The following is a 108358-nucleotide window of genomic DNA, read 5'->3' as shown; positions in this document are numbered from 1 at the left end:
GCAAGAGGCATCACTATGGGGTGTTTGCAAAATTGAGGCTCCTGAGCTTTCCTGGGCTTTTATGTCCTGTGTTTTTGTTGAATTTGCAGTTGGGCTTGTGGCAGCTGCTCTGCCGTCCTTTGGAAGCGATTCTGCCCTCTGTCTCTGGTCTGTACCATTTTTTTGGTGCTATGTGCTGTCGGAGCAGCTGAAGAGGTTTGTTGTTCAAATGCTTTACAATCCTTCAATAGAGAGGGCATCTCGGAAACTTCAGGAATCTGGTTTTGAGAGTTTTGATTCATAAAGGACAACCTTCACCTTTTGAACAGTATTAAAAGTACATTCTTCGTAGCTCTGTATCGCTGCGGGAGGATAGCCCCTGAAACCTAGTTAAACACTCTTGTCTCCCATCCATAGCAGCGGCCAGTTGAGGGGATGTCTGTTCTGCTTTCCGAAGGGACTGCGGTCCTCGTGTGGGGTGGCGAGGCCTGAGCTGTCACGCTGGGCTTTGCCAAAGTATTGACCACAGCTCACAAAAGTACTGTGTGAGTACAGGAGCGGGCCAGGAGACAACAGTCTTTATTTTCTTACTATGAAATGATGCTAATTCCACCATGCGCTCTTGCACCTCAAAATCCTGACAATCAGAATAAACACCACTAATCCCACTGTACACATGCCATCCAGCCCAGGCTTGGGTCATACTCGGGCACGTAACTAAAACAAACAAAGACGTAGTTTAGCAATTGAACAAATGCCTTTTGGCAGCTCTTTACTGTCGCAAGCCCTCAAAAGAAGTGCAGTACACTGCTTACAAATGAATTGTTTTGTTGAAATATGGTATGATTCAGGCCCTTGGGCTCACCATTGGTGAGGGCTATCTCCAGTGCCCAAAACGTAGCCAGGACCAGCTGGTGTGCATCCACCCTCCCCAATGCATGTGGATGCAGGCAGGCATCCTCTGGGACAGGCTTGCTGTGCTGCGAACTGGCATGTTGTTTCAGCCATGCAAAAAGATTTTGGATAGGTGCTGTTCAGAGGCGCTGGAAGAAGGGACGAGGCAGATCCCTGCATGGTCTGTGGAGGGGGACTTACACCACAGGTAGGTGCATAGAGCTGCCACTTGCTGAATAGTCCCCATTTTATTAGTTCAGTTCAATGTGAGCTGGTGAGGGACAGCTTTCAGTCAGCTATCGTACCACGTGGCCATGTTCATGTGGGGATCAGTAAAGCGCTGGGAAATGGGCCAATGCTGGGTATCTACAGCCTCAAAAAAATCACAGGGCTGTTTTTAGAGCAATCCTGTATTCTCATGCCCAAGGCACAGACAGTCCTGCGCACTTGGCTCTCCATCTCCATGTCATGCTGGGGAAGCATTTATGTGAGGTAAAATTAAAAAGAAGCAAGCTTTTGATTCTTCTTTATCTCATTGTGGCCTGCAAGGAGCTCTTGTCTTTGCTGGGTCCTCTAGATGGCAATATTGGAAAGGACAGTAGTTGTCCATCACCGCCCTGTCCCTGCAGGTCCAGGCAGTGCAGAGGCTGCCAGCCCACCCCTGCTCAGGAGACCCTCTCCATCCCCTGCCATGTTTGCCATGCCTTATAAGCCATCCAGCTCGAGTCTTTATCTGCAGAAAGGAGAAGAGGCCCCATTGCAACACCGATGGCTCTTACACCCTGAGCCCCTTTGCAGAAGCCATCACCTTCTCAAAGGAGGTGCTTGGCTTGGTGGTGGCCTCGTTGCTGCCTTTGCACTGAAGAAAGGGAGGAATTTGCTAACACAGCATAGATCTAGCTGTCTCAGCGGGGTACCTGTGGGTAGGCATCAACGCCCAGGATTCTGGAGGCAGTTGAGGTAACCTTGTGCTCAGTTGTAGTAGTACAACTACCCTGCATCTTGCTTTCCTCTTTAAGGCCAGCTGCTTCTTGACTTTTTTTTTCCTCCTCTTAGGCTTTTAGAATCAGGAGTTTAATGCTAGTGGTCACAAGCTGGTTGCAGGATCAGTTTTAGCTGCTCAGAGATGAGATGCAGCCCTTGCTGGAGCTGCTGACAAGTATCAGAGCTGGTTCAAACTCCACGCACAGCACTGAGCCTGCAAGGGCACCTTCCTCCGTGGTGCTTCTCCTTCCAGGCTCCCCAGCTCTCACAGGTAGGACATCACCTGGGCTTTAAGCCATCCCTAGCACTCAAAGTTGCTGTCATCTGCAGCCAATTTGTGGTCATGATGGCTGTTTGCACTGTTGCAAGAGGACTTTTCTCTCTGCTTGGCTCCTGCTCGTCACAGCCCCAAAACAGTGTTTGTCACCAGATGCGGGGAGCATTCTGGAGGAAATATCTTGGCAAGATGAGGAGAGGAGGTGGGGGTGGAAGTGCCTCTCGGATGCTAGTGGGCCCAAATGTATTCTTATAACACTAAATTGCAAAAAATCTTTCGGCCACATGTGTCTGATTGGCAAGTAGAAGGGAAATGAAGAAATGGTGTCCTTGCTGACAATCATAACAAAATGTTATGCCAAGCCGATGAGAGAACCCAGAGGCCATGGGAGTATTTGTGTACTCTCTGTGTCCAGTGCAAATGTAGCAACGCCGCCTGCGTTGTGCAAATGTGCAAACACTGCATGTGCCCGCTGCTTTCCATCTCCTCTGCTCTCTGCTGAGCTGGGAGCGATGTGGGTGTCACTTAATATAAAGGCATTTACAACGCGCCTGGTGCCTTCAACCATGTTAACATCAGAAGCTGCTTTGCACCTTGCTGGCAGGAACAGCACTGGGGACAGCCTGGCTGCTGGTACTCTGATCTCTCTACCATTATAATTTGGCTTAAGGGAGAGCAGCACAGCAATGCAGTGGGTCTGATGCCCCTGAAGGCTCCTGACCCTGGAACAGGCCTGATAACAAGCAAGGCAAAGTCTTGGTGGGTTGGCTGCTGCAGAGGTGAGATGTCAGGGGTGAGGCTGTGACTGGAGAGCCCAAAGCTGGGGAAAGCAGAATTTAAGCCTGTCACTGCTTGGCATTGCAGGATGATACCAAAAGTGCGCAAAGGTCTGTTCTCAGAATGGAGTTTAGGAACCAGGGGCTCTGGAGCGTGTTACTTTGGGACATGCAGCCCTCACACAGGCCATCTCGGTGCTTTTCCTTACTCCTGTCCTTACAGTCCATGCTGGGCACTTAGAGCCTGGGTCAGAGGCTACAAGATCCCTTAATGACTGCAGGAGACTCTATAAAGTTCAGGACTCTGGGGTAGCAGAGCCTTGAATTTGTTGTCCAATATTTAGACATGCGTATATACAAAAGGATTTGATCTTTGTTAATTGGCCTTTCATAGGAAATTCCACTAGCTGTCCTCCTCCGAGGGGTGCCAGTGATGCTGCAGCCCTAATGAGTCCATATATGGTTGCAATCTCCTAACCCTGTGTGTTTCGCAGAATAGTGTGGTCATAGCTACTTTTAAGGATATGTGTGAACATTGCTCCCTTTCCTGTATGCGTAAGCTCCCAGGAATGCGGACAAAGATAAAAAGTGTATAAATTGAAGCTGTCAGCTTTATGCAGCATGTCAGCCTTCCATCTGCAGCAGCAAGGTTTGTTATTCTAGCATACCCACATGGGCACTATGCTGAGCTGGGAAGGCACCACGGTGCAAAAGATGCTTTGTGAATAGGAAAATATCGACCAGCCAAGCATCAAAGCATTTCGCAATGTAAATATGCCTAGGCTGAGACAGCAGCAGAAATATTTTCCCTTGCTCTTCCTCCTCCTATAAGCAATGCTAAACTACAGCCAAGAGCTGCAGGTACCTGGCAGCTACCCCTGAGCCCTTTTTGTTTGTAAGGGGCTTCTGTATCCTGAATTCTTCCCGATCCTTCTGCCAGGGACATCTTCCCCCTCCTCCTCCTCCTCCCTGTTTCTGTGGCCTGGTGTCCACAGCCCATGCCTAGCTCCTGCTCTGTTCATTCTCCAAATGCAGCAAGAGGAGCTATTGTCCCATTCAGTGTTGGTAGCAGTAAATGTCCTGCAACCCGCAGACCTCCTCCTCTGCCCCATGATAGCTGCAGCCCCTTTGCCTGATTTAGGATGGGCTAATCACAGAACATTAGAGGGGGACCACAGTAGGCATGTTCTGCACCTGCATCCCATCTATGGCTTCTCCCTTGCCCCTCCTGTGGCACTGGCCCGTACCAAAATGTACCTTTTCTGCTTAGCAGCTCCATGGGCATAACCCTAAAGACAGCTAAGGGCACTACGTCTCCCACAGCATCCTCATTCTCTGCAGTGCCTTGAAGCATCTCCTCTGCACCCTTTGATGATGGAAGGCTAAATCTGCTCTTCTGTGATATGGCTCACTCCTAAAACTCCCAGAGGTACAAGAGAAAGGGGAACAACAGATGCAGCATTGCTTGCTTTTCCCTTTTTGCAGGCAGTTAATATTAATCACTGGTGCTTTTGGATCTGTGGTGTGAATTCTCCCAGCCTCTGAAGCTTTTGAAATCCGTAATAAGAGAGAATTGGAAATGCCTCTGGATCTCAGTGACAGAAGGGCCAGATTTAATACAAACTTCTTCCCTTCACCAGATACTCTGCCATATTTTTTAGCTTTGGAATAGATGCAAACACCCTAAAGCTATTTAGCTAAACTATGTCTGGTTGAGTGGTCTGAGGTCACTATCTGCATTGGTGTCCATTTTTCAAGGTGCAAAATCAAGGATTCCTCTGATGAGGCAGGTCAAGTGATACAACACTGCAAATGCACAAGGTATGTCCGGGTTATGTTTTCCACCCTAGGACTTCAGAGCTGTGTCCACTGCTTACATGAGAATGCCCAAATTGTTACAAAAGGCAAATGAATTTCCCTCGTGACTTCGTTTCTGCTCTGCATGGGCTAGTTCACCAGCTGGAGCTTCGTTGCTGAGATATTTGCTGTCGATAAAATGCTTTAGCTCTGGTTCAGATGCCTTAAAGGGCTGAATGCTATTGTCCTGCTAAAGAGAAGCCAGCGCTGTTTGGCACAGTTACACGCCTAAACTCAGCTCCCATCAGCGACTTGTTGCTTCAGCTGGAATCTGTCTGTGCTCCGATGACAGAGCTGATAATAGACTGATGGCACTCGTGACAAGGGTGTAGGGGTTGAGTAAAAAATTCCCTGGAAAAAATGGATCATCCTGGCTTTACAGATATTTAATCTGAGATTCCATAGCCAGCATCGGGCCTCAGCAATGCTCGCAAGACTGAATTTCATTGCCCTAAGGAGGATAGCCCAGCTGGGGGTCAGGCAGTTGTACCCAGATGGCATTGGAGCAGTTGTGTTCGCAGCAGCACAGAGCTGGCTGGGCTACAAGGCTTCGTTGATCTGGGGAGTGGTGGGCAAATCTAATGCTGCACCACTGATACACCAAAATCAGAGCAGGATGCGTTGGCACCTCAGGCTGGGAAGAGGAGCATCCGTTGGCCTCCCTGGGAGTGGATCTGACCCAGGACACTGAGACGGTGGGGATTATGGTCCAGCTGAAAGTCCTGGACCACAACAAGCGGGACAGTTAATACCTGGACTTCTGTGGCTGGCCGTGCTCCTGATGCAGCAGAATGAGTAAAGCCAAGGCGCAGCGTGTAAATATTTATAGCCCAGTTACCAGGTTTCATGTTTGGCCAGTCCCTCTTGGCTCCTACCACTTGATGTTTGTGGCTCTGAGTTGCCAAGGACACTCACAGGGTTGCTCAAGGGGCAGAAACATCTCTGAAGGGAGCCAGGGGCATTGCTGGGCACTTCTCTGAGGCAGCGGGGCCAGCCTGGCAGCACCCAGGGCACCGGCCAACTCGTTTCAGCAGCGAGAGCTGGTTCTGGCTGCGGTGCCACATCACGGCAGCACCCACTGCACCCACCCAGCACCTGCAACCCAGCCAGCAGCTCTGGGAAGGGTGACACGAGGCACTGATGAGCCCCAAAAGTCGGTCTAGCGGCGTTTTTCACTGACCAACTCAGGTGTGCGTGAGGGAAGTGGGCAGTGAATGCACAGCACCCAGAGCCCTTTTCCTCTTGGGAGATGGCTCTGTCACCCCTTGCTGTAGTGTGTCGGCCTCCTGAGAGAGCCTTGTTCATCAAAATCTAAACAGCCTCTGCATAACTCTCACGTTCTTCCTCAGATCCAGAGTCTTTAATATCAAATATTTTTCCCTGCCGTTGGTTCAGTTCCTTCTTCTGTTCCCAACTCTCGCTTGAGCTGCTGAGGGGAAAAAAATCACAATCTGTTTTTACTGAAGATATTTCTTTCAGTTTGGAAGTGGCAGGAAGACAGCTTCTCTATATCCATGCATATATGTGAGATCTTTCTCTTGGGTCTCTTTCAGCTTTGACTTCAAACCATCTTTAAATCACTTTTCTTCAGCAGAATTCGGCAAAGAAGTGACCTCTCCCATTTTCGCATAAGAGATGATTACCAGAAAACTTGGTTTAAACCAAAGAAAACACACCCATGCTCCCTTTGTGCCAGCTGAACTAAACCAGTTGAAAAATCCCATCTAAACTGGAAGGAGAGTAAATGTCCAGCACAGACAAATCTCCTTCAGAGCCGGTATCATGTCTAAAATCTTTTGGTAGAGAAAGCTGCCTGACAGCTATTTACTGCAGCTCGTTCAGCACACTGAGCTCAGGAAATTGCATTCATAATTTCCTTAGTGCCAAATGGTTTGTAATTTTCCCATGACTATTCCTTTTTTTTGTTGTTTGTGAAACAAAGCCTTTGAAAAGCACACATAGATTTACTTTTTGCCTAACTATGAAGCTAACATGAAGCATATAGTTTAAGGGGATACTGTTCACTTGATTTGTTTGACATGGGGAATAAAAAAATTGTTTGGCATAGGGAATAAAAAAACTCCACCTTATTTGTGACTAAGCCTTCCGTAAATAGTCTTGTAATTTTAATACAAGCTTTTTTAGCAAAGGGAAAATTGATCTGACAGAGAAAGTAAAAATGCTCATATAGCCAGTGCTGTTGGACACAAGGAACAAGCAGAAAAAGCAGAAAGGTGTGACCTGGCTTCTCTGTGTTATCATCAGCATAGGCCTGCGTAGTAAGTATGATTCCCAGCACATTTATATACAAGAAAAAGACTTGACTCTGATTTAGCTGGAGGCACTCAGGTCTGGTGAGCTGGGCTGGAGTTCAGCTCCAGCCCCTGGGACAGATCACATCCATGTCCTTGGACAAGTGGCTTCTTTCTGCACTTTGGCCCTGGTGTAGCCATGGGCACCACGTGGCTAGTTTAGGTTGGTACCTTGGAGCACACCAAATTTAAGCCTCTGCATAGCTTCAGCTGCCATTAACTATCTTACTAAGACTTTCACTGGCGTTAATTGTGAGTCACACAAAATCACTATGTGAAGAGCCAGCAGAACATTTATTAAGACTCCCTAGCTTGAGGCTTTGCATTCAGAGAGATGTGGACACACTGACAGCGGGTGGTGGAGAGGGCTGTCGTGCGACTCTTGTGTCCCATCCCACGTCTGAGCGGAGCGGACTGGAAGAGGCTGTGGCAGCAGAGGAGGTTTGTGTGATTCCCTCCAGTGATGCCATGTCTCTGGCTCTGCTTTTTGAACCTGAATCTTCTCCATGGGGTGCTTTTATGTCTGAAAGCTTGACCTCTTTCTACCTGTCTGTTGTAGCAAACCCTGCATTTTAACCAGAAGCCAAGCAGCTCACATGTCTCTGATAACACTCCTCCCTAGGAAACGTCCCAAGCAAAAAGTGCTATTATGTCTTTTGTACACACAGGAACCCAGCCTGGCAATGTAGACAGGACAAAGGCAGCCACAAACTACCTAAGCAAGGGACTGCAGGCACCGAGCACAACTGCTCCTTTCTGGAATAGGTCCATAGCATAGCCAGCAGCCCTGGAGCCAGGCAGGGAGTGCCTGAGGGACTGATGTTACATGACTCAGCCGAAGTCAAGCAAGAAGTTTGTACCAGGATGAAGAATTTAATTTTGGTCTCCTGAGCTGTAGGCAAATGCTGTAAATCCCAGCCCATGCTGTGCCTATCACTTCTCATGTTTGTTGCAATGATCTAATCCAGTTGTATGTGTTTCTTCATGGTCCTCAGCTTTCTAATTGATTTGATTTTAGCTGCAGACTCAAGCAAAACGAAATTTGTCATGCTTTGAAAACTTCCTCTGCTATAAAACACTTATTTTACTTATGTTAGCCTGTGGGTACCTTGAATTAATTTTTTTCTGAGACTAAAATCTAAAGCTAAAATCAATAAAGGAGCCTAATTTCAATCTGATGCCTGGAAGCCATCTTTTCAAATCTGGAACACGAAACTCCTGGTGAGCCTGACACCAAGGAAGAAGACCACTGTTAGGGTAATTATGTATAGTAAGATAAAGATAAACATGTTTTAGGTGTGCATTACACATACCATCACAAATCCCTTTGCTCTGTTAAAACCTTATATTATATTGCAATCACTTTACCTCATCTCTATTAGAATCCTTTGTTAAATCTCTCTGGATATGTATCCACCCAGTAACTGATAATTGATAAAGACCAAGCTGACCAAAAGGTAAAGACCAAGAACCAAACCTCATGTCAAATTTTATCTGTTTTGCTTATGCAAATACTGCAATATTTGATGGATTTCTGTTATTGTTGAATGGCTGGCCAAGGTGTTTGCTGGAAGAGCCAAAGTCTGGAAACACTTAAGCAAATTGTGACCCAGCAGTTGTTGAAGTCAATGGAAACTTACTTGACTTGAGCAGACAGTGGCTGAAAAATTTTAGTCATAGCAGTTCCACAGGAGCAACGTTATTTGTTTGCTCAGACTATTCCCCATGCTTCAGTTTGTGGGCTCTGCTCAGGATTAGACAGGGTTTACACAAACTACGAGGCGAGACGAGGCTGGTATGTGGGGATGGAGAGGCAGAGGTGTGCACGCTCGCAGGGTATGCGCCCAGGTGGAGCGATGCCCGTGGCCGCAAGCTGCCTGCTGCTCCCACATCCCTGCCTGTGATCCAGCAGGCAGCGGAAATGACACCAGGACCCAGCGCATGAATGTGGACAGAAATGCTGAGGTTCAAATGACCATGGAGCAGAAAACCTCAAGCCCTACCCTTGGCAGAAAACCTGGCGTGTTTGAATAGCCCCCTGCAGGCTGCAGATAAATAGCTGTGACTGCTGCCAACATTCCTTGAAAGCTTATATCGTTGCTGGAAAGACGGTTGGAAACCTTCGTTTCTGTTGCCTTTTCAAAATGTATCCTTGCTGGAGCCGGAGAGTCAACAGATGGGTCCATTTTTGTGGGGCCCTGGTACATCATCTTTTATAAATGGGAGTCACCTTTGTAATTTTCCATGCACGAGAAGAGCAACTTGTACTGGGAGAAGCATTTTGGCCTCTGTCAAAGGACGCCAAGCAGGCTGACACGGCTGCTCCTCTTAATCTGATAGCTGAGCCATCCCTGCAGTTGCTTTTTAAAGGTGGGAACAATCTCTAGCTAGATCCTCTCTCAATGTGCAGATTCTGGTGTCGGTCAGGAAAATCTGAGTAGCGGTGATGCCTTGAATAACGCAGTCACTGTAATTACTCACAGGCTTATTTGATAGTGATCTTTCAGCAGGTGATTGTCCAGTTTTTGAAAATCTCTTTTGATCCATTGATCCAGGTTTGCTGATGGTATTGTAGGGCTATGCTGCAGACATATTTTGAGACTAAATGGTGGAAAGCTGAGTAGTTTCATGCATGTCACCCAATACAACCACAATCCTTTTTTTGTGTCTTACCGTTTTGCCCACTAAATTCAGAACTTCCTACGTCATCCTTTGCTGGTTTGCACAACCACTGATGAAGACGAATCCATTGATGCCCCTCAGCAGCAATTTAACCCCTCACTCCCATGCATGTATATGATTTCCAAACCATGCTGATAGGAAGAGTTACAGTGGCTGCAAAGACAGAGAGCTGACTGATGCCTGTTTTTTTGCAGCGGTGCACTTGGCAGCCCGGCTGCTCCCCGCCGAGGATCGCAGCACCCCTGGGGTACGTGGCTGACAGGTTGCAATGCTCTCGTTTGCATCAACTTGGAAAGCAGCACGGTATGTGTTTAAACTCTGTGGAAAAAGGGTTTACATCACTGATGTTTTAACCACACGGTTATAAAAACCCCCACAGCCCCACCCTTACTTGCTCCCTGAGAGGAATGACTCTGAAATGTTTCAGCTTTTCCATTACTTCGCCTGCCTGGAGACTTTTTGCTAATGGCCTGCAAGGTAATTAGCTGGTCGCAGGTGAGCCCCAGCTGCCTGCAAGGCAGGCTTCAATTTGGCCACAAGTTATTCCCCACGGCCACAAAATGGTGGGATGGTGCAGGGGGGTGGAGACTGCTGTATCTCCTTGTTTTTCTTTTTTCTTCCACCCCTCCTTTTCTCTTGGATCTCTTGAAATGCCTCAGTGCAGGGCGCTGTGTGTCTGTGCATCTGGGGCTAAAAACAGCCTTTGGAGAAGTCAGAGGATGACTTGAGCAGTAAGCCATCACCAGGGCCTTGAAGGATCAGCTTTCCAAAACGACTCTTCTCCTTTCAGCTTTTTGTCCATGAGTCCTGTGTGGGCCATGGGTGCTTTATATGCCAGTGGGAAAACAACCAGTCCAAAACAGGGCACAGCTCTGCCTTCCCTGTGGAGTCATGGACAGTCAAATAGGCAGTGCAGAAGCAGCATGGGAGCACCCAGCATGTGTGGCTGCCTCTGCTGGGAAGGTGGAGGCACTCTTGGAGTTCTTCCCACTCTTGGAGGCTGGTGGGAGGAGGTGGTTGTGTTTATACAGACAAAGTCTGTCAATTAGGCAAATAATGGGGCAGTGACCCTGGGGAGCTGGCGTGGATGGGGAGGTGAGAGGTTTGTGATGGCACCTTGCCCCAAAATGGCTGCATCCCTCAGGCTGCAATGCTGGCAGGAAAAAAGAGCCCTTCCTGGCTGTTTTGGACAAAGGGGCAATGTTGCTTGTGAGAAAGGATGTCTGTCTGGAGAGGGTTAATGAGGGGGAGTGGTAATTGCCCTTACCTGGAGCTGAAGAGGGACTGGGGGCAGCTGAGGGGAAGCGCTGAGGTATCAGCCCTGAGGTATCAGCACTGCACGCTGGGAGAAGAGGGCAGGAGGGCTCTGAAGGGCTTGGGTGGGGAGGTCATCCCTGTTGGCATGGAGAGCTGCTGTGGCTCTGTGTGGCTGTGGTGTCCCCCAGAGGACAGGTGAGTGGGGTAGCCCTGTCCCCTCACATAGGGGTGGCTGATACTGCTGTCAGCCCGGCCTGGGGACACCATGTGTGGGGTACATCACCTCCAGTCCCAGCCTGGCATGTGGAAACCAGGAGGACAGCCAAACTCACCCAAGGGGTGTGTGGAAGTCATTCTGCATGGATTCACCCTAAAATGCACGCAGCTTCCTTCCACAGAGCATCAACTTGCAAAGATGGGCCCCACTGTGTGGAAAGCATTCCTTCCCCCTGTGTCTGCAGAGCGATTTAATGAAAACAGCATGGAGACCCAAAGGATGATGCGAAACACATCTCTCCTCGCCGGTGTGGACAGCCCATGCTCTGAGGTGAGCCCTTGGCTTTGGGGTAGCGTCCTGCTCCGTGGGGTTTCTTGCAGAGCACTTGGCTGTAGAGCAGCCTCCCTGCACGGCTCTACGAGCTCCACCATTTCCAAATAAAGTTGCCTAGCAGTTAGATTTGAGTGAGTAATTCAACCGACTTGGTTTTAAGTGCTTCTGCTCATAGTTCATTTTGTTTGGATAACTAGTCAAGGATATATTGGAGCATTGGAGTCTTTTTCTTTTTTTAAATCTATTTTGTTTGCCAAAAATCAATGTGCGCAGTAACTGATTATCTTCCTTAGCAAGCAATGGTGATAGCATGGGATTGACTCAGAGTTGTCTCAATCCTTTGAAATGAGTTGTGTCATTCTTGCAGTTTATTCTTGTTTAATCCAATGCTTTGGCAGAGATTTTTATAGCGCTATATTGTATCTGTAACATGGCAATGCCCGAGTGCCTTTTCCTTGGCTCTAGTTGTGTGCTGTCCTTGCTCTCTAAATCATCTTCTGTTCTTTTCCAAACAGAACAAAGCTGCTGTTGTGATGTGCACGAAGTTAAGAGTGCTTAAATTCTTCTCTGTCAGGTACACTGGTCATTTTAAGTCTTCAGATTTAAGGTCTGATCCTGTAAACACTCGCTGTCAGGAGTAGCAATATCGAAGGTGGGGTAGAGTAGTTGCTCTGTGCCACATGCCTTTGCAGACCTTTATTCTGATACTTTTTTCTGGACGTGGCATTGTGCCTGTGGGGCCAGCTGGGGAAGCCAAAGGGGATCTGGAGGATGCAGTGACTGTAGGATCAGGCCTTGAGCTGTAATCCAACGAGAGCAATGAGTTACTCAAATAACAACTTGCTTTGCTATAATCAGTGAGAGGCACGTTAAATAGATTGATTTGTTATTTAGCTGCTACTCTATTAGGCTGACAGACGTACTGCCTTAGAGGTGTTTTTGATGGTAGCTGGTGTTTGGGATTTGGCAGTGAAGTCTTTAGTTTGTGGTGTCTGTGGACGGCATCTGATATTTTAAATAAGAGGCAGAGGATCCTGATAGCAGCCTGATGATGTTGCCTGCAGATATGGGATGCTTGTTATGCTGCTGGTGGGCTGCAGGCACCTGTTGTCAGGCTTGTTTTCTTACTAGTGCTCTTGTGCTTCTCCAAGATGCATAATGTGGTTGTGATCTTCTAAGAAGCATCTGCAAAGGTGCGGGGTCAGTCCCCAAATACTCCTATGGTGGCAGGGGCAATGACTGGTCTCTGGTGAAGGGGCATTAACTAAGCTCCACTGGTACAGGTGCTCCTGGAGCAGGGCCCTTGCTACTCTTGTGTCCTCCTACTTCTGCTTATGGCAAGAAGCAGGAAGGCTCCTTCTTTTGAAGGAAGAAACCCTGCAGGAGGTGGCTGCAGAGTAACTTGCCCCGGTGACATTTTCCTACAGCTGTGCAACACATAGTTTGTCTTTATATCCCTGCACTCTACAACTCTGCTTTCTCCTGGAGTTCTTGGCTTGATTTATCTAATTGGGAATGTTCTGTCTGAATGTCCCATCCTTGAGGGGTCTTAGTCTCTGTGACTTCTCATGAATCCCAGAGCTCTGCAGCTGCAATCATGTAAGCAGCATCATACCTCAGGGTCCAGGGGGGCCTTAGTCTGATGGTTGGTTACAGACAGCCACTAGAGAAGAGCTCTTGCTGATGGTCAATAAGGCTTATGCTTGTTGGGCGAGCTGTTGGAAAAATGAGCTAGAAATGGGTATTTGGATTCTTTTGAAAATAAAATGTAAACTTCAGTCCATAATGATAAATAATGTTGCTGTTTCACATCTGTATTTTATGCATGCCTGAAGTTGCTCTTGGCAAGTGGTGACAGTCTGAGCCTTGAACCTCAGGGCAACCCAATGTTCTCGTCCCTGCTAGGAATGTTGTTAATATGGATGATGCAGTGTTGGAAGAATCTGTGGGACTTACCTGTTGAAAGAATAGAGACACACAAATACAAATGCTTTTGTAAAGAGAGCGTGTTTGCTCTTAGGCAATGTTTGTTTCGTTTTACTAAACAAACAGAAATTCCTTGGCCCAAGTATAATGATCTGCTTTCCAGGGATACCGGGGGCGTATTCAGCGTGCCCACCAGGATGCCCAGCCCCTCCTGCCATTAGTCAGAAGCTCTGTGGCTCTCCAAGGCACCACAAAAGCCTATTTGTAGTGCAAGAGCTCCAACCCAAGCACCTCCTGTTAAAAAACAAACTTATTTGCTGGACCACATATCCAATAGCAGAAGCATGGAAGAAAGCAGGACAAACTTGGAAGATATAAGAGCAGGAAAAAAAAGGGATAAGGGATGGAGAAAGGAGGGGGAAAAGAAAACAGATGTGAATGTTGTCAGATTTGCCTAGTGTGGTGCAGCACAAACAGGCAGATTTGTTTAAAAATAGGAATGACTTGCTACCTGATAGTACTTTTTCTCATGTCTGCTTTGAAGAAAATACTCCTCTTCTGGCATCATTTTTGCTGTGCTCTCTTCAGCTGGGTTCCTTCCCTCCCTGCAGGCTGCTGACTTGAAACGCATCCCTTCTTCTGCCCTGGAAACTCTGTCTATGAACCTGAAGGTGACACATATTGTAACAGAGCTGCCAGGAAAAGCTTTAGCTTTGAGAGAGGGTAGCTTTGACAGGATGGGAGGCTGGCAACAAAGCTGCCCACAAACAGAGTTTTTTGTGCCGCATTTTCCTTGCGTGAAACAGTCTGGGAGCATGACTCCTAGCACTTTGGGGATAGCAGGGCTTTGCTCAGCCTGGTGAGTCCCATGGGTCCCAGTAACAGCGCTTCGCTTTGTGGGGAAGCAGGGGAACAGCTATGCTGGCAAAGTGCCGTCACTGGTTGGGTTTTCCCCCCATGGACCATGCAGAGGCCCTGGGAGGAGCAGGCTGTTCCCCCCCCTCCAGCTGCTCCCCAGGCAGGAACAGTGCTATTGGCTGGACTAATTTTTTTTTTTGCAACGCGCCTCCCTGCTATAAGTGGCAAAGCCGCCGCTGTCCCGCCAGCTGGACACCCCAGCCCAGCCGCGCTGCCTCTGCGAGGCTGGAGGCACGGCCCTGGACCGAAGCGCTCCCACGTCCATCCCACTGCCGAGGCACTGTGCAGAGCCGCACGCAGGGTTCAGTCCATCCCTTCCCTCCTCCAGGCAGCAGCCGTCTCGCAGCAGCTCCCAGGCTCTCCGGCAGCCAGTAAGCACATGCCTCCGTCTCTCCCTCTTGAGCATCATCTCGCTGAGCAGGGCAGGGAGCGTTTCAGCATCCCGTGCTTCGCAGATCTTCGGATTTCAGGGCTTGTGCTGGGTCTTTTCTCTGCCTTGTGGCTGCTCTGCTGGGGAAGGGTTTGTGAGAGCAGGGCTGGGGGAAACGGGAAGTCTGTGGATGTGTAAGGTACTTCTAAAACACTCTTTCTAGCAAGCAGTTTCTTCGTGGATCGCTGAGTTAACCTCAGAAACTGCCTCTGTTTTATGGGGTGTTTTGGGGGTGGAATTTATCTAAATTCCCGCTTCTGATTTCTCTTGCACCTTCTTTTTCTGATACATGTATTCCCTCCTGGAAGGTGGTGGCTTTGAAAGTACAGGCAGCCACTGGGATATAAATATAGCTTTTCTCTTTGCTTCCTAGCCGAGTGGGTGTTTAGGGAGTGTTTGCAGTGGTACAGAGCCGTGTAAGAGCTGTCAGCTGTGTGTTTTCCTAGGCAGGTGATGAGATGTGCCTGTTTAAAGCTTTTAATGACAGCTGGGGAGGAAATAGCTAAAGCAGTGGCTGTTTCGTGGGCTCTCAGGTGATGTGATGCTCTCAGAAAGTGAGGACTGATACCCTCTGAATCGTGGGAGCAGGCTGGTAGTAACAGAATTGGGGAATATGGAAATGCAAGCTTTTACCTAATAATTATCACATCTTCCTCTTTCTTTCTATATTATGGACTACCAGGCAGTTGCAGAGTCTCTGACGAGCCATACTTGCAGCTGTCCCCATGTGGATGCAAACACCTTTACCTTTATACAAATACTGCACCCCTGTATCTAATTTGTGGAGTCACTTGCATGAGTGAAACTATTTGCCCATGTGTTTGCAAGATGGGTGTTTCTGTCATTACTCTTTTCTTTAGCAACTAGGCAAAAGATAAGTTAATGTGTGTGACTCTGGTCCAGTTTGTATTGTGTAAGCGGGAGCTAGTCTGTGGTTTAGAAATGGATGTGGCTGCTTTTTAAATCACTGAACTCTAGCACATGAAAGGGGGAAAAATGATTAAAACAATCTGCCTACCAATTAGTCTTTTACCTTGTTTTGAGAGAAAGGGTGTTCTTAAAAAACAACAATAAACTTCTGAAAGGAAACTGTTTAAATTCTTAAGGCATGATGTACAAAGCAAATAGCTGATCAAGCAACCAAATATGGCCTTAAAATGTAATCTTTCTTTTTTGATGATAAAAGCACCCACATACTTCAGTGACAACATCCTTCCCCCCCCCCCCCAGTACAGCATTCTTGAATACAAACCAGTTCTTAGTTTCTCCTTAAATAACTCAGTATATAAAAATTCATTCTTGACTAATACCTGCTAGAAAAATGTGGGTTAGGTATTTCGGAGCTAACACCACAAGTGCAAAAAACCCCCACCAAGAGCTCAGTGCAAAAGAAAGTTAATTGCTCGGATTTTGGACTGTGGCTCTGAGGAACCAGTTCAGGGCTAGGGTTTTACAGGTGGCTTCTGACTTGCTCTGCTCTTGGGGAGTTTTGGCTGGGGGAGGTCTGTAGGATTGGGCTCTTCACTTCTTGTGTTAGAAACATTTATTCCCTGCTGTGAACGATGGCTTGCCTCCACGTATGCTGGTATAATTCTCTGCCTGGATGTAAATAATGGCAGCTCTTCAAAAGGAGACAATGTTTAGGGTACTCAAACACTTGAAAATAAACACTCTCCAGCCCATCTTGGCTGGCCTTTTATTTCAGAAGCAGCCTTTCAAGCGAACTGTACCATGAATGGAAAATCCAGACATATGGTATGAAGCAGCTGGTGGGAGCCCTGTCAGGTCCCTGTTCGCATCCATGAATAGGGGAACGATGCTGTAGGATGTGCTTTATCTCTGATCTAAGCCCATATCCCGTGAATATGACTTACAGTCCACACCCATTGCACTAGGATATAACAAAAACTTTAAGTAACTGCCTTCTTTGCCCTCAAGAAGCAATTTACTTCCTTTTGTGTAATACCTATGTGAAAAGAGGGTAGTTCCATGTTATAGGATATCCCATAGCCCTTTCTGTGCTTTGTGCATGCTGGTGGAGACTTGTGCTCCTTTGGTGCGGTTCAGGTACCACAGCTGTCATCACCTTCCCATCTCCATCTTGGAAACGCGTACTCACTGTCAGTACATACAGCTCCTAGCACTGGGCAGGAGCTGGGACACGGCTGAAACTTCCAGTGCTTCAGTGGAGAAAACTAATTATGTGAGCCAGGAATAATATTGTCCCCTCAGTAGTAGCCTGTGTGAATGATGTCCTTTTAAGTTTATTCCCCCTCCAGGGGTTGTATGGGGGGTGGGTGTGGGGGTGTGTGTGTGTTAGGTGTCAGTTCCTTAAAGAACCTTGGAAAATTCCTCTGACCTTTGCTGATGAGACCATCAAGTCCAGTCTATGTTTAGCACTTTCCCTTTTCATGGGGCTGCTTAGCCCTGAAGTCCCAGTGGTGTTAAATGCAGCCAGGTAAGCATCACCACCAGCAGTGTGCAAAGTTTGCTCAGGCTTTGGGTATGCCCCTAAATCAGAGCAGCTTCCTGGAGAGGACTGGGGAAGTTCTGGCTGGCTGGTGCCAGGCTTTCACTGGGGTCACAGTGAGATGCATATGTCACCAGCAGATGTGTGGAGGGCTGAGCTATGCAGCTGGTGCCCACCTCTCACCCTCGTGGTCCCCAGCCATCGTCACCTTGCGTTCTGCATGTAGGAGTGCAGAGGTAGCAAAGCTGAGATTTCAGATGCGATTCTGTAACTTTAGCAATATGGAATCACTTTTGCTTGAAAAGGTAATGGAAATAATGTCTATACAATAACCTTCCCAGACCTGACCTGTGATTTTATAATAAAAAATGCATTGTAAGTCAAAATACTTCAGCTTGATTCATTGGGATCTCTTTTTTTTTTTTTTTTTCATTTCTCTACGGAAGATTCAGACAGGGAGAGTCAAAGCAGAAATGTCTGAGATCAGTCGTTTCATGTCTGATTCTGGCAGAGGGAGTGTGGGAGGAAGAAAGAGACCTCATGTTTCATTTAGATACCCTGATTTGGAGAGGAGTTTTAAGCAGATGGCTCTTGAGACACTAGGACTCTAAAGGATTAAATGCTATTTAGATAAACGCATGCTTCCCTTCTGCAGCATGGTTTTAGAAGGACTGTGCCATATATTCTGGCTTCAGTTCTTTTATCCCTCAGTCCAGTAAAAACTCTGTTTGCAGCCACTTGGCTGGGTGTAGGACCAAAGGCACTGGGGCTTCTTCCCTGGGGTTCAGAGACAGGATATAGCCCAGTGTGTTTCAACTCCCTGATGTGCTTTGACTAGGGCTTTTTGTAGATGGGCAGCCCAGAGCCAGCTCTGGGGACATCACCCCAGCTGGCTTCTGTGGGAATGAATTGGAGCCGAGAGGCTGAGGCTGGTCTGTGATGAGCATTTCTCCCTGCCAACCCTCTGCCTGTGTCCAAAGGGAGCCTGCAGACTCAGCAAAAATACTGTGGAAACTTGGGCTCTGAAACGATGTGTAAATTGGTGGAATAAAGTTCCTTAAAGAAGGATTATGAGTTGCTTGGTGCAGGGAAGCAGTCCTGCGGTGTCTAGAGGCAGTCACAAAGTTGGGCTAAAATGAGGTCTACGTGCTGGGAGGGAGCCTGTGGGTGGGTGCTGCTGAGCCTGGGTGTTGCTGAGCCCTGCAAAACAGGCGGGGTGCAAAGAGGGGAAGGGTGGCAGGAAAACAGAGCCCTGTCCCAGCTTCTTACCCTCGGTCCCAGGGGATGCAGATGCTGTGTGTACCATATGCTCACCCTCCTCAGGCCCATAGCCAAAAATCTACCAGAGATTGGCTCATTTTGCTGCTCGAAGTATTTCCCACAAAGGCTTTGCTCTGCTCCAAAGCTGGTATGTGGAAAGCCACAAAAAAGCCTTCTTGGCGGGGCAGTGTTCACCCTCCCTGCATGTTCCTGCAGCATGTACTGAAGCAGGATTTGGCCCTTGATACTTTCAGAGTGATTCAGGTGTGTGTGGTGCCAAGAATGCTGCCAGAGCAAATTCCTGCTGTTGGAGCAAGAGAGCGTGGTGTTGTCTGGGGGATGGATGGATGCTCTTGTGCTTCTCCAGCTTTTTCATCTCCCTCTGAAGAGATGGCAAATAGGGTTTGTGTCCTATGGGAGGACAGGACTAAAATGACATTTAGGGCTTTGAAGCTATTTGAAAGCAGGGCAAGGATTGCATTATAGCCACATTGGAATGGGATAGACAGGGTCCTGAGGAAGCACTCTTTCAAAAAAGGCCGAATTAGAGCGCCCTGGAAAAGGTTGGAGAGCCAGGACAGGGTTCCTGACAGTGGCAGAGCTGCAGCCGAGGGTGGAACGGCTGGTATTTTGCTGTGTGCCTGACTGGAAACTTTAAGGCACAGTTACAATTTTGGTTTGGATGCTGTTACAGAATTGCATTATTTTTGTAAATAGGAAATTCAAAACCTCTTGACTTCAGACTGGTGTTTTCAGAAGACCTACTTGTCGTTCCACAGATGTGCCTGATCTTTTTTTGTTCCTTGAGGTGACCCTAGTGATTGCTGTAATTTAGGATGCATCTCTCTTTTCCTGCTGCTAGGCAGAGCCAGCTGTTTGGCATGTGAGTAGGCAGTCAACAGCTGTTAACTGTGAGGGATTAAAAGTGGTGTGACATGGCTGCATTTGTGATCTCTTGGGATCAAATGCGGAATACCAGTTGTCACCCAGACCTCTAATGAAGAACAGGAAAAAACTATTCCTGCTGGGAACAAGCACTGCAGGGTGGCTTTTCAGCTTCCTTGTTCCTAATACCTTTCCACTCCTGGAAAGGGGAAACCAGAGCAGAGTGGAAAAGAGGAGATTAAAATCTGCCTCACAGGAGGCTTCCTAACAGGTATAGCTTGAGGTTTAATAATTTGGACCAAAATGTTTCAGAGCCATTTTACTTGTTGAACTGCAGAGCTACAGTGAAATGAGTCTGTTCTGATGTCTCTACTGTGATGTCGATGGGGAGAAAGAACAGGAGAAATACCAAAAAAAAAAAAACCAACCCCAAGACATCAGAGACCTTCATGCTTTATGATGCTTTGAGATAGCGGGAGCTTCACATCAAATGATGGCTGGCTCCAGTGGTGTCTATCTACTGAAATGATGGGTTTAAGAGACCACCGTTAACAAGCAATGGCATGTGGGAGATATGCCAAGGGACTCCTGTTGGGAGGCACGGTTGGTACAGAGACCTATAATCCACCTATTTCGCTTCAAGCTAGCTTTAATGCTGAAGCAGCTGCCCCAGTATGTGAGGATTCTTGTGTTACACCAGTGCCTAAGCAGCAGGGGATGTAGAGCTTCTGGCAGAGCAAGAATTGCTCTCTACTGTTTTCCTTGGCCAGAGACAGCGAAAAATCCACTCAATCCTCCAAAACTGTCTTATGAACCAGTGTGCTGGACATGCCTTTCTTCCTCTGCTAAGAAAAATAGAAGTGGTTCATCACACTAAACCCACAGCTGGTCCAGCCCACAGTGGTTGCTAGTTGGCTTTCCTGCAGGGAATTGGCTCCCAGCTCTTCCCCAGTGCCTTCATTTGGGAATATTCAGTTTTCATGTGCTTCCAGTGGTCTCTGACCAAAGATCCCCTTAAGAGTAACTATGAAACCACCCTAAATATAGCTCCCCCACTGCTGACAGGATGCTGGGGTGGGAGAAAATAATGTACTTTCTTTTAAAGAAATGCCCCAAATTGTGGGAACCATTCTGACTTGGCAGGTTACTTGCAAGGCATTTGCTATTTGTTTAACTTGGGACTGGACGCCCCTGGCAGTTGTTACCATCAGCCGCCTTTCTTATCTGCTCTTTTCTATAATAAATATTGGAGCAAAGGTTTGGAATTAGTCACTTCTGAGGCACTGCCTGCCTGCCTTTCCAGCTTCTGTCTTAGCATCTCATTTTTGGATTCTTGAGCCTTTTCCACTTTATTCTGTGCCTCTTGGTTTGCCCCTCTTCTCATTGAACTGACATAGCAAAGAGCTCTTTAAAATACCCTGTAGGTGTGTCATCCCCAGGACTGCCTGTGTCCCAGAAGACATGCCACCCTGGGACAGCTGTGTGCACTCACGCTGCTGCTGGGTACTACAGAGATTTTTCTAGCCTGACTTACCTAATCCAGTGGACGGGCTGGATGAGTTGTTCTGGCTGACATCTGTTCAGATGAACAGCCCACGGAGGCAGTGTTAGGATCCTGAAAGCATCCTGGGGGCCTGGCACCGTGTCCTGTTCTTTAGTACAGCATTAACCACAGGGCAATCAGTGGTTCAAGGGAATGCAAACACAGACAGCACCTCCAGAAGCACAGGGCTGTGTGGTCCTCGTTTGGAAATCTGAGTAATTCCTACTGATTGGTTTTCACTTAAAAATTCCCTGGTGAGCTCTAAGCATTGTCTTGATGTGGTCTTGCTTCTGACAGTACTGTAGGAGAGGCAGTAATGAGCAGTCCAGGGTTCAAGAATCTCAATCTCTCTCTGGTCTCATCTCACAGCTATATATTTCACTCAACACATGCAAATACTGTTTCCTATCTACCCTTGCTCTGCCGACTGAAAGCCAGTCATGCTTCCCCTCTGGAACAGCCTGCCAGGTAAACGCCACTTGATGTATAACATATTTCAGTGCTGCCTCTGGAAGCGGCCCAGGTGACGGCATCAGAGCAGGATGGGAGGGCAGCCCATGTTCACCCTGCAGCGGCACAAAGGCACTCAGTGGGGATGCAAATCTGTTTAGTTCTGTCCGGATTTGCTCTGTTGGATACATAAGCATGTCATCCACCTCTTGCCATAATCTTCCCTTCTCTCTCATACCATTATCACCATAATGATTTTTAGCTGAAGGTGGAAACTTTGATTCTGGATCCGTCTCTGTGGTGGGATGGGTTTCTTGCAGTGGGTAGGGGACACAACCTGCCTGCTTTCATTTCAGAAGGCTGGGCTTGGGGCTTAGCCATGCATTACATATCTTGACCAACATTTCAGCTTGCTGGATTGAGCTGGTCAGGGTAGAGTTTTTCTTTCTTGCAAAAATGCATTCAGTAAAAAACAAACAAACAAAACAAAAAAACCCAAAACAAAACCAAATCCCCAAACCCTTTGTTAAATGTAAGAGGCGATTTGGGCAACTTCTGAGCTGTATCTTGGCTCAGGTCTAGGCATGACAGAGAAACGGACACCACTGCTCTCTTTCAAGCACTCTACATGTTGCAGAGCAGGCAAATACCCTGGGGTTACTTCTGCTTCCCTGGCTTCTCAGTGCCCTTTGTGCTGATGCATGTGATGATGAACGGGAGGAAATTCCTGCCCAAGAGCATAAACAGGCAGCAAGTCCTATAACTGTCCTGTGTCCTCATAGTCCTGACCTGTGAAATGAAGCTCATGATGGCTGGTGTTAGTGGATATGCTAGTGTCAGGCCCTCCCAATACCTGTTTCGGGGAAATTTTTTTTTTATTTCTGGCTGGAGAGGATTGCAGACAGCATCTCTCTGGTTACTCTGATGTGCTGGAGGAGGCTATCTGGTGTCTGGGATGGCAGAGGGCTACCATGCAGGGTCACCTGTGGTGTGTGTGAGCGAAGGCCATGCCTCGCACCTCATTTTCTCAGTGTCATGTCACTGGGGTCAGGCCTGAAGTCAGCTTTCCCTCTGACCTCCAGTACTAACGCAGCCCATCTCCATAGCAATGGCTGTAAATACCGTCCCCCGCACTCATACCCCAGGCTGTGTTGGTGCTATAATGTGGTGAAGCTCTCTGTGTACTTCACTAGTCACTGAAACAAACAACCAATAAATCAGTTATAAACCAATGAGTAATTTGTTTTGGTTACCAGGGAGATTGCCAAGTGCAAATTCAACCTGAAATAGCGATGAGCTCATCCTCTGAGCAACGTCGGTGCCTGAGCTGGAGCAGCCGGATGGAAAGAGAGCCAGCGACAGTAACACTGTCTGCTCCACTGACATTTGGACGCTGTACGAGCTGTTTTGCCGGAGAGCTTTTGCCTTGTAAACGAGATCGTGCAGGGGATGGTGTGTGAGGCTGGTTGCTGAGCCTGGGCTTTTACAATTCCTGGAAGTGTGGTGATGACATTCCTGGTGGGACTGTGGGCTGGAGAGCCCTGGGAGTGGGTGAAGGTGCTGCAGAGGTGGCCTCCTCCGCCATCTCCCCTATCTTGGAAGCCTCTCCCTGTGCAAGGATTGTGGGGAAAACTGAGATGCTTGACTTGCAGATAAGGGCTAGTTTTAAGCAGCTAGTTAGACAGGTGTATCTGATGGGCAGAGCCTCTCCCCTGCTGCTGCTCCAGGGGCTGGAGCAAGGACTTGGGAAAACCTCACCCTCTTCTGCAACATACCTGGGGCAGGAGCTTGAAAATTTGGGCTCTGCCATTATTTCACCCTGAAGCGTCCCCAGTTTAAGTAGATCAGGACGTGACTTTTGAAGGGCTGATGCTAGTGGCAGGCTTTGGCAGCTTTCTGTGTCTGTCCGTCCCTGCAGTTGGTCCCAGGAATAAGCCTGCAGGCGACACTAGGTGTCAGGAGGACCTGCGCTTGGACAGCCCCTGGGGTCAGCTCCTGCCAGGGCACAGCGGGCAGCGTGGGAGCAGCCACTGCAAGCAGAGAGATGGCTTTCTTTCTCTCTGCTGCAGAGCCGAGACCTGGGTGATGGAGGTTGGGGTTGGAGAGGGCTCTCGCAGGGCTGCTGGCTGTGCCATTCGGAAAGGCAGGACAAGGAGGCTGTGCTGTGCTTGGTTTCTTTGGCAGCCCAGCCAGAAGGGGTCCAGGCAGGGCTCCGATAGCATCCTGTACCTTTCTCTGCTAAGGTGGAGATATTTCTAGATGTAGTTGCGTTCAATGAATTCAAATTTTCTGAAGAAATACAATGTTTAACTAAAGAAGTCTGTCTGTAGGAGAAAGTACTGCCTGTCCCTCTGCACTAGGATGCTGCAGGGGGGAGGCTGACAAAGGTGTGGTGGTGGTCTCTGCTGCTCCCTTTTCTTGTTTTTTGCTCCCTGTTGCTGAGTTATCAAGTACATGAAATGATGTAGAAATACATCAGCATATCGCCTGGCAGCTGTCTTGATGAAGCAATGCATAAGCCACTCACCAGAGGCCCACTGATGGATTTCACTGAATATTTTAAGACATAGTTACCAGTGTCTGAAAACAGATAACAATTATCAGCAGCACAAATGCAGACAAAAGCTGAGCCCCTGAGATGTAATCCATGAACCCACTCACATGCAAGAACACAATATTTTTTTGGATTAACCTCATGGCTTTCTGGAGCAAGGCATGAAGGTTGCATCTATAAAAAGGGCATTGGTTTCAGCAGGGATATTTTTGTATTTTGGAAGCCTTTTATTATAATTTTACAAGCATGGAGTAATCTGTCTCTGTGTTCTTGCAAGCCCCTTCCAGGCCTGTGGGTGGATTTCTTCTGGCTCCTTTCTGGAGCCATGTGGGAAATGCTTTGGTGACATGACCAAGTCTCTCAGCATCACGGGCAGCTCTGTTGCAGCCACCAGTGCATTCAGCCATCAGCTCTAGGGAAGGGCTTCACGAAACCCTAATACTTGGAGCAGGTCAGCATTTGAAAGAAGGCAATTTTAATGTGAGGAGTTATAACTAAGTGAGATTTGGGTGAAAGAGGCATGAGTTCACCCGCACACATCTGCCTTTTATAGCTGGCAGAGAGTTGGTAGTGATCTCAGCAGCGTGCCTGGGCCATCCCAGCGGATGGTTTTGAGTCCGTATGACTGCTGTGTAGTGCAGCTCCTTCCACTGCGTCCCCCATATTGCCCATAACTGAGCTGACAGGCAGCTAATGAACTGCTCCATGGCATTTTATCTTCAGCTTTCAGCAGCTCTTTGGAGATGAGGCACAGCATGTCTAACGTGCGTGTGAATTGTTTGCGTATTCCTTTATGTTGCCCCTTTATTATGGGACCGAGCAGTGGGCGTTAGTGTTTGGAAGTGGGACAGGCATCCCTGCACGCCTGCAATGTCTCTCTTCCCCGTGTCCTCCCCCAGCAGCGTGTCCCCACCCCACTGTTTCACCTACTTGGTATCAAGGCGTGTTTGCTTTGTGGCTGTCTCTGGGCAACTAAAAACACTGCTGTACTTTGCAGATCCTGGACTTGGCTGGGACCAAATCTAACCTTGCTCAACATTGGCATAAGGCAGGCAAGGCTTGCTACTGGGCTTGCTCTAGCACAGTTGAGACGACAGTTTGGCTCAAGAGGTGTAACTTTATCAAAGGGACAGCAGAGTCCTTGCTATTGCAGGAAAAGTCCTCAATGATTTGGAAGCCTCACCCTTTCCCCATTGTCCTGCAGCATTCCTAGCGGGACACGGGTGCTTGTGGGCTCTCGTGCAATACGGCTGCACAGGCTGGTTTAAAAGAAAGCAAGCCACTGTTTCACATCTGCTTTAGCTTTTTGACAGTTTTCTCTGGCACTTGTGTGCAATTAGCACTGCTTTTTTGTCACATGGAGCCGATCCTCTAATAGTTTGATTTGGACAGTTGTTTGACAGCTAGCAGCAATTGTATTGAGGAGGGCTGTTTCTCTTTGCAGACTGTGTTACTCGTTGTCCCTGAATTTATTGTCTCGCTGCTACTTGAAAAAGAAAACAAAATCATTTTCTGGGCCTGGGTCCAGCCGCAGAGCAGAGGGTGGCTTAATCAAACACATAAGTGGTTGTACCAACTCCAGTTGGTTTATTTCTATGTTTAAAATTAAGCACTCTAAGTATCTTATTTTTCTTATTGCAAGGTTTGTGTTTAATAAATGTAACAGCCCATAGACTTTGCCCATTGCTGTAGGAGTGAGCACTGATAGAAATGCTGTAACGTGCAGTGCTGCTATGAGACCCTGAGTGGGAGCATGGGAGAGGAGAGGGGACCTTCTCTTGCCTCTGAACGCCCTGGCCCATCCCTGTGGAGGTGGCAGATGAAGGTATTTGCTGTTTCAGCAAATGGGAGGCAAATTAAATTTAGCAGCTTAAATAACCTTGCCTCTCCGTATACTGCTTTGGGCTGAACTGTCTCTTGACAAGTATTAGTCTACTGATCTTAATATTTCTGAAGACACAAAAGCAACTGAAATTTTGCTCGGTTACCCAAAAACTAGAGTGGGAGGGTGTTGTGGGGAGGAGAATTCCCCTGTCCCCCACCTCCGAAACAGCCTCCATCCTGCAGATGAGGACCCTCTGCTGGGATGCTGCAAACCAGAGCTGGGTTCCTGCCCATGGGCTGAGCGCCATGCTGGGCTGGGTCTCTCTGGTTTTGGCTGAAATTGAATCTTAACTGTGATGAAAGATTTAAAGATATTTGTTCCTTTTTTTTTTTTTTTTAAATAAAATGAGAATCAATGTTTTCTAACAGACTCCATGGAGAATGCTTTTTACTGTAGACCTTGCCCAGCTCTGATCTGACATGATTTCCAGGGAGACCTGGGATCCTTATCACTTTATGAAAAATGAGATTTACATTCCTGTATCACACAGGCTCTTTGAAAATACTACCCCTGACTCCAGAGAAATGGCTCATACATTTTAATGCCGTTATTAGAAATTGAATTGACAACACTTATCCTCAGTGGAAATTGCTGTGCAGCTCGGGGGGAAAAATATGCAGAAAGCACTAGTGGAGACTTCAGAGAGCTCTCGTCACCTTGAGATGTGTGTGCTTTTGGTGCAGTGTTTCCGCTGAATGAAAAGAGCAAGGTTTGTTATACACCAGAGAAAGGGGAAAGCACAAGTGCACGGGCCAGCAGCACGGGGTGAGACAGCAGTGGGGCTCAAAGCATCAAAACCGCTTCTGGACTGAAAGGCAGAGCGCACCCAGGCCTTGCATGGTGGTGGGGAAACGTGGGCTGCTCTGGGCTTGTGTGACCCAGAGTGTTGTGGAGATGTTGCATACAGGTGTTTATTTGCTGTCTTAATAAGTGTAGAGAAACTGGGCAGGATGAGGGCTGGCTTAAACTGGCATATGAGTGAAGTGCTGTTGAGGTGCTCGGATTGGTGAAAGATGCCCTTGGGAGGAGAAGCAGCAAGGAACTGCAACAAAAAAACCCCAATCAGGTTGCTTTTAAAATAAATTCTTTTTTTGTGGTAAATGAACTTGCAAGAACCAGCCAATCTCCGCTCCTCGCAGGGCACATGGCCTCTGAGGAGAGGACTTCACATTTGGCTGCAGTGGATCGAGGCTCTGGAGCTGCTGAGCTGGGAGTCCCTTGCTCCTGAGCATGGAGGGAGGAAGAGGGACACAGCTGGCAAAATACTCCTTTATCAGGGCTCCAGGCTCTTCTGGAAGTCTGTCTGACTTCTCTGGTTTTGCCTGAGTCTTTAGTCTCTTGGAAGTCAGTTTGGGAAAGAGCAGCCAAGGCGAGTTTAGTTAGGATCAGTGCAAGTAGTCTCCTAGTCTGGCAAGGGCTCCAACTTCCCTGCAAAAGGAGAGAGGTAAAGAGCCTGGCTGAGCAGGGTGATGTGTGGTCGTTCAATGAACAGGGCTTTAATGAAAGACTTGATGGGCTGATTTGCAAAATATTAATGTGAATGGTGGCTGAAATAAACTCTGGCCACAAACCAAGCCTGGGCACAGAGAAATGTTAAATGGCTCCTGTTTCAGCAGAGGAAATGTGTGGTAATGCAGGACCAGAGCAAGGTGTCTTAGAAGCCTGCACCATGGCTCCATCTTAGAAGCGAGTGGGTGCTTGTGGGCCTCCTCACCCCCCTCCAGCGGGTGTCTTCTCCTTGGCTTGTCCTGGAGCATGTCCCTTGGCACGGACAGCGAGTGCCCATGTGATGCGGTGCCAAAAAAGCAGTTGTGAATTTGAAGCCACTCCAAGGTGAAGGGTTTTCACTTCTCCTGCCCTTGTTGCTGTTGGTACAATGTGGCCCAGCCTGGCTGAGCCCTCATTGTAAGTATCAGGGTGCGAGGAAGTTGACTCCTTCCTCCATTTTAAAACACACTTATCTGAAGTTGGAAATGAAATCAAACCCTCCCAAAGCAGAGATTTCTGAGAATAACTTTTGTGACTAATCCAACCCCATAGGCCTCACTGGAGGGGACTTTGCAGCTTTGTTTTTCCTTGTAAAGAATGCCCAGCATATGTCCTGACAATTAGTCAGAGGGCCCAAAAATACCCGTCAGCCCTGCAAGCTGATCTCCTTCAGCTCTTGGAGTCGAGACAGACACAGGGTTATGCACTGTGGGGCTTTGGGAAAGGTTATTTTTAAAATGGCCATGTACCAAGGGTGATTTGGTCCTTTCAGCCACCAGTGCTGTCTAGCAACTGAAGGTGTAGATAGCCAAATGCTAATCTTGCTCAAGGCGACTGTCCCGTGCCCAGGGTAATGGGCTGGTTGTCCTGCTAAACCCATACACCAGGGCTGGCTCCTGTCAACTCTAAATCAGTGCTCAGGGCACAGCCCTGGGGCCTGTGCCAAGTTCAGGCAGTGCTTTGATGGTGTGCTGGATGCCAGGGAGTCTTCCCAACTGGCATGCCAGTGCTCGGAAGGGCATGTCCTTCCCATTGAAGCCGTGGCCTGTCTTTACCCTTAGCCAGGCAGCGTGCCTCTGCCCAGCCCTTTCTGGGAAGCCTTTGCTTTACCTATCTCTGACCACCTGAGCTGAAGTTTTCTATCCTCAGCGTCTCCCATGTGCTGAATTTCTGGAGGGTGTTTTGCCAGAATCGCAGTCCATCCACAAACAGCCCTTTCTTCTCCTCCCCTGAAAATAAAGCTCTTTAAGGGGAAACACCAAGGCTCCTTGGTCTTGCGGAGCACCGCTTGTGTGGGGTTTTGGCTTGGACCACTGTGCTGTGGGGGCAGAGGAAGGAGGTCTGCAGAACCATCTGCCCAGCAGCTTCCTGGGAACATGACGTTTTGCTAGAAAATTGCACCAAAAGCATTCCCAGCCTTTGGAGGAAGAGCTCAGGCATAGCCTGCAGCGCCCACCTTGAAAGTCTTTTCTTGCTGCCTGTTGCCAGGTCTTGCTGCCAGGTCCTGTTGAATGAACGCAGGAGGATGGCGGGGCTGCTGGAAACCCATGTGGGGGATGCTGGAGAGAATGTGTGTTGTAGCTGATGTCTGGGTAGTTGCTAATTTCTGACTTGTAGTGGGGGTAGGTTTCCAGGGAAGGTGAATGACCCAGCTTTCAAGCAGTGATGATGCAAACTGATAGTTGAACTTCCTTCCGTGCTCTCCACAGTGAGCTGTTTAACTTTACTGGGGGAGAGCATTGGTCAGCCAGCTGCTATGCCTATGAGAAGTAATTGAAAGCAATTAGGAGTGCAGAGAGCGTAATGGAGGTAGTGAAATATTATTTCAGTGATGGCTCACTAACACGTTGGTGAAGCCCCGGTGTAAGCACTTACTGTATGGGTATGGTAAGATTATATTGCTGTGAGTTGCTCATCATACCTCATCTTTTCTGCCATGCTGCCTGGGTGGGATCAGTGCGGTATTTATTTGACAGGGACTTAAGTTACTTTTCTCAGCTCTGAAGCCAGGGCTAAGCTATGGGGGGAAAGCCATGACTTGGCAAACCTTTGCCTCATGTTCGACTCCAACAGTCGTTCCTTCTCCATGTGACTGCATCTAAACTTGAACAAAGAAAGACCCCTGCAGTTGGCCAAGATCTCCCTAAGGAGCTCCACTGTCTTAAGCGTGAAACTTCGGGGTAACGACTTGAGGAATAACTGAGTTGTGGTGCAGCTTGCTTGGCCCCAGGGAGGGCTCTTCCAAGGACCACCTCAGCCCTGGTAGAAGTGCTGTTGGTAACCAAGAGGCATCACTGAGAGCCACTGCTGAGGGCACAGCGCTGCGTAGCTGCAGCCAAAGCTCTGGGCGTTGCGGTGAGCAGAAACCCCAGAGCTCCTCATGGGAGCTTTGAATGCAGAGGCCTGGCCAGTGTGGGTGAGAGCGTTGCACTGCTGGGGCCCCGAGATGCTAACCTGGAAACTTTTCCCGCTGCTCCTGTGTGAGCAGACACGCAGGCTGTTTCCCCTGTGCCTGCTGACTCATCTTCCCTGGTAAATGCTGCACGCCTTATTCCTGCACCCTTGGCTGCTTTTGTGGTAAATGAACTTGCAAGAACCAGTTGATTTCTGCTCCTCTCAGGGCAGATGACCTCTGAGGAGGACTTCACATTTGGCTGCAGTGCATTGAGGCTGCTTTGCTCAAACTGGGCACTGCTGGGTGGATCTGTGCACGACGCAGCTGTAAGGCTGCTGGGAAGGAAGAGGTGAATGCTGTGTTTGGGGCTTTTTAGCCCAGTTATGGGCTTGATGCTCTTACAAGTCATCTGATTCAGACCAGTCTTGGCAGTACATGTGGATCTTTCTCCCAAGGGGAGCAAAGGAAGTTTTTGTTTCTCCTTAGGGTTGGCTGATATCCAGGCACATTCAGACCTGTTGTTTTCACCTTGCAGTTCATGCAAGGGAGTTATAGGCAGCCTGCGGATCCTCCCAGTCTGCTGCCTGCACACTCCCCTCCGCAGACTGAGTCGAGGCAGAAGGACATGGTAGACAGAGCTGGAAAGAAAAACATGGCCCAGGTTTAACCTAGTGCATTTAAGACTAATACGTTTGTCTTTCTAAGAGATTTAAAAAAAAAAATCCTCAGCCTTTTGGGACTGTCCCTTTTTGAGCTTGTACTGAAGGTCTAAATCTAACTGTAGGGACCACAGCAAGCACTCAGCGTCCTTGCTGCTGGAAGATACAGTCTGGGCATCTTATCTGTAGTACAGCAAAGAGCCGCAGGGATAGGAGGAAATGGACTTTCTTGGTGCAGCTGATTCAAAGCCATTCCTGTGCAGCACCTAATACTGCTGCAGCCTCTTCTCACCTCAGTCCTCGCTGGAGCCTGTATGTCCTGGGGCTGCTGCCGTGGGTCTGTATGGTGCCTGCACCCCACCACGCTGCGGCTTCTGTTCTCCAACCCTGACATAGCCAGGAGGGGGGACGGGAGCTTTGGGTCTACAAAGCAGCTCTTGATTTATGCACAGATGCTTCCCCCCCTAAGCCTTGGTGTCACTTGGCTTTCAGCAGCAGCCAAAGGTCTGCCATGTCAGCAACAGGTGATGGGAAGAAGTGCCAGTCGGGAGCGTGTGTGGAGGGGAGCTGCAGAGCAGATGGCAGCAGGGAAGTAAATTTGGAGCTGCCATGGGAATAGTCCTGGAAACAGTCCAGCCTGTGGATGGAGGCAGATGGGAAAAACCTGGTTTATATCTCTTCCCAGTTCTGTTATTTTTCAGATGCCTTTATTTCCAGCTCCATTATCTGTTGACCATTCTTTCCTGTCTGTTACTACGCCTTTATCCTTATTTTTTTCTCTCTTCTTATTCTTCTTACCCTTCCTTCTTTTCCCCCTTTTGTTCCTACTCACACTATATCTGAGTTCATGAAGAGTTACCCAGCCTGTGTCTGCCTCCTTATAAATCTGTTCCCAGTTCCTCTATCCCTACCTCCACAGCTGATCCTGAAAGCTTCCCCTGGCACTGAAAGGCTCAGCACACGGATCTGACCCCACTGTGGGGTGGAGTTCAGCATGGAAGAAAGGAAAACACCCTGTGCGCCTTCACCGTGTGCCGCCCATTTCCTTCTCCGCCATCCCCTCTGAGCTGGTTGCCTGAGGGCACGGAGCTTGCCTTATGGCTGGTATGTCCATCCCCTCTGTCACTGCAGTGATGTCCTTGCTGGCTTTGCTCTGGATGTGGGTGCATCCCATGGGAACCACCCTGTCTTGTGTGTCTCTGTCTTGCGTTCACGCAAGTGCCTGCAGGATGCTTCAGGGGTGTGGAGGTGCATCCTTGTGTGCCGAATGGGGAAAATGAGCCAGGTTTTGTCTTCTGAAGTGTCTTTGTGATACTTTAAAGAGAAACTGTTCACTTTTGAGCTGAACTGGCTTTTTTCTGCACTTTGAAAGGACTAGGTGGAAACTCCCCATTTTGGTTCATGGATCATGGGTTGCACGCAGGGTACCTGGCTGCGGGGGGAGCAGGGGCCATCCCCTGGCAGCCCTCTCCGGAGGGTCTGCAAACACTGCTCTGCAGTGCCTTTCACCAGCGTGGAGCCAGTGCTGGGGGCAGGAAGCACGTGGGAGACTGAGTGCTTGGAGAGCTGGATCAGCCCCAGGTGTCAGTCCTGGATCCCAAACCTGCCCGGCTTTTCTGTGGCAGTGGGGCTGCTGCCTCCTCCGTCCTGCTGACGGACCAGTCGCAAGTGCAAAGGCAGGCTCTTTCTTGTGTCCTCTCTCCTCTTAAGCCCAACTCCGTTATTGGTTGGCTTCTTGCAAACTCCGTCATTATATATATAGTTAAAAAAAAAAAAATGTTTTGTTTCTGCCTCAGAAGAGCCCAGGGAAGTTTAACTGGGGTCTGCAATAGGTTGGGCAGAAGGAGTGCTCTCTGCTGTGGGAGAACACACATTGCATGCAACCTAAGATAGATTTAAAATAAAAAACCCTGAATCTGCCCTGCTGTTACTTGAAAAGAAGGAAGTGTTTGTGCAAATGGCGGATGGGTGCAAACCTGCATGTGGAGTGCTGCCTGGTGCAGCCCTGGCCGATGGGACCGTGCCAGTCCTGTGCTATCGCAGCTCGGGCTGGAGTGAGAATGTGGAGCGAGTCCAGCGCCTGCCTGTAGGACAGGAAGGGTAGGCAGCAATATGGGGCTCTCGTTTTATGGGGAGCCCAGTGAATGGCTAGTGTGCCTTTCTATGCAGCTTTACTGTGCATTGCGAAGCAGCGTGTGTGGAAGCAGAAGGCACAGCGTTACCCTAAGAGGTGGACAGGTGGTCCCCTCCTGCTCGTATTTACTGCTGCCTGCTTCTTTCTTTGATGATGGTGACTAATAGTTCATCAATGCTGGGTTATACCGGCTCTATTTAGGACTTTCTGCCTGTTGAGTGACAGCAGGATGTGTGAGCAAGCTGAGATGCCTAGACCTTTTCTGGCAGGATTGTTAGGGCAAGAAAATACTCTGGAAACCACAATGTGAATCATTTGTCTATCCGAGTGGATGACACTATGCCCCAGCCATGCCGCTTTGCAGTCAGACCTGTGTGGTAGGGTCGGTGTGTCCAGACCAGCTCCCTGGAGTCCTGAAAACTTACAGGACAGGTTTAACATTAAAAACATGAAAACCCAAGCCTGTATGCCCTGCTGTGCGATCACAGACATGTTTGTAGCACTCTTTCCTCTGGGACCTGTGTGCGCATGGTGCCTGGCTAGCAGAGGAGGGCTCAGACAGGGCTGGCACACCTTTCTGGGGCACCCTCTCTTTCCTGGAGGTTTCTGCTCCCTGCCATGTTTCACAGGGCTACGATGTCGCTCCTCGGCACTTGTGCTATACCTTGCACCACCGGTGTGTTTAATCACCTGGGCTTGTGTGGACGAAGAGGGGCTTGGGGAGGAGATGGGAATTGTCCAAGGTCATGTGGCTAAAGCCAGCCAAGAAACTAAGAGCAGCCCTGTCCTCTCAGCAAAGGTTGTTCACCAGCCCTTCCCTTCTGCGCTGGCCCAGGAGGCCACCAATTCAAACAAAATGGCCTTTTTATTACAGACTGCTCTGGGGAATCACCAGAGGCTTTGCAGAGTGAGCTGTGCCATGAAATGCTTCTCCAGGGAGTTTCATGGTGAAGCTTTGTGAACATCAGCATGGCTGGGTCTTCCTCCTGTTTTTTTGGCCAAGCTTTCTCCCTCCCACCTCCTCCAGCCCTTGCCTGTTGTCATGCTGCAAACACGCATGCTTTTGCACGTGTGAAACATTTTGATGGCCAAGTATCTGTCCCTGCTCTCAGCATGCCTCTGTAATGCTGTCAAACCACTGCTGAATTGCAGCCGCCTCTGGGGTGGGACGTCGCAGCTGCTGACATTGCACAGCAATGCTATTCCGCCTTTTAGGACAGGGAGCAAAGGTTACCGTTTCTAATTGAAATAGGAGGGTATTCTGGGGGAAGTAGGAAATGACTGCTGGGCGGGAGGGTGCCAGCGCTTTGTGTAGGGAACTAGAAAGGAATGAGAATAGTTAATGGTGCAAAGTCCATGTGCATTGCCAAAAATTAACTCATGTCTGTAAATATTACACTGCGCACAGCAAGATTAGCACAGGAAAATACCAGTTGTTAGGGTTCCTGTTACCATCTGAATTATGCAAACAATTTTCTTGAGTTTATAGATGAGCTGGGGCAGAATAATGTTGGGTTTTTCCTAGCCAAAATGTTTCAGCGTGCTAGTATTTTAGCACGTTTCCCAGCCTCAATCTGCTACACAAGTGGATCCACAAGTGGATCCAGCATGCTTTTGGGATGGCATGCTGTCAAGTGTGGCCTTTTCCAGGCCATGTTAGAAACTCGGAAATGTCAAGATGCTGGTGAGATGCTGACCTTGCATGTGTGCTACCCGGGGGCCCTAAGATGGGTGTGAAGGCCCAGGGGGTCACCGGACCTGGTGCTGGGGCTGGAGGCTGCGCATGCCCTGCCATGCATGTGTGGTTGAGGAGCTCTCGGGACCTCCGCCAGTGGAAAGCGGAGATGTTCCTGGTTCCTGGCTGTAGCAGGGCCACTCAGATTGAAGATGCCGATTGCTGTTTGGAGGCCAGACACCACCGCGATGGGCTCTGTGGAAGGAATGATAAACATTGGGTCTTCCCAGTGGCTGTCAGGGCGGTTAACTGACTTTCCCACGGCCATGCAGTGAGTCAGTGTCGAGGCGGGATTAGCAGCTGGGCGTCCCTGGCCCCCGGCCCTGAGTGTGTGCCGCCGCCAATTGCATAACCCGGAGCACGTGCACGGCCGTGGAGCTGCCGCAGCCTGTGCGTCCCGGTGGGAGCGAGCCCTAAACCAGAGCTCCCTCTGCTCCCTGTCGTGACTTGGGTGGAAATAAGTCGGTTGGAGCTGTGGAGGTGGGCTCTTCCAGGGAGCTTTGTGGACATCTGAGTAAAGAGGACAGAGACACCAGCCAGTGCTCTCTATAAGCCACGTGCTGGGGAATGAGCGCAGCCATACTGTTAGATGCTAGAGAAGCTCTGTAATTATGAAACCTGGCTTTCTAAGTGCTGCTCTTCATGGACTTGCTCACTTTGGATGGTTAATGCTTTGAGCTTCCTTAGGGTAAAAGCTGGAGGAGGACCAGGAACGGTAGTTTTGCTGGCAGTAAAACTTCAGCATGACCCTCATGTTGAAAGCAAGTCTAACCCACCCATGAACGTATCTTCTGGTACTTCTGTGGGCTCTCAGCCATGTACAGCCTGTGTTCTTTCTGGGCCGTACAGCCAGGGGACAGCCCCTTGCTGGTTCCTGGGACTGCAGCCCCTCCGGCCCTCGTGGGGCTGTGATCCACCTCTTCCCTTCAGCAACGGCAGCGCAGAATTAATGTTGGGTCTGTAATTTAGCTCAGGACTGTTATAAGACACAATCTAGCTCTAAAGCCAAGGCCAAATAGTACTAGCATGGGGTCAAGTTCCTGAGGCACACTCTGCCTTTGGGACTAATTTGGGTGCTGAGTAGCCGGGCAGGTATTTACATGTTGCCTACAGAGACCTAGAGGTCTCTGGATCCTATTCTTCTCCCTTGGATCACCTAAAATGGTAAGAATTTTCAAGGGGGATTAAGGTTGTGATCTCTGGGGAGGGGAGTGGACATCTGGTAGGAGTCCCGTCCATATTAATAGCCTCCGTTTAAATGTATGTTATCAAACAGGGCAGCTCCTAATCAGCCAAGAGACTGTGAACTCTGTTACCTAAGGGGCTGCTGGTGACTTTGGGCTGCTAATCATGGCTTTCCACAGGCACACAGGTAAAGTGGATGTGCTGCTGGGTGTTGTGGGAGAAGCCCTGTGTGTGCAATGCCTGATAAATGGGGAGGAAAGTTTTGCTAACAGGCTCCTGCACCAGCAAAATAACTCTTTTGAATGCAATCTTAAGCCTTGGCAATGTGCAGCTATAACTGGTGATGGCCAACGGGTTTATAACCAATGTGGGGGACTGGCGCTGGGAGTGCGGTGGTGGCGGCGGCCTCATCTATTCTGTAAAATGCATTGGATGGTAAGTGCTTTTGTATCCGCTGCTGTGGGAAGGCTGGGGCTCAGCTGTTATTTGAGGAAGACTAGGTGAAAATGGGGGATGATGCTCCTCTTTGCAGCAAGCTTGCTATGGGAGTTATTGCAGTGAGCAGGGGAAACCCATAGCAGAGGGGAGCGTGCAGAAGCCCAGCATGTAAACCCAGGTGGTTTGCTCTGCTCTGGTGGGAGGTTTGTGGTTATTCCCTCTTTGTGTTTGTCTCATAGATCAAACGGGCTGACCCTCACCAGTAATAGGAAAACGTTAACTTTTCCTTCCTGTTAACGCTGACAGGAATCTTGAGAGTGTGTTTTGTATGTCCCCCATGGGATGCAGAAGTGTCTTCCCATCCATAACTAATCTCCTCTAGCCCTCCAATTGCAGACAATTGAAAGCTCTTTGGGATTTTTAAAAGCTTATCTGATTCTTAGAAGCTAAGCATGTTTGTGTGTGTCCAGCACGTATTTGCAGCCCTAAATCACAACCTACAGTGGCAGGACCATTGCATTTCTCGATGAGACATAGCCCATGGGGTGGACATGCCTGGGGAGAGGGAGTCAAGTTTGGGGTGCAGCTCCTGTGGGCATCAAACCGAGCTGCCGCACACCAGGAGCCTGGGGACAAGTGGTGCTCGTGCACTCTGCTGGGAACATAGAGCCTCTTCAGAACTGGGGAGGAAAGTCACAGCATGCCGTTCAACTTCACGCTCAGCCTCCCAGGACAAGGCACGAGCATGAGGCTTCTTGCATGGCACACAACTACTTAGGATTTGCTTGTGTGATGCAGATATACATTATGCAAGGTACCTTTCTGAGTAAAATCTGACTTCTGTGGTATCATTTTTAAACATCTCAAAGGTGTTTAAAAGGAGCAATTCATTCAATTAAAATGGAAGAAGACGTTTATTTTCCAACTTCAGCCCATGAGACTGACTGATGCTGTAGCATGCTGTCGTTATACTCCCAGCTGTATCTTTCTTTTCTTTCTCATCTTCCTCAGGGAGGTCTTCTCTGGGGCAAGGACCCATGGATTTGATGTGCTGTAATATAAAATGCTGAAGTGTCTTCTGAGCAGATGCTGTGGTTGGAGTGCTGCCACCAACTAGCTATAGCGCGGCATCCATTCCTGCACCCCACAGGGAGCCCCGCTCTCTGGGACAGCGGCAGTGGGGTACCGTAGTGCCTGCCCCAGGGAGGTGAATCCTCTGCAGCAGGAGAAAGCCTCGTGTTTGGCTTTTGGGGGCACCTGGGCATGAGAAGGGCATCCAGCTACTGAGGTGCGGGCAGATCCATGCATAGCTGGGAACATAATTGAGCAGTCTCAAAGGTCAAAGCTTAAGGCAGCCACAGAGTGAGTTAGCTACTGAACAAGACCTTTTTTGTTTTAGCTGATTTGGTTTGTTTCGAAAGGTTTGAACTTCACTGCTTAAACTCTGCTTAAGTGCTCAGACTTACTTACTCTGGGCAGTGGTGCTTTGCACACTGGGAGCCTTATGAGCCTTAGCTGAGCTCTGTATTAAGTGCAAAAGCAAGCCCTGGGGGAGCGTTTGCAGGGCTGGAGCAGTGTGTTTTTTAATAGCGCGTCCCTACTTCCCTGGGAACCGTGAAGATTTAATAATGATTGGGATGTGCTCAGACATGGTGGCAATAGGACCGTAGGGAATGTTTTTGGCAACTGCCTGAGGAACTTGGAGCCGTTCTTGTTCTAAATAAAGAAGCTTCCATTTTATCAACAGACTGATTTTTGAATTATAGAGTATGAGACTCGCACGTGCCCCAGCCTGGCAATGGGAGAGCACAGCTCTCCACTTGTTACTGCCAGCTCTTCCAGCAAAAATGACCTCCAAGTGATTTCTTTCCTCCCTTGTTGTCCAGGGCAGCACGCCAGTGACCTTGAGGTGCAGTCCTGAGTGTCGCTTCGCATTTTGTATTAACAGGACCCTTCTTTTAAGGGTATTCCCTGGTATTTATAGAAAACCACGCGACATTGCATAGAGAAATGCTGAGAATAGCAACTCAGGTGACAGACCGGAGGATGCCAGGTTCTGAGCTGAAATAGGCAGGTGTAGCCAATGCCTGGCGGTACGGGGCCTGTGTGTACTCAGTCTGCTGAGAAAAATAAAACTGATGGAGAGTCAAAAAGCAATTGCTCTTTTCCTTCCACATTGCCATAGAGTATGCAGCTGTGCGTAGGGCAGAGGGTTAACACTTTCAGCCTCCTCTTCTTTCCTAAGTGGCAGAATAGTCTATAAGGTTTAAGTACAGTTTCCCTCCTTGTTTTTAGAGACCACACTTCAAGTTCTTCCTTGGTGGTTTATCACATTTAAACATATTCCCCAGAGACATTAATGCATATCCTGTGCTAAGTGCTTTGCTTATCAGCTATGTTTCAGCTCCCTTTGCGGAGTGCTTCGGTTTCATTTGTTGTGCAAACCACTGTGACAGCTGCAGTCGCCTGAACTGGGAGGAACCAGCCCAGGGGCCATGGGAGACAGGAACCGACAGGAGAGGCAAGGGGTTGTGTTAATGCAATAGCTTTTGTGGAGTGGCACTTTTTAGGTCTGTACCTTCCTTTCCATCCTAAAGCTTGCCGTGCTGCAGGGTGCAGACATAGCCCTGATTGTCACCACTAGCTGGGACAGCCCTGTGACTGCTCCACAGCATGGTGTCAGCATGACTTGAGGTGCGTGGAAGCTGGTGGAGCCCAAACATTTGCGATCTTTATTTGAAAGATGGAAGGCATGGTTGTCCAAGGGCTGAGGAGCTGCTTTTGAAAAGCAGCAGATGCTCTTTGGGGACAAATGGCTGACTGGCACCTCTGTGGTCAGGTAAATGTTAGGGTTGAATTCCAGTGGGTCTTCGTGCCAAACACCCTGATACTCGAGAAGGCCACTGGTCTGGCCAGCCGCCCTCGAGCTGTAGCCAAATCCATCAGGGAGCTACATTTAGACAGCACCCTGCCAGGGCTGGTGGGAGAGGGACACCTTGCTTAAAGGGGGGTTAGTTTCTGGAAGTATTGCTGGATTTTTCTTGAGTTCTGATTTTTATTGAGGGTCCTCTAGGCTATTTAAGGATGGGCATGTATGGTACTTACCACTCTTCCCAGCAGCCTGTGCTCTCTCTTCTCACCTGCTTCTCTCCAGCAGAACTTCCTCTGTGCATGGATGTCAGCCTGGGCCAGAGAGTAGTTCCAGTCTGTCCATACTTTTCCTCTGTCTTCTAAATCCCCTTCTGTGGCCCCAGAGTCAAGCTGAAACCGGGTTTGGATCAGTGCATGTCCTCAGGGTACATGGTTCTCCCGGGGTTAAACAGGAGACACTTGACCAGGCTGTCAGCTCAGGGACACTGCAGTCTGTTGTAAATGTACAGCCAAAGAAACTGTGTTCAAATCACTTCCAAGCTAAAACACCTGTGCATACTGCTGTCATTTTAAGCACACCACTGTGAACTGAAGCACAAAGGTACAGCACTTACTTACGGTTTTAGTGGTTAGTTTGACGAGTGCTTACCCTGAGCACCGAGTTTTGCGTTGCCGTAGCATGGTTATGCCACTGGTGTGAATCCCTACTGTGTGCTCAGCAGCTGCTGCACAGCTTGCCCAGGGAAGCTATGCAGCGTGCACTAAAATAAAGGCCCCAAGGAAGAGCGAGGAGGATTCATGGTTGCAGTGTGTCCTTAGTTTCATGACTTGCCTATTTTCCAGACAGCAAAGACAGGCCAGGGTTAATATACCTGGAAGCTCTGGAAAGTTAAGCTGTGGGGATGTGGTACAGCTGGAGGGTGAACAGGTTATTAAGGAGATAAACATCTCCAAAACCATGATCTGCTGCCAACCAGGCTCTAGAAGATGTATTTATTTTTTTTCAGAGCACAACAAATATCTGTTCTGTCTCCCTTCTGTGAGAGGGGACAGGACAGCTTAGGGGAGCAGCAGTAGGATACTAAATGCTTTTTCCCCGAGGGCAGCAGAGCTCTTAAGTCTCCATAGACATTTGCTCCACTATGGGAAAATGATCTGGTGGTCCCAGCACAGCTGCTACCGGGGCTCTTGTGCACCAGCCCCTGGGAGGGAGGCTCCTGTGGGAGGGTTGTAGGAGATGGTCTGGTTGATGTGGGCTGTCAGCATGGCACAAGTGAGCAGAGACCATGAGCAGCCAGCACGTTTGCTGGGACAATGTGGTCAGTGCAACTTCATTGCAGGCAAGGGGGATAGAGGTGCCTTTCCTGAGTCTAGATCAGGGATGATGCTGCTGAGGGCAGAAAGCTCCTGGAAAAGCTGGAAGCAAATTCATGCCTTGGCCTATGTATGAGAGGGGCTTTATGGTCTATGAGATGGCACAAGGTAGGCAGAAGCTGGCATGTCTGCACGTACAGCCCAGCTCCTGGGGCTGCCAGGCCCAGTGTTAATTGTCTGTGGAGCTCCAAAGCTGTTGTGATAAATATGTCTCACGTTAGCACATGATGGACATGGGAACACAGGATTATGTTACCCCCTGAGCCATATGTTCACGATTATGTGTTCTGGTTGAAAGCAACCCTAAACCTGAGATCAGGAACGTTTCGATACCATTTGCCCTGGACTCTGTGCAATTCCATTTCTTCTAAATTAAACACTTGCTTGATAAAGCTCTGCAGAGCTGGCCGTGGCTCACATAGTTTCCATGTTTCCCAGCTGTTTATTTGTTTCATTTACTTGAACCAGTACAAACACAGCCCTTGGTGTAGTTATCAGCAGGACATGGCCATGTCCTGACCTTGGCAAGGCGGCGTTTCCAGACCTTGGTCCCCATAGAGTGCAATTCCTGTCAGCTCGGCCTCCAGCCTGCTTCTGTAAGTTTTAGGGGAAGGGTGTGAACCCGGTCCCCACCTCTATTGCAGCTTCCCTGTGCGATGCTCCTCTCCAGGTCTATCTGTCCTGCCTTCTGGAAGAGAAATGCTCCAACTTGTTCTGGCCTGACCTTATTGAAAGGGTGACAAAGAGGAGACAGTGACATGACTCTTGGATTTTAAAATCTGCAAAGTAACAGCGTGAGTCCTGTCTCCTGCCCCAGCATCTTCCACTGCCCATCCAGCAGCTTCCTGAGCCCAGAGATGAGGCAGAAGAAGAGCTCTGAAATAATGGCAAAACGTTCATTTGCAGGCAGGCGCCTCCCTGGGCTTTGCACGTGGCTGCGTTGGGGCTGCTCATGGTGTGTTGCCAACAGCATGTTACTCTCAAAGAAAAAAAACTGGGTTGGCAAAGGAGATGGTGAAGGCAGCAGCCACCCTCGCTTCTTGCTGCGGTGCCTGGGCTTGCAGGACAGGGCTGTGCCCTGGTCAGGACCTGTTGGTGTGCGCTCGTCTGGTGAGGTGCACTTGCACTAGTGCCTCTGCTGCAAAGCCACGCTCCTAGTAAAGGTGACAGCAACGATCCCTCGGCCCTGAGGGCTCTTGGGCCAGCGTGGGGATTCCTCATGCTGACAGGTTGGGCCATGCAGTTGATGGTAAATCTAGAATTACTGGGGTGGGCAAGCATCCAAGAAAAAGCTGTGTAAACAGGTCCTCATGCCGTAACAACACGGCAGTCCTGACTGTGCAGCACCCTGTGGCTGAGGGCGAGCCCGACGCGGTCCCACTGACCCTCCCTTGCCGTGAGGGCACAGCCAGGAACCGACATGCCCCCTCTATACCCCAGAAATCCCAAGCCCTGTTTCAGTTTATAAAGGTGCTGTGCTGGGGCTTGGAGCAGCATGGCTGGAACAAGTGGCCTGACTGCCGTCAGGAGCAGGTAGCAAAGCAGCCCCTAAACACCAGGGCTTGGTGGGGTGGTCCGAGGTGAGGCTACGTGATGGAGGTTCTAATGGCCTCCCCCACCTTACAGCAGGAAGCAGCAGCAATTTATGTTGCCTGACCGCATCCTTCTCCCTTTCTTGCTGCGTGCTGGCGCTGCAGCTCTATCAGGAAAAGAATAATTAAATTTCCTCTTGACAGCCCCTGTTGCCAGACCGCTGCCGCATCTCCCATCCGGTTGTTGATGGTGCAGAAAGTTCAAGGCTGCGTCCTGGGTTGTTGGCTGTGCAGGGGAAATGGGGCTCTGCAGTGCTGGGGGCTGTGGGGGCATGAGCAGAAGGGGCAGAGATGGAGCTGCATTTTTGGGACTGCACGGGCTTGCGTAACCCTGCCTGAGCTTTTGCAGCCCCCTCGCAGGAGCGTTGCTGGCTTCCTCTGAAGAAGGGCGTAGGGAAATGGAGGGAGCCATTAGCAGAAGTGGTCTGGGAGGCTGAGACCGGGCATGCAGGCTGGGGCAGGTGTCTGGGGAGAACGCGTGAGTGTGCATCTCCGGCCAAAGTGGAAAATCCTCTGGTCAAGAGCCCCCACACCCGCTGATGTGCTGGCTCCCTGGCCACGGTGGAACATCATGCCTTGGCAGAGTCCTGATGGCATGAACTGAAGAAGTATCTTTACATGTAGGGAGACATTTTCTTGTTTTTTCCTTATGACTTTATATGCGAAAGCCCAGCGAAAAGAGGCAGCTGGAAGATGCACAACTATCCAGCACAAAAGGCCTCAGAGGGCTGCAGCTGGCTGCTGGCTTTAGGCTGGAAACATGGAAACTATTCTGCGCACAAATTATGCAGTGCCTCAGCCAGGACCTCGCCAAGGCCTGCAGTAGGCCTGGCCGTAATGAACGAAGTGGCTCTCACTGAGTGATTAGGTATCATTATCCTTCCTTGATGTGAAATATGTAAATAAAACAGTCTAGCATCATTCCTCTTAAGAAGGTGATGGGGAAAGGCTGGTGTGCGACTCTGCTCTCCTCACCAGCAACTGTGCTCCCAGAGTGAGCAAACTTTGCAGTGCTGTGCTTGCAGCAGGCTGGACCCCAGGAGGCAGAGAGCTGCGTTTTTGTGTTTGGCCAGAGCACATCCTGCCTCTCTGTAGGCAGAAATCTGGCATTTGTATCTTGGACGGCTATTAAGGGAACTGAAAATATTTGTGTTACTAATGCATTGCTTGTGTTAACTGTAGCAGCAAGCACAGTGCTTCCAGGACGCAGGGCGGTCCCTGCCCTTGCTGAGCTCCGCAGCACCGCCAGGAGTTGGCCCACATGGCCTTACTCCGTAGCCCGCGTTCTTCTGAGCCTTCATGATATTTCTCTCTCTGCATCCTAATGGCAATTCATGACCTGGGAGGGGACATCCAAGCTGCCTTCTTTAAGCAGGTGTACGAGTTTGTGATTGCTGCGACTGATCCCAGGTTGTCTACTGCACCCACCATCCCTGAGCATGATGGTTCATTAGCGTAACCTAGACCCTAAAGGCAAAGCTGGAGGCACCTGAAAAATACCAGTGCAGTTGGTAGAGAGCTGTCATGTTTTACAAACCACAGAGCTGTCAGATAGCAAAATTGCCCTAACAGTGCTGGCATGGAAGCTGCGTTCTCTACCAAGAAGGCCTTGAGGATCGTGACACCATCATTGCTGAGCCATCTTTCTGATACTTCTCATTTGCACAGACCGAAGAAGCTGGAGCAGTTATCAGGGCTTCAAGTGCTCTAACTTCACCCTCTTTCCTCTTGCAGGGCCTGGCAGTTACACTGTGGGCACCATGTCGGAGCGCTTTGACTGCCACTACTGCCGTGACCCTCTGCAAGGGAAGAAGTACGTGCAGAAAGAGGGCCGCCACTGCTGCGTCAAGTGCTTCGAGAAGTTCTGTGCCAACACCTGCACTGAGTGCAAGAAACCCATTGGAGCTGACTCCAAGGTGGGTGATGAGAAGACCAGAGGCAGATGCTGATAACCCTCCCATTCTTTTTCCTGGCTTTGGTCTGTTTGTGAGCCTCTGTGTGAAAACAAGTTCTCTCGAGTCCTCTGGCTGATGGGCCATGTGCTCCTTGGGCAAAGAGCCAGAGGCTCTGGGGCACTGCAGTAGAGATGCTCATGATGGGCTGCTTCTGCACAGGAGCTAATTTCAGGATCTAGATTCAGCCATGTGAACTGCTGCAAATGCTGTATTGCCCTGAAGACAGTACCACAGGTAATCCAGCCTGCATAGGACGTGCAGAAAACTCATCTTCTGGGCAAAGCACTCAGGAACCCAGGGTCTGGTTTGTGTCTGTCAAATGTTTATTGCTTCATGTTTATGGCAATAATAATGTACACCTGACCTGGAGGGAACCTGACAACCAGAGAAGCCCATCCTTACAGAACCTCAAACCCAAAGCTGTTGGTTTGAAGCATCTTCTGCTACCCTGAAAGGCCAAAATGAATGTGATTCTAATTAAGCCCCTTGTGTCAGTGAGTTTGGTTAAATAGCCTTTCCTTAACAGCTCACAGATGAGCTGTACCTCCAACCATTGAATGCAGATGAGCTTAGGAACTAACAAATCTGTTCTTTACTGCCAAGGCTGATGAGGCTGTAGCTTGTTTTTAGGGCTGCTTGGCAAGAGAGAAGGGCTTTATTGCTCACTCCACTTCTGTTCATTCCAGGAGCTCCACTTCAAGAACCGTTACTGGCATGACAACTGCTTCCGCTGCTTCAAGTGCTACACATCCTTGGTCAATGAACCCTTCATGCTAAGGGAGAACAACAAGGTTTGGTGTAGCAACTGCACTGCCACTCAGGATGCGCCCAGGTGTAAGGGCTGCTTCAAGCCCATTATTGCAGGTACTGGTGCCAGTGATACAGGTGCAACTGCCAAGTTCTGCTCTTGGGTGAAACCATGGCGGTTTATCAAGCCACGGAGGCTGCAGTTAGGGGTATGGGCATCATAGGGGAAGGCTGGAGCACCACAAAGTGGTGCAAGTTTTGACTGTTGCTCTCACCTATCCATTTTGTGCAAGTGTTGAAAGGCTGCTTTGCAGTTAACCCTCATATGGATAGTTCACCTTAGTAGTCTTAAACCATTTCTACCAAAAGCTTTGCTCTGTAAATCAAGGTCGTCTTCTCAGAAAGGCTCAGGCACCTGCCTGACAAATATTTTAAGAAAATCTAGAAGGCCCTGGCTAAAGCCAGATACAGAAATTAACAGCTCATCCCTTGTCCACGTTACAATTGAATCCTGGGCATAGGTAGGGACAGGTCTTGCCTACAGCTATGTTACATTGCACGGGGTGGGGGGGTGTGTGTGTGTACGTGTGTGGAGTTTGTCACAAGCCTGAATTTTACATAACTTGTTATTTCTGTCTGTTGTAGGAGACCAAAATGTTGAGTACAAGAAGATGGTCTGGCATAAGGACTGTTTCACTTGCAGCCAGTGCAAGCAAGTGATTGGATCTGGGAGCTTCTTCCCCAAGGGTGATGACTTCTACTGTGTCTCCTGCCATGAGCATAAGTTTGCCAAGACCTGCGCTAAATGCAAGAATGTAAGTCCTTCCACTTTGCAAAGGCAGCTGCCAGAACTAGCCCTCACATGTCTTTTGGAAGCTAGGAGAGTAAACCCGTAGACAGATCATGCTTATGTTCCTTCCTTGAGATACTGGTGCAAGCAGCTGGCAGTATAATAATGTGAGAGCTAATGGTTCTTGCGCATTACAGTATCTGAGCAGGGGCTGTAGGGTTATCTGACGGTGGCTCTGCTGAAACTAAGTGGGCACCGGCTTCGCACTTGCTTTGGGGATGGTTTAAGCTCTCTGGTAGGTATTGTGTATTCAAGCAGTAAAACAATGTTTTATAAAACAGCTGTCTGTCTTAACAACTTTTGCAACTGATTAGTGTAGAATTGCAGAGTCACTGCAGGTAAAATAAACTGTTATGGAAGCTCCAGGCATGCATGATTTCAGGCTAGAGGAACTCAAGTACTGCGCCATTTTAATGAAAACTTTCAAGAGATCTTCTCCATGACAAAGCCCATGCCTGCATCACCTCTCTTCCTCCCTACTGATTCTGAAGCACATCTCTGCTCTTTGCCTCCTAGCCCATCACTTCTGGAGGCCTCACTTACCAGGAACAGCCTTGGCATTCAGAGTGTTTCATTTGCTCCAACTGCAAGAAGCAACTGGGCGGGAAGCGCTTCACAGCTGTAGAGGATCAGTTTTACTGCGTTGACTGCTACAAGGAGTGTGTTGCCAAAAAGTGTGCTGGGTGCAAGAATCCTATTACAGGTATGTTGGATTAAATGCAGCTTGAGGGCAGTGGGTGCTTAAGGTCAGAACAGCAATCCCAAAGACATGCAGCCCAGAAGCAGGTCTAGTATCCCAGGCCCAATCCCAGCAACTTACATGTGATCTAACTATAAGCCACATGCTCTTGCTGGATGGAGTCCAAGTTAGTAACTGGGCTCTTCACCCTTTGCATGCCTCAAATTTGCCTCCTTCAAAACTTCAACTAGAACTGTTCCCACCTCTATCTTATCTTAGTCTGGGAACCTTAAGTCTAAAAAGAGCAGTGTTTTATTGCCCCAAAGTGACATTTGCTTCCCTTCTGATGCATTTTACATGTAACAGTTACTGGATTACAAAGCTCAGCCCTGAAATGTGGGCACTATCCTGCCAGTCCCATGGCACTTGCATTCCATTCTGCATTGTAGAGCATGGATCTGAGCCCGTAACAACCAGGTAGGGCATTTAGCCCAACCTGTCCTTGCTCTACATCTTGATCTTTCCTTCACCTTGACTGCTTCCTGCAGAAAGGATCCAAGGGAAAAAGCTTATTGCAGAGACAAGCCATGCAAGACTTACTTATGCTAAGCTGCCTGTTTCTCTAAGAGCAGTAATACTGAGCAGCAAACAATGTGGTTCAGTTGCAATTTTGGCTAGTATTTTAGGCATACAAATATGGTCTGCAAGACTACAGAAGCACAGGAGGCAGTAAGAATGGGATCTGCTGTTTGGTGGGCTAACCCAGCCAAGGGAAAAGCTACTATCGCCGTCCTATAATTGTTTTCTCTCCTAGCAGGATTTGGAAGAGGAACCAGTGTGGTTAACTATGAAGATGAATCCTGGCACGATTATTGTTTCAAATGCACAAAGTGTGCCCGTGGTCTGGCCAACAAGCGCTTTGTTTGCCATAATGGAAAAATTTACTGTGCTGAGTGTCCCAAACGACTGTAAGGAGCAGACAGCAACTGCTGTAAAATGGATTTTAGAGCCCTGCTTTCCAAAACAGTTCTGGTAAAGGAGCAGGTTTTTGCATGTTAAGAATTTAACTTTTTTCCATTTTAGTATAAAAACTAAAGTAGCCTCAATATACTGGGTTTGACTTTTGAAGCTCTTGCAGTACAAAACCATGTAGCGTTGCAAAAATCTAACTTTGCTTCCAAGTAACTCTTAGTGTAAAGGCTTGAAACTCCATTAGATTTAGCATTAGAGATCCACATACTACATAATCTGCGTGTGGCTTAAACTAAAAGCTAGTTTTAAACTTGTCGGTATATGTTTAAGCTTGGCACTTAAATGAAGTAGGTTTGACAAGGCATGCACCTCAGAAACAGAGATGCAAAGATTGCACCCAGGATCAGCGAGATCCATTACTATGCTTTTACAAGTACAGGTACATTACATACATCACACCATTAATGGCAGCACAATAATAAATACCTTAGCTTATCCTACCACACCAAATTGCAGCAAGTATATGGAATGGCTTCATCTTACATATAACAATGTTTTGGCAGTATGATTTAGCTTTAGTTAAGTTTCCATAAAACTTATTTTAGTCTTGGTTTCTGCATGGTTTGCCCAAATGTTTTGCTCATCAGCTTTTTTACATCATTGTTTAAATGAGGCTGTCTATATACAATTATTAATCCATTAACAAGAAGTAAATCTTTCAACTACAACAAAATGCACATGCATTTAGAAGTGCCTTAAAAATAGCTCAGACAACAATAGCTCTCCTATCATGTCAGTGTATGTTTTATGATTTAATAAAAATGAGACTAGTGCCTGCTTGGAGTCCTACAGTCTGGAAAATTGTTTTTTCATTTTGCCATCTTACACGATTGACACCTCTTATGGCTGAGCTACTGAAACCAAGTCTGATACAGTGATACTGGCAAGAGTCAGCTGTTCTGCCATAGCGCCTTTAAATATCTGAGGACCAAAGCAACAATTTCCATAAACTAATTAATTTTTTAAATGTGTAACTGACACTGGACCACCTGCCAAGAGCAGCCTGTGTGAAAAAGCCCTTTGGAGAATGTATATATAGACACTGTCCATATACAGATCTACTACTACCCTTCAGCAAGCCGAATACTGATTTAAGGTTTTTATTCACAGCAGTGGCTGATACCATACAGAAATATTTATCACCTGGATGCTGCTCTAGTAATTCCCTTTCGTTCACAAGCACCTACAGAAACAAAGAACCCTCACAAGAAAAACAAAAGGCAGTGTCTTGCTGTATTCTTGACAGTCACTGCTCCACTGTGGCCATGGAACAGTTCATGGAGCACTGTTAGACTCACTGTTAGAACATAAAGATGCTGGTACTACAAGTGAAAAGCAAGTTAAAGAATTCAACATTATGAACACATCATGGGCATGTACAAACACAGCAAGATCTGAAGGTGTTAGTACAAATACCTTCCCAACCACACAAATGCAATCGCCAAAGAGGCTACTAGTTTTGGGAATCTGCAGCGTGGAGTAGTTAGAGCAGTACCAGAGTGCATCTCAAGGCAGGTCAGCATGGCAAGGGGTTGGAGACTCCTAGTAAGGTAATGTTTAGCATTAGAGAAATAAAGCATTGTTCAACTGCAAAGTTTATTTAACATAGCGCACATATTTACATAGAGCTGTAACAGACTATTCAACAAATAGTATCAGCACAGAAAAAAATATCAGCATCTTTTCTGTTTGTTAGAATGATTGTCTCTGCCAGAATGAAACAGCTATCATACAAAAATACATTTTTCTTTTTACCTAAGGCACTGCTCTAAAGTCTAAAACAGTTCTACCGTATTCTGAATAGCAGACAGTGAGAGTAAGAAGGCTGAGGGTTTCCTACTGTAACTGCAATGTCGAGGAAAGAACACATTTAGTTCCAGCAAAACCATTTGCATTTATCCACTGAAAACACATTTGGATGATTCATTTGAATTGAAGTATCAGCCAATGGTTTATAGCAGGATTTGAGACAGCTATTCTTTACAGTAATCACTTATCCAGTACATCTGTTACAGGAGACATAAGAATGAGACTGCATTATTACTTTTAGTAGCAATTTTCAGGAGATGCTTAGTTAATCTCTTCATGCTGTAAAAAGCAGGCAAGTTTAGGTTAAATAGATTACTTAATGAAGGCTTTAGGGGAAGGGAAATATATATGCAGCTTGCAGCCACTGTTATAAAGCTAGAACAGGAACACTTAGAATCATGAACATGAACAAAACATGACTTCAGTGGTCTAATACTGTTATTTACACAATAAAATAATACTTCCATGAGTGTAGATAAACTTAAATAAGTAATTCAAAAGGAAAACATTTTTAAAAGCATGACATATTAAACTGCACTATGACAGACATATCTAGGTACTCAACATTTCTGTAATATATTAGTGCATATGCTGTAAAATGTTTTGATGTTTTCCAACAGATGAAAACATATTAGCGATGGTACAATACTGCATTTTGAAACTACCAATATTTTCACGTTAGAAAATAAGAAATTTTTCTTCTCCATTCAAAATTGAAGATACTCAATTTTGCGTTTTTAAATAGCATGTGAACCAACAAGTAACAGCATTTCTCTAGAACGTTAGAAAGGGAGTTCAGCTTTAACACACACTGAATGAGTCTTTTATTTCATCAAGTGCCATTTTAGGAATATGCAAAATCTGGCCAGTAGCTAACTGGGGAGCCTCCAGCGGTACATTGCTGTACGTGATACTGATATGAAAATTTAAAAAAAAAAAAAAAAGAAGACTCAAGTTACCATAAAGTAAAAGGGAAATGAGTGATATTTAAACAAGGAAACCTTATCTAACAATTAGCTAAATGAATGGAAAGTGAACATCAGCACAACAGTTTCCCTGAAATGTTTCAAGGTGCAAATCTAGAAGTTTGTCATCCCTCCCCTGGTGTTTTTTGTTTTATTTGCAAACTTGAAGATGGATAAAGGTAAACAAGCAGCTTTTCAAAACAAGGCCTTCGGTACTTGATAAAACACTGGATTACTGAAGTGCAATCAGATTATTTCCAGGTCTCTAGTGTTCACAGTTCTGTCCAAAGAGCAAAGAGAAGAAAACATTTAACCATCGTAACTGCGTGTATGCCACATACGTCTATCATCACTGTCAGAGTCTACATCCAGGGAGTGAGCACAGAACCACTTGGTTACTTACGGTCCAAAAATCAGGGCAGTAGCTTTTCTTTTTTTATATACGAATATTAGTTTTCAAAGTTATGTACGTAATTCTTAAACCATTCTTAAACATTTTCAAGTTCAAAATCAAAAGGCAACACTTTCTTCACTAAAAAGCTAATGATTTTCATCAGAACAAAATGTGATCAGCAGTATCACATTCAATCTGTCTATTCCCATGGCCCAGTTAGTCGTGGCCTCAAGGAAAATCTCAATAAGGCTATGTCCATGGGACTAAAATCCACAAGACGCAGAGTGACAGAGGAGACTCAGGAAACAGTTCAGTCTAGAAAAGTGCTACACTTTAATCAAAAAAAGTGCTACACATCACTTAAAGAAAATGTGGATAGCAAGTCTTGTTTTTTTCCACTACCATTCATTTCAACTGTTCACACAGTCATTTATCTCACGGAAAGAGATCTCCTGCTGTGAGTATGTCCATTTGGGGTTTAGCTCCAACACCACAGAAGTTTAGTCTTACATAAACGAGCTTACTGAAGCCTCTCTGACACACTATGCTGTACTGCATCAGGGTTTGGCTTCTCAAGTACATGTGGCTCCAGATGCAGCCCTGCTTCTTTCAGAAAATTCAGGATATTGTGTGTGCAGCTTTATTACTCCTCCCAAAATGTAACACAACCGTCTGTGGAATTTAAGGTTGGTGTTACCCCCCTCAGTGAAGTGGAAGACTATTCTACAGTAAGTAGAGAGGACAGCTAATACCTTGCCAGAGCCTGAATAGACCTTGTAAGACCATGCAGGTCAGCATCAAAAAGTTACAGAACATGCCTAGGAGCGGAAAGGTCTTGTCTGTAGAGTTACATCAGACACCTTTTAAACTGTTAGTATCTTCAAAAGTAACACGTGCCATTTAAGATATCTTAGAAGAAGCTTAAAATAGAACAGATGGGCTTGAGTGCTGGTAGGAGATACAGAAGCTTCACAGGGGCTCAGCTGTGTCTTTGGAAGAGCCTTAAAGTCGGGCCTTAGCTGCTCTCTAGAGCAAGTCCCTAAAAAGCCATCAGTTGGTGACTCCTTTTGACAGAATGCAAGTTAGAAGCACTAAAGAAAGAGCTTTCCCTCCAGTCTACACATTGGAAAAAGTGCCTTGAAAATAAGAAGCTGTAGTTAAGGCAAGGAGAGGAAAATGCAAGGAAGTCAATTACCTAACCAGAGGAAGAGACAGATAGGGAAATCAGCTTGGATTACCTGATGAAGCATCTATAGGTTTGGTCAATGAATTCACTGCACCATCTTCCTCAAAAGCCAGTTTGGGACTAGAAGGTATTGTAGCAGCATCATTCAAGTTTTGATTACAGTTACCAGCAGAGATGCTGTCCAAGCTCAGTTTGGTTGACTTGGAATGTACTCCAACGTCAATAAACTCCTCAAAAGTCCATGAACCAGATTTTCCATTGAGATTCTGAATAAGTCCAACTGTATGATCGGCTTCATTAATACCCAACTTCACTGAGTCATCAATAACCATTTCTTTTGCAGGATGGCTAGAAAAAAAAAGAATGGATACTTGTATTACAATTTCTGCATGTTTAACCTTTAGATTGATTACAGGCCAGCCCATTAGCAGTCTGCATACTTTGCAAAGCACTGAATATCCTGAAGGGCATTCCCAGACAAGCTCCTCCAGCTGCCACGCAGGATCTCCCTTCCAAGAGCCAATGGGGAAGAACGACTCACCAACTTATAGCCACTTTTTACTATACTAACAGCTCTCAGGTAAGGTCCGCCTCCAGAAATTTGATATAAGAAAGCAACAAGTTTAAAGCCCTGCACCATTAAAACCCTATTTTAGTCATGTGCATTTTTCCTTTTTTCTGCAGTTAATTTAAACACAAAACTGAGCCTCAGAAGACTAGCCATATTTAAAACAGATTCAAAATGTAAACCCAAATCAGACTGATCAATTTTCATTCATTCTTAAGATGATCATGAAAATGTCTTTATATTCCATCACTAGAGGAATGAGATTAATTTATCATCACTTAAAAAAAAAAAACAAGAGTTCACAAAGTAATTTCTAAATCATTAGCATTTAGATGAGCAAATGCAACAAGCATCAGAAGACAGATTTTCCAGCAGGAGATGGAAATGCTTTATGTTCAAAAAGATAAAATTTGAAATACGAAAAAAAATTTCCCCTTAATGGAGGCTTTTGTGCTGTATCTGGTGTTTCAGCGCAACTGAAACTGTTCTAGAGCTTTCTGTAGGTTATTCTTCCTTTTCAGTGTTGTCCCCCTCCCTCTTGTTTAATGTTTTGTTAATGAAAAGAACTGCTAGCCATTTCAAGGGAAAAGATTTCAAGCCAATGCCGTTCTTTATGAGTAACACTGCCACGTTGCTGGCTACGTGTCTCACTTCTTAGCAAAGCCAGTACTGTTAACATGGTGCCATCTAAACAAACAATTATCCTGAACTAACTGCCTCTGCGTGAAGCAGTAAACTGACAGCATGCACACACCACATGCCTGCAGCAAGCCAGAGAAATACCACAAAGCTAGTGGGGTGCAAAATCTGAGGCAACGCTACATACAGCACTAAATTTAATTTAAACATAGAGAGAGACTTCTAGTGTGACGATAACTGCTCTGACAGTAAAGCAGCCACCTACACGGACTCACCTGCAATCCTTTAATTCAGTAACAAGTAGAGACCCCTCATCACTTTTCAGATCGCCTCCATTCATAAACACTTCACTGGCCTTCAACTCTGACACATCTTGTTCCTCAGATTCTGTAGAGATCAAGCTATGCGCAGTCTCTGAACAACCCTCTGCCTCCCCCTTGACCTCCTGGGCTAAGTCAACGCCATTTAGCTTTCCTGCAAGTGGGGGGAAAAAAAGAAAGAAAAAAAAAGAAAGGAGCTTCAGTAACAGAATTGCTATTCTAAATGAATAAAATGCAAGCGTCAAAATGACCTTTCCTAGACAAAACTCAAGGCACTTGGCTTCAATAGATTCATTTCTCTATAGACAAGCTGCCTATAACAACATGAAATTTATTATCCATCTTTAAAAAACACACTTGTAAAATGGAAGCACACTGCCTGCATTTCACTCTCAAATCATTTTTGCATTTAATCATTTTGACTGTCTCTTGCGGTACAGAACAGACAATGATCTACTCTCTGTTCAAGCAGAGAGCCTCCCTGGCATTTCTGGGACTTGCGTCTCAGACCATCACAGTGCTAATACATTTAAGCTTTTTAACAATGCTTAAACATCACTGAGACACTGACTGTCACTGCGACCTGACTCATCAAGTTTCCTTACCTGGTTGATCAGTCTTCTCAAGACCCAGCTCTTCCTCCTCTTCAATATCCTCTCCCTCCATAGCCTCAGAGGCAGACTTCCCTTCATTCTGCAACTGAATTGCCGGACTGTTATTTGGAATAGCTCACTACTCTCTAGTGTCTCACAAATGGTTCAATCACAGCTCCCATGAAGGACAATTCTGTGCCCAGTAGTAAAGCCACACTAGTCCAAAGGCTAATATGCAATCAGGTCACCCAGCAACACATGCTCTGCTGAGCCAGAGCCTGTAAAAGAATGTGTGGGACCCACTTAATCTCGTACCTATGAACTATTCCCGAGTTCCTTTTCCCCTCATTTCTCCAAGGTGTGTGCTAAATATCTATTGATTTTCAGCTATATGAAGACTGGGGTCTTTGAACGTTCAGAGAAGAACTACTCCTCCTCAATATGGTATGCATAATTTACCACAAACCTTAGGTCGCTACATTAACAAAAATACATCCAGTTTACTGTAGCAATCCAAGGGGCATGCAAGATTTGCTTTAAGCAAAGAGATGAAGCCAGGAATTTAAGTTTTCTGGGGAAAAATAGCCCCAGCAGAATGCATACAGTTTAAAAAAAAAAATCCATTACTAACCAGAGTTTTTTATAACCAATCTGCAAGTGATAACACCAGATCACGTTGTTTCTATATGCCTTGAACAAAGATGCATCTAAGACTTTTCATCAGAACAAGCAAAGCAGAAGAATGTGTGCAATGGGAAGCTACTGAAAATTATTCTGGTGCACCAGAACTTTGCAGTTCATGTGGAAGCCAGTTTGTGTAAGGATAACAGAGGAAGACAGGATACAAGGCAAAGCCTTCTCTGGGAAGGGCCTGTTCTGTCATTAACAGATCCAAATAAAAAAGTACCTTGGAATCGTTTTGATCTGATTTTCGTGTTCTTTTCATTATTTCTTCGATTCTCTGTTAAAACAGGGAAAATATTTGCAATGACATACAGAGCTTTATATTTCAGCATTCTGGTTTAAATTTTCATCAATCATAATATATTTTCATATTTCATAAATTTACGACTTTATTCACCGTTTTTAAAGCTCACAAGCCAGAGTTGGCTTTTTTTAAAAAAACCCCACACTACTTCTATTTAAATGCATCTGAGATCGTTTGCCTGTTCAGTTTAACACCTCAACCACTATTTTAAGCTGAGAAACCTCTCTGCTTTCAAAACAGTATACCTTTTTTCTTTCAAGCCTTTCCTGCATATTTTGCTGCATAATTCTCTCTCTTTCCAGCCGCTGTCTTTCAGCCTCTTCTTGAGCTTTTGCTTCAGCTTCTTCTCTCTGAAAATAGAACAAAAAGAAGAGAGCACCCAGTGCACAACTCATTCCCAAGAGTCAAAAGCAGAGCTGTTACAGAGATTCTGGTTCAGAGACAGGAACATTAGACAATCACTATTTAATATTACCATACATTGCAGCTAAATGCCAATTACCCAGTTACTGGCATGAAATATATATTACTATGACATTCAGAAACTGATCTGAGAAGAAAAATGATATGCATGGCTATATTGTGACTATGCAAATGTTCTCAATGTTGTTGAGCTGCTCAGGGTTCAAACTATACTTCAGGATGAAGATTTGTCTAAGAAGGATAATTTATAAAGTAACAAGACAGCAATTAAATTCTAAATGTGGCAAGGTTAACTTAAAAATTTTGGCAGTCAGGTATTACTACCAAGATACTTGGTGCTGAATATCTGTTCCTTCCACACTGGAAAATCTTTTCCAGTATGACTGGAAAGAAGGTAGAAGCATAGTTAATGCTCTGAATAATTGTTACAAACTTAAACAAGCTTTTAAAGAAATGTTCAGACACATGTCAATGCTATCCATAAGATACAGCTCTTTAAACACAAAGAATTTCATTGCAAAACTGCTTTAATTTTCAAAATTAATCTCATTTAAAGAAAGTCCACTTTCTGCAAAACAGCTTCCTTCAGTTGGAAGGATGCCTTTGTAAAGGTACACAGATACTAGCTGTGGAAGACTATTTAGCAACTGGAAAAGCAGACTTGGAAACACTACCAAGCTTTCTTTTAAAGGAATCAGAACGAGCCAGCTAACTTTCCAGACAGACCACCTCCTTATAATCCATAGCAGTAAGCTGGTAAAGTGGTCTCAGTATAAATATTTTACGTATGCAGAATAGCATCCCAGATGGCTAAAAAAAATTCCAAAATATCTGCTTCTGCCCCACACTTGAATTCATCAAATGTTGAAAACAAAGGGGAGAGAAAAAAAAAATTGCACAGACTAGGGCAATGAAAGGACTTAAAGACATTCTCAAATCCATCTCAGAGAGGATGAACTCTGCTTTAGATCGTTCCTGACAGAGATTTGTCAAAACTGTTCTGTGAAAGAAAATCAAAGACAACTCCCTCAAAAACACATCAGCAGTTTGTATGAAGAACACAGTTGGAGCCTACAGATAAGCAGACCTGGTGTAGAAGCTCTGCAAGTTTTTCCTGCTCTTCCTGTTCTCGGCGAATCCTGTCCTCTTCAGCTTGTCTTTGTTGTTCTTCATAAGCCAGTCTCTTTTCTTCCTCCTGCTTGTGGAGCTCCTCTTCCCGTCGTGCTTTTTCCTCAGTTGCTCTCTTGGCCATTTCTTCTTCTCTGATTCTAGTGTTTCCAAGATACAGATTACCAACTGGATATTTATTTCTTTAAAAGTGTGTGTGCACATGAGACAGACTAGGAAAGCAAGAAAGTTCTAAGTTATCCATTCACAAAATAACCACATAAAGATACTTTCTGGTGTGGATTTACAAATGCCACCAGCCAGACCAGTCAAAGGAAAAAGCAGAATAACTTGGAAGAAACTATCTACGAGTACACAAATGTTCTTTGCTGATTAAGTCAAGGCCAAGGCAGGTTGCTCCAATAATGGAATGTTTGACTGAGAACTGAATTAAAGCAACAACTATTTAATAAATACCACCTGCATCCATGACAGGAATGAAGCTTTTAATCACTGTGAAACATAAATTTAGTTGGATTTCCTAAAAGACTGTTTCTTCTATAATCCAATTTCCAGGGATATACTGGAGCTATACACTGCCAGATCATGCAGACGTACACAACAGATCAGAATGACATATTTCTGATAAAACATCTATAGCAGACTATATGCAAGTTTATGACAGCTTTATACCCATGAACAGAAAACAGACAAAATCTGATGTTCCATCATGTTCACAGAAGCACAGACAGGTGACCCCTGATCTGGAATAAAGTTAGTCAGCACAAAGTTAATAATTTATTTTTCACAACTTCTATGTAGTGAACCAAATGCACAGTGATTTATCAACTTTGAATTACTAGGCTGCAACGTTTCTGATCCAGATTTCAGATCACTAACATGAGATTTAATGTACCATCAAACCACTGCCTGAGTTCATCAAAGGAAAGTTTAATACAGAGAGGCCTGACTATTTCAAGACAAATGGTGTAAAAAGCACATTCTAGTTCTGAAATAAAAGCACCACTGGCGACTGGAAGGAAAAAGAAGCAGTGATTTGCACAGGGACTAAGAATTACATATATACTGAGATATAGATTAATGATACACACTGCAACCTGTCCTGTCTCAAATGGTGCTAACACCTGTCTCTGCTTCAGAAACTGCATTAAGATTTACAGGAACTTAAATTAAAGCTTAGGAAACATATACAGCTGGAGTGTCCACTCCAACTACACCCCACCACTGAAAGCATGCCTTCCTTCTCCTGAATTGTTACCTTTCCTCTTCCTGTCTCTGAATTCTTTCTTGGTCTTCACGCTCTCTTTGCTCCCGTGCTAGACGTCGTTTCTCTGCCAAGATTTTAGCAGCTTCTTCAGCTGTGGTGGTCCCTGCTACTGTTTTGCTACCTGATTCTGCAAAGGTTAAAAGAAACTGCTGTTAAAAAGCCCCAGTAACTTAAAATTAAGAAAGACGTTATCACTGTGAGATGAGATTTTTCTTTTGGCCAGCTGACCCACTATCTTTTCGATCAGCGCTCATCACTCAGCGAGTATACCCTGCATCTAAAGGCCTGCAAGAGCCAAAGGGGAGTCCTAAAGAGGTGCAGAGCTACAATATCTCACTGACACTGAAATAGTAACAACTCATTTCAACTACACTGATCCAGCCATATTCCAGATGATACAGTTAAAGATATTCTCCAATTACCATAGTACTTAAAAACATGTTTCTAAGAAGACACATTTATTCTGTAACACTTAAAAACACTTAAAAGAAAACTGAAAAAAATACGGCTTTAGGAAATACACTTAACTTCCTTCTAATAAAACTGAACACACATGACTCTAAAGAGGAAATACCAATTTTTTTGATTTCTCATTTCATAATACTACATTCATGCCTTTATATTTATAGAGTATCTTAGGGTGCAAATAATCACCATTTTATCTGGCCCTGAAGGCACATACTAATGACTTCAGTAATACCATATTTCTACATATTTTAGCAACAAATCAATTTCCAATTTACATGGAGATCAAAACAGCTCCAACCACCAGGTTAGTAGATATTTGCACAGTCCTGCAGTTTATGTTTCTTCATGTCCTGGCTGGTGTTATGGTGTCTGAACATCAGAGATACTACTATAAATTAACATTAGGGAAAAATAAAACCTTTGCCATCTAGTTGCTCTCAATATATACTGAAAGAACTCTGACTTTTATCAGTTATTCCCACTCTCTAGAAATCTTACTGTTTGAATGTGACTTAACAGCTCATCATCTGAATATTCAGAGAATGAGCTCCTGGTGTCAGCAGAGCAATAGCATCATAATGTTGGTGAGGCCCTGCCTTTCTTCTTTTTAATATTTCACAAATCAGCACACATATGTTTGCTTAACACTTATAAAGCCTTCAAGTCAAGGTAATTTTAATGAACAATGACATCAGGGTTTGATCAGTTATTTTGCTTCTGACCTGAAGACAAATCATTCAAAACACAATGCCACCATTAGGAACTTTAATACCTGAAAAGCTGCTTAAAACCCATGGACACATAATCACTACCTGCAGCTGTAGGGCATAATTACACAGAGTAAACCCTCAGCAGCTGAATCATGGCAGTGTTTTGTGCATAGAAATTGTTCTTGCAGTCCTAGGAAAAGCATTCCAGCACTGCTGGAGTGCAGTCACAGAGAAGTTTTCTGATATTTACATTTATCCAACGCTGAAAAAGAAGTACCTCCCCAGAACACACATTGCTTCTGATTTGGGCAAAAATGCAGTCATGTTGGTACAAACAAGAATCAGCCACGACAGTTCCAAATTTGAACTCGGTCAAAAGGGGTCCTCCTCCTCCTCCTCCCTGAGCAGGAAAGACAACTCCTTTGCAGTTACAAGAACCATTAGCAGGATCTGCCTACTCAAGACTTGCATGTGCTTTTCTTCCTATGTTCTGCAACTTTCTTTTTTATTTAAAGAAAAGGAGGGAGGTTTCATTTAGTGTTGCCAGTATACAACAATGAAGAAATCAAAAAGCCTCTCTTCTCCTCTACCACTTGAGTGTCTTGCCAGTTTAGACTAGTCACTTTTTACAGCAGAGGCCATCTTCTATTGTGCACCTGCACAGCAACCAATGCAGCAGTCCTATTTTAACACCACTGGAATCCCAGTTCTATCAAAACTGGTTGACATTTAATGTCAGGTTTAACCTATTTCTGCCCCTGAAAATTGAACCTAAATAAGACAACTTAATCCTCAGCAAGAAGCCTAAAGGTTTTAGGCTTTTACGTTATAGGGTTGTAACATGATAATGATAGCTTGAAATATGATTAATATTTGGTATTGAAAACGATAGAAGAAAATTAGTCACAACGATTCAGAACACTGTAGATATGGAAAGAACAGGGGGCATAAAAACAAAAGAAAGGGTAGGAGACCTCAAGTCTATGGGTGACCTTCCCATTGCATTTTCACTTTTGAAGCTTTACTGATGTTTTCCATATGGTTACTTCAATAATGCTTTCATCTCCATGCACCCCTTGTACAGTCTGTTTCCATAGGGCGGGACATGGGACTTCCCAACATGATTGCTAACATGTCTTAAGAAGGTTCTTCCAGCGTTTTATACTCAGCTCCATTTTCCTTCTACTTCTACTGTCATTCCTGATAAGAACTGTCTTCTTCTCAAAGGACCTTTTTGTGGTGGAAGGGGAAAGAGGGAAACAGGCAAGAGAAATGTCTCAGAACAATTGTAAAATGTACTGTTAGTTGGATAGAAGGAAGATTCCAATATATTTCAAGGCAAGTCATTTATTCACAATTAATCTAGGAATCATATTCCAAAGCCTTCACTACCCAGATACAAAAAAGTGAGGCTCCATGATAGTTTATTACCTATCATCATGCATAAGGTGAGAGCTCATGAAGGAGCACTTCTTATGCTTTAAGTTGAAACAAGCCTTTTAACTCTCAGAGAAGCTGCGAAAGGCTGCTGCCAGAAATGACAACTGCTCCAAGTCACTGAAAAATAAAAAGTGTTTTACTGCAGAACAGCATATTTTAGTAGGAAGACACAAAAAAAACGCAAGACAAAAACTTGATTGCTGTCTGTCAGCAATGGGCAATCAAGTTTAGTTTGAAGGAGAAGAGATGGTATGAAGACACAAGTGCACAAAGCTGAAATTAGGTTGAACCTACAAGACCTAGAGACTGATTTGCCACATGCCATTCACTGGTGTGCTCTGACTTCAGAAGCTGTCCGGAATATGGTATTGGACCAACCCACAGGGTGAACTGCCTACACAGACCTGTAAAATGAAAATTGCCTTGAAAATTGAAAGCAACTTTTTCTTTTTAAGAACAAAGATTTTGCCTCACTTAGCAATATTGCAGTGTACCAAAACATTCAAAGAGATAAATGAAATAATCTCTATGTCGAGGAACATGCCCACTATTTCCTTATCTTCTACGTGTCAAAGAAAAACAGCTTCACCCAGCCTCAGTATGAATCACTACGAAGATGACTAGCTTGGAGATTACCAATAAAATAAAATGGGAACATATAAACTGGGTTAATACAGTTCCAGAAGTCAGTGTAGAGGAGACAGGTGGGGCATCCAAGGAACAAGGACAGGTGTTCTTGTTCCAGAACAACTGGAAGATACAGAAATAGGACACATTGTTATGGCGGTTTCAACCAACCGATAACATTGATCACAACTGATTATGCCCCCTCTAAGGCAGGCAAGACATTTATCACAGTAATGTAGCACATCGAGGGATGGACATTCTGACTGCAAAGATAAATGACGTGACACTGAAGACAGATGTGCAACTTCATACCAACATCCACGTTTGACTATGACATCCAGGCTTCCTTCTAGAGGAACACATGCTCAAAGAACTGTACCATAAATGAGTTCTTCAGCTGACTAACGCTATTTCACATCCAACATTGAGCAGTGTCAGGAAGAGCCTCAGAAATAACAGACAACTGCAGCAGCTGAGGAATGCACAACAGGAACCGTACATGCAGTAACGTGCAGCAAGCATATGTTCCCACTCACCTTGTGCCTGAAGGATTTTCACCCCCAGTACTGCCACTGGCTGTAGCTTAAATTCCAGAGATCCCTCCTTTTCCTATTAAGGCTCCCCTAAGTCCTTCTCCACAGAGAAGTGCCTGCCAGACACTCATCAGAAGGCTCTCCCAGATTCTGTTCTGGAGATGGCAGATGGCATTCTTCCAGTAAGAAGGACAGAGGCTGTGCTTACTTGGCATGACGAAGAGGACTAGGAGACTAATTGCTTATCTGGTATATGACTCTCCTTAATCTACCACGATAATTTCTCAGCGTGACCTGTAAACTGACCACTTTTTCCTGAGGCAGCAATGATTATAGACTCACTGGAATCGAGACTGAGGCAGCCTTCTAGCTTTGTGAAAACTGGCTCTCAGCCTGTGATGCACCAGTAGCTGATTTCTTCCTCCAAGCAGGCCTCTACACAAGGAATTTTAAGAACTACCAGCTGGACTGAAAGACCTTTGCATAGTTTTAACTATTGACTTTGCAAACCTAAGCTATTAGATCCCTTAGCTAGTGTGGCTCAAGTCCAAACGGCAAACAGGATTTCTTCTTAAAATTATAGTACAAGCAGTAATATTGAAAGCTCCTGACTTAAATCTCCAAGTCAAAAACCCAACTACTGCACTAAAATCCACACCCCGAAGTCATACCATGTAAAATTATTGTATAATCAATCAGCAATGAACAGCTTCTGCCTTAAAGCATCCTACCCTCCAGTGGTCTGCCTCACAAACAAATTATTTCACCAGTCCTAGCACACACTGGAGATGTCTTGAGTAAGAGTGTGTCAGTCACTGAGAAACACTCACCTTCTTTGGTCTTTGTGCTAGCTGCTGCCGCATCCCTGTCCAAGGCTGGTGAAGCACCTTGCTCTTGTCCTGTTCCTTCTGTGCTCTTATCCTTTGGTTTGCTCTCTGCTTCAGTTTTCTTTTTGGTAATGTTTATAACACCGGGCGTGAGAGGTGGACGTTGGATGGGTGCTGGTTTAGAGACTGGAGTAGGAGATGGTGGCCTTTGTTTTGACACACTAGGTGAAGGTGGGCGAGTCTTTTGTCTGTTGAAATAAATAATATTTTTCAGGGCTAACACTGAAAACCTCAAACATGCAACTGAGGACAGCAGCCTACTTTGGTTAGTTTACATTACCTACCTCACTTTTAAAAATAAACCCACCCACAAACTACTGGTGCCTTCCTCATAAAACTCAAATACAGGATTCCAAAATACCCTGAGCACCTGGACTCGCTACTTGTGGGCCAACATCAAAACAGGTCTGCTAACCCAGACCTCCATTTACTCCACATCAAGGATGAACTCTGTGATTCCAATCCAAGAAACTTCCTACACTAATACAGGCAGATCAGCTTATTCAGAAGTTTGCATGCTTCCTGTTCGTTTTAGTGCACAGACTGTACAGAAAACCAGGGTGTACTTTGTCTGCACAAAAGAGACAAAGGTTCAAGTAAGAGCTGCAACCCTACTGTGGAAAAGGGAAACTGGACCAAAAAATGAAGTCCTTATGTGTATAAACATGGCATAGTGTAGGTCATCCAAATTCTAACAGCACAGCTGTCTTGAGACAGGAAGCATCCTTCATTTCATTCTGAATAAAATACGATATTTCACATGGACGCATACCTAACTGTAGAAGGTGATGGAGGACGCTTCACCAAATTAGCAGGAGAGGGGGATCTTCTACGGGCAGACACAGATGGCGAGGGAGGGCGTCTTAAACCAGAACCTGGGAACGTTTTTTCCGTCTCTGATTTCTAAGATGATACATAAAAACAAAATAATACTCACTCTCTAGAATACATTACAGACGGAGGAGCTGCTACCCCAACAAACATACAACTTCTCAACAAGACGTACTTTACATTTCCTTTATGTTCCAAAACACAGATCCAGTCAATAAGTTACCTAAATTAAACTTTGGGAACCGTAAGCAGCAAGCAATATGCCTTTAAGATACCAGAGAGATCAAGAACCATAAAATCCCAATTTGATTTCAATACTGTGTTTTTTAAGCAAATGCTACTGAACATTTCAATAAGCAAGCAAACTGTCGAAACAAGATCCCATTCTGAGCTGTTCCAACCCCCCCGATTAATACAAACAATTCCTGTGGATTTTCAACAAACCTGGGTTGAATCTGGTGAACTTGCATCAGATGAAGATACAGAAGACTTCAATCTGTCGATGCTACGACTGCGCACGGGCACTTTAGGAGTTGGGACTGGGGAATTGATGGAACTGGCTGAAGCTGAACGAGGACAGAGGTGAGATTCTATAAAAGTTAGGAATTTGACAAGACAAAACGAGAACCAAGTGCACAGCATAAGAACAGGAGAAAAGGAAGAGGGAGAAAGAGAGAAAGAAAGATTGTGTGTGTTAGAAATCGTACAGAGAAACACCACAGGCCGTGCACGTTGCAATGGGTCACAGACACAGACACCACCACCACATGATTAGTACTTTGGAAGCAACAGCACCAAGAATGCAGCAGTCTGGAGTAGATAAAAATAAAATGCTTTTCCAAGCATCTAAATTTGCAATATACCAGTGTTACTTTAATTTTAGTCAAACTGCATCTAATCACAAATACTTCGGTTTTAATGGCTTACTTCGGTTTTAATGTATCTTTCTTTACAAGTTCTTCATGACAGATTCAAATTTTAAGTGTGGTTCCCCCATACTCAAGGAGGAAATCTTCCTTCTTTTCGAAGAGTATTTATAAAGCAGCATTACATTAGGAATCTGAGTATTACTTTACAAACTTTTCTTGTGAAATAAGCAGTTATGCAACATTATGTTTTTCTACTTTCCCTCTCTGACCCCTTTATTACTATATGTGTGCCCTTTATCCACATCAACAAATCAAAAGAAGTGGTGTAAAAGAAACCTATCAAGAGAAAAAGGTCAACTAAAAATACTTTTCCTACCTGAAGTGTCAATCTCTTCACATATAAGGTATGAAAAGAAATAGTATCTTCTAATTACTTTTTTCACTAACATAATCATAGATGGATAAGCATACATAGATGTAAAAATCTACTTCTGAAACTAGATATTAACTTTTTCTACAGTTTGAACAAATAGTGACAGATGCCAACACTTAATTTTGTAACTTTATGGAAAATACATTTTATTTTTATATTTACAGCATTTGTGCAAGGAGAACTGCATTCTGTTTGTGCATAGTTTGTGCTAAAGCACAGGTACGTTTCTACTGAAATGAAGAAAGTACCTCTAAGTAAACTGATAAAAATGTAAGTTATCTTTAATTCAGCAATAGTGAATAAATCACATGCTGTCAGTAACAGTGAAAAAGATGGTATTTCCCCACATGACATGAACTGAAATATTCATGGTAAAATAAAAGCAGCACATAGATAGGTGTGCAAAAATAAGACCATTGACTACAAACCAAAAAAGTGAAAACTGATTATTACAAAAGGGGAGCAGTGTAGAAATGTCACCATTACCAACAAGGACCAAGTTAAGTGGCATAAGATAAAAAATAAAGATGGAATAACATACTTAAGAGGAAACAAGCAAAACTGGGAACGCAAGTTGTAAGGTAAGAGAGGAGAAAGGACTCCACATTGGTTCCAGATATGCATTTACTGGGGCATTATTACAACCAATAACAATTATAAGACATGTGGGATGCACCTAGGGCTTGCCCACAATGCAGAGATTCCTGCGCTAGTACTAAGTTGAGCCACAGCGTGGGCTTATCAGCTCAGTCTGGACCAATATAAAATTGTTTGAGCCAGCCAGGGTTTCTCTACAATATCTTCTCCTTCTAGTATGCCTCTACTTCTACAACCAGCCTGAGTGAAGCCAGCTCAGGGCTCCCTGTACTTATGTTAAGATAACCCCTTTGTCATGTTCCTACAAGAGTTGTTCCCCCTAAAGAAATTTAGGCTTTGCACTTATTCCTTTCAGCCTCCTTTGAAACTATATGTTTGTTTGGGTTTTTTCCCTTTCATCTCCTAGCACTGTTCTCTGACCAGTATGCCTCAGATTTATTTGAGGGTAAACCCAAATGCAGATCTCTGTCAGTTAAAAAAAAAAAACCACAAACAAAACCCCAAATGAACAGCAGCATCTGGTTCTCTGCAGAACAAGTAAACTGGCATTGAAGTTTATAAGCCAGTACTATTCTATGGTTTTGTAAAGTAAACATGCAACACAGCATATGACTTCGTTATTACTGACCAAAGAAAATACTGGGTAATATTATACATAACCATATATTAACTGTCTGATTCATACTGAAGTGTAGCACAGTTAGCGACTACCATGTAAGTTCTTGCTTGAAGAGCAACTGCATAAAACTGTCAGGCTTTGCTGCCCTCCTGTTACCTGAGGGATCTTGTCCATCAGCCGATAATGTAGCAGCACTTTTACTCCTAGCTAAGGAGGCCTGTGTGGGGGCGAGGAGGCGACTGATTACGCTACTGTCCAGAGGACTGAGCTGGGAGCGACGAGCTAAATGATGGGAACAAATCAAAAAGGATCCAACATGAAATCATATAATGGAAAAGACAAGCAGTACAAAGCAAAGGAAGACTGTGAGCATTGTTGCAAATCACAACAGTTTTAGAAGAAAAATACTGAAGTCATGGGGAGGGAAATCCAAACAAAAACACTGCAATCTCTTATGTTGCATTTCTTGTCCTCAGCTTGCTTATTACTAATCATTTTAATGTGCAAAGACTGGCACGCCTACAACAGAGATGAATGCTGAAGTCAGTCAAAGTATGGAAAGTTTTTGACCCAGCTCTTCAGAGCTGTATTCTCTAGATTGCAGGAAAGGCTGTTCTGACATAATAAACAGAAGACTTGAAAGTCAAAGCGAACTGTTATCGTCAGGCATCCTTTGCACACACAAATGCACATGGACAGCACCCATCATCCTCCCACACAGGAAAGATTCTGAAGCAGAATATAATTTCCACTGTTGGCAATAGCTGCTAAAAAGGAAAGTTTCAGAATTGTTAACTTGAAAGGAAAAACATGTTAGAAAAGTTGCTAGTCTTCAGCTTTAGGAAGAATTCCTAGAAAAGAGGTTATTTGTAACCTAGTGGGGAATACACAGACCAAAAGAGACTGACGTGAGAACAGGTTTCTTTCTTCATTTGCATGCACAAAGTTTAGGCCAGCAGCAGGAACAGAGAAGTTGCTTTTAAACTGAATAATGAAAGAGAGCTTAAAAAGCAAAGGTAAGATTTAACTAAGAAGTGAACATATCAGTGACATTTTTACTATATCTTAACGTTTAAACCTGCCAGCTTTCAAATACGTCTCTCTCTCAAGCAGAGAGACATTTTGCTCTGAACTTACACTGCCATTTAACAAAGTCAAAGTCCTTCTTACAGGATTTCTTTTTTGTCCAAAGGGAAAAATGTAACCTTTACCATTTACAATTTTATCTTTACCACTGGATAACTAAAAAGCCATTAAAAAGTCCTAAAAATTTAAGAACCAAGGAAACTAGTGAAGGTAAGCCTATCCAAACTTTACTATGAATGGCTTTAAAAAGAAATATACAGCTTTATGAAACAACCACCTGGTTTTTCTTCCTTTTTCACTTTTTCTAGTTCTGGAGAGGATTGGGGTTTACTACTCATTCTATTCAAAGATGTGCTCCTCTTCTTTTCTGTTCCTCCTAGAGACCAAGCGTAAGGAAGATTATTTTTAACAAGATATTTATATATATGATTTTCTAAACTGCCATTCCCATGCTTTGTTTTTTGCCAATCAGCTAAAACCACCGATCTATCATTATGAAGCACTATTTTCTCATGAGCTAAATGGTTTGGCTACCATTTGTCTACTCTCCCCCCACCCTTCCACTTTTCAGAGGAATAAGGCTGATTTATAGACACAGTTACCCAATATCTGGCACTGCAATGTGCATAACGATATTTATGCCACAGTGCATAAACTACATGCACAGCAGTGAAAGCCTGAGTAAAAACATTTATAATGTAACTGGGACGTGGTTTAAAGTCAACTTCCAATATCCCATTTACTGCCTCCCAATTCTCAAAACAAACTGGTTTCTAGCACCTTTCTGTTCCACCTGTGAACCTTTGAGTGCTGACTGCTGAGAATGTAGAGGAACTTTGTTATTCAGTCTGTTTAATGAGGCACTTCTCTTTGTGGTACCTGGAAGTGAAAGCGCATGGATTAATTTTGTTGAAAAGCCTAAAAGTCCCCTCCAACACCTGCCCCACTTCCCTAAGATACAGAAGAGTAATTAAGTCACTTTATAGTATGAATCCTTCAGAAGCAGGAAAACTGGATCAGGGAAGAATTACTCTATATAAAGCACGGTTTCTTATATTCGTGTATGTTACTGATCATAGCAGCAGGATGCCAGTCTCAACAGACCTCATTTGACCTACCAAGGACATCCTTGTACACCTTTTTAAATAAATAATTGGAAAAGGCCATTGCTCACACAAAGTGCTCAGCTCAGAATTAACAAAGAACACAGCTGATTAAATACTCCACTGATCCAGGGACAAGCATCTTCCTCTCAGTTCCGCATTCTGCTCCTCCACCTTCCCAGGCACATACATATGGCAGAAGCAAACTGGTTAATTCTGCGACTGTATTTTCTGTCGTTTGAATTTAGCCATCATTTACTAAGCAGCCATTTCCTTCTTGAGTGCCAGCTCAAGAGCATAGAATGGCTCTAACTTGCTGTGGTGACCTAAACCAGTCAGTTAGTTAACCTCTATATCGTTGGAGTCCTGTTCAAATTTCTTGTATTTCAGGCCACCTGCGAATTTTTCCTCCAAAGCGAACAAGGCTTCACAAAGGATTTCAAGGTATGACAGTAAGTTTGAAAGCAATCCCAATTAGTTGATAATTAGTGACTTCCTTTGTTAGCGGCTTAATTTGTACTTTATAGCCCTGTTTCTGACTCATAGCCAGAGCTGAACCCTGCAGACACATTATATAAAAATATCATTCTAAATCACAAGTAGTCTCCAGTGACTCAGAGCCCCTGCAGCTATGCCAGTAAAGATACAGCCACTGATTCCCCTACCAGGCATACAGTGTACGACTACAGGTTTTTCTGCTGCATCACCTTCCAACATGAACCAGCAAAATCACTATTAGCTGTGTCCATGTTAGAGATTCTTCTAGCACAGCTTATTTGATCAAAGGTTGTAGATTGACAGAACACTGCAGCATAGACCTAGTCGAACTTGTTTTCGTATTAAACAGCTCTTAGCTTATTAATGCTTTAGCTTATTAATGCTTATAATGGGAAAAAAAAGACAACATTTGGCATACAGGCAGGCTCCTATGAAACACTGGGAAGATTCCCCACAAGGAAATCGCAGGCTAAAACAAGCTGGTATGTGCTCATGGAAATAATTTTTATTTTTCTTAACAAGTAGATTTGGACAATTCCTTGTGTTTCATTTTTTTTTTTAATTTATTTGGAGACAGCAGATTGCCATGATTTAAGGAATGACCTTGATGTAACATTCTATAAGGTCTGTTTCACATTTCCTCTCTAGCTTACGTGTATTGGGATGGGGTAGAGGGGAGGAGGCAGACAGGAGACTCGCATGTACAGGTTTACCAGAGAGTGGTAAAACCAGCGATCTATCCCATCCTCTGCATCCCTGTTAAGACTAGTTGGGTGGTGCACATTTTAAACATGACACACTGCAGTCAGGAGCTTCATCCACCCCAAAGTTGCAATTCAAAAGGAGACTGAAAGCCACAGAAATTGGTAGACAATCTCTAGAGTGCAAACGCTCTCAGAAACCCTTAAAAAAATAAAATTAAAGAAATAGTTGGCTTCCAGGCCATTCCTATCCCTTGATAGTCATTGGCACAGTAAGTAACCCAGAATGCTTGCAAGCAGTGCTGTGCACTAACAGTTTAAGAAATGCATAATTTGAGTATCAGTATCAAGATTACACTAATTTATTGGGCTAGGAAAGGGTGTCAGAGCTGCACGCTATGGCTACAATCATGCTAGAACTCCAGGTCAAAACAAAACAATCTCCTCCCACAGGTGTCAAGAGTTTTTCATGCATCCTTCTCTATTTGGTTAAAGCAGAATTCTAATCTTAAAAAGAAAGTGTGTGTCTACAGAGTACAGGACTGGCACAACAGAAAGATGTCAAAACTAAGTTGATTTTTTTCCTTCCCACAGGCAATCAAATGGCTGAAGCTGTCTAACAGAACAAGGCAAACTTTATTTTTGTACTATTTCTATTTTGCTGAAATTTTAGGGTGTAATTTAAGGCATGCAAACCCTTAAAGATGATGTGAAATGATTTGTGAATCAATCATTCACCAAGATTTTACTTTAGTAAAACAATTACAGAAATAAAAAATAAAAAAACAGCAATCTTTACCGTTACTCTTCTCCTCTAACAGAGATCACATCAACTGGGTCAAAGCCCTGAACAGTCAAGCTGGATTAACAAATTGCATGAAATGCATTTGAGATCAAAATATGAAGTGAGTTACAGAGCAAGGGAGGAAGAGGAGTATCATTCCACCTCCTGTCTCCTCCCCAAATAACAGTTAAGCAGTACACCTGCTACCAGCAGACACACAAACACTTACTTCGATCAGAAGCATTTAAAAGCGCTGCAGATGATGACAACCGTTTATTCATGACAGCTTCTGTCTGTTTGAGGTTTGCTGTGGAGGTGGACCGCTTGCTGGCTGTGTAAAGAAGCGCTTACTTTAGAATTCATCTTCATACCTGAGGAAGAACCTTTCACACATTGCTGTGAGCTAACTTTGGAAGTATTACATCCTGAAAGCTATTTCCAGTTTTGCTTAATGAGAAACAGATACTTCCCCCCCCGCCCCGCTTTGAACAGACACACCAGTTGTAACTTGCACAGAAAAGGCATTTAGTTTTAGTGGAGTGATGCCAAGATTTTAGGCATATGTATGCAAACAGGTGATTTTTAAACCCTGTGCTCCTAACATGTGAAGACAAAAGCTACTAAGATTGTGTGTTGTTAACAGACTGACAAGACAGAGAAAGTAACAACAAAACCTGAATAACAATAGTTTCTTCACATAGGTATGTCAAAACAGTTTTTCAATCACTAGTTAACAAAACCAAAACAAAACAAATGCTTTTGGAGGGATAAAAGCAAGTCCTGAGGAAAGGCAAGAAAGCATTCCTATTTCTGATGACTTCCCAAAGGTTGCTCTGACTACTTTAGAAATTTCCTTTTTTTTTTTTCAAGAAGCTAGTCCTTAAGTTCATGTTTCCTATCAATTTTGCAACTCTTCTGACAAAAAACTGCCATGACAGGCATTAATTATTTTTTTGTAGGTGTATACACACACACATATATATACACACACATTAAAATCAAGTCTTGCATGGCAAAATTTAAAGTTTACTACAAGCCAGATAAGTACCCTTTTTATAAGTACAAGCCAGATAAGTACTGCTTTTTAATTTCAAATAATCTACTTTCAGGATGAACACTACTCCAGAGTGTGAAAGCCTTGGAAAAGCATGTACCTGTTGCTATGGAAACTCAATAAGCAGAAAACAGTAATGCACACAAAAGTAATGCGGACTAGTATAATAAACACAAGAAATTCTACACATCAAACACAAGTAATCGATTTTGCTGGCATATTGGGCAGCAAAGGTGATTAATGTGAACTCATTAGTGCATAAGTACCAAAGGAAAAAGCAGCTCTACTCACCACAGAGGCAGCATCTTTTCCCTTTGGCCAGCATGCTATAGCAGCTCCTTACAGCAAGAGCCAGGACATAAGGATTCCTATGGATAGCCCTGCCTCTGCATCGTACTTTTGACACATGTACCCAACCCAGGCTTCCTGAGCGAGGGGCCTCCTGCCAAACCATGTAAGTGAAAACCAGATTTTGGAGCTGAAGCTACAAAAGTGGCAAGGTCTTGTCACAGTGAACAAGAACAAAGTCCCCATAGGTTAAGAGGAAGAAAGGGGATCTATTGAATCCAGTTAAGAAATGAAGACCTGAGATTAGTGGAGGCTTTCCCAACAGAACAAAAAAACTTGGCATTTTGTGAATGAAGCCAGAATACTGGGATAACTAAAACAGCCTTGAGAAGTTTTATATACAAAAATCAGGAAACTCATAGTTCATGTATGTGGGTGTTTTCAAAGGAAAAGACTACCCTCTAGTGTCTGCTCTTAAAAAGAAAGCCTGGCTCCTGCCAGAGGTCAAGCATGCACGTCAAAGGCCTCCAAGTATCGTGGAGATGCCTCGTACAGATTTCTCTTTGTTCAAATTAGTACTTGCATGAAATCTGAGATTTGGTCCATCACTTACTAAGACTCAGAGGGCAGAAAATTAAATCTTGCCTTGAGGAAAACTACACTGAGCAAATGAATTCTTTTCCAGCAAGTTTACAAGTCCTGGAGATGGGCTGTGTTGTTTAGTAAAGAGACAAGGGATGAAACTTCTACTAGAAGATTCAAAAGAAAAAATGACAGTCTATATACAACTGTTCAAACAAGAACCAAGTATCAGGTTCTATTTTACAGGCAAACAGAGAGCAGTGGTGAGGGCATGAGCTAATATCCCAACTGATGCCTCGACTGAAAGAATCTAATTGGTAAAGGGTATTCATACAGATACTGGAGTTTTCTTTTTCCAGAAAATTTTAAGATCTTAAGAAGTCAATGCTTTTTTGATCAATACATTTGCAAATATATGATCAGATGGCCTCAACTTTTTCCCTACCTCAGCCACAAGACAGCTTCTGCAAACCTGAAAGCTTTGGACAATTCACTAAGAAAAAATCTTTAGAAGACGGACAGGATGTTCTCAAGTAAGGTAGTCTGGTTACACAGGTAAATTACTCCTTTGTACTTTGGGGGGAAAGTTAAATTACTTACATCAAGGGGTTCTAAACGGAAGAGGCATATAGCATAGTCCCACACAATACCAAACGTCTGTATTGTTTTTAATGGAAAGGGGAAAACCAACTGTGACAGCAAAGCCAAATAAAGTGTATGACTGCCATGCAGCAAGGCCTGTAACTGGGTAAGGAGCTGGGAAACATGGTATCTTAAGAAAATCATTATTAGAGAGAGCAGCTCTCAACCTAGCTTCTGAGTTTCACTGAGAGAGGGTGCTGGAGCACTGCCTATCTGAGGCTGGATAAAATTAGGCTAAAGAAAATAAGTTTATCTGTCTCTTAGTTCCTTCCGAATTTCTACTAGGACAAGGAAGCTCTTTATTTAGAAAGGAGAGACTCTGTGACAGCCTAATTTCTATTCCAATAGCACGTCTCCACTACAGATGCACCTGAACGTCTAGTTTTGCTCAGCAGTCATCACTAAACCTCCCTCATTTACAAGGACTCCGTCATCAAGGATGCTTTATTACCCAGCCTTGCCATTTCTCTCAGCAGACCCACACCCTGCATGTTTCATCTTAGCACTGACAGCAATGTCATTAAAATAATATTTGACTCTGGGGCTTTCATCAGTTTTTAAATTTCAGGCCATCAGTGGGGTACTTGGTGCAGTCTCAGTGAATCACATTCTGTACATAATGCAGAATGGCTGATGGTTGGTGAAATGTTCAATTATATGGGGTTTACTTTCCAGAGCACGCTACCTCTTATCACCCACAAATGCTGCTTTACCAGTCAACATTCCTAAATATTACTGTTGACACGGCTGGTTCATGGAAGAATGTGTCTGATTTTATGCTTTTTTTTCCACAGCAATACAACAGACAAGAAAGCCTTTAGTCCTAAAATAATGTAAAGAATATTTGAAATCTGTTCCCCCAATGGTTTTCATTTTAAGAAATGAAGCCTTTAATCCCAAATCTGCCACAGAAACTGATGGTGGGAAAATAATACTGTATTGAAACTTGCTCTAGATGTGCTGTTAGAGAAGGTGCGCTACTTGGCCACAATGACATAATGTAGCAGAGCTCATATGGTGTCATTTTTCAGAAATCCAAAAGTAATTGTTGTCTTTCCAGCAAATACGCAAATATAAGGGGAAAGGGACCAAATAAGGATTTTTTTAGGAAGCCCACTAGACTTAGGCATCCTACATGGTTTGGGTAGATTTTAAATAACAATTAAGTGAGGAGCTTCCAGAAAGTTAAAAAGCTAAGGATGACCTTGAAATGGGAATAAATAGGAGAAGCATGAATCCAATAGTGATTCCACATTACCCAGCCCAGGTAAGACAGCTGTACATTTGAAACCTCCATGTAAAGATGAACACAAATTTAAAACAGTGTGGATGCACAAGTGTCTTGGTCAAACACTGCATTATCTGTTTATCTCCACTCAAAATTGGTGCCAAGTTACTCAACTCGATCGACAGTAGCTGAACTTACCTGTTCCTCCTGTTGTTACTTTATGATGCATAAGGTACAGCTTAAGTGCCTATTTTTACATCAGGAGTATGTTTGTTGGAATACACTTTATTTTTAATGTGCTTCAGCAGCACTGTGGTTCAAGTCTTCCTCCATGATCAAAAGGACAGACAAGACTCATTTCCTCACATAAATGAGGAGAGAGCAAAGGACATTGTTTTATGTTTGTTATAAAGTTTAGCTTTAAAATTAGACAAGGTAGAAAAGACTAGAGGAGGAAAAAAATAGTGCTTTCCTAAACATTTAAGGCAAATGTGATTTCCTAGTTTCAAGGTTAAATGACATTTGGTAATGTGGAATACAGTAATTGGATTTATATATGTTTCCAAGGAACACATGTTAAACAGGTAAACCAATCCAGTCAAACTGGTTAATTTTGGAGAAAATTAGGGATTCATGCTGTGCAGAGAAAGGGAAGAGTGAAGTTAAATAAAATACACATGCTTCTGCTGTGTTGCCAGAATAAGCCACAGTAGTTAAATCATACTCAGTCAGACTTTCATTGCATTTTCAAATCTCATATTGTCAGCATTACGAGACAGCTGTATTGAATTAGTAATGCTGTGAGCATGCACAGATTTTCAGAATTCAGATTTAGCTGGGTCTCAGCTGAGAGCTATCATCTTAAACTAGCTACAAGAAATAATTTTGCTTATTAAACATATAGCCTTGACAAATATATCAGTGATCCAAAGCATTTCTATGAATGGCTCAGTCTGTGCACTGGAAAGTGCCAGAAATCCAATGAAAACACATTTAATATATAGAATTAAGTTTAGATAATTGGACAGATCTCATTTTGCAAAACCCTTCATGGAAAAAGTATCAAACTGCACAAAGGACCCATTCCCTTTCACAAAGTTTCAGCAAAATATCATTTGATTTTTCAAATGTTACTTCAGTTGCTAGTAAAACAAAGCAAAAAGAAAACAAACCAAGCCCTACCATGTACTTTTTGCAAATCAGGAAACAATGAAAGGGTTCGAAATTGCCCTTAGAATAAAAAGCTTAGACTACTGAACTAATCTATATTCAAATACATACCGCTAAGAATTTCTCTTCTCCTCCCCCACACTGTATCCAGTCATCTTTAAAAACCCAAATGCACATATCCTTTCCCTGAAAATTCCCTCAGGATGCCATGACTTAAGCTGTAGTTTAATTAGCTGGGAGGGAGAGTTAAAAACGTAGGGGGCTGCTTTCTACTTAGGGATCACATTTGTTGCACAGCTGGCCAAGATCCAGGAAAAGATCTATATGAAGACGGTTTTTCTTAGTTTCAGAGAAACAAGAACTCAAGTTTAAAAGGTTAGTAGTGAGTGCGAAACAACAGAAAAAGAACATTTTAGAAATCAATACCACCAGTTCCACCTTCATCTGCAGTCTGTTGTTCTGTAGAAGAAGAAGGTTTGTAAGCTAAGTCACAAGATCAAATAGCAAACAATGCAAGCTAACAAAAAAATGGGGAAGCTGAATATCATAATGATAATTTATGTCAAAGCACTTTCAAACATGTTATAAACACTTAAAAGTCAACACTCAAGCTGACGGAATACAGTACTAAAACACACTCGGTACAATTCCACCAATTCAGAAGACAGGCTGAATTGAAGCACTTTTTGTTTTATTTTATTCCTGGACAATAACTTATGTTAAGTTACTTATTGGTGGGGTCTTCAGTTAGGTAGCGCATGAAAAGATCCCTTCCACTGCAATCCCAATTTGCTGGTCTGATTTCAGAATGTTTACAAGCAGAAAGTTAATTGTGTGAAACAGGAAACAATCTGAGCTCAAATTAAAAAGTGTTAGAATGCATCACCTAATCTAGAATAGAACCTATTCTCCAAGAAGCTCAGACACTGCCCACTGCACCTCCTTACCCATTACTGATAGTTCCAATAATCAGTTAGCATTTTGTAACTCTAAGGGTGTCTTTAAAACATTTTAGATGTAATATTACAGTACAACTGGTTTTTTTGTTCTGTTTATCATCAGTTTTAGCACACCATTACATGTACTGCATTTGAAGGACTCAGAATTGTTTTAACATTATACATTACACTTCCCCTTATCTGATGGTTGGGGGCTGGCAATGCAATGCTGCCAGGTGTTGTATTTCCCATGTGGCTTCTCTCTAGCTCTTTCCAAAGTAAAAAATAGCTCTAAGTCTGAGCAGCATTTCAGGGCAAGTACAGATATGAATCTTTCCCCCAACAGCTACCCATAGATCCTGTTTTAAGATCCAAGATAGGAAAGGATGCCCAGGTCCCTATGAATAGTGCTGCACCTGCCAGTGTTCACACATAATATTGTGATTTTAGCCATGCTACAAAAGGTGCTACTTACCTGTTTTGCTCTCTGAATCTGGAGTTACAGACCCTCCCCATGACCATCTCTTCTGTCGTGTTTCCAGTCGCTGATTCCGTTCCAAGGTACGATGCATAACTGCTTCATATCGCTCCTATCATCAAACAACACCTCTATGAAGCTATGTAACTATAAAACACAGCTATGGCAGAAGACAAAATATAGATTTTTTTTATTCCCCAGTATGATTTAAAATCTGTTTTACCTATACTGCCTGATAACAAGCTTTTGTTACAAAAACTATCATGCAAAGAATGTTAAGGGCAATTAATGGTTTCAAAACACTGCAAACATGATTAGGTTGAGCTAAAGCACAGATAATCTATTCTACTCTTTACTTAAAATAGCCACCAAACAGATTTCCTATTCAGTAAACAGCATTACTTATTTTCTAAATAGGGATGAACCCCAAACTAAGTAAAAATAATTGCTTACCCTTTAAAATATCTATATTCTGAAGTTATTTCTAAAAGGTGCTAAAAATTCTCCATTATAAAATACCAAGCATAAGGTTATTTGTATTTTCAGAGAACTACACAAACACTGACCCAAGTCTTAATGGATACTGGCATTAATAGAGATACGATGAAACCAGAAATACCAAGACATGAAGGAGAAACTGCAAAAGAGCCCAGTCAACTCCAGACCTCAGCAGCCACTGCTGACAAGACAAAGAGGACTGAAAGAAGCTTTCTCCTCTGTCTCCAGGACTAGTAACTGCTAATGTGGGAACTTTAGCTCTTGTGCACAAAGATGAACTGTAACCATGCTAGACTGTTTCTTCTCCATAATCAGCCAGGTTTCCATACATGTGTCAACAACAGATTTCTCTTCTGGCATAGTCATATCCCAAGTGATCTTTTGAAGCAGTATTTACTGGTGATACACTGCAGTTAGATGCCAAAGGGACTCATTATCCAAACATTTATCCCTCTTGAGGACACAAGACTTTCACCTTCTTTCAACACCATTTCACAACACAAACTAAAAAAGTCGCAATGTATAACAGACAAAGTAAACTTGGAAGGAAGGGAGGAAGGATTCTGTTCACTGACAAAAGATAAAATTAAAAGGTTTTGTTTGAAATATAAAGCTTAGTTTCCCCTCTGTTAAAGAAACCTGAACTAGAGTTTACCTAAGGTGCTAAAGTACCCAGACATTATGTAATCTGTAGACGGTATTTCCATTGAGGTATCTGCAGTGTGGTAATTCTGCAAAGTCATAGTTAAAGCCATAGGCTTCAATTTACAAACAACAGAAAATCAGTTATCAGCTCAAGACATCAACATAATAAGTTGCACAGCTGTACAGAATAATTGAGTAACTGTGAGAAGACAAGATATCTCAACCTTAGCCATGGCTAGTTGTCTTCAAGACCCTCTTAGGCAGAGAACCACTTATTCTTCCACAGTATTTGCTATTCTTCTACTTCTACTTTATCTAAGGAAGGTGATTAACTAAATGAGACTTGGCTGAAGTACCAAACAAGAATGTTGGAGACTATGTATTTTTTGATGCACTTCTATCTACTAAATTTACAAGAGCAGATGATAACTTGCTGGCAAATATTGCCCTAAGATAGCTTAGCTTCTTTAAAAGTGATTATTTTCTAATGTCAGAATACAAAAGTCAAGATCTATTTTCACCTTCTGGTTGAAAGCAAGGTTTACAGGTCAAGTGCACACTATTTTCCCACCTGCCGGATTCTTCATGTATAACTCCCTAAGTACAAGGTCATCTTCCTCCAGGGACCAAGTAAAAGACAAGGTTAACACCAGTCAAATACTCATTGGCTAGTCCTTGACTTCCTTGATTATTCACCCCAGTGGCCACTTAAGGTGGTATCCACCATCCTCAAAATTACATGAATAAGTGTACTACAGGCTTAGAGGCAACACCTCTTGAAGCCCAAGGGATGCTTTTTGCTTAAAGTAGCTGCTTAAAGAGATGATACTGCACTGGACTGCAGTCAAGGCCCACCCAAACATTTCTGCTTGTTCTTCAGCAATGTAAACTATTCCATGAAGTTCAAATGGAATATCAATCTGAACACACCCAGAAGCTGCAGTGTAGAATACTGGTAGTCAAAAAGGGTAAAAAAAGATGCATTGCTAGAACAATGTAACAATGGCTGTACTCCAAGGGACTCCAAGCCAGCCAGGCTTACATGCTCTTCATCAATGACCCACAGCCAGTTCTTACAAGCAGCTTATGAAAGCACATGTGCATGTCATGCCTTTACTGCTGACACCTTGGAAATGAACCCTTTCAGAACTTGCATCACATTTAATATGCACTACCAGACCTACTCTTCAAAGGGGATGGCGTAACGTCATATATTTATTTCTACTTTCAGCTTCTATCAATTTTGCAACAAACTCCGCAACCCAGATACTGCTCTGCTGGTCCATCTGCAGTTAAAGCAAAGGCAGAGAGTCACATAGGAACAGTGAATACACAGCTCAAAGCAGCAAATGGTAACTATGCAGATAACATTATCAATGGCACAACATAGAGTAACAAATGGTAATTTAGAAGAACTGAAAGAATGTGAGCCTCTTAGGCTACAGTGGGGCTCCCAGGAAGCAAGACACAGAATTAAGGGAAGTCTAAGACCTGTCACCCATGCAGATTTATAAACAGAATCTACGAAGTGCACCAAAAGGAATCTAGAAATCTAGGAATATGGGGTGGGGTTTTTGCTCATGTGAAAAATAACCAGTGGCCAAACAGCAACCACAGCTCCTAAAGTCCTGAGTGCCTCGGGGATAGTTAAAGCTAGGCCTGGGATGGGGAAGGAGGACATGTGTCTATATAGTCTGCTATAAAGAACTGGAAAATATTTTAATGTTCTAATATATTCACCATTTCCATAACTTTCTGTTTCACACCACTTCAGAGCACGGTAACGTAGGAAAACAATGTCGGAATTTCTTTAAAACTACAGAATTTTGATGCGTAGTACCTTTTCCTCCTCTATTTTTTGTTTTCTCTTTTCTTCTACTGCTGCCCTCCGTTGTTCCTCTTTCTGCTTCTGTTCTTTCAGCTTTCTCTGCCTTTCTTCTAACTGTTTTTCATACTGGAGTTTTGCTTTTCTCTCCTTTTCAAGGATTTGTGTCTCTTTGGCAGCTGTAAATTTTTAAGAAAAAATTAAAATCAAACTTAACTATTCATTGATACTACAACGCAACTTACAAGCCAGATACTACCAAGCAAAATGATCACCACTTAAAGCTAAAACATACAGCAAGATTAGCTTGCAGTGCTGGATGACACTGCACATGACAACAGAGGTGTCCTTAATTCTGTCCCCAAGTTAGGCAGGAATTAGAACCTTTCCTGCCATTAGACTTTACTGTCTAGACAGGAATGTCAGGATATGCATATACTCTATGTTAAGCATATACTTTTCTTGCCATCATAATAGTGAAGTCTTTATAAGTAAGTAGTAAGTTGAGTATCAAAAGGCAGAATTTTCTATGTTGCGATTTTCATTTTTTTTTTTAGAACAAGATTCAATGAAAAGATTTAAAGTGCCGAGTGACAAGATGGGAAAACCCCACAGTTACTGCATCCGAGTTCAAAACAGTTATGTCACTATTCTCCACAGCCTCCACCTAGGAACAGCTGTGCGCATTTTAACAGGAAGCTTCAAGTCCTGTGACAAAGAGCTAGCGGTTGAATACACAGTGGAAGTATTTTCCGTGGCTAGACAGATGAAATGAACCGAGGGACCAGATAACTATATCAACACTGCATAGGCAGTATCTACATAAGGCCCCCAAAATACTTCTGAATTTATGTGTCCTAGTCCTATCCTCTCTCCATGTTAGGATAACACAATCATTCCCATTGCTGTGTGTCTTTGCTTTTATGTTAAGAAACAAACATAGAGGCCAGAGACACCACTTATCCCAAGCCGGGAGACCAAGAACCAGGACTGCAGGGCATACTGTGACCCTTTCATCTCTGCTGCACATATATGCACTGATGCACGTCACAAACAGCATAAAGCTGGGCAAGAGTTTTATGCTCTTCTCTAGGTCTCAGATTCTTTACTAAGATAAAGCATATACTGCTGACACTTCAATCCAGGAGCCATTTCAGTGTGCTAGGAAACAAGGGAAGCAGTGTTCAAGGCAATGAAGCCATTCAACTAGTTAAACCTTTTTTGGTTTTCTCTGAATCAGCATTCCCCAAACCTCAGTCTTCATGGCTATGGGAAGCAGTTCTAAGCTAAAAGTTTTACTGTCAGAAGTGTTTTTGTTAAGGCTTTGAGTAAGAAATTGGCTAAATTTGCTTGGTGGTCACTAAGAAATGGAAGGTTAGAAGTGACATATAGCTTCAAGAAGCTAAACATCTCTGGAATGTTTCCTCTCAAATCTAATACTTCTCCATTCAGGTTCACAGATGGTCACTGATGCAAGACCATGAGCAGACCTTGTCCCTTGACCCCAGCAAGCTGAAAAAAGTGACTGAACAAGGAGTAAGACAGTAAGTTATTCCTTCACCACAAACATTTTAGGAAATTATATTTTAAATGAAACATGAAAATACCATGTTGCTTTTCCCGCTCTTCTCTACGCTCCCTGGCCAGTCTTTGCCTTTCTTCTGTTCTTAGAGTGGAACCATCTATCACTGTCAAAAGAAAAATTGAAGACACATAATTGTCAGTTATTTTGAACATTCAAATTTAAATAAAAAAGTCAAAAGTCTTTACTATCAAAAGGATAATGGAACTTCCTGAGATACACATACCACGAAAGCACTGCACACTCTATATAGAGATTAAAGATGTCATCTGAAAAAATCATAGGAAGCTGAATACCCTCCTTTTTCCCCTTTCCATTCCCTCACAACAACCAACCCACTATTTTGAATAGGTGCAGCACAAAGCAGACACAATATTAAAAGGCCCAATGCATACAGTCAAAAGAAAGCCTGAGCAGAAGTCAGACGTGTGAGAACATACCCTTATTCCAAAATCAGCTCCGATCCTCATTGAGGTACATATTAACTCCTATGATCAAGAATTACAGGAATCTAGGAAAACTCAATCTGAGAACAGACAGTTCACCCATCATGACAAATTCAAAGCACTGTAGGATAGCTAGTTTGCAGGCTAAGCAGAACCAAGACTGCTTAAGTCTTTGCAGGTATAAAAACTTGAATTTCAGCAAGAAGTGAACTGGTAACCTGACCAGAGCACAAAAAAATCATTTATCTTTGTTGTTATGCGCTGCTGAAAAGATAGGCAACTTCACCAGCTGAACTCTGAGCGAGTCAAGAGCAAAAGTCTGTCATCAAAACCAGACCTTCAATGAATCTACGAACCACTTACCCAGTGCTTTATGCTCTGATGCTTCCTGAAGAAAGAGCATCAAACTTCTTTTTAAAAGACTTTTTATTAATTCCCTACTAACTCTCCCTTGTGAACCCAGTACTTCATTAAGAACAATGACCAATAATTATACCTGGTTTAGTTGCTGTCTTTATATTTATTGAGGTCTGGACTGCAATAGGGCTAACGCCACTTTGGCTTCTTCTTTCTTCTGCTATGGCTTGGGCTGCAGCAACTGTGAGAAAGAATCATTCCATATTAAGAAAAGTTCTACAACCAAAACCCATGAAATAAATATCTAAAATAAATACATAAAATTATATTTGAGGTTGCAGATCCTTTTATTAAATAACTAACTTGGGACTGCTCGACTTGTAAGAAGAAAAAACTTGTTGCATGAGACTTCAGACCTGGCACAGCTTTTCTTTGTAAAAACAACAGTTACAAAACCTTATGTTTTAAAATGTGTAGCCAAGGACTACAGAGTTTTAAAAAAAAAAAAAAAATCAAACTTATTAAAGAACTTTCCTAAGAAGAAAAACAATATTTAGCAAAGTTATGAGTCTGACTTACACAATAATAAAAACTCTTTGCTACTGCATGTGTATCTGCGGGCTGAACACATATATGTAATAGTCGATTAGCACTGGTAGAATCATATTCTGATGAGACCCAAGCAGGGAAAGGTTTATGAAGACCTTTCATTATTTCATGACATGAAACAGAAAGTGGATTAGCTGCATAAAGTAACCCATTAACGGATGCTTACAATGTACTTCTAAAACTGGATCTTCAAAAATAAATGTTAATTATAAATTAAACTCCAAAAGAGTAATTTGAGCATTTGTGCAGAGACCCATTCACCTTATTTGAGTTTCACCAAGGTGAGTACAGTGAACTGCAGGGCTACGACTCCCAGTTAATCATACAGAAATGAAATGCTAGCAATATTAATTTCACTAAATAACAAAACCCATTAAGAAGTCAGGGAGACTAATTTACTGTATCACTTTCCACAGATTTTCTTTATTTTGGTATCAACTTTCACTTTAACTAATCACCTTTTAGGGTGTGAAGGTGAAGTCTTACAGGGAAAGCAGGCAGGGCAACCTGTAAGACAGCATTACCCCATTTTCCTGCACAGCTTTGAACAGGAGTGTCCTTACAGCAGTGACACCTTGTTCTCACCTTGGCTGTTATACACAGGGAGATCAACTTGGTTCTTACAGAAAAGCCCAACTTCGGGGGAAGCAAGAGAACACACCATGCAACCAACCAAACATGAGAAAGCAGAAGCTGACTCCTGTTTTAAACAGAAAAGGCAACCCACAAAAGTAATGCATAACGTGCTGTGATTTCAACCATAACGTGAAGGATGAATAGTAGAATTTGGTGTTACATTTAAAAAAAGACGACGACAGCTTTGCCAATGATCTCAGGCTTCCCTTTAATAGAGTAGTGCAGAATGCAAAGGAGGAAGGAAGAGTCTCCCTCTTCTCCGTGCATTGCCATGACAACTAGTTGTGTCATGGTAATAACCCTCCCTAAGGCTGTGCCCAAGAACAATCCACCTCAAAGTGCCTAATCCCATGTGATGTCAGTGATAAATGCCAATTACAATACTTATTCAGTAACTCTAAATTGTCACCCGCAGCTGTTGCCATGTCTTGAATTAATTTTTCATTGCAGCACCAAACAAAAGTCTTCCTCAGTTCCATCCCATACATCTTTGAGGCTCTTTTCAAACAAGTCAGAGACCAGATATACTGCGACATGGTAAGATTAGCAACTGGCAAAGAGAACAGCTTAAAAAGGGTTCACTGTAATTTCACTATGTAGACCAGAATTCAGTCAAAAAGCTGATTTTGTTGTACACTGTTGCACATGACGTGGATGGGAATCTAGCCCAAAAATTCACCAAGTGGAGAACAACAAAATTATATATTCTCAACACAGTTAGATGTGAAAACAGCCTGAGGAAAAACAGCCTACTGCAGGTTTTTCTGAGAGCAAAAACATACAGCCAGGGCATTTATATCCCATGACACCTTTGTAGATCACAAAGGCTGAAAGAATATAAGCTTCTTCAAATACCATTTAAAGTTAAGACAAATACAGAAACCCAGTTGCATCTTTTCTTCAGTCTCCACCAGCAAGGCAGGAGAGACAGGAGACGTACAGGCAGACTGAGCCAATTCAGCCCAGACCAGGTGGGAAAGGAGCCCAACAGAATAAATTCACCCTACACCTACACCAGGTTTAGTTAAGACCAACACTGGAATTTTGCCTCAACTCTCAAAGGTTAAACATCCAAATTTCTGTAACAAATTTACAGTAGGAAGCAAGCTGCAATTTAAACAGGTAAAATATTAATCTTATTTTACTTGCAGAAGTATTTTATTATTAGAAATCTTGCTGAACAAACCACTCATAATGGATGTAGGGGATTATGTATTTATTTATTCATTTAAAAATAAACAAACACTTGAATAATGTTCATGATTAGAAGGCACTCATTTAAAAAAATGTGTCATATCTGCAAAGCAATTAGTCAGTTCATCTCAATTAACTAAGGTTCCAAAAAAATTACTTGAGGTTCTATAGAACAGGAAAGTAGGTTACAGAAACAGTACAGCTTGCAAAGGACACAGAGGTGAAAAAAGTCTAGAAGTACTTAGCCAAAGGATTTTGTATGTCAGGTTTTTTTTGTATGTCAGTTAAAATACTTATGTTCACTGCTTCATTATCTGCATATAAACAACGTGCTTACAAATTTGAAAGTAGCAGATTTAAAGGCACTAGGAGTGCACCTTCATGTTACACAGAAGCAATCCATGTAACTAACAGAAAGTTAGAATTAAAAGCAAACTGGGGATTTGCACAAAAGATTATTAAAAGGGGAACAGCCATTGCATTAGATACATCCCCAAGATGTGTGAGCTCAATTTCACCAAGTCTCAGGTCAACAGACAGGTTTTACAGCCCTTGTCAATTTTATGGTAAATTTACAATATGAAACTGTGATTTTCAAAATCTACATTCTACTACAGTAAGAGAAGATGAATTGCATACTGTTGTACTCTGCAACCTTTAAAAAATACAATTTTATTTTGCTTTAATATGATAAAAGAAATCTTATTTTTTAATACATTTAAATATTCTTTGGCACAGATGGCTATATTTTTTTTGCCTAGTTTTCCATAATGAATGTAGCAGTCTGCTATGGAGTGAAGCTTCACTGAAAAGAATTTTCCACAAAATCTAACTATCTCTGTAAAATAAGCCTAATATTTCTGCAATTAATCAGGACACCCCAGAACAGGAAACCAGTTAACAACCATTTCACTACAATCTGTGTCACATGCTGTATTACTGGGGGGTGCCTTCATGGACATATTCAGCAAACTTCCTGGAGAAGAAAAATTCACTTAGAGACAAATTAAGTCTCATTTCTATTCTGAGCTTACCCTCCCACAGTAGTCACTAAAGGCTTTCACAACTATAATTTGTGATCAGCACAGTGTGTGTGCTTATTTTACAGTAGTCTACCTTTAAATACTTCAGCTAAAATTAATAAAAGTACAAGCCACACATGTGGCCAATAATAATATTTGCATTCATGCATAATAAAATAGGGCTATTTGGAACATAAAATGGTTAGGTAATTTGGGAAGCAGTTTTCCTTCTGCACCCTCATCACCGTTTAGCACTATGTGTCTGGCCAAGTGTATCATGGATAAACCAAACCAACGGAAGCACCAGGAACTGGCTGCTGCAGGAGGCAACGTGCCAGATAAAGCCGACTCCCAGTTTCACCTTCCAGCTCACTGTAACGCTAGCCACACAGGTATGGTGGCACCTCCCTTGCACTGAGCATGACAGCACTTCCCTTCGCTGACCAGGTTTCTGATATGCCCTGAAGAGACCGGTGCTAAAAATAAAACTTTATTTCTATTTCAATCCTTGCACTGAGTTAATACCCTTGGCCCTTGCCAAGACTGTCAAAGGACCCACACAGTTGCTGTTCTTAGTAAACCTCATTAGGGACTGAACTGGCTCCGTCCCTTTACCTAGCAAGGTTTAGGGCTTCCATCCCATCGCCTCTCCCACTATCGTTCACCCAGCCGGACATTGCCCCACTCGTGCCGAACCAGAAAAGAGAGCAGAAAGTGCCAACTTTCACAGAAATCTTTCTGGTTCTTATGACTAAATGATTCATTATGCAAAACAAACAAAAAAATCTGAGACTAAGCCTTTGAAATAAAAGTTAGGAGGTTTCCCGAACATTAAGCATTGTTATGAATCAAAGTGTTTTCAAATAACTTTAAAACAGGCAACAAGAAGCCAATAAGCAATCTATAAAACAAAACAAATTTGAACTTCCCAGCAAATCTCTGATTTTATGGCAAACTGTCAAATCCGCAAGATGCCATTTCTGTCTTGCTCCACTACAGGCAGCTACTGTTTGTCTAGCTGCTAGTAATCCTTTTCAGTAACAGTGTTCAGATCCTATTTCTTTTAATAATTTTTGTACATGCTTTCAGGAAAGCAGGGGGAAGTCAGCATTCAAGTTTGAGATTTCTGCATATTGTCTTTAAGCTGATTTCCACTCATTAACAAAGGTTAAGACAGACGGATGCAAGATCATATAGTTAGATGGTTTCAAAACTGGGTATTGGTTTCATACTATTACTCCTTGTTTAAAGGGGAAGGATGCTCCCTCACACAAACAGGTGGGCAACACAGAAAGCTTCTAATAAGGAACAGAAGAGTCCTCTCTGTATGCATTCCTCTCTTCCCTTCTTTCCCCCTTCTTTCTGTCTTTCCCTGTTGATCCTCATGTCCCATCTTTGGGCTGCAAGGACTGACAGGCTCCACAACCAAACACGTGAGCCTCCCAGTAGGCACCTTCTGACGGACCAGCTGGAAGGCAGATGGTTCTCCTGTTTTGTCTGGGCAGTCACCAGATGGGAAGCACACAGATCTCCAGAAAGCAGTGCACACTGTCTCTCAGCTTCAGCAGGCCAGAAGAGCTTCCTGTTGTCTTACCCTTATTCCAGACTCTATTTGCACACTTTTATTGTATATTTATTCCCTGCATGGGATACCTATTTTATTACCTGTATGTGCTTTCCTCCCCTTAAGCCCACTTCTGCAGCTAATTCTGTACAACAATCGTGTTTTCTTCCCAATGTTCAAGGCAGTTTAGGATGGTTTCTTCAGTTCATTACAAGTATCGATCCCACTGGAAAACTGCTTGACGCAAGCATTCCTTTGTAGTATATGAATTAGCAGCTCTTACTATGAATTAGTAAGTATTTGAGACATATTTGTAAGAATGTAAGTTTTTACTTATCCTTAGATATCCATACCCAGATTAAGAGCTAGAAACATGAAAAAAAAGAAAATCACATAATTAACAAAACGCTACTTATTTCTTGTAAGGAAACCTACAAAGATAATGGCTGAAGCAATCTCAAAAAGACATGTTACCGTATTTGTTCAGCCAAGGGCATGCTCAGAGAGGCACCAAGAAGGTTGCTAGAGTAATTTGTGGGTTGATCTCTCTACAGTTTTCCCTAGGGGAAGCACACAATCTAAACCAAACTTGAACGTAATATGAGCACAGACCAAGGAATCAAAATTTGTCCTTAAAAGAATTGGCAGCCATCTCCCAAAACTTTCTACAGTCAGTGATGCTACATCGTTGTCCGACAGCCACATCAGATAAGTACCATCCTTAGTCCAAACACTAGCGATACGTACTGTGACTGTATCTCCTATGGAGGCCATGCCGATTCCTGCTGTCACTCATATTCTCTTATTTTAACCTTGCTCACACTGCTCAGCCAAGAGTTATGCTTCTCACTACCTAATGGGAAAAGCAACTGCCAGCACAGCACTTAAAGAGGACAAAGAGATGTCACCAACTCTTACAGAAGGTTGGTAACAAGCACTGCCTATACCGCGTACATGGGGCTGACAAGCTAAATCCACCCCCTTCTTTGGAAAAGAGACCCAGCTTCACAATTTGGCGTTCTTTAGAGTAAGGTATGTTATTACTCACCACTTGAAAGAAATGAAACTGAACCACAGCAGACACTCTATTCTCATTCGCTCACTGGCTTCCTGCTGCCTTCACTTTCCTCTTTGCCACTCTCTTCTTCCCCACGGTTCTTCCTCATCTTCTCAAAGCAACATCAAAAGGCTTTGCATTCAGCATGATCCACTTGACTTTTCTTTTTTTTAAAAGAACACAATCTTTCACTATCTCTCTTGATATGATAACATGATTTCTACAAAAAGGCCCTCCAAAGGGGACACTTCTCCAACTCACACATTCCCAACTCTCTGCAAGCTTTAGTGCAAGTCAGATCATTTCCCTGCTCTACTTGGCATTAGTTATTAATCAGTTTATTGCATTGTGCTTACCAAGCTTATCTGCACAATGACCCCTCTTTAGAGCTGATGCTCCCTACATAAAGGATATACAAGCCTTACAGCCCCAATTGTGTTCTTTAGCAAACGGCCATGCATTGCTGTTGTTTCTTTGCTGTCTAGAAGCACAGTCTTAAGACAGCCACAGGGAAGCCTGTGTCTGTGTTTGGAGGTCTGGAAACCTCCAGACCTCCAAAGAGGTTTAGAAAGGTTGGAATGTTCATTATGTTTCTTGGTGAAGAGCAAGGCACTAAGGTATTTATACTCCCTGTAAAATTCTCCACCAGAATACATTAAGGTTGCATTTTAGATGTAAAGAGAATATTTCTGCACAAAGTTTCTGCGGGTTGGCAATTACAAACTCACCTTGCCAACTGCAAAACAAACAGAAATTGCTTTCATCCACCTTGAGTGATTTCTTTTAAGGATATATTAGACACTGACTGCAATGCTGATGCAATGAACTATGACTAAAAGTCCCTTGTGAATCTTCCCAAGTGTAACAGAAATCAACATTTACCTGTTTCTGCATAGTGGAAATTCCAAAATATCCTAAATATCCACTAAAATGAAAGCAGTTTCTATAACAAATATGCCCTTACGTAATTTCAAGTGGATTCACTGTGAAATGTAGTAGTAATGTGACGTAACTTAAATGCTTATATATAGTTGTATACAGATTAAACACTCCAAACCTGAGACATGGTTTTACAGCTACAGGATGAAAAAGATAAAATGGTGGAGTTTTAAACATAGAGTGGAAGATTACTAGTACCCACTCTGCTGTACAGATCATTTTCTTTCTTTACTAACACTTTCCAATGCCTCAGGCTCCTGGAGTACATTAGGAAAAAAAAATTGTTAACATGTTTTGTCCCTCACTTTGGACTGGCTTAACAGATGTCAGAGCAGTCCCACTTCTAACATGCACTGGGCAGTTTAGTTTCTACTGTAATTCTAGCTCAAGCATCCGCAAAAGCTAGACAGACAGAAATCAGCTAGCTCTGCTTTACTCCCCAAACTCTGGAGGCTGCCTTAAATTGACTCCTGTTCACACTCCTGCATAGCCACTGCAAAAGGGAACTTCAAGACAAACTTTTGCTCTCTTCTCCTCTTTCACATTTGTTTTCCCCAATGTATTATTTCTTTCTTTTATATTGCACTATCCCTAACACTGGAAATCAGCTAACTTCTGTCCACTACTTCCCTGTTTCCTGAGCAGTCTGGTTTCTTTCACTTGCTCGAAGCACGTCCTTGTAAATGCTTTTGTCCTCTTGTTTGCAGGCTGGCTATTGTTTAATACACCCTGCCCAAACAATGCTAGCAAAGAACACAGCCTAGCACTACAAGTCACAACTAACTTGAGAAAAACCCTGTGAAAACACCATTTTGAGCTTTCCTTAGATGGAAGGATAATAGCTCCTTTACATGATAGCACTGAAAACTACTGCTTTTGCCTTTTATGCTTGATGAATTTCTTACGGCAACTTTAGACCTCATTCAAACACTGTCTGTGCTTCAGAAGAAGACAGACTGTGTTGGCATTTACCACCAAGAGACCAGCCTCCAGACTCAAATCAAATCACTCAATACGTAACAGCGCTACAAGATACTACCAGGTCCACAGTGTATTTAATGCAGCAAACCCACTGGCTAAAGCAGAACACAGTGGTACAAAATGTAAAAGGAATTAAAATGCAAGTTTTCTTAAAAGTGTATGTAACCTAACTAATTCAAAAATGAAAGCTCTGAGGCATTCCACTACAAGCAATGTAAGACCCCAGCAAAATAATCACGAATCAGTCCCTGCCCCAAAGAGCTCAAAGAATGGCTAAATGAAAAATGATGTAAAATGGGTGTAAAAAACCCAAGCAGGATAAAAGGGCAAAAGAGACCAATAAAAAGACTATATTTTTGCTTAATTCATTAGCTAGTGGCAGAAAGACTTTCAGAGAAATCTGAAAGTAAGGTGACACTCGCTGATCTGGTCTGGAGACGATCGTCCTCAGTTTTGAACGTCCAGAACACAACTTACATATCACCGATCAACACTGTGCTGCAAAAATATGTTCCTTTAGGAAGTTTTCTTGGCAAAACTAAGCAGAGGATAAACTTTCAAATGAAAAAATATGCTCTATTAAATTACGTTCCTTAAGTATAAAGATCTCTACAGGATCTCTGTATTCTTGTAGCCAATCCCTCTCAGACTTGGGAGAGGAATTTCAACACTTGGAAGCTTTAAAACACTTGCCCAGAGAAGGGGATTCACAGGCTACCACAGTATCTTTGCTCCTTCCCAAGATTCAGGTCAGTGCATTTAAACAGCAGAGGGTGTCAGTAAATTAAGAGCCAGTTAAGTATTCATAAAACAGTATTTCAGAAGTTCCCTGTGAATTATGAAGGCAGAAAACACTATGAGGAAAGACAAAGGTATTTTGAGCACAGCTAGCAGTAACCATTTACTTCCAAGGCAACTTCAACTGTGTGATCCTTCACCTGGAAAGCAGAAGTTCAAAACTGACTGGAAAATGAAAATAATTCAGAAGAAAACAAATGTCATGCAACCTGGCCAGCCTTTCTTAAAAGCAAACACTTGTGTCCATTTATGTACACTGTGAACACCACAGGTATATAGGGTGGATGGCTGAGGCATTATGCAGGGCAGCTGAGGCTTCCCTTTCAAACAAGAACACTCAGCAACACTTGATTTTCTTCCACGAATCCCACTCCTAACAAGTTAATCACCAGCATCTAGAACAGTTTTACTTATTGGACAGGCATGTGCAAACACATCGAAAGCATATCACCAATTAAGAATTACCTGGTTGTAAGCTGCGTAATTGGAAGCTAAACGGCGCTAATTTATTTGTGGCAGACCAGGAATTTGAAGTCCTCAGTTTGTTTTTAAAATATCGCAAGCCATCTGATAAGTCATATTCACAGAAGTCATTAAAATTGCATGCTCTGAATTTTATTTGTCAGGATATCCTTTCACAACAGGACTGCAAGCATCTCCAATTATTTAATCAAGTTTAAAGACAGACAGCAGCACTTGATATCCCTGCGGTTATGACTAACCTGGAGTATTTCTTCCATTTATCTCATAGTAACCCAGTGCTTTTCTTCTTAACTCTTATCACTTTTAAGAACTGAGAATTAATAAGAGCATATCAGTACTTTAAATATTCCTATCTGTTTTCTTGTTGAAAAAAACAAGTGTACAAAGAAGCAGCAGTCCTTAATTCTAGTCACATTTTAAGATAGTGCATAGTTAGGGATAGTACAAGCCACAGTATCTCTGGGCTCTCACCATTAGAACTGTGATCCTTGCAAGTCATTATTTGTTTAATACTTCCAACTGAATTGAAGCATGGAATACAAATTTACATTTTGTAATTTTAACACATGAAGAAATACATAGAGAATGGAACATTATGTATAAGAAATTTCCAAAAATATGCTGTATATGCATATGGTTTTGAGTTTTTGTGGGTTTTTTGGGTTTGTGGTTTGGTTTTTTTTTTCTTTACAGCAAGGAGGATATCTTTCTTGAATGCATTTGGAGAAATCTCAAGAATTTAAAATTTTAAATTAGAATAAAACCTTTTTTATAAACCACTTATAACTGGAAGTAATCTTCAAAATGTTAAGCACCTAATACATAGCATACATCTTTATGAATCAGCATGAAATTATCCCTACTCTGTACTATTACATTTCCATGAACAAGAAGAAAATGAACTTAAGGCTCATAGCCATTACAATTACATTAAGTTCTCAGCCTGACTTGGGAATCTTCTCTCTCACCACTGGGATCTACATGAAATCCAATTTCTGTGCAGTTCTTTGCATTTATCACCTTGGCACTCTGTAAAGCAGTGTAAATACTAATTCCATGCAGGGAAAAAAGATGAAGCACAAAAAAACCTTAAAGAACTTCTCCAAAGTTATTAGGAGTTTGACAAACAAAGAAACTGAAGCCAGACCTAGTAAACGCCAGCTGAACACCCAGTCACTGGGCCACCTTTGCTCCACAGATGGAACACGTACGAGTCATTCGTACGAACACCACCAAGTAAGACAACAACTGAATGCTGAAGATGCTTTTACTGTAGCACCCTCATGCTATCAGAAACCTAGCAAAGGAATAATTTCCTTGTCTTGCAGCTTCCCAGACAAGTTTTGAAGCCCACCTCTACTCACAACCACTCTGTAAAACCCAAAGGCTTTTAAGGATCCATATTCAAAAGTAAATTCTTTCTCTCTTCCAGCAAGAAGCTCTGATGCAGAGGTCAATTCATCAGTTGTCTAACTGACAGATGCTTCTGGATCCCAAATAATTTCCTCTAGAGAGCACTCACCAGCTTCTGTTGTGGGAGTTTGCCACCAAGACTCTGCCAGGGAGTTCTCTTGTACTTCCATAGGTGTTGGTACAAACTTGTGTTCTTAAGTTACTTGTGTTCTTGTGTTAACTATTATCTAGAGACCAGACAAATCTGCGCATGTTCCTGACTACTTGCTTGAGCAATGAAGTTTCACTATTAGTTATCCACCCAGCCTTCTTTTCATGCCAATTCTGTGTATATGTGTTTGGTAAAGAAGTTACCAGGAACCGTGCTCCAGGCAAGACAGACAAAGCTAGACAGTGTCACTTATGCAGGGAGAAACAACTGATTAGATGGAATGAAGCTGTTATTTTATGAGACAACTTCGGACCAAACTGGGCTTGGCCATGCAGGTCATGGCAATTATGCCTGCAGCTAGATTTGTTGAAAAAGTCACTTTATTTTTGTCCCATGTCCCGAGACAGGTTTCCCAAAGATCATGTAGGTCTTGGAAAGGAAAATATACATATAGCATTTTAATATACTGTTTTGAACAACCTTCACAACAGTGATTCAATACACCAGTGGAAATCCTAGCAACAGCTCAGCCAAGCTCTGGCAAAAGCAAATACACATTCTCTACCACTGATACTACAAAAGACAGGATACGAGATTTTAGTATTTCTAAAGAAAGATAGAATGAAGAAAGAAAATAAAGAAAAAATTTTATTTCTTTCTAATGAAATAAAGAAAATGAAGATAAAACAATAAATGTAGGCTACAACAGCTTAAATTATATGTATTTTTATTCTGATTACGCATACCACTCAAGAAAAACCTCACTTACTGGGTAAACCACAGGCAACTGACTATTCCCCTCTCCTCAAATCTTAACAAGCTCAGCAGTGCTTATGGTATTAGAATAGGAGCAAAAATTCCTCTTCATCCCTGAAGGATGACAACAGCAAGCATGGATCACAAGAATGGAGTAAGCAACTGCCTTTTATGCACTGCTGTTTCACAGTGTACAATTCATTTCAATTCATTTCTACTGTTAAGTGATGTTCATGCATCACTGATAGAAACGTTAATGGCTTCTAGCTGTAGTAGCAAATTCTGCTTTTTGTCATCCACCTAAAGGAAATAAGATTGGACGAGTATGTAAGGGCAGAAAATTATTGCAAAGGAATCATAGAACTGACACAGCAGGCATGATTTGGCCTGCAGAATCTTAATTACAGTTGATACTCAAAGAAAGAGAAACACCTTTTCCTTACCTCAATACTAGCTTGAATTGGCAAGAAAAAGATTCTCTTTAAACTTACCACATTGGTACGGAAGTTAGTAACAAGTGGCACCATGGGATTCTACACTTTCAAGGCCTAAAATAATTAATAAGCACCAATCAGCCACAGATCAAACCAGTACCAAGAGGCTGGTAACAGAGCCTGGCAGCAGGGAACAAGAACCCAGCAGTGTCTTGCAATAAGGACCCACAAAAGGAACCTATGCAAAAGGCAACTATACAAAAGGTATATGTACGCCGCCTAGTCAGACTACTAGAAAGGGCTGTGGTTTCTCAGCAAGATGCTGCAAATTTTTATTTATTGTCTTTAAACGTGAGATTCCCAACCAGAAGTTCACTGGCAGATGACTGAAGGTGCACAGCACTGTATTTGTTTTGCATAGACGTTTGTTCTCCAGATTAAGATGGTGAATACATAATTGCCCACAGACCAGCAGAAACTGGGTGCAAGTATTCTAGAGAGCAGGTATTTTGGAACCGAGAAGCTCCCCACGCAGACAAGTGAGCTTAGAAAGGCTGAAAGTTATGTCCCTCTCCAAACCTGCTGAATGGTAGCGTGGGACTGAACGAGGTTCCTCCCACCATCTTTTTTTTCTACATCTTCTCCAAACAGCAGTGGTATCAGACTTGGTTGCTGCTCACAACTTCTCCAAACAGCAGCAAATACAGTGGCAATTATCTTGCAAATTCCACTGTTAACCACGGGATTGCGAGGATGATTTCTAAACAACATTTGCTTTCCCCAGAGAGTGAGGGAGTGCTACTGACAAGAGTCAGGAGCAAACTGCAGTGGCCTGTACACTCACAGACAGTATTGCTTCAATTCACATTAGCAATGAGTTCATCTTCTAGCATGTAACTACTAGAAATGCATTCTATGTAAATTGAAGTTTAGATTCTGGTTCAGTGACTTCCACCCCCTCAGGGAAAAAAAAATTCAAGGTCTAGCCTTTCCAGGATCTAGGGAGGGTTTTTGGTTTTTTAACATGATTTGCATATTAGAACATGTGCATATCTCCAGGGAGATGGAGCTGCCTGGTTCAAGGAACATTTCACCTCTGGTTTTGGGACTAAATCTAGGTCATGACAGCTGTCAGCAAATGTGGGTGCCCGTCTTTAGAAAAACTTAGTAGCCAAAGTATAAGTGCATCCAATACACAAAAGAAAATTCAGCAGTTCTAGCAGGGAGGATAAGGATCAAATAGACATGGTCTGTGCAGGTGAGAAGCGCTATCTTTTGGCAGATTGTTACCCTTCTGGAGCACTAGATTGCCTTAATTTTGAAAGAGAAATAAAAAGTAATTAAATAATATTTCTGACACACAACACACTGAAGAAGAAAGACTGCCAGATGAGAATTGTGCATTCAGGACCTTTTGCCAGCACTGTTCTTTGTGTAATTACACAGGTACATTGAAAACAATCAAACAAGAGGCTGTCTAAGTAGTTTTTGCACATAGTCCAGGTTAGTTTAGCTCAAACCACGATTCTCTTTCCTTTGTTTTTTTTAGTCTAGGATAAGAAAATGTTCACCTTTTCTAATGGCTCGCCCACAAAGCTAACATGTGGAGATGTGCCATGAAATTATGCTTGGAACAAACATCATGCATGCACAATACTCATTTCACAGTATGATATTATTAAGGACCTTCAGTATAAATAGGCACATAAAGACACTCGAGGACAAAACCAAAGCAGAGTTTCTTCAGCGCTCTTAAGAAACCAGTTCAAAAAAGTAAAAAAAAAATTAAAAAATTAAGGCATTATCAAATCTGTGATTAGGAATCAATGCCACAGACTCCCTGCCTTCTGCACTTGGGGCTGGGAGCAGTCATCGGACACATCGCTGGGACAAACCATCTGCAATAGCTGCCAGCCTGAATGCAAGAGCCACCAGAGAAACCCGCAAGTTCAGATCGTCAAGAAGCAGTGAAAAATGGGAGATTCGTGTAACGAAGCAGTCCTGCAGCCGCCGCTGCTGCTGCCTACGAGCTGCGAGAGGTCCCGAGTCAGCAATTAACGCCTCGAGGCGGGGGGGGGAAGGACTCGCCGCAGCCTCACAGACCCGTCCGGGCCGGCGGGCGGGGAGAGGGGCTGGGGCCGGGCAGCCCCGGCGGCGGGAGGCGCGAGGCGCGCCTCTCCCTCAGCCCGCCGCCAGCCGGACACAAAGCCCGGCGGCCTGCGGCGGCCCCAGATCCCGCTCCCGGTGCCCCTTCCCCCCCGCCCCGGGAAGGGGGCCGGGCATACTGCGGGGCGGCAGGCGAGCGGCAGGCACCCGGCCCCAACGGCAGGCCGTGCCCTTGGGCTGCCGGAGCGCGGGGGTCCCCAGACCCCCCCCCGACCCCGCCTCTTTCCTTCCCCTCCCGGCCCGGGGCCGCGCTGCCCGCTCTCACCCATCTGCTCCCGCAGCCCCTTCAAGGAGGAGGAGGAGGAGGAAGAGCAGGAGGGGGGGGCCGCGCCGCCGCCACCGCCCTCCGCCATCTTCAGCGCCGGGACGCGCGACTGCCGGCCGGGCAGAAGGGGGACGCGGGAGCGCAGTGCGCAGGCTCCGCGCCGCCCGGCAGCGCCGCCGCGGGGGAGGGCAGAGCAGCGCCGCGCCGCCCGCCCGCCCGGCGCCGGCCCCTCGCAGCGCCCGCTCGGCCCGGCCGCTCGCCGGGGCCGGGCAGGGCGGCGGCGGGCGGGGCTCGCTGCGCCGGGGCGTAGCGAACCCCGGGGCTGCCCCCGGCTGCGGGGGCGTCGCGGGCCTCGAGCAGCGGTGGCGCGAAAGGCGCTTTGCTCCCCCTTGCTCCGTCCCGCCCCGAGCCCGCCTGGGGCGGCGGATGGTGAACACCCGCGGAAAGGGGCCTCGAAGCCGTTAGAAACGGCCGCTCCACGGGAGCCGGCGTGGTCCCCCCGCGGGCCTGGCCCTAAGCGGGGGGCCAGCACCTCGGGCCACTTCAGAGCGGGACGCGGCCCAGCCTGCCGCTGCGGGCAAGGCAGATGGTGACAACTCAACTACCCGTAGGCCGGTGCGTGGGGGGTAATTTACGGCCCCGCAACAACTGCACACGTTATCCCGCCATTAGCGATGATGAATCGCCTTCGGATAGAGAGGTCTCAAAGACAGAGCCCTCTCGGCCAGCTGTCCTGGGTAATGAGCCATAATAAATGGTCTGTCTGTAAACTCACTTTCCCCACAGAGGCTCAAGCAAAGGGGAAGCAGGGTAAATTTTCAGATGGTGCACCAAGTTTTAGTCTCAACTTGGGTGGATCACAGTTGGGGATGGTTCACCGGGGATGGTTGAGCGGAGTTACCTTGCTGCAGCAAATGCAGTGTTGGCCTGAAGCAATGGAAAATATGCACAGCTGGACAAGCTCGCAAGGGTTGTAGCTGCCGGGTGCTGCAGACAATTTGCTAGGCTTGAGGGGCCCGTGGTCTAAAGGTGAAGCGCATCCTGGGATTTATTGCTTCTATGGCCGTTTAGGTTCACTGGGTTAAAAAGAAAACAGCCACAAATGTACGAGTGGGGTTGTACCCGCTGCGTAACTGAGCGCTCACTGGCTTCTGACAGGGCTGAGGGTTAAGTCCTGCGTTTCAAGCACTACTGGTTTTGTACGTGTTTCCAAAAGAGGAGTGAGGTAAGGGTGAGGTGGTCCTGCCAGTCAGGAAAAAAATTACTCAAACCCCATTGAATGAATTGCCAGATATTGTTCTATGTTAACTTGAATTTGTCACCTAGTTGTTATTTTGCTGCCTGCTTGGTTATCAATGAATTCTGGAATAGTCTCTTCTTGTTTTGCCTCTGGGTTTATGCTCTGGGCAAAGTGAGGAAAAAACAGCAGCCATGGTCCTATTAAAGGGCAAGTTCTTTGGGCCTCATGCAGAAAACTCCCTTTTGAAGTCATAAATGGAAAGTTTACCCACAGAGGGTCCATAAACGGCAAGAATGCAGAAAAAGTAGCAGTAAGATCATGTAGTGTTTCAAGAGAGTAAAAAAGGAACCTTTCAAAAATTCAGAGCAGAGCTCCATTTCAACCTGAATATTCAGACCACAGACTTTCCCTGTTCTTTGTTTCTTGTTTGTTATATTGGCTTTCCCCACTTTAGCATGTGTGTACAGAGAATCCTTTGTCCGTTGTTTCCTCTCAGTGTTAATAGAATGCCAATTATTGTTATTATTTAAAACAAAAGGGCAGCTAAAGGGGAAAAAAACACTAAACATTCTGTGCCAAATTTCCCAAGTTTGTGTTTATAATATGTAGTAATAATACCTTGCCACTTAGCAACCTCAATGTGCTTTATACACATGCTGAAATTAAAGTTCACCATTCCACTGAGAGACATTCAGGTGTTATCCTCATTTTACAGATGAGAAAACTGAATCACTGAAATCGAAGTCTCTAGTTATGTCATGAACAAAGCAGCACAGCAAAAAAACCCAGCCCAGATTTCTGGACTCCTTTTTCTGTATCCATGTCTTCTTCCATCTTCCTTTCATCGACAGCTGTCAGAAAATATCACCAAAATGGTTGATATTGATTCTCTACAGCATGAAGTACAATAGGCGTGGTACAAAAAAAAAACGGTCAAACTACCTGATAGAATGTAATCTTTATGTTTTTGCAAGCTCCATAAGTAATGTGTAGTTATGAGGCTGTACTTTCCATATCTGTAAAAATAAAGTGCTCATGAATGTTTTGGGGTGCCTTTGAATTTTGATTAGGTTGCATTTATTTGCCTTAACTTACAGAATTTCTTTAACACACTGTGCAATAAAAGGAGTCAGTGTCTATTTATCCATTTTTGTTCCTCTGAGAAAAATGAGACAATTGGCATGGGAGGAATCACTCCGCTGAAGGGAACACTTACAAATGGAATGGGCAGCTAAAATTAATTTTCAAATGAGCTGGTATTTTCTGTTCTTTCCATTTCAACAGACACGTACACAAGTGGTCTCAGTGCTTGCAATTTAACACGTCTGATATTCCGCACATGCAAAGCTTCAGAGTAGAAGGTATAAATTACAGGAAGCGAAATAAACTTGAGTGTTGCACACTCAGGGTATTTGTGGTGGGACAGTGGAGGCTGTAAACTTAAAATGAAAAGGCCAAGCACATACAAATTCATGAGAGGTAAAAGGACTCTTGAGGTAGAAGTGGGGCATTGTCCCTTCCTGCTCTCCATATATATCCATACTGCTTGATATGCATGTCTTTTATCTTAGGCACACAGGAACTGAGCTGAGAAAATCTGCCCCAATGTGGAAAATGTGTTATCTTTTTCTCTGATGAGCAGTTAGGAATGTTTGAGCTAATGTTTCAGCAATTGTAACTGTAACTTCCATCTTATGTCATGTTTAACCTTGTTTCTCAGATTTTCAGTTTGGTCATGCAATTACTGCTTATGCATTTTTAGTGGAACTTCATTAAAATTTTGGCCTTGTGTGGCTTCAGCAGCACTTGCAATCATCTTTCAATTTTGCAGCATTTGCAGATTTGATTGCAGTAGCTGATTTATTCTAAACGTTTAAAGACTCTCCTTTTTTCCATTGTCCCTGTGGAAAAATGAATAATTTAATTTTACAGTCATTTCTTCTGTCCTTTTAGTTTTCATGTGATAGTTTCTGACAAATCTTTAAAAAATGTTTCAGGCCAAATCATGGATGGGTGCATATTGGCATTATGAGATGAAAATCAACAGAGCCCTGGCACTGCATGCAATTTGAGATTCCAGGGGTTTTATACTATCCATTTCAGCTTAAGAAATACTGAAATTAGTTGAAATAATAGTAGCTGAAATTAGTCAAGTAGAAGCTTGCTCATGTGATGACCCAGATTAAAAAAAAAAAAAAAAAAAAAGCTAGTTCAGAAAATACTTAAGCCATCGGTAGATCCGGGAGGGTGTTAGAAGAAGCACCCACTCATTAATCTATTTCTTACCCTGTTTCCCAAAGTATCCAGTGTTACACAGTATTAGATGTTGTGCTTGAGTGGACTTAGTCTGAAATCTGGTATAACAGTTTTTATACCCTAGTGCAAAAAAACAGCCGCCAGATTTTCTGTGAGCCTGCAGATGCTAATCGCTTTGATCATTGAAGTACCTAATAGTAAAATGTTCATGTGTATTTGTCACGGAGGTACACTGAAACTAACTCAAACGAGGGACAAGCTCAAACAACTTTATTTCACAAAACAGCCAAAACCACACAACAGAAACCAATGAGAAACAGGGGTAAACCGAAACCGGTCAACACTCCAATAACATTTAACACATAACAGGTTCGAGGTGTCAGTCAGGTGTTGCTACTACACGGCAACACACACAAGGACGATGCTCCAAAGTGCACACACACCCCCCTCACAAAGGGGGAAACTCTCTCTCTTGGGTACCCAGCAGATAGAATCGCCCACCTGGGAGGGGGGTGAGGGCTCCCTCAAGGATCTGTCCAGAAGAAACCACTCACCACAGGGGCTGAGGGCACTCAGTCCCGGGAAGTTTCCTCAGGCAGCATCCCAACCCGAGGGGACGGGTCCCGAACACAGGCCCGCTGCTCCGAGAAGACCACGCTCAATGGATCTCCGGCGGTGCCCCATTGATACCCTGGGTGAGATCTGAGCTGTGGTCATAATTGGTCATGATCTAGAAGCTTCTCCAAGCCAAGGCACCTCACTGGCTGTGGACCCCATCTGGCTCCTGCCTCTCCTGCTCCCCTGCCGAGGTGTGTAAGGGGCACGGCAGAGCACAAAAAGCGCAAAAAGCCGGTGATCGCCATGCCAAAAGCCCCGATCGGAGCGGGGGGGTGAAGCGTACCTGTCACACAATCCAGCCTGTGATGGCAGTCATGATCTGACCCGTTTCTCTGGAGTGGTGGTACAGTCACCTCTTGCCTCCAAAGTTAAAAGGGGGCACAGTGTTGCTGAGTTTAACACCCACTGTGGATCATCATTCTTTCAGTGTCTTTCAGCTCTTACCAAGGTATTGTTAGCAACCAACCAGTCACCCCACAATAAACCATCAACCATGTAACTATATCCAACATTATAGCAACAATTAACAATAGCAACAGGCGAACATATGACCACCATCCTGGGGTTGTATTGGAACATCTAACATACGGCTAGGGTTTTGGGGGGGAATATCAATTGTATGGGTCGGTTTTAGGGGCATGTCAGTGTCACAAGCGGGATTCAGGGTAGCATTAGTTTCAGGGGTGGGTTTTAAGGGAGTGTACTTCACGGTCGACACGGATTTCATTATGGTGCTCTTAAGGCAGCTTATAACAATACAAATTACAACAATCACAATTATGATCATTATCAAAGACTGAAGGAGGCTAGTTAGCCACCCCGACAAAGAAAACCCAAACGCGTTAAAAACCTTCCCCAACCAATTAGTCCCTAGTGCAGTAGCCATTTCTCTTGTGTCTTTAGCTATCTTCTTCGTCTTATTCATGTGTTCTTGTAGTGGCACCAAAACGTTTGGGATGTGGATGCAACAGTCGTCTACCGATAGATTCAGCCTTCTGCATATGCCTTTCTCCTTCAATAGGATTAAGTCTAACACGGCTCAGTTTTGAATAGTCATCTTGCTGTTTTCTTGTAATTGATGGTTTAAGAAGCCCATGCTGTCATGCGTAGAGTTTCTTAGCACCTGTAGCTGTAGGCTCAGCTCTAGAATAGACTGGCTGTTTCGCACTGGAGCGATCCCCATTCCAAAGATTGACTCTAACCACCACCCAATCCTCGTTGGAGCATTTTTTCACCCCTTCTGTACATCCCTTGGCACGTGATCCCATCATTGCCGTGGTATGAGCCCTTCCCGGTAGATAGGACAGAGGGAAAGCACGGCTAACATGCAGGCCAGTTTTGGGATAGTTGGGTGTAGCCGGGAATACAGGCGGCCATCAGAGCACGCCCACACTAAATTAGGAGGTGCAGAGACAAAGGATGTTCAGCACGAACCTGGAGTGGTGGTGAGGGGACGACAACAGTCTTTTTTATGGCAATTTAGGACAGACAGACGTGAATAGCTGGTATTGCTGCATAAGCAGCCTTGTACCAAGACATCTTGGGCTGGTGGATATAGGCACAACACGGGCATCTTATCTATATTCCTACACCCAATTTCCATTTGGCAGTCCCAGAGTGGAGATTCCCTTGCTGGGTGTGCCTTATCTTTTCCCCCATACCAACTAGTGTGTAGGTGTACCTGGCCCATGTGCAATTGAGCGGGCAGTCGAATGAATTGTTATTGCACGTGCTAGGGCATTTGTTACTGTCTCTGTCAGGATGTTTGATACACCAAGAAGCATTCAGTGGCTTGGTATACACTAGTGAGTGATCATCAACGTTCCATAGACATCCGTGTTCAGTGGTTCCCCATGGAACTTTGGGACAGGGTGTGGTGCCGTTGACGCTCCACCCTGTGGCTTTATGGGTCGGTTGGAAAACGTAATTGCATTTGGCATCCCATACCGAACTAGCATTTATTGTGCCTGGTGACCAACTATAAATGATATGGCTATAGCCTATGTCTCCTATGCTCTCCCAGAACTTCCAGCTATAATTGTTACATTGGCCCCATGTTAATTCAAGGGCTAGTGATATGTTGATGTCCTGTACGAAAATGGGTAAGGAGTCCTCCGCTGACCTGCAGGTGTGTAAACAGACTGTTACCGATGTCAGGTTCATTATTTGCGCAAATCCTACCATCATCTTTGCCACTACGTTGTCATCCAGGTCTGAGTCATCTGCATTGTTGTTGTTGCCATCAGTAGGATCAACAGAATGGTCCATCCCTCCATTGTCCTGTAAGAGACTACAAAAACAAAAGGGCCTCGATCCCCTTGGACTGGGCAAAAGCCCAGAAGAAGCCTAGAAGTCAGGGATTATCCACCAAGCACTAATACAGTGGGTTTTTCTGCTCCCGCCCAGAGCTTCCCAGGCATATAAGCCTCTGGGTTTTGCCAATGTCATGGGTACAGTGCCAATTTGAGATAGTTTTACCATTACAGGTTGGCCCACATACATCCATAGTGGGAACCGGTCCCTTTTATCGTCTGGTATAGGGTCATTGCCCGTTAATGGTCCCGCAGGACAGAATGCTCAAATTTTGGGGTTACCATAACTTCACCAGCAGTTGTTAACAATAAAGACCACTTGTGGTAATCGCCTGTCCCAGCTGTGGTGTGAGACATCAGCATGTCTTTTAATCAAACCATTGGTCCACTCGACTGTCCCATTGGCCTGGGGATAATATGGTGTATGGAACACCCATTTGATGCCTTCCCCTCTAGCCCAGTCTTGCACCACGGTGGCCGTAAAATGCGACCCATTATCACTTTGAATGCACTCAGGGGTGGGTAAAACACTGAACCATTCACGCAACACTCGCACCGTTTGGTCCCCAGTGGCAGCACTGACAGCTGTAGCCACCAACAGCCCTGAAACCACTTCCACTCCTACCAAGATGAACTTCTTTCCATGAGATGGTTTTAATTGCCCAACATAGTCAACCTGCCAAGTGCTCCAAAGGGCTTTGCCCTGTCTGATGTGCTGGGCTGGGGCTTGGTTCAGGTGGTCGGCTCTAAGCCTCATTCGGCATTGTGGGCAGGCCGTGAGGGCTGCTTCACATGTTGCCATAGACACTGGCCACCCCCAAGACCAGCACTCATAATACAGATCCGCCTTCCCAGAGTGGCCTCGTCTAATGTGTAGCCGCTCAGCTAGCTGTTCCCACTCTTCCCGTGTGCCATCAACCACTCTGATTTGAGCTAACTGGTCAGCCTGTTGGTTCCACTCAGCAGCTGGAGCTCCACCTTTCGCATGCCCTTTCACACAACCCACTCTCAAGGGACGTGACCTGCCTATTTCCTATAGCCTCTGCCCATCTTCAGCCCTCCAGACTCTAGTGTGACCCACTTCCCACCGTCTGGATTCCCATTGCATATCCACTCGGTGGCACCCTTGTGAGTTTCAAAAGAATCGGTGTGAATTGTGGAGGCACCTCCTTCTGCAGCTGATAAGAGAGCACACGACTGCCCTACCTGAGCACTACCTTCCCCCTCCTCTGTCACTGGTGGTCCGGTGGCAGTTCCCACTGCTGCTGCCTTGTGCTGCCACTTCGGCCCCACTCCATGGGCTGGCGCGTCGGTGAACCGCACCCCGTGAGTCTGAATCTGGGGTTAGCTCAGGCGCCTCTTTAATTGGAAAGGGCTTATAAGGCAAGCTTAGCAGGGCTGGGTCAGGGTTTACGGGTTGTTGGAACTTGGAAACTTTGGCAGTTTTCCTTTTATGGAAACTTCTCCTTTAATGGTGACAATTGACTGACTCCCTCCAAATAGGCATACCATTCTCATATTGTGGCCTTCTGTGCCACTCCCTCAGGAGGGGCGACCCCTTAAAGATTGAGTTTAATAGAGGGAAAGGGCCTTGCACAATAATGTCCTGTGACATACGCAATCTCTCCGCCTCCTTAACTGCCCTGGTGAGTGAGATAAGCCCCTTCTCCCACTCCGAGTATCGCTGTTCAGTTTCCTTGAATGAGGTGGAAGAAAACACTAGAGGTCTGGCCGGCCCTTGCAGTCCCTTTTGGAATACGCCACAACAGGAGGCACACTCCGCAAACCCCCGTTCCACCCTCAGCGGGTCTCGTGGGTGTAGCGGGCCTAGTTTCTGGTAGGTTTTAAGTTTGTCCTTTAGGACATTAAGGGCCTCTGTATGTCGAGGGGTCCAATCCCATTTCCTGTTCTTTCGAAGCAAGTCATATAGAGGGCAGGCAACGACCAAAAAATCCTGGTGTTTCCTCCAGTACCCCAGTGTGCCCAATAGATGTTGCAATTCCATTTTGCTATTTGGGGTCTTCGCCCTCTCAATGGCCGATAGGACATCATCAGGTACCATGATAGCAGGACATCATCAGGTACCGTGATAGCTCCTGCTATCCACCAAGCCCCTAAGAATTTGATTTCCTGCCCAGGACCTTGGCATTTGGAAGGTGGAATATCTAACCCATTTTCTGTCAATAAGTTCCAAATAGTTTCGACTACCTGTCCAACCTGTCCCCTATTGTCTTCACCCACCAGGATGTCATCTATATATTGGTATATGTGAACGTTCGATGGCACTTTCACAGTGTCAAGGACTGCAGCCAAGGTGTTATGAGCGATAGTGGGAGAGTGTTTGTACCCTTGCGGAAGCCAATTGAAGGTGTACTGGGTCCCCTCCCAGGTAAAGACAAATTGGGATTTGTCCTCCTCCATTAGGGGAATCATGAAGGACATGTCTTTGACATCTAAGGCAGCCATCCATGGATGGGCTGCTGCTTGTATTGCAGTCACCACCGAGGTTATGTTTGGCATGGCAGCCGTTAGTGATGGGGTATTGCTATTCAGTTTCCGATAATCAATAGTTAGTCGCCACCACCCATCAGGCTTGCGAACCGGCCAGGCTGGGGAGTTATAGGGAGAATGGGTGTGGGTGACTATTTGCCTTTTTTTCAAGATAGTTGATGACTTTCGTGATACCCCGTTTTGCTGTGCTTGGCAAGGGATATTGGGAAACACAGGTTACTTTGGATGGTGGCAGAGCAGGAGCGGACTGCAAGGTCCTAATGCGAGCTGCTCCCACTCCGCGGCTTCTGAAACTCCACAGGCCGCCATTGGGCAGGTGCTTATCTGCTAAAATATCAAACCCCAATATGTTTCCCTTATAAGGGCTCAGAGCGACCTCCACAGCCGTCATCCGCTTCTCCCCAGGAAGCCAAAACTGGGTTCGGGCTAAAGGGCACCTCTCTGCTGCACCCGTTACCCCTATTATATTGATGACTTTTCTTGATGGTTTGATTCCGGGCTTGTCGGCTTGCTGCTTGTTTAGGACACTAATTTGGACTCCTGTGTCAATCAAAAACTCTAAACTTATCCGCTTCGGACCAACGGGGATATGTACATAGGGTTCCTTAGTGGCGGACCATTGACAGGAACTTACCAAGCAGGTTGGGTGGCCTGAACCCCAAACCACGACTTTTAGTTTTTTAGTTCACTTAATTCCCCTTGCAAAGATGCAAAAGGGTTAAGGTTCTGCCTCCCGTTTTGGGGGGCGGGGGTGCTGGCATCTCCTTTAAGTTCCTGGTCTTTCCCTCCAGCAATTCCACTAGCTTCCTATATGCTTGGTGGCCTGCCCATGTAACAGCACTCGAGGTACCCCCAACGCTAACGCCTTCCAGCACAAGTCGTTCCACTCTGATCCGCCAGCTCGATCCGACTTGCTTCGGAAGGGTTCAGACTCCCTTGGCGGGGGGGGCTGTCCAGGATGAGGCTCGCAGCTGGCTTGCCGGACCCTTCTGCTCCCGTCTGCATCGCCACCTGGATCCATCCACTCCATGTCACACCTGTGGGTGGCTATACTATGCAGTGTTTCGGCCCATGTCAGCACATGTGCAGGCGAATTGGGGGGGTTCTGCCAATTCCCTTCTATAGCCGTCTGAAGTCTCTCTCTAAGGGACTGGACATGTATTTTTAAAGTATCTGGTAACCCCTAATGAGAGGCCTGAGGTGGGCAGGATCTACCGGTGCAGCCATTGCTATGCCTTGCTGCTCGCTCTCATACATTGCCTGTATACAAGCAGCCTTTTGTACCCCTTCTGCCAATTCCGACAATCCCCTTATCCAAATCGTAATAGGCTCCCCTCGCTCTTTGGGGTCTATACTGGGCCAGCCCAGTAAGCCACCTGAGAAGTTATAGACTGGTCGCCAGCTGGCCCATCGCTTAAAAATAAACTGGGTCCCCAAAACCCTTGAGTCTTATCATCACTCAATAATATCCAATCACCTCTGGTAAGCAAAACATGCCACAGATATTCCATCTCTGTCTCACCTGGTTTGTGTGAAAACTTAACTTGCAAATGACTGAGCTCAGGTCCTGTCCATGGGGTGGTACGGACAGTAGTTTGGGGATTCCCACCCCGTGAGTCCATATGCCTCTCTCTTTTGATAATAGATCTTACATCCCTGTCCTCTACCTCCTCTGTTTCATCAGCACTAGCTTGATCAGAATCTCCCCAGATGTCCTCATCCCAATCCTCGGGATCTGTTCCTGCAATCAACTTCCAAATTTGGACAATGCTGGGGGGCTTTTTTGTGTGGGTTAACATAATTTTGATCTTTCGTTCTAGTAAATGTATTCGCTCTCTCTCATAACACCACTTTTAAGCATTTGATCTGTAGTTGACACTCAGAATTAACCTTTTCCACCTGCCTAAAATACTGGTACTGGTCCTGCTCTTGCATCAAGCAGGCACCCAGTATGGCACACATGGTCCCTTTGCTTCTGCCATCTCGCTTGCTTCCACGGCATTTCTCTATCCTTTCTACAACAGACTCAGGTTCACACCACTTCTCCTTCACCCATTCCACTCGTAAGGGAGAAGGGTCACAACCGTGCCTCCGTAACAATCCCTCCATCGACACTCTGCTTGCTGCGTCGATTATAAATGTCACGGAGGTACATCGAAACTAACTCAAACGAGGGACAAGCTCAAAGAACTTTATTTCACAAAACAGCCAAAACCACACAACAGAAACCAATGAGAAACAGGGGTAAACCGAAACCAGTCAACACTCCAATAACATTTAACACATAACAGGTTCGAGGTGTCAGTCAGGTGTTGCTACTACACGGCAACACACACAAGGACGATGCTCCAAAGTGCACACACACCCCCCTCACAAAGGGGGAAACTCTCTCTCTCGTGGGTACCCAGCAGATAGAATCGCCCACCTGGGAGGGGGGTGAGGGCTCCCTCAAGGATCTGTCCAGAAGAAACCACTCACCACAGGGGCTGAGGGCACTCAGTCCCGGGAAGTTTCCTCAGGCAGCATCCCAACCCGAGGGGACGGGTCCCGAACACAGGCCCGCTGCTCCGAGAAGACCACGCTCAATGGATCTCCGGCGGTGCCCCATTGATACCCTGGGTGAGATCTGAGCTGTGGTCATAATTGGTCATGATCTAGAAGCTTCTCCAAGCCAAGGCACCTCACTGGCTGTGGACCCCATCTGGCTCCCGCCTCTCCTGCTCCCCTGCCGAGGTGTGTAAGGGGCACGGCAGAGCACAAAAGGCGCGAAAAGCCGGTGATCGCCATGCCAAAAGCCCCGATCGGAGCGGGGGGGTGAAGCGTACCTGTCACAGTATTCAACTTCATTTATGTTGGAGTCTCACTGAGTAAGAGCTAAAACATGAAAGCAGGAGGATTAGATGTATCTATGCATTTATATCCACGCATAGGATTTTGAAAAATTATGAAAAAGTATTTCAAAATGTTCTAAATCCAAAAGCGTAAGACATATGTTGTGACAGATTATAGTGGGTTTCCTGTGGTGAATGTAACTGCCATGGCTGATGGAAAGAAAATTAGTGGCGTGAAAATTACTGTAGCTGTCCAATCTTCTTTCCAAATGGACTTTAACTGCACATTCTTGATTATTACTCAACTGCTGGGACAAGTACCTGCAACAGTCTGTTACTAATATATCTATACTCTAAGGGCCTCATTTCTCAGTCTTGGCTCAAGTTGACTTGTATTTATCTGGGTGAATAATTCCTTAGATGTAGATTTACCAGACTATTGCTTAATATAAGAGATACAGAATCAAGCCTTTAGTTTGTCCTTGGTCCAGTATGTTTATTAGTTACCTGGATGACAGAATGGAAAGCATCCCTATAACATTTGTATGCACTGCTGATATGTTAGAGGACAAGCTTAGAATTCAAAATGAGCTTGAAAGTTAGAAATGCAGTCCAGGAGAAAATGAGGATTCATAGGGACTGATGCAAGACAAAACATTTAGACAGAAATAATTAATTGCAGGAAGACAAGACAGAGAACAGCTTGCTAAATAGCAGATAGAGCAGAAAATAATCTGGGATGTCACAAGCTGAGCATGAGTCAACAGTGCCGTGGTATTGTGAAAAGGGAAGCGCCCTGCCTGAGAGCACGGGTGGAAGGGTAGCCTCTTGGACATACAGCAGTCCCCCACTCAGCTCAGCGACGGTAAGGCATCAGCAGGACTACTGTTGGGACACTGC

General features: G+C 44.5%; 2 protein-coding genes and 1 long non-coding RNA gene across 4 annotated transcripts; 2 read left to right on the top strand and 1 right to left on the bottom strand.

Annotated features, from left to right (window-relative positions):
* Positions 1 to 14584: 14584 nt before the first annotated feature.
* On the top strand, positions 14585 to 47806 carry FHL1 (four and a half LIM domains 1). 2 transcript variants are annotated; one of them, XM_072877337.1, is made up of 6 exons: positions 14585 to 14783; positions 43495 to 43676; positions 44402 to 44579; positions 45108 to 45277; positions 45829 to 46015; positions 46806 to 47806. In XM_072877337.1, the coding sequence occupies exons 2-6, from the start codon at positions 43521 to 43523 to the stop codon at positions 46961 to 46963; spliced, it is 849 nt and encodes a 282-aa protein (XP_072733438.1). In that variant the 5' UTR covers positions 14585 to 14783; positions 43495 to 43520; the 3' UTR covers positions 46964 to 47806. The 2 variants fall into 2 exon arrangements, with proteins under 2 accessions (XP_072733438.1, XP_072733439.1); XM_072877338.1 differs by having other exon boundaries at positions 14586 to 14783; positions 46809 to 47806.
* A 2699-nt stretch (positions 47807 to 50505) lies between these two features.
* On the bottom strand, positions 50506 to 95859 carry MAP7D3 (MAP7 domain containing 3). The gene is made up of 20 exons (XM_072877336.1): positions 95691 to 95859; positions 81362 to 81463; positions 80445 to 80525; positions 78853 to 79016; positions 75867 to 75981; positions 74880 to 74912; positions 69719 to 69820; positions 67184 to 67282; positions 66681 to 66779; positions 65474 to 65599; positions 63244 to 63389; positions 62741 to 62871; positions 61912 to 62156; positions 57295 to 57430; positions 55996 to 56176; positions 54731 to 54835; positions 54405 to 54458; positions 53510 to 53603; positions 52860 to 53058; positions 50506 to 51725 (listed from the first exon to the last, which is right to left on the bottom strand). Exons 1-20 carry the CDS (start codon positions 95776 to 95778, stop codon positions 51416 to 51418), a joined length of 2610 nt encoding a protein of 869 aa, XP_072733437.1. The 5' UTR covers positions 95779 to 95859; the 3' UTR covers positions 50506 to 51415.
* On the top strand, positions 77928 to 92406 carry LOC140658663 (uncharacterized). The gene is made up of 3 exons (XR_012044809.1): positions 77928 to 78364; positions 80290 to 80381; positions 91938 to 92406. It is a non-coding gene; the product is annotated as an uncharacterized lncRNA (long non-coding RNA).
* Positions 95860 to 108358: the final 12499 nt, after the last annotated feature.

The sequence above is a fragment of the Ciconia boyciana genome, chromosome 12 (genome assembly GCF_034638445.1).
Source record: "Ciconia boyciana chromosome 12, ASM3463844v1, whole genome shotgun sequence".
Lineage (NCBI taxonomy): Eukaryota > Metazoa > Chordata > Aves > Ciconiiformes > Ciconiidae > Ciconia > Ciconia boyciana.
Note: the sequence above shows the minus strand (reverse complement) of the source record. Positions and strands in the feature narration are given on the sequence as shown.

Coding starts and splice junctions, on each gene's coding strand:
- FHL1 (XM_072877337.1), top strand. CDS start 43,521: ATGTCGGAGCGCTTTGACTGCCACTACTGCCGTGACCCTCTGCAAGGG. Junction 45,278..45,828: donor CCTGCGCTAAATGCAAGAAT/GTAAGTCCTTCC, acceptor TTTGCCTCCTAG/CCCATCACTTCTGGAGGCCT. Junction 46,016..46,805: donor GTGCAAGAATCCTATTACAG/GTATGTTGGATT, acceptor TTTCTCTCCTAG/CAGGATTTGGAAGAGGAACC.
- MAP7D3 (XM_072877336.1), bottom strand. CDS start 95,778: ATGGCGGAGGGCGGTGGCGGCGGCGCGGCCCCCCCCTCCTGCTCTTCC. Junction 74,913..75,866: donor AGATTCAGAGAGCAAAACAG/GTAAGTAGCACC, acceptor CTTCTTCTACAG/AACAACAGACTGCAGATGAA. Junction 56,177..57,294: donor CAGAGACAGGAAGAGGAAAG/GTAACAATTCAG, acceptor TGGAAACACTAG/AATCAGAGAAGAAGAAATGG.